Source organism: Plectropomus leopardus, chromosome 16, assembly GCF_008729295.1.
Source record: "Plectropomus leopardus isolate mb chromosome 16, YSFRI_Pleo_2.0, whole genome shotgun sequence".
NCBI lineage: Eukaryota > Metazoa > Chordata > Actinopteri > Perciformes > Serranidae > Plectropomus > Plectropomus leopardus.
Genome location: NC_056478.1, coordinates 6,439,203 through 6,583,381, shown reverse-complemented (window position 1 = coordinate 6,583,381; position 144,179 = coordinate 6,439,203). Strand labels below are relative to the sequence as shown.

Genomic DNA, 144,179 nt, shown 5'->3' with positions numbered 1-144,179 from the left:
CGCGGCTCATTTGTGAGCTGACTGATAAACCTCAGCGAGAGGCCAGTGAGTAAAACGCACCTATCCTCCCCGCACTGACTCTTTATCAGTACAACAGATTAGTTATTTTTCAGGGCTAAATGACCAGGCTGTGTGATGCTATAAAGTGAAAAAAAGCCACCCTCTCTAAAAGTCGTGCAGTTTTGTGTATCAGCGCTGCTCTTGTGGACAAAGGACGCTGGTGATCCAAGGTGATGTATCAGTGTGCATCGAAGGCTCCATGCAGCCACGGCGGCCTAGACGGATTAGCCTGAGAGGGACTACATGACGGTTGCTTAGTAACTACAAACCTACTCAAATGCTTGACGAACGACAGGGCTGTATTTTGACCATGAATAGTCAAAAGTGCTTTTTATTGCAACCTTATCTAACCTTGGACTACTCTGACAGGTGACATATATGGCACATGTTTAAAATCACCTGACAGAAGTAAAACTAGTGTTGCAATAATGTGTGTGTACCTGTGACGCGTGTGTTCAATGACTCCCCAGTGTACTAATAGCGGTTTTGCTGGATCCTTGCCACTCTTAGTGCTTTGCTGCAGGCTCTGTCCGGGCTGTTTTTCCTATTCTGGGATGTCCTTGTATGACCCACGCTCCCATGCCAAGATCCAGGCTGTGTCTAATGAAAGTAAGGTTCCAGCAGTTTGTTTCGGAAAAAAAAAAAAAAACTGAATCAAGGCTCAGGCCGCCAGTGTTTCATTAAGCCATACTTGTCAAGCTGGCGGTTGAGAATGTGAAAAGTAGCAGTAGCTGTGGGATTGTGGTGGCAGACTAGGAAGGTTTAAAAAGAAAAAGGTATTTATGCAATGAAAAGGGTTTTTATGGGATTTTTTTAAGCAAAACAGACTTTTGATACTTTGTTTTTTGTCTCTGAGGAAATGTGGCAACAGTTTACAGAAAAATCCCGACAAAAGCGACAAAAAGTAATACATTGTTATCTTTGTTTTCATCTCCTGTAGTTTATTTGTTCTATTTATTAGAGGTTGTCGGCAACAGCCAAAAGACAACCAGGGATGTGGCCTTTGTCAATTAAGCCCCGGAGCTATGGAAAACTTCACCAATAAATGTCAGAGAAGCCAGCTCACTAAATATTTTTAAAAGAGAGTTAAAAACACATCTGTTCTCTCTAGCCTTCAGCTAATGTTTTACTGACATGGCCCTTGTATTCAGTTCGAAAATAACTCAAATAAAGACAAAGTTGCTTATCAAGACAGGGCAAAGGATATTTACTTTAATTATGTCTACCTAACCTTAGTTAGAAAGCATTAGATAAGCTATTAATACTAAAAAGAAGACCAACTCAATTTTACATCTAAACATAGTATAAGTGGGTAGATTTGCAGTTTTTGCAGTGGAGCTCTGAATTTCTAAAATATTTCTTTTTAAACTTCAGACTGCTGCAGTTCTTTTAAAATGCTGTATCTTGCTTGACTGCACAAATTATAGTGTTATGATTTTAAGCACTTAATTTATGTTTTAGCAAAGAATTTGTCAAAGTGAGAAATTTACCTGGCAAAAAAAAACATCAAGCAAAAGCAAACCAACAAGGAAATGATCTGGAAAAAGTGCTCAAATTATAATAATTCTGTAACATATTTCTTATAATGTAATATTGGCAATAATAAATATAGTCCTTCACTACATTTTTTTTTCCCTAGACACAACAGCGTTTTAGGAATATTTTTCTATATCTACTAATTACTTGCAGTTTGCAAAGCATTTCTTCCCAAGTTGCTCGTTGCCTTTTTCTCATGTTTTTGAAAGAAATCACACCAACTGCAACTATGTGACTGCAACTGCAACTTAACGACTAAAAAGCAAATAAAGCTTACCTTTGAGAGGTGTACACAGCCATTTATGAGGCCAAACGCATGTCCAACTCTTTCCATTCATGAAACCTTTATATGCTCAGCTGATTTTTTATGGGTGCTAAGGATGCTTGACATATTTTTCCAGTCTTTAACACCCTCTCTTGCAAGAGTTTACTTTCTCTCACTTCTAAAAAAAAAAAGTTTACAACAGAAGCAAAATGTTACATTCTTGCTTTCTTCCCACTGTCGTGAAATTACTGGAAAAGTTCTAAAATAACAAAAACTGTTTTCAAGTCCTGGATATGTTTTGGATTTCACAAAACATTTTGAAAAAAAAGTTTTGAATATACACATTATTTTAAGAATTGTTTAAAATATGTTTATAAAATATCCAAAACATGTCTAACATTAGGTCAGATATGTTACATGTTGCATGATAATTGATTGGATCTGATGTCCTGGAGCCTTGATGTATTGCAAAGTACCTGTTTTTGCCAGTCTGCCAGCTGGTTGGCGGCAGAAATGGCATATTTGTGAGTAAAGATATCAAACGCTTGCAGTTTTCTTATCCACAAATGCTGGGGGAGCGCGTGTTTTTAGACATAAATGTCAAGGAGGCACCTTCGCTCAATACAGAGTTAGTTGGTTACTGTATGATTTTACTCATGAATAGTTGGCACACATTTCGCCGCACTTTGCCCAAGTGCCACCATAGGCAACTGCCTAGTTCGCCATATGGACGCACCTGCACTGACCAAATCGACATCAAAGAACTAGTGGCGACGAAGGCCAACTGCTGCGTCAACTCATATTGGGCCAAAATTTGCTCTTGAACTCTACACAAAGATTACAACCAACAGCTAACTAGCACATATGTTCTGTATCTGCATGAGTAAAAAATAACTTTCCATACCAGCGAGTGGTATTCGACATTAAAAAGGGAATCGAGAAGAGCCACAACTTCAGTACACAGTTGTTATGAAACACACACAAAACAAAGTTCTGTTGCCTACCTTCACGTTGCGGCTGTGCTTCAGGAGGTAGAGCAGGGCGATCACTAACTGGAGTGGTGGTTCGATTCCCAGCTGCTCTTGCAACAAACTCCATGGATGTGTGAGTGTGTGTGATTTCTCAGGCAGCACTTGTTGGTCTTCAGTGGCTTTATTCCACGTTGGCATGTTGTTGTGAAAATATCTGTGGACTGGCAGGAACAAAATTAGATTTTATCATGGCAAAAAGATTTCAAATTAACCATATCAATGCGATATCTATAGAAAATAATAATGAAATAACGGAAATTCCATTGGTCAAATTTATCTATAACTTTGTGCTTTTTGTCTCTTTTTTTGGCAAATGAACTATACCCAAAAGAAAATTAAGGGGAGGAGAAAATGTACAAAAGGGGTATTTAGACATAATGGATGGTAAAAGAAAACCAGATAGCATTGGGGGAGGAAGATTTAAAACAAAAAATATTGAATAGGTGCTGAATTACTTACAAAATAATATTATTATTGTTGTTAGAGTTGTCCCAGTGCCAGTACCAGTATCAAAAATGCCTCCAATACTGTATTATACAATGCTGTATTAGGTATTAGGCAATTATGTGGTCTTTGCACTTATCAGAAAGCACTTCATTTATTAACAAAGTTTAAAATAGTTTCAAACACGCACAATTTGGCAGTTTTCCCAGAAATCATTTCTTCTTGGCTGCTCTAAAACAGTAGCCTAACACAAAGAGCTGCACTGTGCAGCCACTGGCAACTACTGTTTTAGAGCGCCGGAGAAGAACTGGTTTCCTGTAAATAGTGTTGCGTCAGCCATTTGCAACGTCAGCAAAATTTTACACTATAAAGTCCCGCTATAAACGTATATTTTTCATTCTCTGTATGTATTTGTTCATGCTTTACAAATGTTTAACCTGAGCGATACAACACTGGTAGCAATCATTTCACAGTGATACAGGGTTAGTAGTTTACAGCTGTTTTTTAATGCCTTGGTATTGGATGGTTACTTGATATCGTCTGATACGCAAGTTCAGATGTCAGAATCGGTATCAAGGAGAAAAAACTGTTTCAGAGTACTCTAATTATCATGCGCACAAAACGTGTTTTTAAAAAATAAAGCTTTATTATTATTATTATTATTACATTCAGACGATATCAAGTAACCATCCATTTTTTTTTTATTAAAAAACAGCTGTAAACTACTAACCCTGTATCACTGTGAAATGATTGCTACCAGTGTTGTATCGCTCAGGTTAAACATTTGTAAAGCATGAACAAATACATACAGAGAATGAAAAATATACATTCCGCCTAACTCATGGTGACTAATATTATACATTGATATGACTTTCTTGGTTTATTTAGTTTATTTTTTTAATCAACATTCGCCCTAACCATGAATATCAAATATTGATTAATTTTAAGAATTTTAACCCTTTCAATGCCATGTTTTTGTCATAATGCCACTACGTTTTCAGATGTTAAAAAAAAAAAAGAAAAAGCGGTGTTTGAATGGGTTTCAGTGGTGCATTTTTTGCACTGAACAGTCTGAATCTAACAGTTTTGTTTATACAGTGTATTTTAGACTTATTGTAGGAGCTGAGGTAGAAATTCCAAGATTAAACAAAAATACAGTCTTGCCAAAATGTATACCATATGCATGAACACACCCAAAATTATCAAAAAATGAAGAAGAGAGAGAGTCCGTGTGGGTTAAATGTCAGCACCTGTATATCGAGACTCCCTGTCTTTTCCGGCATTGATTAGCTTAAGCTGATCAATGCGCTTGGCCGATATGTCAGGGCCTTTAAATATCATGATTCTAATTTGGAGGTTAAAAGTTTTAAGACTCTGGCAAAACTCATTTGTGATAAGCTGTTTAAAGTGACTGAGATAAGGGCTGAGAGGTAAAGCTGTCTGGTGTGAAGGTGATACACCTTAGGTTGCCAGCTTTATCTAGGAAGTGTAGGTGAAGGTAAGTCAGTGTCCTATTTAAACTGTAGCGTTTGTAATCATGTGCTTACAAGGTCTTTGCAGGTGCAAGTGTAAGTGTGGGTAAGTGAGGATGAGGCCTGTGATTCGAGGAACCCACGTCTTCTAGTGTGTGTATGTTGACAATTTCTGCTAGAGTTAATGAGCTTAGGAGACTTTGTATTTCTGGTGACCTATCGCAGCGTTGGGTCACACGAGGCTGATCTGAGAGGTCTTAATTATTCTGAGAAAATCAGATTCAGCTCGAGTATCCAACAGCAGCCAGGAGTTGTCCGCAAGCCAGCGCACATGCTCTTTTCTTCCTTTAGCCCGGGTGTAAACAACTGAACGACACCAGTGGTCTAATCCAGATCACAACTGCAGTTTAGCAGAGCGGTTTAGAGAAAACCAAATTCACAGGAACTCCTGATTATAGAGTGCTAAGTGTCTGGATGGTTTCTCTATTACAGGCAAACATCAAACGCTCTTTGTGCTCCACAGTGTTTCTTACTTTTCTGGGAAACGCCTTATTTTGCATTTCAATGACCTTCAGCCTCCTGGAGGAGGTTCCCAGCTGATGACCCCGAAGATGTTTTAGTCTTCATTACTCTCTGACCTTTATTATTTAAGCCATAATAGCTGATTGTGTCTTTATTGTGTATATTCCTGGAGCACAAGTTTCTTGTGCTCAGTTGAAATCCCCGTCCGTGTGACGGGGAGGAGGGCGAGGTGGCAGAGCTTTCGGCCCGATCCCGCAGGGGTGGTTTTTAGTCTGTTTAGACCTGCCACCCTGGCTCTGCTTCCTCTTTCCTTTTTTTGTTTTCGTTTCTATTACTGCTCTCTGGCTTTCATATTTAAGTCATAATTGCTGATCAGTGGATCCCCATTGAGTGCTTATCCTTTTCTGGAGCACAAGTTTCTTGTGTTTTAGTTGAATTCAAGACATCAGTAGTTTGACATCACATCAAATAAGAAACTGTTCTAAGTAATCTGAAGGATGATTTTCTCTTTCAATATTTTGCAACTCCACACGAACGCTTTACATCATCTCAGAAAACATGCTCTTACATTGTGTCCTTTAGTCTATTCAGTGGCAACAGCCCAACACAAGACTGACAGATGATCACATCTATTCTTCAACAAGTAGTTGATCAAGCTGCTTTCTTACTGCTGTCATATGCAAAGCTTCTGTAAACACACACGCAGTGCGTCATGTTGTCATGTTAAGACAGAGATGAAATGAATAGACTTTGCATGTTAGAGCAGGAATAATAGAGACAAAACTGTGTCATCACTTCGCTGGAGCTTCGGTGCCAGAGGGCGGTCCGTTCGCACATCAGCATCTGAGTCACATCCACTTCATTGGCAAATGTTCTGTTAGTTCATTTTTTTTTCAGATCTTTCATCACGACCAAATACAGTCGGCCTTTTTTTAATTGCACAATTTGAAATGCATGTCAGGTCTGCAAGAAAACATTTTCCTTTTGCAAGCTCAGGCACGTGACAACATGAAACTAATTTGGCTGTCACTGATTCATGACAGAAGGAAGAATATTTATGTTATGTCCATTATTACATTCCTCGTTTTTATGTTTGGAGGTAAATCCACTGGGCCGGTAGTCACATTCTTTTGACAAAAAATAAGCTGTAATTTGTGAAGAATTTTGGAATATAGGTATGTTTTCTTTATAGTATAATCACCTGAACATATACATGGGGAGCAGGTCCTGGTTTATGGAGATCACCATGTTGCACCCATGGATGGATTATTCCTCCCTCCTGACCTTCACCTGCAAAATATCACTCAAATTAGCATGTATTGATCAGGAAGAGTCTCAAAATGACCACAAAGAGACACAAAAAGACCACAAAGAGATGCAAAGGAACTTTAAGGAGATATAAAATAACTAGGAAAAAGAGCAAAACAACTACAAAGACACAAAAAGGACTACAAAGAGACACAAAAAAACCACAAGGAAATGCAAAACAACTGCAAAGAAACATAAAACATTCAAAAGGAGACACAAATCAACCACAAAGAAACATACAATAAACACAAGGAGACTCAAATCAACCACAAGGAGACACAAAAAGACCATAAAGAGATGCAAAGGATCTGCAAAGTGACATCAAATAACTATGAAAATGAGCAAATCAACCACAAAGAGACATAAATCAACCACAAGGAGACATGTAACAAACACAAGAAGACACAAAATGACTACAAAGAAACATACAATCAACACAAGGAGACTCAAATCAAACACAAGGAGACACAAAAAGACTACAAAGAGACATTAAATAACCACAAGGGACTAAGACTGACTACTCAGACACAGAACTACCAAAAATAACACAAAAGGACCCTAAGGAGACAACAAATACTACACCAATACACAAACTACTACAAAAAAAAATCTCAAGGAGACAAAAAATGTCCAAAAACCCCCAGAAATTACCATGTAGAGACACACTGCATCAAGATGCTTAGTGAAAACAAAGAGACACAAAACCACCACAGAGTCTGTTTGTCTTGCTCCTTTGTAGGAGAGGTGGAGGGGCCTTTTGCATATCTGTGCTCAGGGGCCAAGTTGTCTTATAAGCTCATGGTTACACCACCATGTTTCTACAGTAGCCCAGAACTGACAAACCAGAAACTGGTTCTAGACAGGGTCATTCACATTTTTATGTAAGCTACTATAGTTAGCAGCCCCTCTGCGACATAGAAGAAACACAGACACTGTTTTTACTGGTTTAAGCCCTGTTGCATTTGTTTTGGAGATGAAGACACATCTGTGGATGATTCAACTCCTGGTAAAAAAAAAAAAAAAAAAAAAACTCCTAAACATCTGGATTATCGGAGAAACAAAATGAGCACACACGAGCAAGTGCTAGCGGTCACTGACTTGCCAAACAGCATTGGAGAAACACTGATTTGTAACATGAAACTGCTTTATTTAGTGTTTTAACCGGTTTTAATCACCTGGTCTGTTTGTTTTGGGGATGAGGGGACCTCTGCGGATCATTCGGCTTGCGGTAAAAACTTCCTAAACGTTTGGATATTAAGTCATCAGAGAAAAAAGGTGAGCAAACACTGACATGCCAAACCACACTGGAGAAACACTGATTTGTAACATGAAACTGTTTTATTTAGTTATTTAACCGGTTTCAGTTACCTGGTCTGTTTGTTTTGAAAAGGAAGAGTACTCTGTGTTAAATTCGGCTCCTGGTAGAAACCTCCTGAACAATGAACAACAGAGGAATTCTAACCTGGAGAAGTTTCGGCTGGTTGAAATCCTGACTGCAACACACCACTTATCCCCCTAAATCTTACACACTGCTCTTTTAAATATTACTTATTCCTTTATGTCTTATACATTGTCAAAAAGATGATCATATAGTGATAGTTTGAAAAAGACAGACTGTTTCCACATGCCAAGACGTTACATAACTAAGATATAAATAAAAAGTAGGTTACACAATGTTTGCTGAGTCCAACTCGCTGGGTGGTGAAAACAGTGTGAAACACATGTAGCTTTCTGACACCACGTCTGTCTTTGAGTAAATGTGGCCAGTTAACAGCTTTTTCGAGGTGGATGGCGCCTGGCATGGCTTTCTACTACTTTGTTTACAAAACAAACCAACTTCACACTTGCAGATGTTTGTGTGAAAGAGGCTGAGACGTGTAGCTGTAGCACATCTGGTCTGTAAAGGCCACTTCTCACCAGGTTGTCTGCTGTTATCCAGTTATCCTGATCAGAGGCCTCCAGAGCCGCAGCTGCTAAACAGTCCCAGGTGCCCAGGTGTCGAACTCAACGTCTGCACTCTCACTGCAGGTGTAGATCTCTGACAATTACATGTGTGATTTCAGCTGATCTGTCTTATTTTCTTGACTTTTGCTCTCGTTTCTGTTACATTGACTCACCAAGAGATCACAAAACTAAAAAGAAGTCAAACTGGGCGAGTTTCCTAATCAGACAGGATTTAAACAAACCTCCAGGGTAAGACAAATTTATTTTAAGGTGAAAACAAAGATTACCAAAGTTTACACATCAACTGCCTAGTTCAAATCTGAGTTTGGTTATTTGCTGTAGTTCTTCCATGAATACAGTTTCATGGGGTTCAAATGGACATTCAGGGTGCTCTCACTTTCAGTTTCACCTTGAAATGAAGTGGTAAAAGCATGACTAAACTATTGGCCAATTTACGACCGGTCTGATCGTTTCGTGTTTTCCCGCCCTGTCTGACTTTGCTTCGATAATGTCACAATGTTCCCAGATCTCACTTTTAGTTCAGTGATATAACCACTGGAAATGAGGGCCGAAACTACAAAAAAAGAGACTGTAGTTAAAATAAATCGGAAGCTCCATTGATTATTTTCAACTGTCGACTGTTAATGTTGATTTATGTTAAATAAATCTAATTTCCAGAGTTGTCACACATTTACATGGACAAAATTTCAAAACTCTGTTTATTTTTTCCTAATATTTTATTATTTTTTTGTAAATTTGTATTATTGATTTTCAGAGTTTTTGCCACATGAAAAAGGTATAAAACATGTATGTTTGTCTTCTTTTCAATCATTCATCCCCAACCATTTCCTCCCCTACCACCCTGCCCACCCGCCCATAGGATTACAGGTTAACTTCATCAAATAATTGTATTAATTACTCAAACAAAATGTAGAAGAAGGGGGAAAGAAGAAAACAAAAGAAGACAAAAATAAAGATTAAAGAAGATTAAAGAAATATAATAATAAGAAAGAGAGAAACAAAACAGCTCTCTACCGTATTGCAATATTTTTCTTGTTATTGTCTTTTATATTTACCATATTTTTTTTCTAACAATAACAAGATCTAATGAGAAATCAACACAGATAAACAGCTAACAAAAAACAATAATAAATAACAAACAATTAAAAATGGTATAATATGTGGCTTGCTGGCTTTTGATGCTCCTTTTCCTCTTTAGCTCGGAGGACACGATGTCCATGATTTCCGAAAGCACTTTGAAATGTGGACTCGTCGGACCACAGCATTTTGTGTCGGTAGTGTTTCTGGATGACGTTGATTTATGGCTTTTACTTCGCATGGTAGAGTCTTAACTTGCATTTGTAGATGCAGAGACGAACTGTGTTTACTGACAATGGTTTTCCAAAATGTTCCAAAGCCCATGTGGAAAAATCCATGACACAGTCATGTTGGTTTTAAACCCTCTGAAACCAGCATCAGCTGCGTTCACACACCTTTCACAAGCTATTTGGCCCACTGAAAACTGGGCAACTTGGTTTGATTTCTTTTGAAAACATGGGGGGAAAAGGAAATTACCAATTTGGTAAGAAATGTCCCACAAATTGCACAATATTGTACCTAAAAGTTTTTTAAAAAGAGAAGAGGATTATTAGTAAATAATCCAAAAACAGTACAAAATGTCCAGAAAATTATATTTATAATTAGAATAACTTTTTATTCAAAATCAAGTTATAGGAAAAAAATACATTAAATATATGAAATAAATAAAAATCTATATATTTCAGCACTTTTTCAAAGTCATTTTCTTGGTTTTTTTTTTATTTCAAATTTTTTGGGGGGCTTATTTTCAGGGAATTTCTGGTAACTAATTTATTGTTAATTTTTGGTCCATGTCTCGTGAAGCTGCTTGTTGCCTTCCCCTGACATTTTTGAAAGAAATCAAAATGCTTTTTTCAGCCTGAGGGTTCAAAGGTCACAGGTATTCTATGTTGGGTTTTCATCTTTGCACCTTACGTGCAGAGATTTTTCCAGATTTTCTGATGATATTATGAATTATAGACTGAAATCCTAAATTATTTGCAACTGTGCAATAAGAGAGGTTGTTATTGAGCTGTTGGACTGTTTGCCTCCAGTTTTTCACAAGATAATGAACCTCGCGTCTTCCTTGTAAACGACTGAACCCTCTGAGGATGCATCTTTCAAACCCAAAACCCAAAGGATACTTTATTCTGTTACAAATTAGCCTGTTCATCTGTGTAATGTTTCAAACAGGTGTTTTATAAGCATCCCATAACTTTTGCAGTCTTTTTGCCCAGGCATCAAATTCACAATGAGTGTATATTTACAAAAAACAACAATAAAGCTTATCGATTTGGACATCAAATATCGTGCCTTTGTGTTGTATTCAACTGAATATGGGTCCAAAAAAATTAGCAAATCATTGCATTCTGTTTTTACTTGTGTTTTACACAACGTCTCAACTTTGGCACGTCCTAAGATTGACACTCTCATGCCTGTAATGTCAATGTTAAACTATAGTCAGCAGCCAATTAGCTTAGCTTATCATATAGACTGGAAACAAGCTGTCCAAACATCACAAAACCTGCCTAACAGCACGTCTAAAACTCACATATTAACACACTGCGCCTTATTCGTTTGATTCATTCAGAAAACCAAAGTGTAAAAAAACAGACATTTTCAGGAGGGTGATGTGCAGGACTAAATTCCTTGAGTCTCCGGTGGTTGCCAGGCAACCCGAGGAAAATGAACAGAATTGGATTTTGATAGGATGGGCCGGTGAGGTGACGTGAATGACGTCCGAATCACGGTTTGCTTGAATTTAACCTTTAATTTACCAGATATGTCCCACTGAAAACCTCTTTTTTGTCGTTTAGGGAAGAGTCTTTTGGGCAAAACTGGCAACATAAAACAGCAGATCAGCATTAGATAAAAACATTATTTAAAAACTGATAATGAGACTACTCCAAAAAAGGACAAAATGAGGCAAGTATGGATGACTCATCCACCACAGAGATTACAATTGTCTTGAATTTAGCCACAGACGTCAGGTTCTTTAATCAGTTTTAGCTCTGAAACAGCAATTAAAACTCCCCTTCAAATGAACTTGGCCTTAATTAGTGTCTCTTAGATTGGACATTTGCTCAATAAAATATAATGAAATAACATTATTTGTGCTATAAATGTTACATTTATGGAGGTATAAAGCTCATTTGTGTATAGATTTTGTCAAAGGGGTGCTTAATTGGTGATTAAAAAAAGACAAAAAGTGGTTCATAGCTGCATAAAAATGATCAATAAGTAAACTTTAATGTATTGGATATCTTTCAGTTTTGGAACTGGTGGTGGCAGGTTTATTCTGCCTCCTCCTCCTCCTCCTCCTCCTCCTCTTCCTCCTCCCGAGGTGTTCAGGGGCCCAGCAGATCAGTGAATGAGTCATCCAGCCTTCACACTCTGTATGAATCCATCGCCGACTAGTGGCAGCAGAGGCTCCTGCACTCATTACAGCCAGATCTGAGTCCACCGGCTGAATGAAGTCAAATGTTTTTCTTTTGCACGACTTTCAGAAACCACCCGTGCGTTCAGCCACAGCCAATTAAAACTAATCCAAGAGTCTCACAGTGTTATTGGGGGGAAAAAAAACATCCACTGTCGTTTTATGCCTCACATGTGGACTGGGGACACGGTGTCTCAGGCTGAGCACCTCTCTCTCCTCTCTCTCTCTCTCCCTCGGGAGGTAATCCCCACCATGTGAGTAGGCGGTGCGGGTACCGGAGGCGTGTTTTTTTCTTTTTTGCCCCCCCATTTATTCAAATGCTGCTGTACATATAAAAAGAGTGCCTGCGTGCGTCAGATAGTTTTCTCCAATGGGTAAAGGTGACTAAATACTTGTTGTCTCTCTCGCCGGCCCAGTCGCATCCTATCGGCAGGGGGAAGAGATGATGCACGACTCCGGCGGTGTCCAAATGGCGAGGGCGCTGAAGCATTCAGCCCTGTGCCTGATGCTGCTGCCCCGCTTCCTGCTGGCCGCCGTCATGCTGTGGCTCCTGGATTTCTTGTGTATTCGGAAAAAAGTATTGCTGAAAATGGGGGAGAGCCAGGACGGGCCGGACGACCCGCCGGTGTGCGTCTCTGACTCTAATAAGATGTTCACCTTGGAGTCCCTCAGGGCCGTGTGGTACGGCCAGAAACTGGACTTTCTCAAATCGGCTCACCTCGGACGCGCGGCTCCAAACACCGAGGTGATGCTGGTGCAGGAGCGGCGGCAGGTCCGGATCCTGGACTGCATGAAAGGGAAGAGACCGCTCATCCTTAACTTTGGCAGCTGCTCCTGACCGCCATTCATGACGCGCCTGACGGCGTTTCAGCGCGTCGTGAGTCAGTACGCAGACATTGCGGACTTTTTAGTTGTATATATCGAGGAGGCGCATCCTTCGGACGGCTGGGTGAGCTCGGACGCGCCGTATCAGATCCCCAAGCACCGCTGCTTGGAGGACAGACTCAGAGCCGCTCAGCTGATGCTCGCCGAGGTGCCCGGCAGCAACGTGGTGGTGGATAATATGGACAACTCGTCCAACGCCGCGTACGGAGCCTACTTTGAGAGACTTTACATCGTGATGGATGAGAGAGTGGTGTACCAGGGGGGCAGAGGTCCAGAAGGATACCGGATTTCAGAGCTCAGAAACTGGCTGGAGCAATACAGGAACGATCTGATGAATTCCCAAACAGCGGTGCTCCATGTGTAGTTATTAAAAGATGCCCATTTCTGCTTCAAGTGTCCAACTCACAGTGCAAAATATTCAGATGCTGCTATTCACACACGACACATTATGTTGTTTTTTCCTCGCGTGCAGATATTCAGGACTCTTTGACAAATAGCCTAAAGTCATGTTGAAGCATATAGGCTGTTATATTGTGCTTGTTCTTGAACTTAATTGATTGCTCATAGCGATTGTCTCTTTCTTTCGTCTCGCTCCGGTGTCTCTGTGAAGTTCGGTTTTTAAAAGGCGAAGCCAGAAAACCGGCACTGATGTTCCTGACACCGGGAGCGGGCTCCATGTTAGCAGGATGCCTTCCTCAATGATGGATTGCCCAACTGATGTAATGTTGAAACAATGTAACTGAACAAATGTTTTTAATAAAAGTCGGATCACACGTGGATGATTTGCTGTCGACTTGTGGAGCAAAACATCTTTAAGTTCCTGCTTTTGGTTATGGTATTAGGGTTTAATTTAATACACAGTAAACTAAATTACAAAACGTGTCACTTTCGTTTTAATTTATTTATTTTTTGTTATTTTTTTAATTAATACACAAGGCACTCTTAATTGAGAAAAATATGTTTTACTGTCATTTTTTAAGAAATTTGATACACAAGGCACTCAATTAGAAAACATATTTTACTGCCGGTATTTTTTATTTTATTTAATACTCAAGAAACTCATTTACAAAACATGTGTCACTGTCAGTTTATTTGTATATTTATTTGTTTTTATTTATTTTTTAAAACGTTTTGATTTATATATACATACACACACGCACACACATATATATATTTTTTTATTTATTTATTTGGATTTTTTCACTGTTAGTTTTATGTCTTTTGCTCAACATCTGATGATGTCACACGTGCTCCCATTTGTGCACCTTTCCAGGATCTGTTGCAACACTCAATGCATCTTCATGCAATTGATTATCTTTTTTGTTATGGTGAATTTTTCTTGCCTTCTCTGCCTATTCAGGTCAATGCGATCCCTCATTTGCATACAGTAGTAATCTACAGTAGAGTGTGAATACTGTATCCTCGTGACTGATTCATTAACCCACTTTCAGCCATAAAACATGCAAAATAAAAAGGAGGCCGTAGGGGAAAGAAACCCTTTCATGTGTGGGGAAAAATAGGAAACCAAATCCAAATCCGTTGTATTTATAGTGCTCAAAAGAAGAGGGCTGTTTCATGTTGTGTAATAGGGTTAAATGATCATGAATCATGAGTGATGATAGAGCGAGTGGAAAGCATGGTCAGAAAATGGATTTCACAGTGAAATAACTGAAAGTGTTCCAAGATTTTAAGATTCATTTTTCTCTGAATTGTACTTAAATATTGTTATTTTTTTGCAAATAATTTAAAGAATTGAGTCATTCCTGAACTGACTCATAAGGGGATTCAAAAGAGTCAAAAGCTGTATGTTCTCATAAATGAATTAAAAAAAAACTGGATCATGTCCGGAGGAAATCACACTGACGGAAAGCAGATCAAACATGCCTCTTTGAAAAAAAAATCCTATTTGATCAAATGTTTCTTTTATGTTAACACTACAGAGCCGTGACACTTTCTATACGAGGATCAAAACAAAGTGAGTCGAGCTGGTTAGTTTGTGTGATGCAGCATCTATAATCCATGCATCTTTTCCTCTCTCATTTTTTCTGGAGTCCTTTACATGTATGTGCACACACACATACACACAAGCATGAGTTCACACTCTGCCACATGTAATTAGGATTAGAGAGCAACGTGACTGCTGTGCCATGGGAGCGGGAAGTGGGGGTACTGAGAGGACGGCAGCCCCCCACACTTACACGTGTTTTTAACACAAGCAGTTTATAACAAGTTAAATAGTTTTAGTGTATTGGATGACATGTTTGCCGAGCGTAAATGTGGTAAATATACAGTGGCTCACCTAGAAGAGCGGGTGCCCCATGTACAAAAACGCCATGTTCCTGTTGCAGCAGCTGCAGGTTCGACTCCAACTTGCAGCAACCTCTTCTGCATGTCATCCCTTTTTCTCTTCCTCTTTCATGCTAATTTTCGGCCTGTCAAATAAACAGAAGAAAATCTTTTTAAAAAATACTGTGGCAAATAAGCAAGCCTATTCTGACTCCAAAGTCATCAAATACTGACGCTTGGTCATTAATTTCAGCGTCAGACACTAGTGCCAAAAGTCACCATTCACGGTGGTGTAATACTCCGGTGGAGCACATCTGTTTATAATGCGGCAGGACGGCACAGGTCGTGGCAGTATGATACGCTGCCAGTCAGTCAACAGCACCAGCTGCAGCTGTATAATATGCTAGTGGGCGGCATCAGGTTGTAACTTGGCCATCTGGAATCTGTCATGGCAGTATGATACGCCATTCAGCTTGAAAGCCTCTGACATAACCCTATAATCCTAACGACATAATATAAGGAGCTGAAAAGTCACTATGGGAGGTGGATGGGTCCAACAAACCCTGGACTTTCACCCGGGAGGCTGGTGTTTAAATGTTGAGCAAAACCATCATGTTTGTTCTAAACCTCACCACATGCTTGATTTGCACATGGAAACAAACGTAAATACAAGGCGTTAAACTGACATAATTTGAAAAAGACTGTATGCATCTAACAAACAGAAACTGTACATTTCCTGTGAAAACTGGCGTGTATTTTGAAAGTCACAATGCATTTAACAGGCGTAAATGGACATGCAGTATCAGAATGTCAACAAAAACCGCCAAATGATAGCTGGCGCTTAATATGAACACACGAGCGGCACTGACCAAGCAGCAATATCTGAAAAGTTGGGATGAGAATGTGTTGAATATGCATGGTTTCCCACATATTATCATGGACAACATTTCAAAACTTTTCCATGACTTTTCAAGGAACCATTATACCTTTTTTTTTTTTGGTGTTTTGGCCTGCCATTTTTCAAACATATTGGATCCAAAGTCTATTCAAATATTATTTCAGCTGGTCGGTTTACATGAAGGGAGAGCCGGAGCCGAGGGAGAAAATTAGTAGTCTATTAGTAGTTACTGTAGTCTCATTTAGCCACTTGTTAGCAACTGTATTTTTTAAACACATGAAAGCATAAAAGCGGGGGTATTTACTGACTTATTTTATGCCATAGAAAAAACAAGTGAAAGTCTCCTTGTGTTAACCACAGACCTTATTTCAGGCTTCTAACCAATAACCCATTCAAAAGACTCTTTGACTTTGAGATGAGGGAACCGGAGGTGCTAAAGTGCTAATTCATTTCCAGGTTTTAGGACTCATTTCTGGTGTTCTCTATATCTAATTTTAAAATTCATGACAACTCTGCAGGGGGTGAATTTTTACATAACTCACCCGCTTGCATTTTGTTAAGGCTTAAAGTTATGCGTATTTAAGGGCTTTGAGTGGCAGGTTGTTTGCCAATAGTGTCACTGCGTTCTCAATCCAGACTTGAGGCTTCAGATTGGGAACCCATAAACCAGTGGATGATATCAAGGTAGATTTGTCCATTATTTATACGGTCTACAGTAGCAGCCCGATGTACAGCTGTATGTGCAAGAGACAAATTAGGCACACGAGAGATTCACTCCCATCAAGAACCTGCGGAAGGAGGAAAACTGAGATTAATAGCCTATTAGTGTAAAATATTAGTGTTGTGGGTTGGTTTTCTTCCTGTCCTCCCCATTTTTTTTGAGTCACTAGTCCCCACTGATCTGATTGTAACTATTATAGACTCACTGATGACAGAGGCACTTGTGGGAACAGAAGCATTCGGATTGAGCATGCAACCGCTGCAGGTGCGCTCCGATATATTACGGCACTAGAAGAATGCATACATGCACTAAGACAGCAAGATGCATTGACAGAAAGCAATTTGGGCAACACCCACAAATGTACAGCTTCAAAAGAGTTGCCCAACAAAAGCAGAACAATCAGGGCACAATCTTGTTTTCGCAACACCACAGCACCAGAGACACTGTAGCAGAAAAAGGTGAGTCACTGTGGAGGCGAGAATTTCATGAGGCGCTTAATCTAGTGAGGCCGCTCTAACTGACGCCGACCTGACCTCCGTTCAGCTTGCGAGCAACATTGGAAGAGCGTCGTTAAATGTCGGTCTGAGGATGCCGCGTGACCTCTCTGAACCTGAAAAGTTCCAGTCCATGAAATTGGAGAACTTGTGTCAAACCTGCATCCACAAACAAGGGGGCTCTTCAGTGAAGTGGAAAAGCTGAGTCAGCTGTGTTTGTGTCTACCTGCTCTGTGACACTCATGAGGGAGTTTATCAGCACCACTCCTGAGCAGGAATCTACTTTTAGAGAATCGTCCTCTTAAAAAATAGATTTGAACCCTTAGAAACCTGGATTGGCGTCACTTCTATTGCCTTCACATGCCTTTCACAAGTATTCAAACCTCTGAACCCTGAGCAAATTGGTGCAATTTCTTTCAAAAACATAGAGAAAACGGCAATGAGCAACACTGTAAGAAATGTTTCACAAATTGCAAGAAATTAATAGATTTTGCAATTCTTTTTAAAAAGCTAGGAAAAAAAATTTAGGGAAAAAAGAAAAAGCTAGGGAAAAACTATAATAATCATTAGTTTTAATATTTTGTTGCAAAATTCTTATAATTATATACTTTTTCCCAGTCATTTCTTTAAAATCCTTTTATTTTATATATATATATATATATATATATATATATATATATATATATATATATATATAAATTAACATGAACATTTCCAATTTCTGCCCCAGTATTTTGTCAGTTGGTTCTTTGTTTGTTTTTTCTTTTAACTTCTTTTTTTATGCCTCCACACTGGTGATATCTGAGGCCAGAGGCGTTATGTTTTCAGGATATGCATACATACATTCTTCTGTATGTTCGTCATGAATGTGGTATCTCAAATACACCTTGAGGGAATTTCTTCAAATTTAGCACAAAATCCACTTGGACTCAAGGATGAGCTGACTAAATATTGGTGGTCATAGATCAAAGGTCAAGGTTCCTATGAACGCAATAACTCCAAGAACACTTGAGGCAATTTCTTTAAATTTGGCACAAATATTCAAGTGAACTCAAGGACCAACCAATTAATTTTTGGTGGTCAAAGGTCAAGGTCACTGTGACCTTGCATCTGTCTCATTGTCATAAATGCAATATCTAACTTTCTGGCCGTAACTCAACGTCATAAGTCAGGAACAGAGGGGGAGACATTTGGTCAGATACTGAATTAGTGACACTAATTTTGGGTGTTGACCTTGAAACTGTGTTGGTTGTATAGATCTGTGCTGCCAGGGGGAAGATGTGTGTGAATCATTCATGTTTTAACAGACGTGGATGTAAAGTGTAAGTGCAAGTGGACTGGTGCCATGGTGGCCGTATGGTGTTAATTCTCGTTTTTTTGTTTTTTTTTTTTTTTTTCAATAGGATTTTTTTCAGGTTATTTTCTTGTATGTTTTACTATTTCATGCTACTTTTGGGGTAATTTCTTCTTTTGTTGATCATTTTTTTCAAATGTGTGTGAAAGAAATCAAGCCAATTAGCTCCAGTTTCAAAGGTTAAAAATACTATGTGACAACTGCAATTTAATATATCACACCCAAGTTGTGATTTTTACAAGTTCTGCTTCAAGGTTTGACAGATTATGACTATAGTCTCATTGCACTGCATTATTACAACCTGGTTTGATGTTTGTTCGCAGTAGCTTTACCTGACACTGGGAGAAGTTTCACAGCTTTCTGACTGTGTAAGTCTCGCTCCTCTGTGCACGCAATTAAGAGTGTTCTTGATGCCGTTAAGCAAGTTGCCAGAGTTTCAAAAACCCCAACTTCAAGCACCTTGCAGCATCTCTGCACGAAGCCCACGTCCCTACTGTGATGTTTTAATGTATTCAGCTCTCTTCATGCCTCAGTTGAGCCTCATTATATCACTACATGCATGTGCTGTATGGCTGTGCGTGTCCTTATGCATTCATGTAGCGTGCTGCACGGGGTGAAATGAGAGCGGGAGAACTGACATGCCCCCTCCACTCCTTCATGAAAAGTCCATCACTCTATGCTGTGAGAGAAGAAAAATGTCCATCCTTGTTTAAACCTCCCTGTTCAAATCAATTACAGCCCTTCAGACACAGTGATAAGAGGGTCAGTCAATCAGTGATGTCTGCCCAAAGAGCTTTCTTAAAATTACAGTGGTGACCTGAGACTGGCTGATAACACAAAATGTCAGGAGGGAGAAAGAAGGCTATCACTGTCAAGCAGGACGAATCTCTGATTGTCTGCAGAAAACATCTGTCCTGACAGCAGAGATACTGGAAGCTGATTGTGGAGTTCTTGGTGCTGACACGGCGGCCTACTCTTTAAATAACGTCTATGCTGCTTTTAAACCTCTTGTTTTTAGGATACTTGCATCATGTAACAGCTACTTTTGATGTTCTTCCTTTATGTCAACAGGGGGCCCTTTTAACAAACATGACTAAGTAGCACCCAAAGTAACGAGCAAAGCAAAAACACTGTTAACGGCAAGCACGAAAAAAAGTGTGACTTACACATTCAGAAAGCAATCAGAGTTTCCCTGTGTCAGGTAGAGCAACCGCAAAGACAGGAAAACTAAATAATAATGCACTGCAAGCAGAATACAACCATAATCTGCCATACTTCTTCACAAAAATCATAAGAATAAAAAAAAATCATAATTTCACTATGTGATATATTAAAGGACCTGTGTGTAGGATTTAGGGGGAAATATTTGCAGAATGGAAAAAATAAAAATTTGTTGCATGTTAGTTACCTTAGAACGAGCCGTTTAACCTTTTGAGACCTGTACAAATTAGTTTCATGACTTAATAGGTAAAAGGCAATGAAGAATGACCCAAAATAAGTAAAAAAAAATCATCAAAATTTTGTAAAAAAAAAAAAAAAAGAAAAAAAAAGTAATAAGTAAGAAAAAATTACTTGAAAATTTTTTAAAAAGTAAAACAAAATTTAAAAAAACAGTAAAACAAAAGAACATTGGGAAATCACCTGAGTCAAAAGTGCTTATAAATAATAATAATTCTGTATATAATGCTAAATATATATTAATAATAATTATAAATATAGCTTTTGAGACATTTTTCTCCTACCCCCTTAAAATAATCATTGTCCAAATATTCATTTTGTGGAACAGTTCTTGGCAAGTTGCTCATTGTCTTTTTTTCCCGTGTTTTCAAAAGGGGGGGGGGGGGGGGGGGGGGTCCTGGCACCTTATGGGGCCGAATTTGGTCCATAGGCTATATATTGAGTATCACTCAAAAAAATGAAATATTGCTGTGCAATGAGAATACAGTCCGAATACACCAAACCACTCAGGCTGTTCTCATGCTGTGCTCGTACAGTTTCCGATGAAGTAATGCACCAAAATTTGTACTTATCCCATGTAATGATGAGCCAGTAATTCGTGCATAACCCAATATTTTGAGGCTGTGATTACATGACTAATGTGCTGACGGGAGCAAACAAGGACGCGTTCCCGAGCGGTCTGTAAGGAGGCAGGTTGGGGTGGTGGATGGGTCACGAAACAAAGGACTTTCCCCCAAGAGACGGATATCTGCATCTGTGAGAACTTCGAGTCATTTTACGGTTCATCTTCACCAAGATTTCTTTCTTAAACCTAACCTCAGTAACTTTACGTTAATTATTTAACTTTACGTCAAGGGCGAAACCAATTTAAGAGATACTAATTTGTGGGATATTGTAGGAACCATTGTTTGAAGATACATTAAATCTCTCAATACAAATTGTAAAAAAAGTCATAATAAGCAATTTTTGCATGATGGCAGTGATTAAAATAGAACCATCTTTTAGGCAAACTCTACCCTAAAAGCAGTTCGAGTGTTGAAAAAATATCCCAACTTCTCCTTCAAGTTTTTAGCCATCAAAGCCCTGAGAAAGATCTTAGTGAAAACGTGGCTGACACAAGTAGACACAAACAGCTGAATCATGTTTTCCACTTGTCGGTGGATAAAGTTTTGACATAAATTCTCCTATTTTTTGGACTGTCCAAGACTTTCCAGGTTTAGTTCCTGTCTCAGAAACGTGCTTGCTTCAAAGACCCCTGCTGTTTTTGCCCGTGCCAAACTATGAACATCTGGGACCTACTCAAGTTTGAGCAGCATCTCTAAAAGACGGCCATAGGCACGAGATATCCTTGAAAGTGCCTCGCAAGCCATCTGTGAGCACACGACGCACACATCCTGTGACACACATTTCCAAAAGATGTCTTATTTAGGCGTCTGCCCTTGGCTAATTCTCTAATGAGGGTCGAAGTGCTCTGCACGAAGTTACATGTGTCAGCTACCACGCACACTTCTCAGGCTACCTCCCAAAGCACAAAATCCAGCGAGCGGTTGCACAAATGATAAATAAAAAATGAACCAGGGCTAATCTTTCTTAACCGTGCTTTGACCCCATAAAAGCACTCTGCCACACACACGCACCCTGCAGAATAATGCAGAACATAATAAAATGACACGAGAATGAGATTAGTTAACTACATTATCTGTTTCTGCACTTTGTCGTAAAATCCAGAAGAGAAAAATGTTAAAATATATTTATTATAAACTGCTTGTGTTATTAAATCTGGCAGTAGGGGGTCCTGCCGCCCCCTCAGGACCCCACATCCACGCATGATAGCTCACTTTATCTCAGATTTAGATCTCATTACTATTTTTTCTCTGCAGACAAAAACATTAAAAAGATATTTGTGGCAAAATTGATTGTTTCAAGGGTTGTTTTTGTGGCTTGTTGCAAAAATTTGTATAATAACTTTAGACTGATGCACAAGAGTTAGAAAAACAGCACTTTGTTACAAACTGGGCTGAGGTTTGTAGCAAAAGGTAACCTGAACATGCAAAAGTTTAATAAGCCCAAATCGAATTATTTAATTGATAGGAAAACAAGATTGGGAGCAGAGAGATGGAAGGAGCATGTGGTGTAAATCATGTGTGTGTTGCAAAAGGTATAAACCTGAATTAAACTACAAAAGCACAGAAAATCATGAGACGCTGAAGAGGCTGATCAGAAAAAGTGAGCTCATCTTGGGAGAGCAGCCCTTTAAGGGGCCCGATAAAAAGATATCACATTGTATATTGGACAATTACTTGTGATTTTTAAATAAACACACACACACACACACACACACACACACATATATATGTTTGATGTGATACAGTATTATACTACTAATCTGCCCAGTATAACATGGCTCTGCATTGACAAATTAAAACATTAACACACAAACAGAATCAAGAAGCTCATGTTATTATCATAAATATAATTTTGTATGGTTGTGATACTCTGAAAGGAGCCCTTCTTCGTAATGAGTACTTTTCACTTTTGGTACTGTAAATGCACACCCCTGGACTTTTACTTAAGAAATATTTTGAACTGATAACCCCAGTAATGAGGCCAAAAACCCCGAAACAAGTTGGCATTTTAGTACCTTCAGTTCCCTCGTCTTGGTTTTTTTTAAAATGGGTTTTTGGGTAGAAGCCTGAAATAAGGTATGTGGTTTACACAAGCTTAAGAGACTTTTACATTTAAAAAAAGGCGGTAATGTCATCACATCGAGACACGCCAAACGCAGCATTACAGCTTGTAGCTTGCAGTTCATTTTATCTAAGCAATAGCTTTTCACTTCATTTTGGCCTCAGAGATCCTTAAAATCCTTTATTATTGAAGATCATCTTGCTGAACAAAATGTGTACGCATCATAAATATTGTTTACCACAAAGTTTTTTTCTGCAATGATCCAAAATCCAACAGAAAAATCCCATCACAGGGCGACGTTAACAACATCTTTCACTCCATCCAGGACTTTATTTTTGTAATGGAGTTTTTTCAGACTGTGGTATTTCTTTAACTCAAGTAAAAAATATGAGTACTTCTTTCACCACTCAAAAAAAAAACATCAAAACCGAAATTTCAGTTACTATCAGCTGCCATCTGACAAAGTGCGGCTCACCTCCTTCTTCAGTCGGGAGTTTGGGCTCCTTCATTAGCAGGAGTTTGGGGAGTCAGGGCCGCTGAGGACGAAGCTGCATCTGTATTTTCACCTGTCACAAGCAGAGACAGGGATGACTAATTTACTGTGAATAACCTGCAATACGTTTGGCTATATCGATTAAATGACGGTTAAAAGAGGAGCAAAATGTAAACAGATTTTCTGTCAAGATACTAGCTAACGTTAGTGGAGCAAACATAGTTTATTTCACTAAACAGGTTGATTTCCGCCGCTCACAGCGACCCACCTTTCTTTGTGGAGAATTGGGTGACATACTGCCGCCCTTTTCTTTTCTCTCTCTCCAGTTTTTCTTTGTTTTTTGGTACCCAGACTTGTATTTTGTGGATTCAGGTCCACCATCACTCCTGACTCTGTTAGCAACTATCACACGCGCCAAGCTTGGGGACAGGACTGAACCATTTCGTGAAAATGCAGGAGGGGTGAGAGACAACACGGAGGCTCACTGGACGCTAAAAAAGGAAAGGAAAGACAAACTATGGATATAGTTAGCGCAATCCAAATGAAATATATTGTTAATTTTCCAGTGACCAAAACAATTTTTGTTTTTCCTATATTTTTTAGAATCGTCCTTATCTCCCCCATACAGCGCCCCTGAGCATTTTGCGCCTTTGGTCCTTCCCACTTCCCAGGTGCCGCTGATGAGCCACCCAGACTCCTGATGTAAACAGGTGAAATGCTCTCAATCTGACCCAAATTATTTCAAGAAAATCACATTTTGAAACAGAAATACTTGGATTTATTTATTCCATTTGCACAGGTGCAGGACAGTACAGGTGCATTCAAACTCTTGTGCGTATCTCTATTTTGTAAAAAGAAAAAAAGCAATTAAAGAACATAAAAAGAAGATGCACACAGAAAAGTGTATTTATAATTATCATAATTTTATATTTAGAATAATGTTACTTTTGTCTTTTTCAATTTCTAACATTTTTGTCACTTTCCTTGTTTTTATTTTATTTTATTGATTTATTTTTTTGTTTTTGTAAACTTTTTACCAACTTCTTATGTATATATATTTATATATATATTTTATATATATATATTTGGTTCATTTCTTGTTAGGTTGCTCATTGCGTTCCTCATGTTTTTTGAAAGAAATCTAGCCAATTTGCTCAGGTCTCAAAGGGATAAAGAGTAAGATCCTTTTATTTAATCTGCTTAACAACCCCAAAATCACTATCACCAAACCCACCAGACTCTATTTAAATAAAGTCATTTAAGCTTGTATTGAGCCTGCATATATTTACATCTAACCAGGCCAATTAAGTATTTTTTATTATTATTTTTTATTTTATTTAGTATTTTAATATGACAAAATGTTTATTTAAATGGAGTCTGGTGGGTTTGGTGAAAGTCATATCTGAGCTGTTTCTGGTTAAACAAAAAGGACCCTGCTGTTTAAGAAATGGTCTGTTCCTATGGGGATCCTTTCCATAATGTTATCAGATACTTAGAATAATAAATGATCCTTTCAGTAGCAAAAACAACCACTTTAGTGGATGCAAATGGACGGTGCATACACATTGTGATGTGTTCTGAATTGCATACTGATTCTTTTTACTTTTAGGTACTACGACTGCCCTTATTATCTGCTGTTGCATGCAGTATGCACACAATTGGGACATACTTCTTTTTCATAACACTGCGCTCTGAACTTTGACTCTCTTGCACATATATCTGTTACCATGGAGATGAAAGAAAACACCATTGGAGGAGTTCAAACTGAAGAACTCTAATGTTGTTTCTTGGCAAAGGAGTTTAACTCTTAACTTATAACTGCATACATTGTGGATTCATACATTTTAAATTACTTAAATTAGCCTAGATAAGCATCTCTGTGTCACTGTTTTGCTGATATTTTTCTTTGCTGGTAATCTCTGATTATTTTGTTTACTTTGTTAAAATATAAAACAAATATTTACTATTCATCTCGTCATCAGTCACTTTAATGCACTGTTATCCGTCACTGCAGCTTCTGTCGGTTCAGTCAGCAGTCAGTCAGCTGTCAATCACTATAACTCGTAAGTGGCTGAAGCCCGAGGCGTCCTCGATTAAGGCTTGGATAGACAAAGTTCATCAAATGTATATATTGGAGAAATTGACATATTCCCCTTAGATCTTAGATTACAGCAAGATAAATTCATCAATATATGGTCAAGATGGATTGGATTTATAAAACCCCAAAAACAAGACTTTATGTGAGAAACCTGTGCATAATGTGAATATTAACACGTAAGTGTAATGTATACACTTTTGTTTGGCACCAGCAATTAATGCCTGGGGGAAGGCGCTCGATAATTTTAATTTAGAAATGTTCATGTCTTTCTTTGTTAACAGAATAATAAGTCACATGTAAATTAGATTTTTTTTCACTTTTTTTAAATTATTTTCTTTAACAAAGTTATTCTATCTATATTTGGGCCTAATTGATTAAAGTAATAAGTAATTCGATTTTGATTTAAAATGTCCTTTACATAACAGAGACAGCTGTCTTGATTAGGAATCTAATGGGAATGGGCTTGAAACATGACGTTTTCTCGCCTTCTCTTTTTATTTCCTTTTCTTTTTATTCTTCTTCTATTTGTTTATTTTACTAATTTGCTTTTTTAAAATTTCCCTATCATTGTGTGCTCATGCTTTGTTACCTGCTAACTTGTCTTTTGGCTTTCACTTTTATTTATTACCTTTAAACACTTGATTTTGTTGTGATTTATTATCATCAAAACAGGCTTGAAGTAAAGTTTCTGTCCTTTTTTTTGTAAATATTCTCATAAAAACAACATTAAAAAAATCATCTGTCAATTATCTGTCATCTGTTTGCGGCTCAGTCGATGTGACAGAGGATTGCTGGTCAGAAAAGCCAGAAAAGCATGCTGACTTGCATATTGCAAAATCTGACTGGATGTAGTAAAATATTCTGGTATTTTTGGCATACTGCATCTGACATACTATGTATTGGAACATACTAAATCTTTTTTCTGGCAGAATATACGTGTGGTAGTCGGGGTATTGGAGGGCACATTGCAGCCTGTTTCACAGCTGCTGTCTGCAGCAATTTCACTCAGTACTGGACCCGTTTCAAAAATTGTTGTTCCCATTAGTCACTTAGACACATAAAACATGTGAAAATAGGTTGAAAAATACTAAAGTTTCCATTTCAGTGTCTATAGCGAGGAGGCGTGCCTTGTGAGTGGTGATGCTCTCTGGTTGAGTTCTTCCACCTGAACGGAGAGCGAGCTCGCCGTGGATGCATCAGGACCACCTCCTGTTGTGTGCAGAGCGCGTTGATGGACGGCGAGGTCGGAGCCGACGATTCTCTCTGTAGTTTTGATGACTTGTTAAAGAGATTTCCTCTCAGCCTCAGGGGTCTTTTCTAAAACGCACCACGATGCCACAGGAATGAGAATCACTCTCAAAGAGTCCTCTGTAGGCCTGTGGCCGGCGCTGACCTCTGAGTCCAGACTCTTTTTGGCTCAGCTCACGTTTTTTCTGTCATGTGAAGGCCTAGAAACTTGTGACGCTGCACAAGGCTGCAGAGGGAGGGCTCTTGTTCTGGAGTCCAGAATTAATTTATTACTTGATTCAAAAGCAACTATCGTGTGTCTGGAGTCTGCATAAGATTAGGGTCAGGCTTCTAATGAAAAATCCCTCCAGTTTCATGTAATAGATTTGGGACACGTAATGTGGCTTGCATAAGGCACCATTAGACTAAAGCCCGATTCGCACGGGACGGGTATTACCTGGGGACCTCGAGTACTTTGTAATAATTGCAAAGGTCGACCTTAATCCTATGTAAATCTGCCATGTCTGCAATTTGTCGAGTAAAATTCCACTACAAATTACCTACAATATTTCACCAAATACACGTGATAATACTGTCTGTTCTCAGTCAGTGTTACAACATGGTCTGATGAAGCCTGTCAATCTGTTTCTGCCTGTTAAAAGTATATTTTTCAAAATAAACCTACCACCTTTTTTAGGTTTTCTACGTTAAGGTTGGGAAACAAAAGCACGTGGTTAGGTTTAGAGAAAAAAAATCATGGCTTGACTTCAAAAAAGTACAATTGATACTAACGTAATGTAACGTCACATGACTCAAGTCATATGACATACTTCCCTAGTGTGACATTTGACATGCAGCCCGTTTGCCGCTTGCTGACTTGTTTGTTGTGTGACGTTGGACAACTAGAAGACGCAACGAGCTGAAAGGGGGCATATCACCACCTACCGAGTCGGACATACTTCCATAAATAAAACAAATCTCCTGCAGCGCTTGTACACTGGGACGAGGACAGCATTACAAATAAATGGCCTAATCAAGCTATAACCGAAGCTGAAAAAAATGGGCTAAAATGTGGACTGGGGAGGTTTCAAAAATCCTAAACAGATCCATTTCAACAACCAGAGCTTATTTAGTGGAAAAGGAGTGTGTGATTTGGGGTCGTATATTTCTTTTGTTTTTTCTGCAAAGTTTTTTGTTCTCTCGGTGCCTTTTTTCTACCTGTCCTCCATTTGAGATTCATCAAAGCTTTGGCAATTACAAGTGAACATTATGGCAACATTTTAGGTGCAAATTCGGTTCTGCAAGACTACATAAGCAGACACAACATACTCCACATTTTTGATTGGCTTGAGATTAATTTCTAATCATCACACATGGCCAGTGTCAATGTGTTAAACCAAGAAAAAGGGTCATCTGAGGTCACCAAATGCGTGCTCAAGGCAGCTCAAGGCGGCTCAAGCAGCGTTATAAGCTGCCCTTGGTTCTCTGTTGGGCAAAGCTTTTGGCGTCATATCTGCGGAATAATGTCACTAAATTTGAGTACAAACTTTGCTTATCCTGTGTGTGAATGCGCTGCACGACAGACAGATGCGGGGGGTTTAATTTCTAAATTACACGAGGTCCTGTAGTAATACTAGTCCCGTGTGAATAGAGCTTAAAGGTTCAAAAACTGATGACATGCTAGAGGCAGTACTCTTAGTTTAGCATTTTATCAGATAATGCCTCTGTTTACATCAGACAACACGCTTCTCTGTGAGGAATCTTATTTCCAAGTGTTGCTTTCACAGACTTAACTAGTTTAAGTGCTTTTTCTCGAGATATAGAAATTTGAATTGTGTTTTAAAATGAAAAGCTTTTGAATTTTAAATATATATATATACACACATGTATATACACACTTTCCCGTAGGACACATACCTTTTCTGTAGTTACAAAACAAAATCATTGTATTGGAGGCAGCTTAAAGGTCTAAAGGTGGCACTTACATGACACTCGCTAAAGTAGCTACCAGTTTTTAACCCTTTAAACCCTAAGCAAAGTGGCCTAATTTCTTTAAAAAAATATGGAAAAAGGCAATGAGCACCAAAAGAATAAATTGAAATAAAATTATCAAGAAATAAGTAAAATCACAAGAAAATTATACGAAAATTACTTAAAAAAAACAAATAAAGTTTTAAATAAAACAAAACATAGAAATGACCTGGAAAAAGCACTTAAAGATCTAATAATTTTAAATATGTGACTGTGATCATAAGGAATACAGATTTTCCGTTGACATTTTTCCTTTTAAAAAATAATTTTCTAAATCTATTAATTTCTTGCAATTTGCCGGGCATTTCTAGTTGCTGGTTGCCTTTTGTCATGTTTTTGAAATAAATCAAAGCAGTTTACTCAGAATTCAAAGGTTTTTATACCTTTGAAAGGCATCTGAAAGCAGAACGAGAAAAATGATGTCGCTCCAGGTTTCAAAGGGTTCAACTCAGTGCAAAGTCTCAGTTTCTTGCAATCAAATGAAAGATAAAGACAACAGATTTTTTCTCATTGAATCAAGTAAAAAATTGCAGTATGCAAAAATGCACTTACAGCATGGATAGCATCACTTGTTATTCACACGTACATCTGTAAAAATGATGGGAACATTTTTGGTAAATTTAGCCATTTCTGCAACTTTATCTCTCAGACGTACAGGCGCCAGCCAGAAGAAGCAAGAACACCCTTTTTGTTGTTGAGCCATTTATTATATTATAAAAAATGTAATTTGATTTAGGCCAAACAGTTTCTCTGCTGTCCTGGAAAACACACAAACATTTTATAATCTCAGTGAGGCGTTTCCCGGTTAAATAAAGTCATTAACTGTTGAAAAATACAAAGAAACAGAAGAGATGTTCCAGCCACATAGCTGTTAATCTTGATCCCATTATATACTGTGACCCCACACTGGTTGTATTTATATTTTCTAAGTAGACTTTATGTCTATTCTAAGCAGCTCTTATTAAAAATTTACATGAACAATCAACCAAATGACTGTGTGTAATGAGAAAGTGGTGACTTATTACGATAAATCCAAGAAAAATTAAAATCCACCACAGTTCCCCTCAGCTCTACAAAGAATTTTAGCATCTTTCAGCTAATTGTTTTGGTTTTTCAGCCTCTAAATTTCTGGGGTTTTGGTTTCTATCTAACTGCTTTGATCACTGTTGTTTCCAGTAACAGTGAAAAGAGACAGAGGCTAAAGCCTATTGTGCGCCACCTGTCCAACCAGCAATAGCCTAAAAAATTAGCTTCTTCTATATAAATAATAATAATAAAGTGTCTTTGAGTATTGTGAAAAGCACTCTATAAATGAAATGTATTATCATTATTATTTATTCTATATAAATGTTGCGTCTCATGTATGAATGTGTAAATACCGTAAAACTTCAATTAATAGCCCGCGATATAATTTTGCTTAAATGCATTGGCCTATACAGGCCTTTATTTGGGATAAGCATCTATATGAGACCTGCTTTTTTTCCTTTAACACAAATCTGTTGCTCAGCAAAGATGGGAAACACAAATTCTTTATCCAACCATTTGAAACCTGGCTAAACTGGCTTTATTTATTTATTATTTTTCAAAGAAACGTGAAGAAGGTAATGAGCAACAAATAAGAAACGACCCAAGTACATGAAAATTACCAGAAAATTTGCCAAAAGAAAAAAAAATTGGAAAACAAACAAATACTACTATACCAGTATTACTGTCTTCTTTGGTGCTCATGGTGTCAGTAAAATAAGAATCTTACCGAGCTAACATTGTGAGTAGTATGTCCATATTGACAAAGGTTTAAAAATACAGTATATATACGTATTTGTATGTGCAATAAGCAGCTAACTAAACTCCGGCTGGTAGCCAACAACCCAGTTTTATACATCAAAAGAATTGATATTAAAATGAGATGCATGGAAACTGGGCCGGGCCTCTAACTGAGACAGGCCTTTATTTGTCAAAATGTGTCGCCACACCTGACTACTAAAAGAGACTTGGCGTTTAATTTGGAGTATCAGCTTATATTTAAAGCTTTACAGTAGGCTCCCAGTTGCTAACATGTTCACCTTACTGATAAATATCAATACCAGGCTGTAAACATGTTTATTTCTGTTGTAAAGTCGGGCATGTTAACATAGGCGTTTATGCAGAATGACTTATTCTCGGAGCCAGCCTCGTTCGAAAAACTGCAGTTCCTGGCAACTCTACGTTTTTTTTTTCAGTCCTGGGTTTTGGCCTAAATCTATTAATGCAGCTTTAAATAACCACTGACAGGAAAAAGGTTATTGTTTTTAAACTTTTTTCATAATCAGCTTTTTTTTTAAATAGCTGTAACAGTTTGGGTGGAGGCTGATCGGTGTTTATTTTTAGTGTTGCAGACTAAGTATGCACATATTTCATGTCTGGATCTATTTTGTCTTTGTTGTTCCACCCATGACTCCACCCCATACTTTTTGGATTACTAGGAAAGCACAAGAGGTCAATTTTACAGTGACAAAAACAGTGTCTCTGTCCTGTTCTGAATCACAGCCAGAAAGGGCAGACTCTGCTCGTGTCAGAAATACTCCCAAACTCTGCTGCAGTGTGCGGTTTGTAAAATAAAATCGTTATTATGCTGTTTAAAACAAGGTACAGCTTGAAAGGACATAAAATGCCTTGTTGAAATATCATCATCATCATCATCATCATCATCTAGCCAATCCCATGACTTTCCATTTAGCTGCAAGCCCTTGAAGTCATATGATGCAGAAAACGAGGTTTGTTACTATGGGACAGTGTATCCGTGTGCAGAGGCGTTCTGTAACACACTTTACAATTTTAGATGACCTCAGTGACCCTCAGAGTAACTTTACAGTTTTATCACAAGGAGCTTTTTATTTGGTGCAAGACTGAGTTTGGCTGTTTATCTGGGACAGGTTCTCCTTGTTTTAAAAGTATAATAAATGTCATACAGGTGAAGGATGATGACACCTGCACGGAGTAGGACTGCTTTTTTAATAGAGGTCTGAGTCTGGTGGAGCAGAAATATTAGTTCCTGAGGGTGAAATCTCATATAGTGCACAGAAATGCACAGACAATATAACCTGTGAAAACAACATATACTAATATTAAAAGCACTAGACAATAACACCCGGCTTCTACGAACGAAACATAAACAACAACTATATGAAACAATCACAGACGCAGTGAGGAGCTGACCTCAGATGTAAGTTCATATAAGTTTAAACTAATGTATGGAAGTTTTATGGCCAGTCTTCAGTTTATACAGTTCTTCAAAAGTCTTAAAGTTTTCATTTTAGCATATGAATTCTTAAGGTCACCGTGACCTTAACCTTAAGCCACCAAATTTTAAGGACGTCTTGAGGGGATCTCAAGTTGTGGAAACCCCCTCAAGGACTTCGTCAAGATATTACATTCACGAGAATAAGGTAGACGTAAGATCACAGTGACCTTGACCTTTGACCACCAAACTCTTATCAGTTAATGCTTTAGTCCAAGTTGACGTTTGTGTCGAATTTGTGGAGCCTCAAGACCTCCTCAGATACTGCATTCAAGAAATGAGATGGATCCAAGGGCACAGCAACCTTGACCTTTGACAACCAAATTCTAATCAGTTTAATGTTAAGACTTAGTGGACGTTTGAGTCAAATTTGAAAAAATTCCCTCAAAGTGTTCTTGAGATATCGTATTCACAAGAATGAGACAGGTGAGGTCAACATGACTTTGACCTTTGACCACCTAAATCAAATCAGTTAATTCTTTAGTCCATGTTGATGTTTATGGCAAATTTGAGGAAATCCCCTCAAGACCTCCTCAGATATTGTATTCAAAAAATGAGATGGACATGAGGTCACAGTGACCTTGACCTTTGGCCATCAATTCTAATTCATTTATCCTTGACTCAAGGGGATGTATGTGTCAAATTTGAAGAAATTCCATCACAGTGTTCTTGAGATATTCTGTTCACAAGAATGAGATAGATGAGGTCACGGTGACCTTGACCTTTGACCACCAAAATCTAAGCACTTCACGTTCTTAAGATACTGTGTTCACAAGAACAGGACGAACAGATAAACAATCCGAAAACATTATCCCTCTGGCTGAAGCTATTGCCAGCACTCAAGCATAACAGTACTCACATATGTACAATTTAGAGAATCCTTCAATGCTGTTATCACTCTGTCTCTGCATAGTGGCTGTAAAACGATCCCTTCCTAAATTAAGCTTAATTTGAGGTGTCTGCACTCTGAGATAGACAAAGAGAGCTACTGTCGTTTAAATAAAGGGTTTACATGGTTCCCAGACAGTAGTCAAGTTCCCATCCAAATTTAGTGCAAAATTTAAACAAATTTCCACAAAACTCTTCTGCAAATGTTAAAAGCTGGTTTCAATGAGAAAAACAATTACCAGTTAATATGGCCTAAAGGCCCCCAGTATACCAACTGTATTATTACTTAGCAAAACTCAAGAACCACACAGTGAAGCTGACGCAAACGCACACTGCAGAGATGGAGTCTCTGTAGCAGGTTATAAAAACCCACTCTGTCCTGCCTCTGTAGCATATCGCACTGTGCCCCATGTATTTTGGCAATAATGTCTAACTTGCATTATGAATCAGCAAATGAGTGCTTTAAAAAATGTTTTATATCCTGCTCCCTTAGTTCGGATTTGAGTGGGTACTTTAAAAAATACTCTTGTCAAATACCGCTGCTTTATCAATAGACTTACACATCAAAACATGACGCACTAGGTACCAAGCTACACATGCATATTTTTAGTACCTAAGCAAAAATGCATATCTGAGTGCACATCCACGGAGCTGAAACTATTCTTTCTTATCTTTATCAATTTCTATGAGGAATAAATAACTTTTTGTTGGAAAACAAGAATAAAGTAGATACAAACTATTTTTTCAGACATCACTGATCCATACTGCAGAGGAGCATTAATCATAGTGAGAGGAGGCTGCCTTGGAGAAACGGTCAAAGTAATTAGCCTGAGAAGAATAGGCAGGAAATGGTAGGAGGCCAATGATGCAGACAATAATTTAGGGATGGAAACTAGATGAATCATTCAGTTTTTGGAAAAAGTGTTAGTCTGGCAGCCAGTCGCTCTGCATATCACCTCAGCATGGCATCTGTATCCTGGTTGCCATGGCGACATGGTTGCTATGAGATCAATTTATCTGAGAGATCTGGCCGTTGCAGATGTCACCGGGTGCTGCTCTCCATAACAAAGCTTCGGTCAAATTACAGACAGTTAAGGCTCATTCAGCGTTCTGACGGAGACGATTTGGATAAAGGCAGAAAATCTTTGCAAAGTGAATCCGTCAGAGTTTGGTCTTCTGATCTGTCTGTCTGAAACACTGAGCCAAACGCACACTGTGAAGTATTCATTATATCAGATGAATACCATAAGATGCTCAGATCAAAGTGCAGCTCGACATACAGCGCCACCCCTCCAACCTCACTCTCTCTCCGCTCCCACCCTCCCTCGTTTCAGAGCCTCAGCGCTGTGCGCTACAGTTCGGCCCCTGCATGACGCATGTCTCTGCACCTCTGACGTGTGGATCTGCACAGGAGTGGGAATACCACCCACCCTTGCAAGTTAATACCCCGAGCAGCATATGGAAATCTGCCCATTGCTCTTTTGTATTCATCACAATGTGGATGAAATCAGTTCAAATCATCACATGTGGAGACTCAACTCCCGTCTGGGAACAGAAATCTGGTCCAGGTTAACTGTTTATGACATTATTACATTAAGACTTTGTTTGGGTTGGGTTGGCTGAAGTTATGGTCAAGGTTAACATGTGATACGATACGATACGATACGATACGATACGATACGATACGATACGATACGATACGATACGATACAACTTTGTAAGTTTACGCCGAAATTAATTGTGTTCTCAAACAGCTCAACTTAAGAAGCTCATACACAAATTAGACATAAAATTAAACAAACAGCACATACCCATAAAAGAAACACTAAATAGTCATGACCATGGACAGTAGTAGAATTATTCAGACCCTTTACTTGAGTAAAAGTACTAATATCACCCTGTGAAAACTCTATTACAAGTAAAAATCCTGCTTTGAATATGGTACTTCAGTAAATATAAGTATAATTAGTAAAATGTACGTAAAGTATGAAAAGTAAAAGTACCCAAAGCAGACAAATCATCATCAAAATAAAAAGGAAATCACAGAAAAACCCCAAATTATTCTAAATAAATATTTTTTAAAAACAAACCAAAAAAGCACCAAATTTATGTTAAAATAAAATAGGTCAAACATTCTAAATCTCAAAATGATAAAAAAAAAAAATAAAACACACCCCAAAACTCAAAATCAATATAAAGAAAACCACAAAACTCAAAATAAAAAAAAAATAAATTAAAAAGTCCCCAAAAAATCAAAGTTACAAAAAATAGAATAAATGAAATGGAGTGGAGTGAAAATATAAATTGGCAAGTAAATAAAATAGTCAAGTACAAGTACCTCAAATTCATACCTAAGTATAGTACTTGAGTAAATGTACTTATTAACTTATAACTTATTTCAACATTTATGACAACTGTACTGCTTGTTTGACTGATCCACCACCCCCCGTTTCGTACTAAATACTTCATTCTTTACACCTGTCAGTGCACTGGTCACATGAAGTACACATATGAACAGTGCATGAGAGCAGCCTGGATATATGTAGTATTTGGGAGAGATGTGAGAAAAAATACATATTGACTGACTTGTTTTGGTGGATGAATTGCCTCCTTCTGCTGACAAACAAATAAAGCATCAGTGTAAGTCAGTGCAACATCCTCACAGGTATAGAGGCACAACTTTGTGTGTGAAAACACAGAGTGGTACCTGATCAGGTCCAGGCGTGTCCCGTTAGTGTTGACGACCCCTTAACAGTGCTCACCTGTTGCCTGTGAACATGTAAGCGTGCCGGGCTGTATCATACGTGACAAAGGTGAAGGGGGAGCACCTATGGAAAGCTGCCTGTAGGTGTGATGTTAAAAATGTCTGTAAGAGCTGTAAAATCATGACTTCATAAAGCTGTTCATAGAAAAAATAAAAGAAATAGTGTTCAATTGACGGTAATATTTTGTAAAGCACTTAACCAAACAACACTGTTAATTTCAAAGTAAGAATATGTTGAAATAATGATATTTCTTTGTAGAATCTACAAAATTACTGTAGTTTTTTTTCAGAGGGCTTTTTGGACAAATTCATGTTATGTTATGTTTTACAGATACATATGTAACCTATAAACTGATTTTTACAAACATCTGACTATTATATTCTTGTGTTACTTAAACTTTAACTGTCTTATTGGCGTTCACTGAAAAAAAATAATTAAAAAATGTTTTTGGCATAAATATTAGGACATTTACAAAAAAAAGTTATTTTACCTGCCAAAACCAGAAAATAATCATGTTTTTCTAATGTGTAGATTTTCAATTATTAATTTAATTTGAGGTTTTAACACATAATATGACTGGTTAGTTACAGAATTATTCTGGCAACCACAGCTGCAGTTTTTTTTTTCCCATAAAACAAGTTAATATATTTTACAGTGACGAGAGACTGAAGCTGTGGTGACGCTGATTGTTAGAGAAGAACAAATGTTTGGTGTGTAAGAAAATAATGTAGAATGAATAAAATAAAATAAAATAAAATAAATAAAATAAAATAAAATAAAATAAATAAAATAAAATAAAATAAAATAAAATAAAATAAAATATAAAATAAAATAAAATAAAATAAAATAAAATAAAATAAAATAAAATAAAATAAAATAAAATAAAATAAAATAAAATAAAATAAAATAAAATAAAATAAAATAAAATAAAATAAAATAAAATAAAATAAAATAAAATAAAATAAAATAAAATAAAATAAAATAAAATAAAATAAAATAAAATAAAATAAAATAAAAAATAAAATAAAAATTAAATAAAATAAATGAAGGACTAAAAAACAATATCTCTTTCCAGAAATCATGGCACAGTCAGTTGACATAATCCAGAGGGTGTACTTTGGTAGACAGAAAATAGTTCACATCAAACTGTTCACAAAAAGGTGCGTTGGTTATACAAATGCAGGCAGAAAATGTACAATTTTGGGGTGAACTGTTCCTTTAAGATTTGCACGCGGCGTTTTGGCGCTTTGTTTGTTACACTCAGGGTAGTAGCTTGCTATTTTTCAGATGGAAAATGCCAATTACTGGCTTCAACACATAAAGGAATCCATTTTAAATGGTTTATTCACAATTGTTGTATTGTTTATTAATTTTTTAGAACACCAAAGGACTGTGGCGTACCGGCTTTGGAAAACAGCTGCACCATTAATTTAAAGTCTGGTCATCTTTCTCATCAGAAGAGCTCAAATGGCTGTTGTATTTAAATAGCCTATATAAAGCAGCGCACTGTGGAAGCTGAGATTACGTTTTTTTTTGCTGACATTTGGTTTCATCATCTCCTGACGAATTGATTTGGATGAGCTTGTGTGTGGAAAAGGTTAAAGGGGAACTTGCAGCGTCAGAGGGTTTCCTCTGATCAATGGAGGCACTGTTGCGTGTGGAGAACAAACTACATGCTAACCATTTATTTCTCTTAAAGTGATGATCCAGCGTCTGATCCAATTTCTCAATTTAAACCACATCAACAAAATCCTCGAAAATCTAAATTTAGACCACAACAGACAAACTGATGTAATCACCAAAGCTAGCTGCAGGCTAGTTCTTGCTCTGCTGGGTTTGATTTGCTGTCGTTAAATAAAAATACTTATTCCATACGCCTGTTTTATATTATTGTTATTGAACTGGATGTGTTGTCAGTGTACTCGGATACACACGTGCAAATTAATCCTGTACTCGAGGCTGTTTCCATTAGATATCCTTGTAAAGATTTAACCCGCATAAAGGAATACTCCAGCAACCAAATGATCATTTCTTTATCAATTACGGACCCTGTGTTACGTTGAATTTATGCAGAAAGCTTTGGAGTTGTTGTATTGTGTTGTGTTGTGTGACTTTTGTGTTTTAAAGATCAGATTCACCAAAGTAACAAAGTGTCACGAATGACGTGTCTCTCGAAGCGACGGTAGACCAGCAGCTCCACGGACGTACGCACAGTGTTCCTACAGCTGAAGACAAGTTAGAGTTAATGCTTTTTAAGACATTTTTAATGGTACGCAGGATGAAATTTACAATAACCAACATTTAAGAAAAGAAAAACATACACCAACATTTTTCAGTAGTAACATAAGACGTGAATGTTTCTGGTTCGGTGCAAATTCTGGCATTTTTTGTCGAGTTTTCTTGGAAATTTAAAGAAATGTCAATAAAAAAAAAGAAAATTCTACCTCAGGGTACAAGGTAGAAGTAGTAGTATTTTGTTTAGTTTATTTAGTTTTTGCATAATTAGTATTTTGTCTTATTAAGAAATGAGTCATATGTGGCACCTGAGGCATGATTCCTTTGTTCCTTTCTTTGCTTGCATGACTAAATAGATCAAAAGAACCACAATAACTCTGAATGGACGTTGGACTTGTTTGCGTGTGTACATGCCACGCCCATGATGCATCAGTGGTCCTTTGATTGCTTAAGTTTAATTAAGATTTTTATGAAATGGTCATTACAGCGCATATGAAGTCTATCCTGTGTTTCAAAATGCTTCTTTTGTGCTTCAAGCTTAGATAAGACTCTCTGCGTGATGTAAGCATGTGAAGTAAGGTCGGCGGCAGACTCTGAACAAACCATAGTAACAGAAAGTCACACTTCTTCTGCCTTCTTTATATTAACAACACAGTTACCTCAGTAACTCATGCAGAGTCTTTAGTTGCAGGATGATCCACACAGTAAGCAAATATGTCAGCAATGTCACCTGTGTCGCAACCGCCTGCTTATACATTAACAGTATGTGTGTTATTGAATGCTCACTTGTTTGCCCAACATGGATTGCCCTCTCTGTGTGACCAATGTACATCTGACACGATCAATAAAAATGATTTTTTTATCCTCGGATGCACCCTTGCAAAACAGAAACACACGTGTCAGTTCAGTGTTCGCTTCGAGTGTCCTCGACCCGGGAGCAGCTCCCCCGCGTGTTCAAAGACCGTTGACCATATACTCATGCAGCTACTTTCCGTCTCCTTAGATAACCCGAGGCAGCGTGTTTTCATGTGTTTTTCCCCACAACACGTGCTGCCGCGGGGGAGCAAACGACCATGACTGTGAATTATCTTAAGAGGGGAGAAAGTTAGTCCGAGCAGCAACTAGGACGCCGTCCCCTGACACTGAGGGTGGACATCCAGCAGATTATCTTTACTTACCCACCTACAGCTACATCAATTATTTATTCTTTTATGCTGCACTGAATCCCCACTTGGCTACCAGAGATCAGGCTAACATTTCAATTAGATCCAGCAGAAAAAGGCTTCCCATCAATGGAGCCTGTGTTAAAAGGTCCCGTTTGGCGGCCTGACTTTCACAGACAGAATTATTTAAGTCGCAGAACACACTCAGAATAAACACGTGTCCTTTCCACTACAGTTTGCGTGCTTGTTTCTCTTCATGACGTGTTTTATATTCACATGAATCTGTAAAAAAAAAAGGAGAACTGAGAGCTTGATTTTCCCCAAAACGTATACACGCAGTATACGACGTATGGGAGCTGGTGCTGATAAAAGGGCCTAGAAATGAGTTTGAAATGTGGGTCTGTTTGCTGAACACACATGTGCCCATAGCTTAAGTTTAACTTAAAGGGGTCAGATGAGGTAGAGTCCCGATGTACAGATCACTTTAACACATGCACTATAGTTCTTGGAAAATGTGAGAGCGTACGTCATGTTACCTTTCAGTAATCCCATTACACTCCTTAACCCCTGCAATCTAGCCCCTAACCCTCTGTTTTGCATGTTCACGTCTAGCGGTAGGGTGTCCCGTTTCTTGTTGGGGTGGTGGTTTAAGGGCCTAGTGTTAGGGCTGCATGGCCCTCCAAAAAGAGGTTTTGCAAAGGCACACTTAAATCATCAGCAAGATGCCTGCACATGGATGGATTAGAAAATGGGCCATCTGGGCACAGGCCCAAAATGTCACTCAAATTAACAAGCACAAACCAGGAAGTCACAAAATGACCACAAAGAGATGCAAAGGAACTGCAAAGAGACACAAAATAACTACAAAAAAAAGCGGTAAAGTAACCACAAGAGGACACAAAAACGAAGAAGGGGTGACCTCCAGCTCACCTGGTACAGTGTGCGCCCCTTACAGGCCGAGGGCTTGGCAGCAGCCCAGGTTTGAATCTGACCCGTGGCCCTTTGTTGCATGTCATCTTTCTCCTGCTACACTATCAATAAAGCAATAAGAGGCCAAAAGTAATCTTAAAAATTACTACAAAGAGACGCAAAACAACTGTAAGGTGATTTAAAATGAACTAAAATGGGAAAAAAAGGACACAAATTGACTTAAAAGAGACCCAAATGACTCCAAAAAACACAAAATAACCAAAGACGGGAAACAAAATGACTACAAAGGTCACAAAATTATGTCAAAAAGACACTAATTACAAAAAAGACTAATTCTTACCAGTTTGTCTTGATTAGACATAAAATGATAACAAAACAATGTATAGGACTCGTATAAAGTGGACACGTCTGTAAAGATGAGACTCGTGGATATCCACAGAATCCATTTTCATTTAGATATCTGGAGGTCAGAGGTCAAGGGACCCCTAAGAAACAGCTATGCCTTTTTTCCATCACCAAAATGTAACCTAAGTTTGAGCATTATTTAGCCTCACTACTGACACCGGTATCATCAGCCCAGTGCAGCCTTTTAAACACAGGTATGTTGGCCGGCAATTTCACGAAAAATCGTAGTGTCATTAATTCCCGATTATAACACGTTCATACTAATATCTGGTGAAATTAGCGAAAAGAAATCTCAGTCCAAATGTCACACAGACCAACAAAACAGACATTAACGATCTTCAAATGCAAAAACTGGCACATCCGTGCAGAGTGGCGCAGTACAAACACCGTGGTATCTGGATTGATGATAAAATTAACTTTAAGCACCATATCGACTTCCTCACTGATACACTGAGAATTATAATTGGCTTTTTAATGAAGAGTTGAGTTTTTTTTATCTGTTTTTAAATTTGGGGGGATGTCATTTATGGAGAAGTTGCCGCCTCTGTTAGAGTCCCTGGATGCTGTGTATCATTCAGCCTTTAGGTTCAAACCGGTGATCCTTACAGCTTCCACCACATCTTTATCAAACATGTTGCTCCAAATTCCCCAAATCAGAACTAAACTAGGAAAAATGTCATTTTATATACACAGAATAATCTGTATAGAAACTTAAACTCGGACACTCTTCCACCGTTACGGCTGTTTAAGAGCCTTATTTCAGATCTAGTTTTAATTGACTCTAAATGTTTTAATAATAATTCTACACTATAATGTTTGTTATCCTGTATTTTCATTTTTTTTAGCTATTTACATTGCTACCATTGTTTGTTGCTTTGTATGATTTTATTTGTATTTTAATGAGAGTCTCCCTCAATTGATTTCCCCGAGTCTTAAATAAAGATTGGAATAAATGAATACGCAACACGTTATAAATGACTCTTTTCAAAGAGGCAAGGTGGCATTTGAAACTGATGGATGGAGGTAAAATATATAAAAAGATATTGGGCCTGAAAGTGTAAAATAAATGCACATGCCGAGAAAAGACATTGAGCCTTGCTGTTAAAATAAAACCTCTCATCTGAACATCCCTCTCTGCTAAAGGTTGCCTCCATCACTGTCTGCACATCCGTCCATCGCTCAGCCGAGTGGAAAAAGAGCAAAACAGTGTGAAAGACCTCCGCCTGTGTGTCTCTCTCCGTCTTCCTTTCCCCTTATTTCTAAACACAAGCCGGTGCTCTGCCCCCCGTGTTTTCTGCCCTTTGTGTCCCTTAAGTGTGTTCTGACCTTGTGTGCTGAGAGCAGCGAGGCTCCAGACGGTCAGGTGAGGCTGCTGCGTCTACGCTCTTCAGTTCATCTGCCCTACATATACACAGACAGCTACCTGTGTCCCTTGTACAGACTACGGCTTATGTGTCTGCATGGCTTCAGACAATGGGGTTGTCCCCAGGTGGCCCAGATACTGGGAGATAATAAAGGTTGTGTGTGTGTGTGTGTATGTTCCAGACAGTCACAGATGAGGAGCGGCTCTGTGTGTGCTCGGACTGACAGGCAGCGGGATTAATGTTGAAGAGGTTACCACAGTTTTATCTACCCAATGCACACACACACACACACACACACACACACACACACACACACACAAACACACGTTTCTGGAGACAGATCAACAGTATCAACATTACTCTTATATATCTTTAATCAAGCGGCATCTCGGGCCGGGTTATGACTCTCATTCTTTGAAGGCAGAGCTCTTTGCTCCGTCAGATCTGAGCCGTCGACATCGTAATCACACGGACGCCGGCAAGCTTCTGGAAACGTCGTTTTAACTAATTGATCTTTCCTGCTTAATTAGCCAGAGAATGACCAGAAAGGCAGAAATGTGGCTGAAAAGGCTTAACACACGGATCAGAAGGCCATGGACGGTTTGCTGTCACGTCCTCAAAAATATACCTTTTTAAATGTCTTTTTTCTTCATTAAAAAGGGGAAATCTGAGCACAAAATGTTCAAAAAATGCACATTTAGTACTTGGTTCCCTCGTCTCGAAGTCAGCGGATATTTTTTTTTTTTTTTTAATGGATTTGTGGTTAAAAGCCTAAAACAAGTTCTGTGGTTAAAACAAGCTCAAGGGTCTTTCACGGTTTGTTCAGCCATAAAATACATCATTAAATAACCCACTCGTAAATTTTGAAGAGTTTATGTGTCTTTAAAAAAGCGTCATCACGCCGAACCGTGCCAAGATCAGCTTTACAGACTCGCAGTGGTGGCGATTTAACCAGTGCAGTTCGTTTATAGCCTTAGATTTTTAGTTCTGCGACAACATTCAGGCTTCAAAAACCCTGAAAGTGGTGTTGATTTGTAGAAATTATCTTGAACAGAACATGTGACGTCGTCTGTTTTAATTAATCTATCCGAGTGTGTCTTTTATTTTATTCTGTCTGTCGTTTAATTCTATTATTGGTACTTTTTAATATTCTTTGAATTGTATTTACTCTTAGTGATACGGGTTGTTACTGTTTTTTTGGTTTTGTAATTGTTTCTCTCTTGTTCAATTCTACTTTAAATTTTGTCTGACCTTAGTTTTTATTTGGTTATTGTTTGGCTCCTGATTGCTTAAATTCTTCTTGTAAAAACGTCTTTTTGCTCAAAGTGATGTATGTAAGAATGGAGATACTGTATGTAGACGAATGCTGAGTCGTTTCAGGTTGATGGTTCGATCCAACTTCCAACCCAAACAATCAAATATATTTTTCCAGACATACATATATCAACTCAGTCTTATCAAAATGGTTTCTGATTGATTCTGTCGGCTGACTAATAAATGAACGGACTCGTCCTTTAAGCTCTAAACTAAAATCAAGACGACGTGAAATCCCACAGGATGAAGTTCAGCTGCTCTGATGTGTAACAGCTGTTTCATCTCTCAGCGTCACCTGGATTCTCTGGAGTTTAACACCTTAGATTCGCATCATTATCGTGTTTAAACTCTGCTGTCAATACAAAAAAAACAGAGAGACAAGCGAACTAAACTCTGTTGTCTGTCGCAACTCAAACCGCCTTCTGACTTTTACGTTTCTCGCCTTTAATTCCTTTAAGCCTCCATGTTTTCAGCCTCATGCCGTCTGAAGAAAAACTAAATCTGAACGCTGGTTTGAAACTAAATGACAGAAATATGCACATGTGGAACGGCATGTGAGCACTTTATAACGTTGTTTTTACTTTGTCTTGACTGTTTGTCCATGTCTGCAGTCATTCACCACAGGTCTATCAGGTTAAAATGACAGTCGTCTATCTCACGGCGCTGTATCCGTAAGAACAAAATGTAAACCAACAAATCGAGCCCTCGCTATAGCGGCATTTATGTGTGTCGAAAAAAGTCTGAAGAGGAGAATGTGGACGTGATTTTGCAATGAGAGCTCAACGTAAACATTAGCATCTATTAGCATTTAGCAGAGTCGTGTTGTTTCATGCTGCATTTCGATTGGTTGTTTGGCAGACGTGGGTCGTAACAGCGGTCACACACTGCGATACTTATCCCAAATTTCTGACTCTTTTAGAATTTTATCCCACGACATGACAGCTCACCCAAAGTGTAACTTTTCAGTCTAGATCGCCCTCTGGTGTCTGAGTGCAGTATAGGTCATAAAGCCCGCCCCTCCATGTTAGTTAATGGACAAACTAAAACTCAGTACACACCAAATAAATTTTTCCCCAAAGATGTTTTTTGTCACTGAAGGAAGTTCTCATCACTCTGATGTTTGTTCAAGCGTTTGTTTTTATGATAAGTTTAGTTTTAGTGAGTTATTTAAGTATACAAAAGGGGGCTTTTCCGCCATGATTGCCAGCTGCTCGTGATTGGTCGGAAAGGTGTTTTGGCGGGAACTCCCTCACCGCGGATATCACTACTGCACATACTCCGGCTCTCGATGACTTCGCCAGCGCAAGAAGGCAGCGCCCGTATCTCGGATGTTTTAGCCTCACTTAAGCACAGCGAGGGAAGGTTGGGTCGTCCATCTTTATATTCGGTCTGTGCTTTGATCGCACGACCGCAACAACGGCCGTCCTTGAACCTCTCTCACTCTCTCTCTCTCTGCGACGCAGGACCACCGTGGAGCCATGACAAAAGATACCGTGTCTTTCACGATGGTCATCTTCCGTCTGAGACAGCCCAAAATCACACAGTGTATACCGGGCTTTAAGAGGACAAATATATATGTTTGATTTTAGGATGAACTGTGTCTTTTAACCATTCTTGGCTGTCCTTTTTTCTTTTGTAATTCAAATTTGTATTTATTTATTCGGTCAAACACATGGCAGCGGTACGACTAAACTCGAAATCATTACAGTGCAGCAGACATTAAAAACAAAAAAAGCCTGCCCATGACCTTTTCAAGCTTTCAACTTGATTCTTGGCTGTACTTTTAATGTTTTTCACAAATTTATAGCTTAATTTTCTATCATTCTTAAATATTTTGTAGTTTCATACAACTTTATATCCTATTACCCCCCTGAGAAAAAAAACTTCTAGGCTTTGGGATTTGAAAATTTCATCCTAAGGTGTGATTCCACCAACTTTGTCTAGTTTAGTCGGCTGTAAGGAAGTTAGCCTTTTTAAAGCCGGATGACCCTGAAGGGAAGCCGGCTCGATCCTCGCTCGCTGTCTCTCTCTCGTGTGTGTGAGGCAGGATGCCGAGGCCGCTGCTGGGCCTGATCCCAAGTCCTCGGCTTTGATGCCGAGGACTTTGAAGCCCGAGTGTCGAGCATCAAAGAAACGGGGAACTGGGCTGCACCCCAACGCAACGTCCTCGAGGGGGAGGACGGCTGAAGTGTGACTCGTGACTTTGCTTTAAGAGGACTTCAGGTGCTTCAGAGCTTCAGCACGAGAGGAGAGATGAAGAGGAAGGATACCAGACCACGGAGCTGAGTCGGATCTCAGACCCCTGGGGTGGTGTGATGAGTCACTCTCTGGCTCCCGATCCACACACACACACACACACACACACACACACAGAATCAGGTCCACACAGATGTACCCACACTGCTCTTCAGAGTAAAGTAATGCAGCGCTGAAAGCTTTTCCTAAAATCTGATTGGCTGCAGTCACAATGGGGGTCGACGCTCCAAACTTTTGAGCTCTGTTTCCATGGCGATAGGTTCTGACATCTCATGTCGTGACAAGATGTTTTGGTTGCAAGGACCAGAGAGGGGGGGCGGAGGAAGGGAGGCGGGTGGTTGCACTGCAAGATCTGACAGTCAACACAGGCTGTCAGAACATCCTGATCACAATAAATAATAAATAAATAAATAAAATAGCTACACAAGTCGAGGTCGACGGCACTCTGACTGCAGGCGAAAACAATGAACCCAGGTGACCTCATCTGCGAGCTTTTTAACTGCGCACAAAAAAACAAAAACAGCTGACGTAGTTTGATTTGCAATGACGTATGCAGCCCAGGGGAGTATTTCCTCTTAGATAATCGGGGTACAATGTGTTGACAATGAGGCAATTTGGGCTTTTTTGTGGGGGATAATCGGCACCCTCATTAGGCCACTCATTTAGACACAAAAGCTATTATGTTAAGATATTTTGCTCGTCTACAGCTAATACGAAAATAAATGTTTGGCTCTGGAAAGTAGCATCTGTGGAACGCAGCGAGGGGGAATTAATCAGATAAAGTACGCAGTCATGACATCAATAATTAAAATTCAGTAATTGCCATGTCATTTTATGTTTATTTATTTTTTCTTTATTTAAAAATAATGACTATGTCTTTCTTTTTTTAAATGTATTTTGATATTTTTTAAAAATCACTGCTTGCCATTTATTATTTATTTTTTAATTCATTAGTTTTTAAAAGTCACTGATTTAAAAGTCTTTTTTGTATTAATTTATTTTTTATAATTAAAAATCATTGATTGCAATGTTTTTCTTCACCTAATTAATCTTAATTTCTTTATTTAAAAATCAATGACTCCCATGTCTTTTTTTGTCTTTTTATCTATTTTATATTCATTTTTATTTAAAAGGTCTTTTCATTTTGACAATATTTTATTTTGCAATTAAAAATCAATGATTGCCATGTCTTTTTTCATCTTTTTTTATTATTTAAAAGGTCAGTGGTTGCTCTTTCTTTTTACTACTTTTTATTCTTTTATATAAATCATTCATTGCAATGGGGTTATTTTTTTTAAATTCACATTTTAATCAATAATTGCTGTGTGATTTTTTTCATCTTCTTATAATTTATTTAAAAATCACAGTTGCTTCAGATTTTTATGTATTTTTTTCATCTAATTTTCAATTATTACATTTCCTCTTTATGCTGACATTTTATTGTTTTTATACCTCTCAGGTTTATATTTGTATTTATCTATACTGACATTTTGTGTCTTGCATTTTCCATTTTTTGCCCTCTTGTAACTTTATCTAACCTTACCTTAATTTTGTCCCTCTTATTTTCTGTCGGACTGTTTGGCTCTCTGTTGTGTTATTGCCCTGCTGAGTATTTCTGTTTTTGCTTCGCTCGTCAGAGTACTTTGTAAACTGTCATTTTAAAGGTGCTATACAAATAAAGTTATTATTACTGTTATTATTATGCCTTGTTCATCGTGCCATCATCACCGCCAGGACGACATCAAAACATTTATTTGTGTTTTCGAGGAGAACTACATGTGAGTCTGTTTGTTTTTTGAGTCCCTGCAGGTTCATCTGGGTTCAGCACAGGTCACAGCAGGGGTGCTAGACACAAGAGGGTGAGCCGGTGCCAAACCTCACTGTTGTCTTCACATGAATAGGGGGAACTTAAGTGACCTCCGACAAGCCAATCTAGAAAGCATTAGGGCAACTGTGAATGGAGGCGCCTAGCAACATCTCCGAAAGAAAAACAAGCAGCGTCCTTCAAAATATACTCCATGAAAGTATGAATGCTCATGAATTAAATTACAATATCAATGCCAGCTTATTCAGTAAATGCATGAATTAACTGGTTCAGGTCCTATTTTAAAACTGCGGCATGATGAAATAACTGGTTTCAAACTGCAGCAGACACAAAAGACAACACGCTATATAAACAAAAGCTAAATAATTTGGTGAAAATGCAACATGTGCAACTAATTCATGGAAACTGCACTAAATAACAGAGCAGCGAATAAACTTAAAAAAAAAAAAAAAAAAAAAAAAAAGATTGAGACATTTATTTATGTTTTCTAGTATTTCTTAACTACCAAGTAAGCTTCCTGAAGTCTTCGTTTGGAGGTTTCCACTGCAAGGTAGGAAAATATAAAAGTCTATGTTGGTTGTACAGACATATAAAAAGCTGGATTTAGTGGTTTGGTAAAAATTAATATAATAGTGTGGTGCAGGGAAACAGTAGGCTGATGGTGCAAATCAAAACCGCAGTCATCAGAAAATTTATGATGAGGATAATCAGCCTCTTCAGGCTTTAAAGGTTGTTGAATGTTTGGTGAAAGTTTTGTCCAGCAGGTGGCACCAGAGGACCAGTTTCAGTTTAATATGTCAAATTCAACAGAGATTACACTCACTTTTTTATGTCTTGGATTTTGGTTCCTTGTTTTTTTTTTTTCATTTTAAGGTAATAAACTAAGGACTAACTCCAAAGGACAAAACTGTGAACGAACAGGCTGCTTTTTTCGTATTTTCTGAATCTGTACTCTCATTCTGTTACATTGTGTGGTGACGGATGCATGTTACATGACTCTCTTATTTAATGTAAAGAAAGAAAGAAAACACTCATATTTTTTTTAGAGTTCAATGCATGCTAAATGGAAAGGGAGGTCACGTTAAATACTTTCAAATTTAGCCTGTTGAAGCTGTTTTATTTTCAAATAAAATTAAAAATAATGTGTATATATTCCCTAAATGTTCTGGTTGCATTGTAGTTTAAAGATTACTGAGAAATAAACATGTATGATCATTATAACCTTGCTAAACTAACTAAGTTTAAGGTGACCTGAGACTTTTTGCACAGTGATGTAAGAACCCCGCAAAAAAAAAAAGACCCTTTGAAACCTACACAAATTGGTTGATTTTTCTCAAAAAACATGGAAAGACAGCAATAAGCGATGAAAGAAGAAAACACCAAAAATTTGCAAGAAATTACCAGAAAATCTGTAAAAACAACCCCAAAACATTTTTTTTTTAAAAACCAACACAAAAACAAACAAAAAAAACAAACAAAAAAAAAGATAAAACAAGAAAAACACACAAAAAAGTCCAAAAAAGTCCTGGAAATAGTGCTTAAGAAAATATAACTCTGTATCATCATTTAGAATTATGCAAATATGTTTATTAATTGTTTTTCCTTTGATTTTTTCCCCTACCTTTACTAAAATAATTTTCTAATTCTCGAAATCGTATCAACTTGACGGGTAGAGGTAAACTTTGCTACAGGTTTCAAAGGGTTAATTCAACTTTAACAACAAATATAATAAGTGGACGTATTTGTGACTTGGTTGCAGAGAAAGGAGACATTTTTATACACCAGAAACAAATCAACTCATCTCAGGCTTTTTCAGAGAGTGCAGTGTGAGTGCCAAGTTTTACCTCTGACGCAAACCTCACAACGACGACGCCAGAAGCTGCAACATGTCGCCTCTCAGGAAAGAAACCCGTAGTTGACTGATTACAAATTTTTCTGCAAGGGGGAAAAAAAGGACAGCTTGAATGCAACCAATAACGACTCTCAGAGGGTTTTTTTAGGATGAAAATATAAAACTCACATGTTCTCTTTATTTGCTGTATATAGATAGATGTACACCACTGGAGATTTGGATAAAAGCACACACAAAAAGCTCATGTATGTAGAGTCTCAACACATGTCTGAAAGATGAAAAACAAAAACAAAAAAAAAAATAACGGAAAAAAAGATGTGGGATTACAAAGAGATAAAAAACTATCCAAATTCTATACTGTTGCTAAATGTAAATAGTCACATGTGTTGTGCCACATACCAACTGTCTGCAGTTGCTAATAACCTCTGTATTCTGTACACGAGGGGTATTTTGTACAAAATATGAAAACTACCATTTAATAATAGTTATGACATAAAATAAAAGTACATTATATGTACAATACCAGATGAAGCGGTTTAGTATGAGACGTATACTAAAGGACACTTCATTCCTTTTAAAGAAAAGCTTATGTAATATGAAGAGAGCTCCAAAGAAGCCAATATTAAAGCCATTTCAAGAAGAACAACAGTCACCAGAGGGACGCTCCGGCATGGAAACCAACAAACCGAGGACGCAGATTACTGAGGGATGGAGTCACTTTCTTCACATCCACGGGGATAAAGGGATAGTTTTTCAATTTTTTAAAGTGGGGTTGTTTGGGGTACTTTTCCAACAGCTGTTGATTACATGTAGCAGACGTCAGTTAGTACGGCCAAAGTTTGGAAAAGCAGGCTGGAGTCCGACGTGAAAGTTAAAGTATGTACTGCTGCGGACGAAGTCAGCAACAAAACACATTTTATTCACCTAAAAAGAAAAGAAAGCAGTATCAGTTTAAATATAGTTTAAGTTTAAGCCAATAACCAGAGCTGAAGAGAAAGCATGAGCTGACTTCAGTTACTTCAGGTTAGGTACAATCTTGCCGAAATGCTTACGGTATCCTTAAACTTTTTTGGTCCAGTGAAAATGTTTAATGATCTGGATACCGAAAATAAAAGAAAAGAAAAGTAACACTCTCTAGAGTGATTGATTTGTTTAAGACATTTTAATACCAATTAAAGCCTTATTTTGAAATTATTATGTGGAGAGTATTTTCTTTGTTTTATCTTCCCGTCAGACTTCAGTTCCTCATCTTTGTTCTCGTCAAAGCCAACAGAGCGTTTTTCTCGCACGCTTCCACAGTGAACAGAGTCAAGAGTCACAGGAGTCCACGTTAAAAGCAAAACTATTACAAAACATCTTTTACAATTCAAGCTGTATAATCCAAGTCTCATTTATCTAGTCGCATGCTCAGTTCTCCCCAAACAGACGGGAACTGAACAGAAAGTAAAACTCATCTAGGCTCTCTTCCAGGGCTGGAAATTAGCACCAGCTACTGGTCAAATGCTGGTAAAACATGCAAGAAGCTGCAAGGTTTGCTTCACTAACCAGCCAAAAAAAAAAAACAATGGTAAATCACCAGCCACAGAAAAGGTTAATTTCCAATCTCTTTTAATCCAGACTCCATTGAGAAAAACACTAATTTGAGCTCGCTGAACACAGGAGCTGCTGGTCTTCACCTGCCTCGATCAGTGAGTTAGTTTGTGTTATTGTGTGACTTTGGTGAATCTGAACAAACCCTTTTAAACGCCAAAGTCACACAATATCACAAACAAAATAACTGATGGAGGCAGCGGTAGACCAGCAGCTCCTGTGTTCAGCACCGTTAAATCACAGTTTTTGTAAATGGAGTCTGGCTTTGAAGAGAGCGATGTCACGCCTTCATTTTCCAGTTGGAAATCACTATCTGACATCAAGGTAAAGAAGTGAAAATAGTCTAAATACAGCGTACACTCAAACTGATATTGTTTTGTTTTAATTGGGACTATTTTTGGGTAACTAAAATACATTTTGTCGCAGCACCTGTCCACAGCAGTAGATTGTTTAGCTTCCACGTCAGCGCTCCGGCCTGCTTCTCTACATCTACTGTATGTGATGCACTGACCGATAATACTTCATGCAGCCCCACTTCAAAAACTCTGAAGTCTCCCTTTAATACCCCGGGCGGAGGGGCTGAGGTTTTTGTTTGGTGAATGTTGTTCTTCAAGACAAACGTGGAGAGAAACGGAACGACGTGACTGCAGTATTATTTACAATTTGCACATTCAGTTGAAACACTGACAGGAGGTTCTGCAGGCAAAGGAAGAATAAAACCACAACAAAAAAGAACTTGCAAGCATCCAGAAGCAGATCGAACAGATGTCCAAATAACGAGCCCGACGGGGGGGTGTGGGGAGGGGGGGTAGTTACAGCCAGTGTGCAGGTCTGGGCAGAGGGGGTCAAACAATGGTACAAATCAGAAGCGGCGGGGGGCTCAGAAATGGAAAAGTCACGATGGGAGGTGATTTCCTCTCCTGTGGAGGCGAGCTGACCCCACACACCAAAACAGACAGCATCACGGATTTCAATTCTTTACTTTGTTTTTCAGTTGTGTTTCTATTTTTCTTTCAAGTTTTATCAGGAAGTGCTTCATCGCTGAAGTGGCTCGGGGCGACCACTCTGCTTCTCCTCTCTCGCTTTTAACTACAAAAAAACTGACTTTGTAGCTTCGACAAGGCATGTGTGCTGGAGGTTTGCCAAGTGCGGACTGTTTTCTCGGAAGATAACGTTACAAATTCTTTTTTAAATGATGTGGCATTTCAAGCTCGTGCTACTACTCGATTCTCAAATATCCCCTTAGACTATAAAAGGCACTGTGAAAAGAAAGGCTTATGTTTGACCTCTTCAAACCAAACATACCTCATCTGTCGGAGCAGTCTAATCTCTAAGTGTTTTATAAATAAAAGGGTCTCGCTTGAGAAGAGTAGAAAAAGCGTTTCGCTATCAGCACAGTTTCTGCCCCGTCTGACTTCTCTCGACACACAGCAGCATTGTGTTAAATCCCAGACGAGCAACTGCGTCTCTCTGACCTCTCGTAAGCCTCACATGAATGACAGCGACTTGTACTGAATGCTAATGACCATGTTGAACACACTCCGACCAGGGCTGGGACGACCAAAAATAAATCCCACAATCCCCTCTCATGTAACTGGCCTGGACTCATCCCAGTGACCAATCAAATAGATCCAAACATGTAACACTAAACTGACCACAGCTTGAGCCGCTGACACACACCGCAAACCTGTGTTAACCCTTTTGCCTGATCATTTTCAAAAGGGACAGTTCATCCTAAAATCAAAAATACATATTCTTCCTCTCACCTGTAGTGCTTTTTATCTGTATAGATTGTTTTAGTTTGAGTTGCAGATTGTTGGAGATGTCTGCCGTATAGATGTCACCTCAGCTTGTGGTGCTCAAAGCGCCAAAAAATATTCAGCAGCAATGTGTCTTTCCAGAAATCATGACCTGGTTATTCAAGATAATCCACAGACCTTGTTGTGAGCAGTTTCATGGAGGAACTATTTTCTCTCTGCTGAACTACATCCGGAAACTGCATCCCTGCGCAGAAGGAAGCGTGCATCTATTCATAAATGAGCTTCTGACAGCGTGAGGTGTAAACATTCACGGCATGCTCCTCAGCTGAGCTGTAATGCAAGCTAGCAGAACTGTGAAAATAAGTCGACTAATTGATTCATCAACTGACAGAAAAATAGTGTCCGACTATATCTGATAACCAATTTCCAGTGACATTTTCTTTTTTTTCTATCATTGAACTAAATATCTTTTTTACTATTTTTTGACATTTTTTCACTCAAGGATTAATCTGCAGATTAATCAATAATAATAATAATTTGTTAAGCTATGAGTGGAGGAAAAGTCTTTATTTAAAAGTGCTTAAGCCTATAATGCATGACTAGCAAAAAGGAAAAAAGGAAAAAAGAAGAGGGGAAAAAAAGGTTTCCTCTATGACATTTAGCCAAAAAATGTATAGTTTTCCGAAATGATCTCATGGTTAACTGATGTTTGGGAGAAGTCTGCATGCCCAAGTTTTAAGAAAACAATCAAACAATAGTTTGGTTTAAAATGAAAAGATTTCCTTTAGAAACAGCAAAATAAACTTGACTACGCTTAACAGGGTACAATTATTTTTTAACTATATATAAAATGTTTTATGGTGGCAGCTTCTTCTGTATCAGACTGTATTAAAGGGGAACAAGATATTGTCTCATATCAATCGCAGACCCCTGAATCATATCGAAACTGTATCGTGGCAGACTTTGTGATCGGCAAATGTGGTCTTGTTATCCAAAGAAGCCATTTAATAATATATCGTGATGAAACTAGTTAGTAACATCCCCAATAAATATCACTGCAGGTAAGAGGGAAAACTTATTTTTGATTTTGGGATGAACTGTCCCTTTAAGAAAGCAACTAAATTAACGAGATATTGGCACCAAACAAGGCTTCTACACAAAATCCGTCCAATGAAATCTGTAGACCTCAGTCAGACCAGCACTGTTTGATGAACAGAGTGTGTGTTGTAACGCTTTTAATCCAGACACACTGGTCGACCAAAATGACCCCGTCCTGATTAACAGAGCGATCGATGAATCTTCACAGCTGATGGAACAAACAGCCAAACAGAAGAGTCATGCAGAGAGGAAGCGTGTTTTGCTCTGAGAAGAGCTCAGAGTAAAAATAAAATGTCTAGTTTAAATGTTATGAGAAAAATAGCTAATATTAAATATATAGAAACAACCGATTTATTATTTTTTTTTATGAAATCAAACTGAACGAGTCCTCAGTGGAGGTTACGGTTGGGGGGTGGGGGGCGGGGGGGGGGGTGGGGGGCTCATATTATTTGTACAAGCACCTGACATCTATAAAGAAGAGGCAAGAAGAGAGAGACAGCTCACACACAGAACAGAACACCTGAGAGAAAAGACCAGAAGGGGGCAGCACAGCACCCCGAAAACACAACAGAGGACAGGAGAAGAAAAAAACGAGGGAGGAAAAAGAGAAAACTACAGTATTTTGGGGGGAAGTTCGGGGCCGTAATGCGTGTCACGGTCATCCAGTGACGTTTCTGCTGGACAACAACCAGGTGGATAAAAGAGGAAAGTGAGAGTCAGTAGGGACCGAGCACCGCGTGTCTCGAAAAACCGAACGGTGCGGCTTTAGACATTTTCTGTGTCAGGTGGAGCTGTTCAGTTCTGTGTTGTGCTGGGCTGAGAGATACCAGAGCTCTGTTGTTGTGCTGGCCCCGGAGGGCCTGTGGTTCCTCTGTGGATGCTGCTGCTGCTGTTGCTGGTTTCATGGTGGATCTGGGTGGTCTCCTAGTGGCCGTCGTGCGTTGTCAACATTTCCTCGGCTCTCCGGTGCAGCTCCAAGGCTGTGACAGTGCAGATGTCCTTGGGGAGCTCTGATTTCCTCCTCATCAGTGGACGCTCTCGACGCTGATCTTTTTGGATCTGGACACAGAGGGATCAGTGAGGTTCGGTGCTACAGCTTCACGAGTCACCTGCACGGCCGCTCAGGTCCTCTGGCTCCAAACTGCAGGACTAAACTAACTTAGTGAGGCAGCTTTTGGGTGTTACGCTGCGAGCAGTTGGATCAGGATCTGAGAGCAGCTGAAAATGTCTAAATCTTAACATGTGAACTAAAAATCTTCCACCCCTAATTGGCTTTTGATTAAAAATGGTTTACACCGATCGGCCAAAACATTAAAACCACAGAAGTAAATAACATCTATCATCTTGTTATATTGCAATGTTCTGCTGGGAAACCTTGGGTCCTGGAGGTCATGTGGATGCCACCTGACAGGGTCCAGCACACACCGATGCTGGTCCCCCTCATGGCAACAGCACTCCTTATGGTAGTGCCCCCCCTGCAGGACAAAGCACCATCCCACACCGCAAAAACTGCTCAGGAACGTGACAAAGAGCCCAACATGTCAAGCTGGCCTCAAAATTTCCCAGATCCCAACCTGACTGAGTATCTGTAGGACGTCCTGATGCCGCAGTGGTACCCCTGATCCACAGTGGGGACTCTTTGGACTGGACTTGGCTCTGACCTGTCAAAGCTTCAGCACAGGACCTCGGGGGGTGTCCTATGGTGTCTGGAACCGGGGCGATCATTTTCAGCCTGTGGGCTATGAGGTGGGTTACTGGCACGTCCCATGGAAGCTCCATCAGACTGGGATTTGGGTAATTTAGAGGACAGATCTACACCTTAAGCTCTTTGTCACGTCCAGTGCCATCGGGGGGCACTTGTCACTGTCGGGGCGAAAGGTTTCCAAGCAGAATGTTGAATTTTACTGCGATGATATTTACTGCAGCGGTTTGAATGTTTTGGCTGATTGGAGTATATGGTTTTATTTACTTATTTTATTGTATTTTCATCTTCATCGTTTTATCTGATTTGACATTTGTGTGACACTTTGTCACGATCACTTTATTAATTCATAAGTCATGGCCAAAAATGTATTTTGCGAGGTCACAATGACTCGAGCACCAAAATTATGATCAGTTTGTTCTTGAGTCCAAGAGGATGTTTGTGCTTAATTTGAGAAAATCCCCTCCACGCATAAATAATTCAATAAATAGCTGCAATATGAGTCATGAGTTTAGTGGAAATGGTAATTTTTACATTTCATTTTCACTATAAAAAAATATAAAAAACTGATGGTTTCGCGGTGTCTCAGGCATTAGATTTTACGACAAAACACTGCAATCCAGTCCTACCTGTGTGGCTTCCTCCTCCACAGCTTTCTTCAGCATGTTGACATCGTCTAGCAGCGGCCCGTCTGTCTCCATGTCCATCGGACTGCCTGAGTCTATCGAGTCAATGTATATCAGAAACTGTACAGAGAGAGAAGAGAGGAGCACGAACAGTTAAAACGTACCACAACGATGATGATAATAACTTTATTTATAGCACCTTTAAAAACAAAGTGCTCTGACAAACAAAGCCAGAGGTTTCTCGCAGAGGCAACATAACCATAAGAGCCAAACAATAATGCAGAATTAAGGCCAGAAAAAAGACAGAACTGAAACAAAAATATCAATAAAAACCCAATACCAAAACGAGTGAATACAATTCAAAGATTATAAGCAGTAAACACGGAAATAATTTGTAGAATTAAACATGATCGAGACAGAATGAAAGAATAAATTTAAAGATAAACTAAAATAGATTAATTCAAATAGACTTTTTTGATGTGTGCTGCTGACTCATTTTGGACACTCTGTGACCTTTTCTGTAGTGTCGCCATGAACATATATAAATAAATACACCTACTGCTTTAACTTAGCTTGTTTCAGCTCTGTCGGTGCAAACTCAAAAGTGTATTTGACGAGTGCAACTGACTCAATCACTCACTCAAACGTAAAATTGTGGTACAAGACTACAGTTAATGAGGTTATTCTGAAAGGTGTCTACAGTGTCGGTATATCACTGAGCTAAAATCTCTTTGCTCACCTGTGGGTTTGACTTTGCAAGATTTTCTATCTTCAGCCACGCTTCTTCTCTCTCTTTCCATTTGGCTTTCTCTCTGAGACACAAAACAGACAAAATCATTGAAAAGACACAAAAGGACATAATTACTCAAAATTACGCTGACGTCCCATTAGTCAGCCCTTCCATTTCTTATGTTTTTTTTAAATTATTCTTTCTGTGATGTGTAAAAAAACCCAGAGGGCCACCCACAGTTTCACTGAAAAACAGACTGTTATTTCTTGCTTGTGACTTACTTGCTTTTCTCTGCCCTGAACTGTTGGGTGCAGTCGTCAAACAGCTTCTGGTTCATCTCCATGAAGAGTTTCAGAGCGTTGTAGATCAACCCGTGGATCGTCCTGCACACACAGATTACCACATGACTTTTTAAACACTTATTATCATCACAACCCATCACTGGTCAGAGGTAAGCCCCTTTCACACATGCAACCTGCCCCTAAAATAAAAAAACATTTCCTGCGTGGGGTCGAGTGTGAACAGGAGCAAGGACTGATATTCAGGGCAAATATGGGAAAACTCCTGATTTCTCACCTCAAGAAGTGGCAACATTTCAGGGAAAATGCTGGCGCAGCTGTGTTGTGAATGAAAGCAGTAAAAGTGCAGGGACGAGCAGGGGTGAAATATGAGACAATGAGCCCCTGGACACAGACATGTTACAGGCACCAGCACCTCTCCTGCACAGGAGCAAGACACAGACGTGCAATGTTTTTGCCTCTTTTTTTTAATGACTCCTTTTGCTTTTTTTGGCGGTCATTCTGAGTCACCTTATAGTCATTTTATGTCTCTCTGAGGCAATTTCGTCTGTCTTTCTAATGATTTTGTATCTTTGTAGTCATGTCGTACCTCTTTGGAGTTTTTTTGTGTCTCTTAATGGTTATTTTGTGTCTGTTTCGCATCTCTTTGAGGTCATTTTGTTTCTTTCTAGTGATTTTGTATCTTTGTAGTAATGTCATATCTCTTTGTAGTTATTTTGTGTCTCTTTGTGGTCATTTTGTGGCCATTTTGTCTCTTTGTAGTCATTTTGTGTTTCTTTTTGGTTGTTTTTTTCCCCTTTTGTCGTAATTTTAGACCACTTTGAAAATCCTTTGCACCTCTTTGTCGTCCTTTTGAGTTTTTTCCTGGTCTGTGCGGGTTAATTTGAGTGACATTTTGCAGGTGAAGGACAGGAGGGCTCTCTGGGCCTGTGCCCAGTAAGCCCTTTCAGTAATTCATCCGTGGGGACGAGCACGTAAAGGTTACATCCATCTGACTAAAGATACTTTCACATGGAACAAGTAAACCAAGACTCCCCTGATGACACATTTGAATCTGTGACTTTTTACGGTTTAGCGTGTATGCTAAGGCCTTTGCTGTATGAATGTGCTGCATGTGTGAATAGTGAAAATCACTAGCAGCGCCTGAGCGGTTATCCCAGTAATTTTCCGGGAGGTAATTGTAAAAGAGGCTGTGGACACAATGGGAAGCCCGTGCAGTGACTCACTTGTTCCAGTGGGTCTTGGAGTTGCGGTAGAGCGATGGGAACATGATGGGCAGGATCTTGGCGGCGTTGTCGCTGATCAGGCTCATGATGTACTCATTGTTCCAGTAGTACAGAGCTCGTTCTGCCACCTAAGAACACAGGAGTTTATGACAGAGTTACATATGTACAAAAAAAAAAGAAAAAGAAAAAAGAGCGCATGTGTAAAACAAAAACACTAAAATACATCATGCGTTGTGGGATGAATGTCCGACCTGAAAGTGCGGGCTGGACACACACTTGGCCAGCTGTCTGAAGAGAGGCTCCATGACTTTGACAAACTCCGAAGGCTCGATGACGTCCAGGATCTCCTCCAGCTCGTTGAGGAACATCACCTCTTTCGGACTGTGAGTCTTTGGCCAATACTTTAACAAAGCCATTACCGTCTGCGCACAAGAACAACAGCGTCATTAAAGAAGAGGAATGAGTGGACGGCTGAGGTGTAATAACCTGCTGATGAAGCACTACAGGAACTGGTATTTAAAAAGAAATTAACAGGAACCATCATGACTTGGATCATGAAAAAAGAAGATGACTACATGTCTTTGGCTGGAGAGGTTGACATGTATTGTTTAAAGTAAACATAAAGAGTTTGTATTTGTGACTCATTTATGTCTTTATGGCCAACAAAACATGTATCACTGACTGAAAAGGAAATGTCATGGATCGCATTGATCCAGCCTTTTATTTTACTTGATTTTATTTTATTACTTTGATGTTTGTTATATTACTTTACTATTCTATTTTTTAATTTTCAATTTTATTTTATTTTTTTATTTATTCATAAAAAAAAATCTGATTTATTATTTAAGTATTTCATTTAATGTATTTGAAGAACATTCCTAAGAACATTCATGTTGACATTTACAACTATAACACTTATTTTGTTGCAACTGTATGTTCTTAAAACTATTCAGAAAATATTCTCAGTATTTTTGTTATATCTCCAAAAATATTGTTGTTGCAAAAATACCATACCATACCATATTGCCCACCCCTGTTTCCTTTGTCTTGTACTAAAAACATAGATTAAGTACGGAAATGGCCGTCATCTTTATTCTTTTATTTTCATCAAAAATAATTCAAATGCACTTCTTCTGCTCTTTACTATAATTTTAACATAATACAGCCACGCATACTATTACCTGAGAAATCACAATACAACTAAGCGTAGTAAGAAAACACATTAAAAAAACAACAGACTGTGAATAAAGTCATTAGGTTCATACAGGTATTAAGTAATCTTGAGCAGGATATTGCACGATAATTCAATCAACAGCATCACAACTACTAAATCACATCTTACCGGTTCTGTGAGGGTGCTATCCTTCTCTAAGAACTGAACCACACAGTAGGCCAGCTGACGGAGAAAGACACATAATGTTAACACTTTTTAACAAAGCTGCAGCTCTACAAACACTGACTCTGTGAGGGTTCGTTTGTGGAAGAGAAAAGTGTAATGCATTTATTTTTTTAGGACTGACAGTGTGGTTACCTGTGGGTGATAAACACTAAGAGACTTGACTTTGTGTAAAGGCAGCAGAACTTTCAGCAGGAATATCTTGTGCTCTTCTTTCAATGGTAACGCAAATCCATTGATTATGCTGGAAGGAAAAATGTGATTATTAGAAAATCACTTACATCTAGTAACAAACTTATCTGAAGAGACACTACAGAGAGATAAGACAAAGGTTGTAGCTGTAAGTATCAATACCTGTGCCTATTTAAAGGAACAATTCAACCCCAAATGAACATTTCTACATATGACTCTCCTTGTGTTAATTTGGTGAAGAAAACTTTTTCTCACATGACTTCAGTGAACAAAGAATCCAAAAACTGACAAAATGATGATGAATTGTAGCCACAGGGGTCCGTTTTTAACAAAAAAAAAAGCATATCAAGACACAACTCGTGCAGTATAATTCAAGTCTCATTAATCCAGTCTTATGCTTAGAAATGAACAGAAAGTCAAACTTCTCTCTGCAACGCCAGACTCCTTCAACAAAAACAAAATATTTTATCTTGCAGAAACACAGAAGTTGCTGATCTACCGCGGCCTCGATTATTTTGTTAGCTTGCGTTATTGTGTGACTTTGGCGTTTCAAAGGGTTGATTCGTATATACCAAAGTCACACAATAACACGAAAAAACTGCAGATAGAGGCAGCAATAGTGCAGAAGCTCCCATATTCGGCGAGGTAAAATTAGTGTATTTGTCAATAGAGTCTGGCTTTGAAGAGAGCGCAGATATTTTTCACGTGTAGTTCAGTTCCCTATCAGAAAGACTGCCTGGAAAATACCGAGCATACGACCGGATAAATGAGGCTTGGATTACACTGTTGCAGTTATGTGAATTTGTAAACTGCTGTTTTAATATAGTTTTGTTGTTGTTAAACATGGGCCTCTATGACGTCAATTCAACAAGAATTTTCTCCAGTTTTAGGTTTGTTGTTTACCTCAGAGGCATGCACGTAACACGGTGAGTGACTCATATACAAATGGTCATTAGGGAGAGGAGTATTCTTTTAATTATTTTACTAATGACTGGAAATGACATTAAAGATGAGAAATATTTTGTGTGCACCTCCCAAAAATATCTTACCTGCCTAATATTTCCAGTAACTCTGCTATTCCATTATGATGTTCAGTCTCATAAATGAACCTGGAAAAAAAAAAGGAACAGTGACACACCATGGTTACGCATTTAACAAAAATACCCTCCATTAGTCACAAAAACAAACGTAATTAATACGTCTAACTCGATGACTCACTCACCTATAAAATATGTTATTAATCTGTTTCCTAATGTACGCTCGCAGGCCCAGGAACTTGCCATAGATGCGATGAAGAGTGGTCTTTAAAAAATCTCTTTCCCTGGGGTCTTCACTGTCAAACAGGTCTAAGAGCTGCGCACAAAACAAAGGTCGCTGACACACAGAGCAAGATCATACATACAATACATGCAACACTATTCTCTCAGGTCATAATCATGCACACACCGATCATTACATGCTCACCTGCATTACAAACCTCTGGTCAATATACTTTTTGGCTATGTTTGGTTGAAAATCAGGAGACTCTAAGAACCGTAGGAAGAATTCATAGACGAGCTGCAGGGAGAAGAGTCGAGGTTAAGAGTTGTGAAAGTAACAGCTGTATGGATTTATTCACATCGTAAGCAGTGTGTGTGTGTGTGTGTGTGTGTGTGTGTGTGTGTGTGTGTGTGTACCTGTAGATGTGGCCATGCAGCCTCTAGCGTGGGCTCATCTTCCTCTGGGTCAAACTCGGCACCCGTGGGGTTGGACGATGGCGGCAACGTCCTGAACATATTCACAGAAAACTGGAGGGGAAAAAGACAGAAAAGTAGTTCAGCTCAACAATACGATGAATAAACATCACGTTTTTTTTAATTTACACGCCCCAGATTTTTAAAAAAATTGTCAGCCTGCAAAAACACACCAATGCAACTGACAAGGTGCCAACATTGTTGCTGATAACAGGATTCAGAGAGTGTTGCTTTGAAGATAATGTCACAGCAGTTTCCCTCCTACACCTAGAGGATTCTGTCCACAGAGAAAAACACAAAAAGAAAAGGACCTGGTACCAAAAGTGAGTCGAGCCGAACCATGCAGTAAAAATTAAACACTCTTACCCACAATGCATTGACCTACAAGCACTTAGTCAGGGTGAAAAAGGAGGCACTGTTGCCAAACCCCAGTAAACATTAGCTCTGGTTAAGTTTGTCTTCTCTAACTGGGACTGTGATGACCGATGATTGAACGTTTGTTTCTAAAAGTCTAACAGACCAAAATAAATAACCTGATGGAGAATTCAGAAATCCATCAGCGAGAGTATTTGACAAGCAAATAAGGTTAACAATCAGTTACTCATCCATCAATTGATGGAGGAGAACTAACGTGGAAAACAAGTCTCTATGCAACAACTATTCCAAAATAAACGCAGCACGCAACTCAGAATTGCACCAGTCAAACTGGATTTGGCTGTTTAATGCAAATATTCGGCGATTCCTTTTATTTTCCATACAAAGTTTTAAAGTCTGATCAGGGCTCAGCGGGACATTCAGTGTGACAGCGGCAACCGCGTCATATAGTAAACAAGCTAATGGTGCAAAAGACGGATTGCAAAAGTGCAACATTTTTTGCCGACACTGCATATCAACAAAAGACAGAGACTGTATCGTATTAACTTGCTGTTTTCTTTAAATTCACCACTTCTTCACCTTACAATGCTCTCTCTCTCTGCAGAGTATCGTGAAAGACAAGAGCACTCACTCTGCAGCAATATCAAGAGACCAAAACGTCCCCAGAGGTACGCTGCACAGAAAAAGACAACTGCTCGACTTGAAAAAATTCGAGTCGACTGAGGGTCTCCGACTGATGATTGGAGCCTCTGACTTTCAGGGGGTAAACCTAGAAAAACGATGGCCATTTTCATGCACAGATCACAGTCAAAATACATGTTAAATCTGCCTCTGCATTCACTTGCTAAAACAAGATATAAACATCTATCTTTCTGTTTTTAAATCTGTGTGGGTATGTACATATATCTTTATGTGTGTATGCTTCATATGCCTGTTTGTGTGTATCAATAAGTGCACTACTGAGTGTTCCATATTGTGATAACACATAATTTATTGTAAACTATTATTTTTATTTATACTTTTTTTTAAACTATTATCGCTATTTTGAGCATAATTTTATTTTTTTAATACAATTTTTTTGTTAGTTTAACTTTTTTTTTGTCTGAGGAAAGTGGGGTGTGTGTGCGCTTGAACATTTGTGTGTATATTTACTTAAAAACATTTTAATAAAGTTTCTTTGTTTATTTTATAAATAAGAATCTGCAAACTGGTTTATCTTCAGGTTTAATTTTGCTTTTACGAAATAACACAGACATCCATTAAAACATGAACTCAACCCAAAAAAAAATGATTTCCAGTCCTCCACTTATTGCCCAAAATTGTCCTAAGAGGCAAGTAAATAGAAGATCTGTTTGGAATGAAGTTTATATTATGCTAATCCATCCTCATAATCTGCCTTAAAATGTTATAAGAGAAAATGGGTTTTCTTTATGAAAAAGCATAAATTAAATCTGATACTGATGGTTGCATATTCCTTCCTGTGTTTGTCTGAGATAACGGCCTGTTTGTCTGACGATACAGTTTCCCCGAATGGGAAGCATCCATCTGTTTTCCTTCGGAGTCTATTCTCACTTTCCAGACAGTGCATTTAAGACGGTCCCTCCAGAGCGCAGTCGACCAGAGGTCAGAACACACTCGCTCACCATCATGTTTATATTCTCAGCAGAAACCATTTCTTGCTTCCCCCCAGAGAGCTGGACTAATGGAACAACCACTGTCGTGTCATCCAAAGGTCTGCCAAAATATTGTTTTACAGCTCCAACACCGAGCCTTCAAACATGTCCTGAATGAACAAGAGCTTTTTGGGGAGGAAATAATATACAGCCTTAACATAAGAATACACTCTCTTATGGCTAAAAAAGGAGTTTGTCGTGTCAATCTCTGTACTTTGATGATGAAAGCCGTAGGTGGACTTCAAAGAGTCCTCGTCTTTAAGGGGGCAGGGGAAAAGAGCTGTCAGGAATAAGAGTATATTTTCATGCAGATTTGAAAGCGCTGTTGCATTTTCTGCTGCGCTGATCAAATGAAGCCACGACGAGGAGGACGGGGGTAAATTTGCACCTTGATCATCTGCAGCTCACCATGTGGCATTGAGGCAGCGCTTTGATTAAAATCAAAGGCTTTTAAATTTGGCTTGGGAAAGAAAACCTGGCATCACGAACACATCCAGGCCACGACCTCAGAGGAGCACATTTAAATATATATTTTTTTAAATATACAGTTGGAGATCACAGTGACCGAAGTGAGTGAACAGGTTCAGACCTGCAGAGGACGGAGCTACCAATGACTTAGATTTACTGACCTCATAACTGGTTAACTTTCGTGGCCATCTTTAGACAAACACCGCGAAGTGACCACTTGAGGGGAACAAAAATAAATGGACATAAATGGGTTTTTGTGACAGAGACCTTTGGGTTTACACTGAGGTCAGTGATGCTCATGTGAGTTTCCAATTCTGCTAAATGGGTCTGGAACAAGTAAGTATTGCTGGCAGGACACTAGAAACCACAGCACGTTGTCTTCCCATGGAGCAGAAATAAAATCCACATGGATAACAAAGGTTCTTAACAAATAGCACATCCTTATTCAGCGGTTAAAGTGGACCTACGATGCTCATTTTCAGGTTCATACTTGTATTTTGGGTTTCAATGAGAACATGTTCACGCGCTGAAATAGTTAAAAAACATTATCTTCCTCAAACTGTCCATGCGAGAACACTTGTATGCACAAAGTCTCTTTAAGCTCCCCTCCCGAAAAAGTTCAGTCTGTTGTGGTTGTCGGCATTTACTCTTGGCGTCTCTGCACCGCCATTGCAGGCAGGGTAATGACTATAATAGATTACAGCGGCACTTTCTACCAGGGTTGGGTAGCAAACTTGACTAAATTATGTTGGTGCCCAAGAGTATTGATCCATTTTTAATCGGCTGGAGCAAAATTCTGATACCTGAGAGCACATGTGGCTGAGAACACTGGGTTTAGAGAGAGGTCGCAAATTTAAAGCACTTTCTTTAATCGATTATTGGTAAAATTAAAACACTGCTAATTTCAAACAATACCAAATGTGTTTTTTCCTCAATCAAACCTGACAACAACATACTGCATATACTTGAACACCACTGCATAGCCTATAGATTGAGCAATTCATATGTTCAATTAAATTCTTAATGACCCATTAGGCGACTGACCATTAACTGTTAACATCCCGAGATTAGACAAGAGGCAAAAGTAAAATCAACACAACCGGACATGAACCAGCAGGAATATGACCCGAAATCTGTGAGAAATTAACAACATCAGCAACCAAGTTTACATGTTACCCTGACGATAGCATTGGCTTTGTGTAGCAGTGTGCCTGGAGCAAATGACCATATAAAGAAATCAGCTTGTCTTGAGTATTCAGAATAGTGTAAAGCCAAAGGTTTTTGCTCACAGAGATTACTTTTACATATGTTTACATCAGAATTTGAAACTTTGATGACGTTTAATATGAACTGTAAGATGATGTATATGAAAGAAAATAAGAAAAGGCAAAATAGGTGACCTTTAATGGAACATGAAGGCTGTAGCTAGATTCAGCTGAAGTAGATAGCTGTTTAAGGTCACATGTATTTAGTGACACACAGCAGAGCCTGTTCACAAAAATGCATCATAAAACTTTACAGTGAAAGAAAGTCCTCACATTATTCATCATAGCAGATTAAATCTGGGGACGACCTCATTTGTGGGAAACCATGACGATGTGATTAATCCTCCTAATGAATAACAGGAACAAGATGAAAGAAGGCAACCTGTTAATTTACCCTCCTAATAGACTCTTAAAACACGCCTGTAAGCCCTGCTGTGATTATTCACAAAAATCAGAGTTTTTGAAGATATTACCAGGGTGTTCGGGTACCAGACCATTACATTTAATGTTTTTTAAAGCCTTTAGGATGATTTTAAATTACATTTAAGAACAATTTTTGGACAATCATTGATTTCTTATTCAAGAATCGCAGGTAAATATGAAGGTAAGTAATTTATATGTAGTCCTGTGCAAAGGTAGGTTTTATGTAGTAATATGGTCATAGAGTGCGTTAATTTACATTTTGGCAACATAAAAGATTTAAATAAGAGCAATTTTTAAGCATCTGTTTAAACGGCAGCAGTTACACATACATTGAAACTGACAATACCTGCAGCAGCAAAACAACATCCATCCTGTACCAGCAGCACAGAAGAGGCCACGTCGTGAAGGAAATGAAAAAACCGCATTCTTTGTTTCGCCTGCAGCACAAGCAACTGCTCTGCATTACACAGTATACAGGAACTTTTAGTCCTCAGCTGAATAATGTACAGCACAGTACAGTGTGCTCACTGCTCAAACTGTTGGACAGTTTAAAGACAACATTTTTTAAGGAACCTTTGATAGCTCAAAAAATAAGACGATCAATGACTGTTAACTTGAAGTAAAAAATCCACGTCTGTTCATATACTGACCACGTGAACGACCTCTGGGTAGATGGGCTCTGTGATGACGTTCCTGTTGTGGGTGATGTACTCCACCATCTCGCTTAGTGCTGCCCGTTTCACCTCCTTCCATTTCAGGTCACTCAGTGGGTCTGAGACAAAATCGAAGAGGACGCAGCACTGTCGCAACTTCTGGATGAACAGCTTCTCCTGCTCTGCAGGGGGAACATCTGCAAGACAGAGAAGAAAGAAAAGTGGGAATTTACGAGTCTGCCATCGTGTATGAGGATTTCTCCTTAAACAGAGAGGAAGCTGCACATCAGGGGTGTGCCATATCATACAAATTTTAATATGATAAGAAAAATGAATGTCGTGATAATGGCAATACTCCAACTTGTTGACATAATGACATTACATGTGCCGTTACGCAAGTTGACAACAAGCATGGCTGAGTGCGAAATTGCAACCGCTTACTGTTGTTGTATAAAAACACAAGAAATTAGACATAATTTTTGCTTAGTTTTTAATGTTTGACAGGAAACTGTTATGTTTATGATGACATATAAGACAATGACACTTATCAGTTACTACAGCTTGTTTGCAACAGGCAGATTTGTGTTAATTTGCATTAATTTACTCATGTAGTGGCTTGGCATGTTTGCTTGCTAGTTTGCTAATCCCTAAATGCTGTCACATGCCACATCGGTTACAGAAAATGAGGAATACAGTTGGCTGTTGGCGTCCAATGCTCTGTCAAAGAGTCAGTGCCTGCTGATAATGAAGTTTAAAAATGTATTCAGGTACAGCAGCATTTTGCTACTGTGGAGTTCATGTGCTGACATGTAGAGACTCAATAGAAAGACTTCATAAATCAATAATTCAGTCTTTTAAAGACAGTGTCACTGCTGCATCATGCATACATTTGCCTCCAGGAATACTGAGCCACACCTGTCTGTGTATAATCATTAACTTGCCATTTAAAAATCATAACACGTTTTTTGTAGCTGCTGCACACTCACTGACAATGAGCCAATCTTTATTCTGAGCCAGCGTGCGCGCATTATCACCATAGAGCAGCTGCTGCAAATAAATCAATGATTAGCACAAATCATCCACAGCACGCTTACTCGACATTATATGTAATCATTTAATCAAACCACTAAATAAGAGAACAATAACTAAAGAAATATTGTGCAAAACTGGTAGATTTTGTGCTCATGTTAAAATACATCAAGACTTTCAGCAACTCCTAAAAATACTCTGGAGCTGTGCCAGCAGCGAGGAGCACAGGAGCTAAACGCAGAATCACTGAGGATTTCTCTTCTGCACTTTGGAGCCGTTACAAGTCTGCAGCTCCCCAGAGGACCTGAAGGGCTTTCCCAAATCGTACAGCTAAAATGTTTCAGACACACTAGAAATAAGGCCATGTAGTACTTTGAAAACAACCAAAAAAAACTTTAAAACTATACTAAAATTAAAAAGAGAACCATTGGAGGACTACTCACTGTCTATTGTCAGTGCTGGAGCAGCACAGCTCTGGAACAAGTGTTACTGACTTGCAGCTTTTTGGGAAGACAAGACAAAATAACAACTATTCTCAGTCTATGTAAGCAGCAGTTATATATTCTCTGCCATGAAGTGCATACTGCTGTGTGACATACTGCTTTTACTGAGGGAATTACTACTTTACTTTCAAAGCGACAAAATGTGGATCACAGCCTGTAAGAAATGACAACAGAAAGACAGCCTCCCCTGCAAGCCATTTAGCCTCAGCTGGTCAGACACCCAAGCTACAAAAACTACCCTGAAACCAAAAATAAGTGCCTGTTCATTTCCATCCAACAAGGGGATTAGCGACTTCAAACAAAAAGCCACCTTATGAAACCTACCCACAGGGCAGCATCAATTTGTTCGTCACTGCCTGTTATTTATGAGTCAGTCTCGTCTCCACATTATCAATCTGCACGTGTACGGTACGTCGCCATGGTGACCACAGGCAGAGATAGGACTTTGGACCTCAGGGTGACCACCGCTCATCAAAGATGCATGCAGGCTGTCGCTGCTGCTGCTGGTGTTACACTGGAATCATATGCTGCTGATTTGTTGAGCTGTGGCCAAAAAACACGTCAGTCAAACTGACCTCGTAAAACATGAATAGGACCACGTGGGAGTCAACAGGATACCCAGCAATCAGTCAAGTAGAGATGTCACGATCCAATCTCAAAAATCGGATGGGGGCATCCGTAGAGTCCTTTTCCCACTGCAGAAAAAAAATGCTATCACCCATCAACGTGGCTTTTTAATGTACTGGGAAAGGGTAAAATCAGCAGTCACACCCAGGTCTAATGATTCTGCAGTAGTCACAGCTATTTATTGCCTGCAGCTCCGATCAGCATTGATAGAAACACAACACCCGGGTGAACACTAATTTTAGCCCCCTAACTAGCGAGAGGCAATGATGTATTGCCACTAAATTACATCTGTCTCCATCCAAGCAGCTCTCAAACATTGATCCACATTAGTCTGCACTGAGTTTGTACGAGAGACTGAATAAGTGAAAGATGTATAGAGAGAAGTAGGGCCCAAATGATTAATTGGCCAATGGTAAATACAATAAAAGTAAAAAGTATTGTAAAACAGTAAAATGTATTGCCTTCAATTAATATCTTTGTCACAAGTGTCTGAAGGATTTGGTGATCTTTTTTTTTTTAATTAATTTATTTTGATCATTTCGGTTTGTTGCTTATCAGAATTTTTTAATTCCCTAATATTGGTATCAACCCCAAAAAATTAATCAGTTGGGCCCTTTTATTTTCACAGGCCTCCATGCTGATCTCCCTTTTATTTACTGACCTGTGTGCCAGCCTGGCGATGACTTCGATCATGACACACAAAGAAAAACAAAAGAAAGAAAAAAAAAAAAAAGTGACACACACACACACACACACACACGTCTGCTGCAGAACTGTGTACACACCTCTGGTTTACTAGCAATGGGAAAGGAGTTCATAGCCTACTTTTCACAGGTTCATCCATGTTTAAAGATCTGCGTACACGCACCAATTGAAAATTAGGCATAAAATAAAATTGGATATGAAAGACAATCTCCCCTCAATAGATGCTAATCCTCTTCATTGGGGGAAAGGGTCAGCAAAATTTCTGTAGCTACTATCACATTAAAGAGTCAGTTCAAGGTCTGCCCAGTTAGCACGAGCGTCTATTTTCTGACATCAATCCATCAATTATTCCCAACAAACTCGCACAAACATGCTGTGAGGTCATGTTAACTAAAAGCATGTACCACATAACCTGGGACTGAAATTAACACCAGCAGGTAGAATTTTCATTTGGCGAGTAAATCTTGGAAGTTTAGCCGTTACATTGGCGGGTTAATGTTTGTACCAAGATTGTCATTTATTAAACAATGCTGAAAGTCACACACATACACATATACACTTGTGCCAGTGCTGACTGTCAGCCAGCACTGTTTACCGTACGGGACATCAGCTGATCATTTGTTGCTGGTCTGTTGCTATCCAGTGTTACGCAAATACTTAAGAAGGTTCTGAAATAATTACACGCAGGCCCAGTAGATTGAACCGAGACAGTAACTCTTTGTTGCCTCCCAAATTGTGTCAGCAGTGCATCAGCTCCACTTCTTCCGTTTTCACTTTTCACAATAAAAGCCGTAGACATAAAAATGGCATCACTGCTTACCAAAGGAAACTTATTCACATGCTGAAACTATGGTGTTGAGCTGTTCAATGTATTTAAAATAATTTTGCTTCTTTAAGTTTGCATTCAACATAAAACATTATTATCTCAATAAATGTACTAAAACAAAAAAAGAGATTAAAAAATAAGACACACACATCCCGCAGTCGGTGCTGCTGCTTAAGATGGCGACTCATTAGAAAACTTTTAAGTCTGACAAAGAGCGTTTTGGCTTGAAATGTCACTTGTTTTGCATAATAAAATCCTTTACGGGGAGGCCCCTGGCGTGCGGATCTCTATCTTTTCACATTTTGAAACAAAAAAAGGCAATTTATTATTTCAGCCAGTAAAAAAATATGCTCTGCTATTTTTTTAATCTACCAGCCACCTGGGCTGCTGAGTCAAAAAGTTAATTTTGGCCATCCCCATAACCCTAAGTGTCTACAACTAACACCAGAATACAGACATCAATGACACAACAAATCATCTCGTTATCATATTGACCTACAAAGCAATTACTCATTTTGTACTTTCTCATAACAAGAAACAGATACATAGTTGACATACATATACATTATCTCTACATAAAAATCACACACACTCATCATCATGCTTATGTACAGTATGCACACTCCTCCGAACAGAAAAATGACGGTTACATTTTGTATCCTTCGTCTGTAGAAGGAAGCGGCCAATACTGTAGCACTGGCACAAACATCAGAGTTGATAATTAATATTTAAATTTAATTACTTGGCACTGGTGAAATAAGTCCATTTTCAGACATTCAGTACTGTAGGCTGTGCAGACTCCCACACAGGCTAAAGCTGGGACTGACAGTAACAACAGGCGGACTTTCCCTACACCTCCACACCTCTGAGTCACGGTGGCACAGCTAATAGTCAACACGCAGCACGAACACAGCTACCTGTGTGCGACCCGTAAGCACCATGTTCTTTTATCTTCCAATGTAGCCTATTTATTGATTTTGTTAGATTTTAACCCAAACAGAGCACTCACAAAAACACATTTACAATGTTTGCTGACGTGGCGGACGGGGCATTATACAACTTGTGTCTTTGAATGTGTGTATCATACTTTAGGGCTTACTTGTGCAACACGGTACCTTGGGACAAGAAGTCCTGCCAACTGATTACAAAACATTTTTAAGTCTATATTCAGACACGGTAAAGAATAGTGACAAGTCTGTAAGTAGCTCTGCAGTAACATCATCCTTGCTCCTTCTATCCAAACTACTGGCCACAAACAGGATCTAATTGGCCGCATCAAAGGTCAAACAGCTGGCAATTTGCTTCACCCCTGAGCTTTGGCTACCACATCCGTGAAGAACCCTGATGGGGATCTGCTTTATGTCCCGACGCTGTGTTTATGTAAGGCACAGCTGAGTATATTCTTTTGTTCTGGCTTCCTTTCCAACAAGTTGTAATTTTAAACTGTGAAGCCGCTGCCACTGAGCAGCGTAACTTTTCTGGGGAAAACTTGCAGCCACTTTCTGTGTTCATTATTGGACTATTTTCATGCTCCCTCTTTAGCAGATACAAAACCTATAAAAACCCTTAATTGGCACTTTGGCACACAGGAAAATACAAGTGCAAAAAAATCTTTATATTTCTCCAAAAACAAAGACAAAACAGAATTTGCATGTTTGCAATCATGCAGCTATTATGATGTTTGAAATTCAGATAGAGGGCAGGAATTCGTACACCGACATACTGCATGAATTTGATACAGAGGGAAATTACTACATTAAAGAGCTGGATAAGCCTAAAGGCAGCAGCTATCATCAGAAAACTGAATCTCTTGTTTCATACCATCCATACAGAACTGAGAAAAAAAATTCCCATAACTTCAGCATTGCCAGGTGTGGACACAATAGTCTTTACATATTAGCTTGTCCTCAAGGCTTCCTAACATTACACTGCGAGACGCTGAAAGTGTGAAAAGTCTTGTGTGCAGTTGGGTCCACGACTGAGAGGACTGACATCTTGCTTTTGGCCAGGTAAGTAACTGTGCTTTTGTTTAACCGTCTTACATATTCCAACTCTGTTCATGGATGCACAGCTGTCAGGCTAATGTTACTAACAATTTTCTACCTCAATCGTTCCCCAAGGTCTGGTGAAATGCTGTTAAAAATCTGGTACGAGGCTAAAAACTCAGGTTCAGCAGGCAAGTACTTTTGTTTTGTTTTGGGTTTTTTTTTGCTAGTCTGTGAGGTGTGCAGTGCACTTCTGGTGACATTTTTGGACCCCAGATTTTGCTGCAGAGTAAGCGCTCTGGACTTTCACAGTTCCCTTTGGAAGAGAGAGTTGCGGACACAATGCAGCAGCCCAGAGGAGACGAGAAACTGTAAGGCTTCGTGACAACGTTATCCTCTTTTTTGCTTTTAAGTGACGATTGTAAATCTCACAGCAAATAGAAACGAGACAGTCTTAATGCTGCTGTCACACTTACGTCCCACTAAGCTCTTATTCTAACTTACTTTTGCCATTTGTTTGTGAGTTTTTCTGCCCTTTACATCCTATCTTTTTCATGTTTCTGAATTTGACTGATTTGAACAGCCGTAAACAGCACAAATCAAAGGGCATTTTGGTTGTCCTTGCTTGTAGTTGCCTGCCCTCCATTTGGACTGCACACCAATGTATGCCGTTATTTGCAAAGAAGCCATGCAAACGACCCTTTAACTCTGACACCCCAAAACCATCACCTTAGTGGCCAAGTATTTTTAAGTAGTCTTTAAGTGTATTATGCTAGACAAAGATTATCTGTTCTTAATCAAAGTCTAATAAGTGATTTTAGGTTTAATTCAGTCGTACTTGAAAGGTCGGTCTGTGCCTGTTACTAACGAGCTGGAACACGGGCACACTGACGAGCATCTCATCTCATCAACCCCTGAGTGCCCAAAGGTCTACCAGCTCCTGTTACACAACAGCACTAGGGTTTCTGAACAGGCCTAAAATATTAAGAGACGTGCTGTGCAACTGCAGACTTCACACACGCGCCTCTCTGCATGGATGGGCAACTAACCTTTACTCATCTGAAGGCTCCAGTGTGCACACAGGAAACCAGTCATGGACACAAATTGCTGCCAAGTACATCTCAGATCCCACAATGTCTACCAGTGAATATTTAATGAAATGATTAATAAAAAAGGCAACAGTGGTAAATACTTTCATTCTGTGTAACTGCAGACATAGGCTACCTAATGCACTTCATGTGGCTATAATTATTGTCATGCTATTTTGAGGCTATTTAACACCCACACAAGTAATAAAAAAACACCTCACTGATAGTAGCACATGCAGAGTCCGAAATTATCACTCGCCAAGCGCCAAATTCGAGTAGATTTTCTGTTTGGCGAGTAAATCTCAGAAGGCTGTCAGAAACACTGGCAGTTAAATGTTTGAACCAAAACAGTTAAGTAATAAAAAAAAAAAAAAGTCCCTACAGCGTTTTGGTGTCATTTACTGTCGTGCTAATGTGTCAGAGATGAGTTTGACACTCACAGCAACAAGGACTTCATGCTGCATTCAGGTGAACCTCCTGAACTCAGAAAACTATAACCCAGTAATCTATACTTGAATGGAGGAATGCACAATAATATTAGCACGACATTGGTATCAGCAGATATTAGCTTAAAAAAAAAAATATAGGTTATCGCCGCCCAACAGGCTAATTTCTGCTGATATTAGCCTCCATCTACTGATGTCATCGCGATAACATTATACATAATATGATGTTAATTCCTCTTTAGAAGAGACTTGATGATCACTAAAATTAAGTGGGGAAAAAGGGGGATTTATCAATATCGGAATTGGCCAAATGAATTATTACATCAGCATTTTGGATACCGGCAGTAAATCCAGCATTGGCCAAGAAGGCCAATCCTACACAAATGGCCAAGAAGGTTGTTAAAAACGGGAGAACATTTTAATTTTTAGAGGCTAAAATCATTACAAAATCCCATTCATCTCTACATATACAGATTTCAAAAATTTAATTTGAAAAATCAATTCAAGTTGTTATGCAAAGTATAAATATTCATGTGTAACAGATCACCAACTACCTCTAAAGTCATTTTCAAGTTGTTTTACTAAACAATTTCTAAATATTTAAATGCTAAAGTCATACCCAATATGTATACATTTTGGCCGGTAAAAATATGCAATAAACTAAACTACAACTAGCCACCAGTCTGTTGCTCACTACCGTTATTGTGGCTGATAGAAAACATGCATGGCTGGTGAGTCAAAAAAATAATTTTGGACACTGAGCACACACATGCATTAATAAGCTGCATGTTAAATGTACACTGCCACATCTGTTTCTGGAAAAATACTGATTGCAGCCTTCAATTTGTTTTACCAAAACACTTATGCAGAGGAAGTCTTAGCAGTGATCTGGAGCCAGTTTCTGTTTTCCAGCCTCAACACTTGCTGCAGGTCCCACACTGTAACTCAGACACCTACTGGAGATCCAGCAACAACAAGCAGACAATTCCAACTCACACGTGAGTTAGCCGACACCAGACACTCATAAACAACACAATGCAGACACTCACACCAACAACAAGCTTTGACCTCACTTCCTATGACATCAGCAGTCTTGATGGGGGATGGGAGACACAAAACTCGCTCTCCTTCTCTCACTCTCTCGCCCTCCCTCTCTGTCTGAAGCTAAGCTATGCACTGTCTTGGCAAAACCATTCCTCGTTGACACACAAACACAATCCCCCGCTTCCTCCTCCAGAAACACTCATGCCGCCAACACTAAGAGGATGAATGCACTCCGTCTCCTGCAGGAACTTTCAGAAAAGTCATCTGACACAAATATTTGCTTCTACAAAACCCAAATTAGCAGCTGCTAAATGACAACACTCTTGCTCATCTCCCCTTTACACACAGAGCAGCACAGGAGGCAAATCTCCTCTTCTCACCTCTAAAATGCATGAGGGCCACAGGCTGGAAAGGCCCATTGGAGCTCGCTGCATCCAGAACCATCCCACTGGTAGTTCTAGTGCATGCCAACATCAGTGAGCGGAGGCAGGAGGCAGGGGAGAAGAGGGCAGCCCGGGCTAAGGCGAGGAGCCAGCCTCCATTTTAGCACGAACACTCGGAGCAGAAAATGAAGCTCCCCTGCTGCTGGAGGGAACCAGCTAGTTAGTGATGTCATCCCCCACTGCAGCTGCCCGGTTGGCTGGCTGCAATCACATGGGCTGGCTGTCAGAATAAATAAACATGAGGGAAGGGATTGGCTGGTGGGCTGAGGGGGGAGGGGGTGGGACTGTGGCTGTGATTGGAGCGAGAGCAGCTACATCTGTCAAGAGTTTTAAAGCACAAACTACGGACCGGGCATCAGTTCAGCCCACTTTGTTTTTGAAAAGCAAGAAAAAGGCCAGAAAATACACATTTCTACTCAACATGTAGGCTTTTCCAAAGAGTCAGGGGAGGTTAACCCTTTGAAACCTGGTGGCGCAACATCGATTTTCTTGTGCTACTTTCAGATGCCTTTTAAACCTTTGAACCATCATCAAATTGGTGCAATTTCTCATTTAAAAAAAGGCAACGAGCAACTTGGTGAGAGATGTTTAATAAAACTGACAGAAATAAGTAGATTTAGAAAATTATTTTTTAAAAGCCAGGGAAAAAAGAAAAAAAACTTGTATGTTCAATCATAATAACATATTGTCATTTTTTATACAACCAAAGAAATGTATTTAAAAAAATCTTGTGATTAAGAAATCGCAATTTTGGATAAAGAAGGTTTGCGCCCGACAGCAGCAATATTTAATATTATGTAACAAAATTATCATTGTAATTTATAAACACCTTTTCCAAGTCTTTTTTTGCCTCATTTGATTGTTTTTTTTACTTTATTTTTCTTCTTCTTCTTTATTTATTTACTAATTTAAAAATTTTCAGTAAATTTTCTGGTACTTTTTACCAATTAGCTGCTCATTTTTAGGTCATTCCTTCTTGCCATGTTCTTGAAAGAAATACAACTAATTTGCTGAGGTTTCAAAGGTTCAAGTGACACAACTCCTCTCTCATTCACAGCCTAACAAACAACAACCAACCCCAATACCACAACAAATTACAAGTCCAACGCAAAAAGTTCAATAGACGGAAAATAACACACATGAAACCACAAGCATGCATGCCACAGGGCAAGTTTTGACATGATTTGTTTCTGTATCAAACAGCCACGAGATATAACATCAACTGCAGGCTGAGGTTTGTGCAAAACAAAGAGTCTGTCTGGCAGATAAAAGCCCTTTTTATGTGTCTTTCTGTGTATGTGTGAGTTGTTGCATGACAGATGGCTCTTCAGGAGCACAGCCTGAGCCCAGGTGTATGTGACAGAGAGACAGGAAGGCAGGAAGTCTCAATGTGAGCACAGGATGTGCATGTGCACAGAGCAGCACTCTGTCTGTTGCCACAGCTCTGTGGATAAAACCCTGCACGGTAAAGCTGTGCAGGAAAAGGGCAAATCTAGCATGATTGTTGAAAGCACTAAAATCATTCTCAAGTGTATTTAAATGATCCCTTTAAATTTCATTTCTCTACATATCAAATATTGCTCTCAGAAATCATGTACCCACTGCACCCTATAGCGAGAAGGATTGAGTCATCATCACATACATTATGACGAGTCCCCCTGTGCAATGTGTGTGCCATCAGGCTGCGAGGATTGTGGGCATACAGCACATGCACACACACGCATATTACCCATGATTTCAACTAATGCCTTCTGCATCCCCCGCTAATTACTGTGCAAAATGACGTAAATGCAATGCGGGGGTGTTCTTTGCATCTTTGAGTAGGAAAACATATAGTCCTGAATTTATCATTTGCATATGTTTGCTGCACTATCACACATTGCAAAACGGAGTACTCCCTTAAAAATAGCATGAAGAAACCAGTGATTTACTGCGCAATGTGACTTTATTTTCGAGGAATGCCAATTTAAAACCAGACCAACAAAGATAACTGACACACATTTTCTGTGCAAAACGTTAAGCTTGTGTTAGGGCTGCAATATTAATCAAACCTTAGTCATGATCACAGGTTCCTGCATTTAAACCAAATGATCAACTATGACACTGATATTTAAAATGCGTTTTCCGCTCATACAAAACTTCACTCCTCTTTTATCCGGGTTCCCACATGTTTTCATGGGCAATATTTCAAAACCCTTTTCCAGGACTTTTTTTCCCACTTGCCCAGCGTTTTTCAAACATAAAAGATTCGAGCTCTATTCAAACACAATTTCAGCATCCCCAATGAAGTGTTCATGGATTGTCGAAAATTTGAAAATCCAATATAATTTCTGTTTTTACAATTTCTGGGTGTGATAAATGGTGTAATTTGGGCAATTTTAAAGAAAAAATGCCTTCCAAGCCTTCCAAGAAAAAAAACATAAAATAAAAAAATCGCCAAATATTTCAAATTGTCTATAACAATTGGAAAAAAAATCTTAAAGATGAAAAAAAAAAATGGAAAAAAATTCTGAAAAAACAATAGGCTGTCAAGTGCTCACGCTAGCTGGTGAGCTTAAAAATATAACCAAATAAAACTCCCAGATTTCTGGTTGAACTCATGTTTACTTGTCTTCATGGCTAAAAACCATTAGCAGCCACCGTTGTTTGTCAGCAATGTAGAAGAGCTTAAATGTCTTAAACTGGGCTACATTGTGAAAAAAATGGCATGATTACATCCCCGGCATAATGATCTAGTCACAAAATACAATTAAGCAGTGCAACTGAACTCCAACATCAAGTCTGGCTGGTCCTAATCTATACAATAGTGTGGTATCTCAGCAGCGGGGTCTAGTCTGAGTGTATAAAGGACTCTTTCTGTTACATAGTCATGTGGCAACCTCCCATCAGAGGACCCGTTGTTCTGACCAAGACAACGCTAAACACACCCACTTGTTACAAATACTCTCCAAACGCTCCTCTGGCACATACATTCATCAGGCTTTTTGCTGTGTGTGCTATTTCTGGTACTGTCAAGTCAGTGAACTTGCGAGGCATCAAGAGTCTGATCCTGGATGGACGGAGAGTGCGCTCACTTGAGTTTCCAAATTCATCATTGATAGCAGCAGGTCGGCCTAAAATACTCACTTAATTTACAGATCTGCTGATCTTCAGTGTCACAGTTCTCTGTAATAAACGCTCAAGGCTCAAGTCTATTTGGAGGAACTGACCCATCAACACAGCTGAGGCTCTTTTAACTGTAGCTTAACTTAATTTTTCCCTTAAATTAGTATTTCACAGATATGAAGAAGGCCCTCACATAAAAGCAGGCCGTCTCTGCAGTAGAAAAACTGAAATACTTTTGAAATTGATGCAACATGACCAGAGAGAAAAGGACGCTTTAGCTCAAGAGGTAGAATATACGTGACGTAATGTGGAATAAATCTACCTACCCACCTTCCTATTTTGAGATTCATGAAATTCTACATCCCATGTTTTTTTTATGGTTTTTGAAAGATTAATTTATTTTAATACAAATTAAGGCCTTGTTTTCAGATAAATAAAACAGTTTTGAAGGATCTGCGGGAACCCTGTTGTACTAATGACTCTATAACATGCTCTACTTTTTTCTGTAGGTCAAGCACACCGTGTGTTTGCACTACAGACATTATCAAATTAAATATTACTTCAACCTTTCTTTATTTACTCAAGGCTGTTTCTTAAAATAACATGTACAAGAGCAGAGTCATGCAAAAAAAAATTCAATGTTTTTACAGCTCCAACAGCCTGATCACAGCTAGTGAGCTATGTTTTTCTATGTGATGTGTTTGACGAGGGAAGTATCTCTCATGAGGAGGTGTGGGAGTCTCTTCCTCTACCACCTGCATGAAGGGTAGAGGAAACCCTTCCCTGAAACCAGCCTTGCCCTTTGACATCCTGCTTTAAGTATCTGCCCACAACTTAAAAAAAAAAAGCCTGCATTCAGTGTCAATTTTAATGTTTCAACCCAGTCAGACATGCTAAGACTTTGAGTTTCTACATTTTAAACCGGCTGATAAAAACAAATACTTTACAAAGACGGGATTAACATTAAGCATTCTTGTCTAGTAGGTTTGACTCTGTTTAGCATGTGTAAAACTAAAACATGTAGGACACACATGAGCAAACACTATAGTACACTCACTAAAGCAAATAATAACACAGACACTATTTCAACAGTAAATGATGTAACGTCTATAGAAACTGATGTTACAGCGTCTCGTTCAGTGTTCTTTCAAACGAAAAACACTGCAGAAACCAAATTTTATCTATTTCTTTTTTTAGTGACAAACAAGTATGGGAAATGACAGCTAATGACAGTTGTAAATTTCGGTAGAATACAGGAAATGTGTTATTATCTTATCACTTATCAAGCCATTACAGGCCAGAGACTCTTCTTACGGCACACTGAAGAACTCTGCACCTTTCAAATTACAGCGCAGATTTACAAACTAGATGGACAATATTATGTATCCACTACACAGATTGTAGCATTGTAGTATATTTTTTTTAATATAAAGAAAAGAGACTATTTCTGGCAGTGGAAAGACGGTATAATTGCGAGTCACCATGAGTCCAGGGTTGGGTATTGTTTGTTTTTTTTCTGATACAGGTGCTAAAATGATACTTTTAAAATGATACCTGTGCCTAAACGGTGCTTGAATGGATATTTAAAAAGAAAAAGAGCAGTTAATGAAACAATTCATGACATTCAATATTTTTTTTGCAAAGGAAAATTCAAACTTGAAGTGTACCTAACAGTTAAAAGCATTATACAATATATAAATATAAATACAAAAGATTATTAACGAAAATATCTTATGAATAAGGTCAAACCGAACTACAATAATTTACAAAATTACTGTTATGGGACCACGAACAGCAAAATAAATTTTGATTTGGGATCTGTAATTGCCTCACTAACTCAGGAGAGACTTGTTTCAAGAATTTACAACTCAACAACAGAATTTATTTTATTTTTTTAGCATTTTTACACTTCTGACAAATTGATTCAAGGCATTTTATACCAATTCAGGTCTTATCTTTAGATTAATTAATTAATTCAATGCCTTTTAAAACGTTTTAAGGATCTGCAGGAACTGACAATTACATAAAAGATTGATTGTCTAATTAATTGCAGCCACAAGCTTGTCAAAAACTATAGATTTTAAAAAAAATGATCCCCATTCTGGATTCCCTTCACTGGTTACCAGTACAACCTAAAGCTGCTCTTATGGTTCTTCTTTTAACTCATAAGGCTTTATACCTTACATATCTGAGCTATATATGCTACAGTGTTTCAAACACATGTATTTGATCGTGACTGCCCACTGCGATCAAAACATCACAAATTGATTTTATATTTTTGGAGCTGGACTATTGATTAAAAGCACAACTGGACTATATGTTCTGTGATGGATTAGACCACATTCTCTGAGCGCACAGACGCACGGAGAAAGTGAAACTTGTAGCAGCTGTTCCTTTCATCCATCAACCTGATCAGCTCTGACCAAATCGACAGATCAATTATCCACCCCGCAACTCAAACTGGTCATGAGGAGGAAAAAAAACAACTCAAGAAGACCCAAAGAAACGTTCTCATCTGGACAGCAGAGACAGAATGATAAAAAAAGGTACAAACACACTCACTCACACAAAAGATAAAAAAAATACATAAACGTAAGTTTGCTGATTCTGCACTTTTAATTTGATTGATAAACTGATAGACTAAAAATAAATGCCTATTATATAACTTACATTACTTGGCATGTTCAACTATTAAACAGAAGACATGCTTTCATCTGCAAAAACACTGAATTAAATAATTAGAATCAGTTTTGCATTGTTCTCCATGGCTAAAATATTGGGGTAAGTTTATATTACATACTGACATTTGTAATGTTTGTTCCAGTTAACCAACTTTATGATACCTCAAATATTTGACTCTAACCAGCAGATGGCGACAAAACCTACCAGACAGATAGTTGATGCAGAAAAGAGCCTGCTTTTTAGGAGAACACACACAGAGGCAACAACTGTTGTTGTTCTGCGCGTTTTGGCAACTATATTTACAGTCTTAAGGAGACCACAGTGAAATAAACAGGACCCTATAGAGCGTTTATCTCCTGCTCACAAGCTGCAGGCAGAAAGATCTTTTGCCCAAAACACACACAATTTCTTTATTTTCTTCTTTGGTCGAGTCTTATAAAACAAGCTCATCATATCAGATCTCTAACAGGAAGCCTTTTAACTGCTGTGCTACTTAATGCAACCGCAAAATGAACTCTGGAGTCACAGCGAGCACTCTTAGGTTTGAGGTAAGTTTATGGGAAAGGCCTGCTGGTCAGGGTTTTCAGTCTCGGCCTCGTGGCTCTGCAGGACAGACTCTCAGACATGTGTTTCCATCGGGAGGTAGTGAACATGCCTGGAATGAAAACAGGCCAAGCGAGGAGCCTGTTTGGACAGGACTGAGTGATAACATCTACCGGGCCACTGTGGGATAATATTTTGCTGAATGCTATCAAAGCTCTCATTGGGGTGTGGGAAGTGAGCAGCCCTTATCAGAAATTAAGTTATGCCTAATGCTTTCTTGACACAGCACAAGAATAATGGCTGAGATAAAGAAACAAGTATGTTTTAATGGTATAATAAACACCTTTATGTCCATTATTCTATTCTTGCACAAAAGCCTGAATGGTGAACAAATGGCACAAAACTGCACAAAAGTGCTGTGGCCTTTTGTTGCAGATAGCAACTCCACTTTGTCTTATCAGCCAGATCTTCAAGAGAGAAATAACATTTGTAAATCCTCTCTGAAGAGGAATGCAACCTTTGCTCCAGTGTGTTGCAGAGAGGTGCTCGATGCAAGAGGGCCAGTCTGACTTTCCGACTGAAGAGCGACGAAGAAAAACAAAAACAAAGGCACTCATTTATGAAGTACATACAATCATATTTAGGCTTTTTTTAGTGGCTCATAACATTTCTGACACCAAGTCCATCTTGAAGAAAGGTCAGTTCAAAGTTTCCTGAGACAGACTCTCAGATTCACCCTCTGAAACACTGTGATTAAATTTAATTCAATTCAGGTCACAACAGCCCCGTAGACTTGTCACTGCCATATTAGGAATAAACTATTTAAATTTTAAAAAATGTCTCTCTAAAATCTTTAAGAGGAGACGCATCATTCTGCCCTCCACTTCTCTCAAGTGTCTTGAGAAAAGATCTGTGGTGTGTATATATGTACAGTATGTATGGATTTATCAATAGAAATATGTATAGATAGATGTATAGATGTATAGATGTATCGATAGATAGATGTGTATTGATGTATAGATAGATATTGCTTAGATGTATAAAAAGATAGATACATAGGTGCATAGACGTATAGATAGATAGATAGATAGATACACAGATACAGAGACAGATGTATAGATACATCGTGTATATGTGTATAGATAGATAGTGTATAGATACTGTAGATAGCTGTATAGATAGATGTGTATAGATGTATAGATGTATAGATAGATAGTGTATATGTGTATAGATAGATGTGTATAGACATATAGATGTATAGATAGTTTGCTCTCAAAAAGGAAATTCTGTATCACAGGGGTGGTTTAATTATATTGTGGATTTATCAAAAAATTTATAAATATCAATCAAGGACAATTAAACTGAGATATTTACTGTTATTGTTTTATAGCCCAGCTCTAGTGGATAGATTAATGTACATTTACATGTGTAAATAAAGTAAAAAGTCCTGTTAATAAGGTTACAAACTGGAAATGTTTTGGCCAAAAAATGCCATTTCATTTTCCCCGTCTACACATCAACAATGAAAACAGAATTTCCGAAAAACGTCGCCCTGAAGAGTAATATAAAAGTCTGTTTTCAGTGAACTGAAGCACAGTTTGAATGTTGACACAAGGCCAAAATCCATAGTGTTAACACTGTTTTCAAATATACTGTGCACGTGTGGACAAGGCCTTAAATTCTGGCTTTCAAGTAATCATTTCTAAGTCATGTATAGAAACAATGTTAAACTGCACTCAACATGCAGTGCCCAAGTTTTCCGAGACAGACTCGTTCACCCTCTGAAACGCTGTGATTAAATTCAATAAAACTCAGGTCACAACAGCCCCGTAGAGTTGCCACTGCCATATTAACAATAAACAAACTAAATATTAAAAAATGTCTCTCTAAAATGTATCACTCTGCCCTCCAATTCTCTTATATCACCAGGGAACACCTCCAATATCCTAACTTTTCAGAACTTTGTTTTGCATATGAAGATGTATAGTCAGGGGATATGTCAGTTGCTACAAAAAGATTTATCTTTTTATGAATGAGTGCACTGCTTCGGATTTTTTTTTTCTCCATATGTTCTGAGCTCTGATAATTCCCACAGAGTAATCCCACACAAGTCATCTGCAAAATCTGTGTCTTTAAAATATTTATTTGCACATGTACTTGTTGACCTATAATGCATTTATAGCTGTTTGTTTTCAGTACACCGCCTGGTTATATAATTACTGTGCAGGGAGAAGGCAGCAGACAACATTGCTGTGTGTATCCATGCATGCATACACAGACACATGCACAGATAGTCCGCCCAGAGGCCTATTGGCGGTGCCCACTGCTTGATTTTCCATCTGGTGCTAAACTGGCACCGAGTTCGGACATTAAACTAAATGTCAATATGCATCTGCAAAAATTCGCAAATTTCTCATCTCCAAGGGGAGGAAGAGAAGGAATAGTATCACGCCTGGCAGACGCTGCTGGTCACTGGCAACATCGTGAAACACAAGGACCGTGGAATTAAAGCTTTATCTGTGGATTACCACTAAATATAGACGCTTGGGCTAAATCCAGCGCAAAGTCCGTGCCATGTATGTCCTCTGTTTGTTTCCACGTATTGCATAATGTCAACTCGGTATTACAATGAGGGTGATGCAGCAGGGGATGTTCATAGATGTTTCAGCATGGTCGGAAAATAACTGAGTGTGTGCTTGTAAGTATGCATGTCTGCGAGGCATGCATTTATCTGTGACATGACTACAGGTATTTCTTAACTCTCCCTGCCTAGAGCAAAAATCTGCTCTATGTATGGCATGTGGGTGAGTCACTGAAAACATTTTAAAAATTATTATTTTTGCCGTCAAAAAGGCACAAAACTCCAGAACATAGTGCAAAAACCTCCAGCCTGGACAGGCTTTCTGCAGGCAAGGTAGATTTAAGACTTTTTTAAGACTCTTCATTAATGCCACTCGCAGCAAGAACAATTTTCTATTAACCAAAATTGAAGAATAATTTTAATTTGCCATAAAAGTGTCTCATTGTTTTATCAACAGAAGTGGGAAATATCTGGTGTTTCTGGATGTTTTTTGGGCAATTTCTCAATCTGCATGTGAGATTCCACTGCTTGGATTCTCATCATGATGAGTTTCAGAAAAAGAATTTATTAAAAAAAAAAAATAGATGTTAACCAATTATGTTGAGATTTTAGGATGCAACATCAGTAAAAAATGACTAATGTCTAAGCATTTTTTAGACTTTTAAATCACTTTAATACCAATTAAGGCCTTATTTTTAGATAAATTAATTCAATGCAATGCAATACTTTTTAAGAATCCATGGTACCCTGCGGGAAAGAGCTACTCCTCTAAATGTGCATGTACATATGTTTGTGCAACAACTCCAAGACCTCAGACACTGGGTATTTGGTAAGCTTTTTGTGGTTTGATGACAGGATGTTGTGATTGTACCAGTAAATACCTTTGAAAGCAGGCAGTTTCTGCAGCTCCCTGTTGTTGCTCAAGCTGAAACGAGAGGAGCTCTGCCTCTTGTCCTTTTTGACAGGTGTCTGGGAACCTGGCTGCTTCCCCTTCAGCAGCTGAGTGGTGGGAGGAACACTATTGCTGGCCTTCCTGTTAGAGCTCTGCTGAAACAAGAGAAAAACCCACATTAGTGACACTGAAGTAGCGCAAGAACATGAGGGGTGGAAGAGAGTACAAGTACCTCTTCAGGAATCTGATAAAACTGTGTGACTGCCACACACCACACAGGACATTTTAATTATATATAGTATGTCACCACTTACATGACAACACGGTGCTTTGCATTATGTAACTAAGGTAATAACTCACACATATCCCAATGTACAAACAGGATACATAACACAGGGTTCATGCATACTTTTTACCAATATGTTTCCATAGCTTTTCAATGACTTTGAGGCAAATGTTAAAGACCATACATTATCTGAAACGACCAACAATATTCCTTATTGGTTCTTTTTCATTACTTTAAAATAGCTTTAAGAAATAAAAGAAGTGTATATATATATACACACACACACACATATATTTAAAAATCTGAAGGGGCAAAAAAGGCGAAGCATGTCAAATATTTTTTTAAGCATGCAACTTTAGATTGCTGTATTTTCTTTTTATTTGATCAAAGTTTTTAAAGTAAACTTCTGCCCTTTTTGGCAATTTTTGAATAAAACTTTTTTTAAAATTATTTTTGGCAATTCTAGAAGAAAATATTTTTGGCTTTTTTTGGAGGGGGGGTTAAAGAAACTATTTTTGTCTTTTTTGGAAATTAAAAAAAACTTTTAGTAAGTTAAAGAAAACATCTGGCTTCTTTTTTGGCCATTGTAGCAATTTTTATTTTTGGCAATTTTCAAAGCAAACATTTTGGCATTGTATTTTGTAATTTAAATTTGGTGAATTTTAATGAAAACATTTTTGCAAAATTTTTGGCAATTTTTGGAGACATTTTTGAATTTTTTTTCTTTAAAAAAAAAATAGCCTTTTTTGATTTTTGAAGAAAATATTCTGGATTTTTTTTCTTTAAAACTTCTACTTCCGATATTTCCAAAACTTTCAGGGTATATTTAGTTTTCCAGAACTTTTTTAGGCCTGTATATTGCTATTTGCAATTCTGTGACTTTTCCAGGTTTTCATGACCATACGAACCCTGATAACAGTACATTTGCCTTGGGTGGCTTCAAGTTCAGATGAAAAAAACAAACTGTTATGGCTTTTTTATGCACTCAACAACACACCCAGCTGTGTCTCGGAGGAGTTAAAAAACACCAGGGTTAGTGGGTTAGGATATAATCCTGGTGTGGGATCAACTGAAAGTTTCTCACAGCTGGTCCCACCTGCCCGCTGGGATCCATTCATCGGCACGCACCTGATGGCACACAGCTTACTTCAGCAGATGCAGCTGTGGAGCCGTGTCAGTCTGAGTCACAGGGGAATTATTAAATTTAGTTAAGACCCAGATAAAGTTGGTCACAGTCTGCAGTGCTGTAAGACGGGGGCTTAAGAGCTGGGCCACTCGCAAGCTGTCTAGTAAAAAAAAAAAAAAGAAAAAAAAAAAGCTGAGCTGGCCACTAGGAATGAGATTACATATTTATGTAATACAAAGATAGGAATTAACTCCTGTAAGTTCATTGAGCCAAAGTCGTTTCTGTCATCCAGGATTTTCTAGTGTACTGTTTGTTACCAAAACAGGAAATGAGGCCTTCCCATACATTATAAACATTTGGTCTCGAGCACTTCTGGTTACTAAGCATGTGAGACAGAAGGGAGGGGCAGCAGGGTAACCACAACAGCTTGCAACCCGGCTATGTCAATGTGACATATGGTTGGGGCAGTGGTAGATCTGCAGCTGCATGGCTGCTGACACACAACAGCGATCCTACTATTGCTTGCTATTAGTCAGCAAAAAACGACTAGGAGGCTGAAACCACCATTTATCAATTAATCAATCAAATTTTATTTTTATAGCACCTTTTAAACAAAGCAAATGCAATTCCAAGTGCTTTACGGTTTGATTAAAGAAACAAAAACAGTAAAAAAAACATGAAATTGTGATATATAGACACTAAGCTTGACTAAAAGATAGGCTTTTAGTTTAAAAGTATCCAGCTCCACTCAGATCCTCTGGCAGGCTGTTCCAGCATTTTGACTAAAAGCAGAATCACCAAAGGGGCCTTCGTGGTTCATAAACTAAAAGCATCTCTGATGCAAGGCTACGCAAAATGCTTCAGAGATGCAATATACAATACAATATACAGCTTTGTCTCAAACTGGTTTCCAAACAGCAGATAAATTATTTAATCAAGCCTTATAGTTTGTATTTTATCACAACAAACTGTACTGTATATTACAGCAGCCTCTAAAATACGAACAGGTGGTCAACAGCCCTCACAATATGAATATTAAATGTCTGTTAAAGAGGAGGACCACATTTGGCTGCACCGACAGATGTCAGCTGTCAAAGCAGCCCTGAAAAGAGTGCATCAAAGTTTTAATCTTCCGGAGAAAAGAAAAGCATCCAGTTCTCTGAAAAATAGTGAAATCTTTCCATAATGGTTCAGTGATGTTTATATAAGGTGACTGAAAAAGTCATGGAATACGTTTGAATTAAATCTGTTACATATTGAATTTGTTAAGGGCTGCACTTTATTTTAGAAAAATCATGAGAATAGTGTTTGAAACCAAACTGTGCACCTGGTCATATTGCATGCCCTTCTGCTATTTTACAGTGCAACGCATGACCACTGCTGTGCAACACTGTGACATAATGATTGACGACAGATGCCTCTGCTATTACTGGAATCCAGACCAACATAATGTTGAACAGTTTGTAACTCAGGCTGAATTCAGCTTTTCCTGATATAACCCAATCCAAAAAAGTCAATGGCTAATCCGACCGTGGTACCATTTTTCCAGTGTTTTATCTTATGCAGACTGGTACTTTTAAGAGCGGGTCATTAGCTTTTTATACACGTTTATGACAAAGGCGTGAATCATATCTGAGGCACGAATATTTTTGTTAACTAGAAACTATTCTCCTTACTGCATTACAAATTTTCTTCTGATTTCTTTTGTAGACAATGGAGATCCAATTATAACAACTGTTTTTAGTCTCTTTAGAACTATACTGATTTCCTCATGTTATACTGTGTGTCATGTAAACGTAATGCCAGTACTGGGTATCAGAGACATAAATGTAAGACTTTTTTACAACATTTTCAAGATTATTTTTAACTAAAATTTTTACTGATTTTTAGACAAATAATCTTGTTCAAACATTTGGGATTAGTATAAAGGTAAGTGGAGTATGTGAAAAGGTAGGTCTCATGTAGGAACATGGTTATAAGAATGAGTAGGTTTATGAACACTGTGCCAGCAGGTACATCAGTTTTGTTACATCATTAATGTGGACTTTCACGCAGACAAGCCTGACTCATTTTGACATAAACAAATTAAAAGATGGATAAATTTAATTAAATAAAATTTTAGAGGCAATTATGGCCTCAAATTTAAATTAAAGACTATTTAATAACATTTATTTATAAAAATTAAGTCAGATACATAAAAGATAAAGATAAAAATTTTTAAGGCCCTGCAGACACACTGCAATAGGATCCCACTTGGTGACACATATTGCAAGCTGAACTTGCTGACCTGCCCATCCAGCTAGTTTTATAATTGTGATTATCTTAGTATTGAGCCAGTAAAGTCATTCACTCTGTCCCTTGGATTATGGGTGACTCAGACAATAGTATTTTATGGCGTGCACATTTCATTATTCATACACACATTGTAAGGAAAGGTTGATTACTTTTCTAAATCACAAAGTTGTGGCTGAGATTTCAAAAACCCAAGTTGCATGCTACACAACAACACCATGTCTGGTGCCACTTTAATATGTTGAATGAGGCCCAAATCAAGCAAGTTTTTCTCCTTCCACCCCATACCAGGGTTGCAGCGGATAGTATAAGATTTTTTACAGTATGATAACAAAGCAATAATCCAGGGTTTCAGAAGGCATGTCTTCTTTGAAAATTGCCATTTTGCCAAATTTACCATTTAACATAGCCAAAAACTGTAAAAACAGTAATTATCGTTGGATTTTCAAATTTCCAACGGTCCTTGAACACATCATGTGCGACAAACGCTTTCGTCCAAAAACAAATTAAGAAGAATTCAGAGCTTTAAATAAGGTTATTTAATCAAAATAACTTACCAGGATGCACAACGGGAGTGAAAAACCTTACTTTAAACTGAAAAGGGATGTTATTTTAAAATCTAAAAAACTAATTTATGGTGGAGGGAGGGTCATGCATTTTCCCCAAATCACTCAGGGAGACTCAAGGAATATTTTTGTAACTTCAGGGAGGGTCAAAATAAAAAAAATAATATTAATAAACAAGAAAAATAACAAAGTCACAGCCCACCCACTCCTGTCCTCTCATACATAAAGAACAGTCCCTTATAAACTGTGATTCACGTCGGCTAAATAACACTGTATCTAGGAAAAATCTGGCAGATGTGCAAAATAATGTGATGCAATATTATAATTGCAAACTAAACTATACATTGTATACAGCCTGTTGTCTGTTTGTTATGTCGTATGATATGGACCTTTTTCTGTGTCCCTAATAAAGTCGTTAGTATTATCATTATTATTATTATTATTACTATTTTCTATCATACTTAGAGTAGCTAACTGAATTGAGGGCAGGATCTTCTCTATCTGCATCATTATACACAGACCTTCCACAAAAATCACTGCAGAGCACAGCTATAATGCAGTCCATTATCAGACAGAAATGTCAGTGTCATTTGAACATATGTAAGACAAAGTCCTACTGTCTTCCATGAAGTTTCTAGTCCCCTGTGTTAACTAACCTCATGCTCTGAATTCTCTTGTCCTCCACTCTTGCCCACTTTTCCAGACTTAGGGGACTCCTGCAGAGGAAAAAAAAAGTTTAATCACTTAAGTCAACTTGACATTAGCAGGTAAGTAGGTTGACATCAGTAAGCAGCCTCAGTGAGTGCCGCCATGCAGAAATCCTCGCTATAAATAACCTGCCTGCCCAGTCTACACTACTGTTTGAATACACTGGAGAGTCTGCTGTTAGCTAGCTAACGGTACTTTAATAGCATTCACACGACCCCGGCTTTCAGCTTTAAAAACACACTCAAAGTCCCCAAATAGCACCCCAAAACACACACACATCACCATAAACATGTATTCAAATTCTCACTTCTGGATAACGGCGCTTTATTATTAATTACTTAGCACAAGTGCTAACATGTTGGCAGAATAACGGCTAGCTGGTGATGATTTGCTAACGACGGGACACTGCGCTGATGGCTGCATTAAACGTCTTTTTATGATGCCGGTTTAGCACTAAAAAACACCGAAATGTTACTCCTGAAAACTTTATATCCAGCTTTCTTAAAGCTCCTGGCGATTCTTAAAACTCACCTTGTCTTTTTTCGTTTTATTCGGCATTGTAAACCGTAGCCGCCCTTGCTCCCCTCTCGGATACTCCACCACCAGAAACCTTGACAACTCTCAGGGCACCAAACTGAGAGGCGGGTCAAGCTGTAACTCGGCCTCTGATTGGCTGCTGACGGTCAGATGACTGGAGTGACAGGCAGAGCGCTGCAGGGCGGGGAGGCCCCCTGTCGGTGAGAGGCGAGTATTACAACCAGACACCACAGCCTGTTATTACAGCGCATGAGATTAAAAATGAAGCATGCTCACCATGCTCATTCAAACTTTGATTTAAGACTTCATTTTTACATAGAAACCGAGCTTAATTATCTTATTCACATTTTGCTTACTTATTTTTGAAATTGTATTTTGAACTTGCACCCTCATTGACCGCAGTGCTATTTTATTATTTGGGCTTTAACGCTCTTAATGTTCTTAATTTTGTTTATGTCATAAAGGGGCAGGGGCTACATGGGTTTCCGATATCTTCTTTTATTCTGTAAACCTTTTTTTAATCTGGGAAGCACTTTGTGCTACATAAATAAAGATTATTATTTTTATTATTCTTATTATTATTATTATTATCATCATTTTTTCATTTTCCCAGGCCATTTGGGTTTTGTTTTTGTTATTTTTTTTTTTTAAATTTATGATATTGTTTAGGCAATGTTCTTTCAACTTTTTACTAATTTCCTGCTCATTTTTGGGTCACTTCTTGTGAAGTTGCTCATTGCCAGTTTCTCAGGTCTCAAAGGGTTTATGTCTTTGTTACATAATGCTTGGCATCATTCAAAACAACGACATCAACAACAACAACAACAACAACAACAACAACAACAACAACAACAACAATAGAGAGTGCTTCCTTATTAATTTTGGGAAAAAAAGAACAGATTTTTCCATTAAAACCTTTCTGGGAACTCCATTAATTCGGAAAAACGGTAATTTTTTCTGCAGTGATTACCTTCCAAACAGATCCCAAGCCATAGTTCTGATAAATCAATTTTTTACTCACTTACTCTGAGCTATTTGAGTTATATTATGTAAATAAATATACAAATTATTTCTCCCTTTTTAAAGAGAATGTTCACATACAAAATCATTACTTTTTTTTCTTTTAGCAAAAAGCTTCAGCTCTCTGGTCTGGGCTTCCTATATGCTGATATATTGCTGGTTGTCTTAACTCTTCTAAAAAGAAATTAGACATTAGACAAGTTTGAGTCAATTTCCTTTAAATTCCTCATCAAAACAGCCATTTCTATTATTTTCTTTTACCATCTCAAAGCCACATTTTGATCAATTAGATCCCTGGATTAGATAATCAGAAGTTACACTTTTTCTAGTAATTTATTATATATTGTTTACAAATAAAGCAAAACAATAACGTTTCTAGTTAAAAATTTGTCATGTCCTTTTTGCTACTGGACGTATTTTGCAGGCAACAATTGTTGATACCAAACAGAACTATTTACAGTACAAAACAGTTGCAAGAAATGTTCAAGTTATGCACGCATTTTTTGTCAGTCCACCTTGACCTACAGCTAATTGCTGTTTTCCTGTGGCTGATACACCCTGTGCCACTCAGTTTTCTAGAACATTTGAGAAGCCTGATGGAGGCTTCTTGGAAAGCAGCAGCTGTGTGTTATGTTACTGCCATCTACTGGAACTCACTTGTACACTACAATGACTACTTTCTCCCCAGACTTGTATTCTTAACCCTTTGAAACCTGGATCAACATCAGTTTTCTTGTGCTGTTTCAGACGGCTTTCACAAGCATTTAAACCGTAAGACTAAATGCAAATTGGTCTTTTTTTTGTCAAAATCAATTTGGCATAAAATGTCCAGCAAACTGCATATAAATTAGTGAAAGGTGACAAAAAATTACCTGAAAATTAGATTTAAAAAAAAATCGAGAAAATTAGAAAATGATCACATAAATAAGGAAAACACCAAGAATACTATATTTATAATTACACATTCAAAATAAGTTTACAGAAAAATATTTTTCTGCTTTTTGTGTGCTAATTTTCTTGTAATTCTTTTACTAATTTGTTCATTTTTGGGCAACTTTCTTGTCAAGTTGCATATTCCCTTCTTTCCATGTTTTTGAAAGTCAGTTATCCAGTTATTCCCAAAAAGCGGGTGCCCACAGGTGTAAATAATCAAATAAATGATGTGACCTGCACCAGTGTGCATGCTGGCACTAAGACAGTGGGACACTGGGGGACAGAGCAGAGCCATCAGTAGTGGTATTAGTAACACCTGTGCTCCTCCTGCTGTGACGAGCCGAAATGTCTCCTGTCCTGTTAGACTGACAGAGTGGGTGACTGTGAGGCGACGTCCTTGAAAGAATCAATCCCTCCTCCGTTTTTTTTCAGTTCAAAATTTTGGAAAGATCAATATCACCATGGCTACAGTCTGCAAAGGTTGTCAGTATTGTGTTGTGTGTTTATCAGCCACCACTGATGTCCTTAAATCCTCCTTTGCAATCCAGAATCAGAAATACTTTATTGATTTAAGGGGGAAAACTGTGGTTTGTTACAGCCTGCATAGATAATAACTATAAGTAGAAATAAGTACCAGCAAGTATATCAAAATATAAAATTGAAATACAGTAATAGTAAACAATTAAAATAAATTAAAATTATAAATGTAAGGAATAAAGTATAACTGTAAAGAAATGCAGCAACAATTAGCACTAGTATGTGAATATTTAAATTATAATATGGATACTGTGCTGAGTTTAAGTGTGTAAAATATAAAACTGCCCTATGCAACAATGCAACATATAAAACTAGTATGTAAATTCAAAATAAAAATATGTGCAATGCCACAATGAACAACAGACTACTGCATTTTTAATTCTCATAAATGTCAATTTTCTCAGCTTTCAAAGGGTTTAAGTAAAAGATGTAAAATTACTCGTAAAAACCTTATTTGAGAAGCTGGAAGCATTTTTCCCATAAATCTCTAAAATGAGCAAAATAGTTCTATCAGATGATTATTTCAGCTGTACTTGTAAGCCTATATATTTCTGGGTAATTTATTTTATAAACTTAAAGTAACAGAAGCTGTCAGACAAATGTAGGAGTAAAATGCAGTGAAGTAGAAGCTGAAAGTAGCATAAAAAGTGGTATACGTACCTTAAATTTGTACTTAAAGAGTAATTAAGTAAATGTACTGTACTGACCACACATCAGCTGCATCATATTTGAGATACAGTTATACACACGCTGCTAATTTCACTAAACTGTGCTTTCATGGATTTGACTGAATTGATTATCAATAGCTTTAACTTCTACCACCATTATCAATGGTCTTCATGCCCCCTTTCATGTTGAAAACCCACAAAAAGGATGAACAAAACACGACTCGTCAACATGGTAAACCTTTATTTTTGGGTCCCACCCCTTTCAGATACAGTATCAACTCTGCTTTATTTACAGTCAAAGTAAGAACACACAGAGAACATCGGAATGTCAATAAATACAAAAAACAATGATACAACCCAAGTTACAAAAAGTGACAACTTAAAAAATAATCTTCTAAAAGGAATGAATCTGAACTGCATGTGGTTGATGCAAAGGAGAAATACAGTGGTCCTAAAAGAGGGTTGAGGGGAGGACTATTCATGGCTCATTTTTTTTACAACATTAAACTTTATTTAACACTATTTATGAACACTAGCAGGCCATAGAAAGTAGCCTAGTCCACCTCCTCCATCCTGGATGTGTCGTCGTCGTCGCCTTCGAGAGGAGGCATGTCCTCAGAGGGAGCAGGGGTGACTTCATCTGGTGTCAGATCGTCTTCATCGATACCTAAAAACAGGAAGGAAGCATGTTAGGATGCAGGTTTAACACTTTAACACTTTTTTCAAAAACATGGGACAAGGGTGACGAGCAACTTAACAAGAAATGACCCAAAAAGAAAGTAGCGAAAAGTAGATTATAAAAAGAAAATGACCTGAAAATAAGAAAAAAAGAAGAAGAAAATGTCCTCAAAAAATAACACAAAAAACACAGAGAAAAATTAAACACATTTTTTTCTTTTTTTTCTGTTACCTAATTTTAAATAAATAAATAAGAGAATTACAATGTAGTTTTCTGGATATTTTCCCTGAGCTAATTTTCCCATAATTTCCTTGTAACATTTTACTAATTTTTGAAGTAAAAGAAAATTACCTGGAAACAATAACAACAAAAAAGAAAAGAAAAAGAGAAACAAATAAACAAAACACACAGGAAAGTAAAAAACAAAAAAAAAAAAAAAAGGAATGACCTGTGAACAAGTGCTTTTATTACAATAATAATTAAAATAATTCTAAATATTTTATGATAATTATATAAGTTTTCAGGGCATTTTTTTTACTAACCCTTTTAAAAATAATTTTCTAAATCTGCAAAACTCTTCCAATTTGCGGGACATTTCTTATAAAGTTGCTCAGTTTTTATTTCCTGTGTTTTTGAAAGAAATCAAATCGTTTTTCTGAAGTTTCAAAAGTTTAAACCAGTGTTTAAAAGGGTTACAAAAATTTAACTGACAGACCTGTTGCCCTTTAAAAGTGTATCAATGCAATAATAAACAGCTTACAAATGTGAGAAAAACACAAAAAATGTCATAAAAGCTTTAAATTGTGTTTTTAAACAGAAACTCACCAAGACCCAGCTTGATCATTCTGTAGATGCGGTTGGAGTGAGTCTGCGGGTCGTCCAGGGTGAATCCCGAAGACAGCAGAGCCGTCTCAAAGAGCAGGATGACCAGATCCTTCACAGACTTGTCGTTCTTGTCGGCCTCGGCCTTCTGTCTCAGGGTCTCCACGATGGGGTGGTCTGGGTTTATCTCGAGGTGTTTTTTAGCAGCCATGTAGCCCATGGTGGAGTTATCTCTCAGAGCCTGGGCCTTCATGATCCTCTCCATGTTGGCTGTCCAGCCGTACGTGCTGGTGACGATGCAGCACGGGGAAGAGACCAGGCGGTTGGAGACTGTGACCTGTGGAGTGCAACGATAATAAACCCATTAACACCCGGATCAACATCAGTTTTGTTGCGCTGCTTTCAAATGCCTTTCACAAAGTATTTAAACCTGAGAAAATTGTTTTGATTTCAATGAGTATCTTGTAGAAATGTCCTGCATATTGCAAAAAAATATTATAAATATTATCTTAAAAAATTGTTGTTATGAAATAAATTAGGTATTAGGTAGATATTATTTTTAAAAATAGGGAAAAAATCCAGAAAATTATAATTATTTATCTTTAAGTCTTTATTTTGACCTCTTTCTTAGGAACTGTAACTGCATCGTATTTAACATGTAAACGCTGACAGCCCTAATTACAACACATCATGGTTTGCTTTAATTTTTTAATCTCACCTTCTCCACCTTCTTCTCCAAGATGTCCTTCATAATCTTGCACAAGTTCTCAAACTGAGACTTCTTCTCCTCCTGCTTCTTCTTCTCTTCTTCGTCCTCAGGCAGCTCCAGGCCCTCTTTGGTCACCGAAACCAGGTTTTTGCCCTCAAACTCCTTCAGCTGCTGGACGCAGTACTCGTCGATGGGCTCGATCATGTAGATGACCTCCAGGCCGGCTTTGCGGAGGCGCTCCACAAAGGCAGAGTTAGCCACCTGGTCCTTGGTCTCGCCTGAAATGCAAGACAATGATGTCATATGTATAACGGCTCCAGTTCTTAATCTACGCTCTCGTCAAAGCCACCCGTGTCCGTTGACAAAAACAGCAATTTCGACTCTCAATGCACGAGCTGCTGTTCTAAAAATTGCTTTCTGATTCTCTGAAATACTCCAAATGGAGTCGTACCGCCTGTTATCTACTGCCTGTAATACACTGACTATGGGTAAGTACTGCATACAACCCCACTTAAAAAGACCCAAACTAACCCTCTGATTAACTCAGTTTATCTCATTTTGAAATGCTTTATCATTTACAGTAAAAGCTCATGGGCAAAGAAGAGCATCCTCACCAGTGATGTAGTAGATGTGTTTCTGGTTGTCCTTCATGCGTGTCACATAGTCCTTCAGGGAAACCATCTCATCTCCAGAGGCTGAGGTGTAATATCGCAGCAGCTCAGACAGTTTCTTTCTGTTCTGAGAATCCTCGTGGATGCCGAGCTGAAAGACGAATAAAACTAAATGTCAGCAATTGTCAACTCTCATTCCATTTCTGTCTTCGGGTAAAAATTGCATAACCTTTCATAAATTATCTCAAAGTTTAAAATGTAAAAACAAAAATTTGTGCAAAACTTTTTTCGAAATGTTGATAAAACACAATTATGAGATGACTGAGTCTCCACTGAGTGATGTAATGCAACTTCTCTCACGATAAAAATTGAGTAACCATGGCGATGGATGTTCAAAACATTAGCAGGTTTATTTCTATTGCAGCCACCGCAGTAGCTGTCATTATTTCCAATCCAAGGTGACATAGACGTATTATACGAGCAATAATATAGTCTATGATATCACAGAGGAATTGTGGATTCAACTACCAGATGATCTGCTCAACTTTTGAAAAGTTATGCGATGCAGTAACACCTCCTGTAGCACCTGCTGCATCATGCCCCAAGGGAGCCAGTTCGTACCTACAAGCCATAGCATCATGTGACCTATACAAGTGAAAAAAAATTCAATTTGCTCAATTTGAAGGTTAATGGAAACCCGCCTAGTAATAGTGGTCTCCAAGGTGTACCCTATGATAACCACAGTGCCTCCATGTAATAAGGAGATGGCACTGAGGAGCACCAAAAGCAGCTTTTCTTTGGGACAATATGGCCAAAGGATCAGACAGATGGCTGCTGCCTAAAGGCTCAGACGAACAAACTGGGATCATTAACTGCCATTTCAAAGGTTCTTTTCAGCAAACGTGAAACTCCATCCTGCTAAAATCCACATTGCAGCTTGCAGGATTTGCAATGACACTGACAATCTCTCAAATTTAGGGCGCAAGTGTTTAACACAAGGTAGCTGCCAAAAGTTTTAATGTGAGGAGATTAGGAACATTCACAGCTTGCACGGTGCAAGGCGAGGACACCAACCTTGATGTTCTTGGAGAACTGCTCGTAGTACTTTTTGTAGTTGTCCTTGTCCTCGGCGAGCTCGGTGAAGAGCTCCAGGCACTTCTTGACCAGGTTCTTGCGGATGACTTTCAGGATCTTGCTCTGCTGCAGCATCTCTCTGGAGATGTTCAGGGGCAGATCCTCAGAGTCCACCACGCCCTTGATGAAATCTGATGGGACAGATAAAGACATTGTAATCAGAAATATATTCAACTTTCTAAGATTAATTAAAAAAGGCAACATGTTTCAACCACTGCCGGTCTCCGTCAGGGCTTTAAAAACATGTTTTCACATTTTTGGATTGCCTGAATTTCCTTCCTGTGTTTCTAAAATGATATAAGTGCAACAACTGTCTGTTTACATCCATGTATGGGACTTTATTTTCAGAATTGTATGCTCGATATGTAATTTCCTTTACTATATTTATGTATCATTTAGGTTGTAAACCTAGATTTTCTCAGACTAGATTTCAAAACCTTTCAATGACTTTTCAAGGACCTGTAATTAAATTTTAATTACCATTTACATATAACACGAACAGAAAAGGAAGGTAAAATTAATAAATGTATGTTACATGGAAGGTTATCCACAGAAGATACTATACCAGTGTCAATACACACCTTTTCCAGAACTTTCAAGGATTTCACTAACTTCATGACTTTTCCAGCCTTTCCATGACTGTGGAAACCTTAATTTGTAGGTAATTTGTTCTTTTTTTGCTGTTTTTTAAAGAAATTGCTCCCAAATTTGCAAAAGCTATTAATTCCACATATGGGTGAATACTCACTGAGGTACTCGGGGATGAGCTCATCGCAGTTGTCCATGATGAAGACCCTGCGCACGTACAGCTTGATGTTGTTCTTCTTCTTCTTGTTCTCGAAAAGGTCGAAAGGAGCGCGGCGTGGCACAAAGAGGAGAGCGCGGAACTCCAGCTGACCCTCCACTGAAAAGTGCTGTGAGATATAGAGGTTTTTAGGTCAGTTATTGGGTCCCTTTTTTAAATTTAATATCATTATTGATATTAAAATGTTGATAGATATCATCAAGAGATCTACCTTGACGGCCAGGTGGTCTTCCCAGTCATTGGTTAGACTCTTGTAAAACTCTCCGTACTCCTCATTCGTGATGTCCTCCGGGTTGCGGGTCCACAGAGGTTTGGTCTTGTTCAGCTCCTCCTGGTCGATGTACTTCTCCTTGATCTTCTTCTTCTTCTTCTTTTTGTCTGAACACTTGTCGTGGTCGTGGTCGTGCTCCTCGTCCGACCCGACATCCTCAATCTCGGGCTTGTCCTCGTCCTTCTCCTCTTCTTCGTCCTTGTCTTTCTCCTTCTCCTCCTCCTCAGCTTCGTCGTCACTCACCTCCTTATCACGCTCCTTCTCCACCTGAACAAAAACAGAGCTTAGTCACTGGAAGTGGTGGAATGTAACTAAGTACATTTACTAAAGTTCTGTACTTAAGTGTGAATTTGAGGTACTTGTACTTTAGTATTTTTTACTAAAGAGTATTTTTTCCATGCTAATTTATACTTGTAGTCCAATACATTTCAGAGGGAAATATTGTACTTTTTACTTATAAAAACCATAACAGTTTCTAAAATATGTTTGTTATAACTTTAATTACCAAACAGTTTATACAAGTACAGCTGCAAAAATGTATTGATTAATCAGTCAAGTCACAGAAAATTAATTGCCAACTATTTTGATAAACATTTAAACAATTTTCATTTTAACAGATGAACTTTTAGGTGATTTTTCTTCTGTTTCTTAGGTAATTTTTTTTGGTGTTTTTATTTTATTTATGTGTTTTCATAGTAGCTACAGTAGGTAATTTTTTTTCTGAATTGAGTACTTTTACCTCTTATACTACAAGTACATTTTCCTCATTATTCTTACTTGAACTTATGCACCATTTTCAAATTAAGTACTTATACTTGTAACATAGTATTTTCCCAGGCTGGTATCAGTACTTTTAAGTAAGTAAAGTATGTACTTTTCCCACCACTGGTCACTGGTGCGTGATTTTTGGATTGCTTTTTGGAAAAAGGGTGTAAATTAATTCAATACAAACTACTTAAATGAGCACTTACAAAGAGTGTGATGGGATAGCCGATGAACTGCGAGTGTTTTTTCACAATCTCTTTGACTCTTCGCTCCTCGATGTATTCCAACTGGTCTTCTTTCAAGTGCAGGATCACCTTGGTGCCACGTCCAATGGGCTCAGCTATATCGGGAAAAAAAACGCAAGTTACAGACGCCTCCCATGACCAACAAAACTGAACTGTGGCAAACTGTAAATGCATTTATTTAACTTACAGTTGTCCACTTTTACTGTGAAAGAGCCTCCAGCAGAGGACTCCCATGCGTACTGCTCATCATCATTGTGCTTGGTTATGACCGTCACCTTCTCAGCCACCAGGTAGGCCGAGTAGAAACCCACGCCGAACTGACCGATCATGGAAATGTCGGCTCCAGCCTGCAGGGCCTCCATGAAAGCCTTAGTGCCAGACTTGGCGATTGTGCCCAGATTGTTGATCAGGTCGGCCTTGGTCATGCCGATACCCGTGTCAGTCAGGGTCAGGGTGCGTTCCTCTTTGTTGGGAATGATTTCAATTTTGAGCTCCTTGCCGTTGTCCAGCTTGGAGGGGTCAGTGAGACTCTCATAGCGGATTTTGTCCAGGGCCTACAGAGAGGGAAAATAGCCATTAAAGAAAAGTTTGAATTTATACAATTCAGGGGGTCTACAGTTACCAGACAGTTAAATTTAATGCCTTTCGAGGTAATTTTTACAAGATTTAAGACAGATTTTTGAAAATATAACTTTTTCAAGCATTGCAGTATAAAGTAGTATATACTCCTGTGCAGAGCTTTATGTAGGAATATGGTTATTAGAATGAGTTAGATTAATCAACATTTTACCAACAGGTAAGTAAGTATAAGTATTAAGTTTTAGGTTTAGTAGTGCATTTAAAGATAAAGCAACAGGAGAAGATGGATTAATTAAAAGATTAAAAGATAGATTCATTAAATTACTTGTTTTTCACAATAAATAGCTCTAAAAAAAGAAAAAAAAGACTGTTCAAAGACTTGTAAGGCCTAATATTTTTTAAATTGAATTTAAGACATTTTAAGATTTTTTAAGGACCTGCAGACACTGTGACAATTGCCTGAAAAAAATGATTCAATCCCGACCTGAGCTTCCATCAGCACATAAGTATTCACTTGGCAAAATGAGAAAGTCACTTTAACATAGGTTACATGTAACAAAAAACAGCATATTTAGTCTTATATGACCAATTTTAAACAAACTCTTCCTGAGACTATCCTGAAAAGGCCAAATTCAGGCATTTGACCTATTTAAACTAATTAAGTTGCATAATTAAAGTGTCATCATATCGGCAGACGTGTAAATGCCAATATTTAATTAAGAGCCGTAATCTGCCGATATCAATGACGTATCCACATCCCTACTTCAAGCAAGCTCAATAAACATCCTTGACACAACTTAAGAGTAAGTAAACAGCTTTAGACAAATACTGCAACAAACTTACATCTGAAGAGTTTGAGATAAGCTCCCTAAGGAAGATCTCTTTGTTGGAGTAGAAAGTGTTGATGATCAGGGACATCAGCTGAGCGATTTCAGCCTGAAATGCAAAAGTCTCAGCCTCCTCCTCCATTGGTTGGTCGTGTGATTCAGGCATCTGAACAGAGGAGACAATTATAACTATTTTTAGGACATGCATATACCATGGATTACACATGGACACACACACACACACAAAATAAACTGTATGTGTTGGGGTTGTTTGCCTCCCTGAAGCACAGTGCACTAAAGCCTACACAATTATTTTAATTGGATTAGTAAACTGAAGGCATTGCCGCAAGGTGCAATGCTGGACACCTTTGCATGACTCATGTCTGACCCAGTGGTTTCACTTGTTCTGTTTTTTTTTTGTGCAGGCATGTTATGGACCTGTGTGCCTGATACAGCCGTATGCAGATTTATCAGCTATATGTTAGTACGCCAGTTGACGATTGTCATAATAAATACAATACAAATACAAGATAATGACCTATAAAATACTGAAAACAAGAAATTTACTTTTTTCTCCTGTAACAAAATTCTTAATATAAAATTCTTAGAGATATAAATACAGTTTTGTGGACATTTTTCCCTCTTTTGAATAAATTTCTAACAATCCTCCCCTCTTTTTTTTTATAAACTATTTTGGGGGATTTTTCTTGTCTCCTTAAATTTTGTGCAATGTGTGAGACATCTCTAGGCAAGTTGCTCATTACCTTCCCCACATGTCTTATGAAGAAATCACACCAATTCTCTCAGGTTTGAAAAAGGTCAAATAGCTTATGAAAGGCGACTTCAACCAGCACACGAAAACAGATTTCAAAGGTTTAAGGGTAATTATAACTGATAATAATAAAAACTATTTTTTGTAATAACGTAAATACACAATGATATTTCCTAAGACTGTTATTAAACCATTAAAATCTCATACCGTTGCAACCCTAGTGCACAATCATGTTCATTGGTCTGTGGATCAGCTGCAGCACAGTGAGTCACTACGCTGTCACACCTACAACAAGCACTGCCTATCACCCTCGGGTAAAGTGCCATCACTGACACAAACTATCAGTGTCGTGAAGCTGAATCAATTCGTCTGATACAACCTCAGTATTTAATACAGTGCTGTTTTGTTAATAAGTATAATATAGTACACAACCTGTCGAAACAATCACCAAAAAACAAGTTCAGTTAATCCTTTGAAACATGGATTGACATCAGTTTTCTTCTATGTTCAGACAGCTCTTACAAGCTATTTGACTGTATGAAACCTGAAAAATTGGGTTTGATTTCTTCCAAAAATATGGGGTGGGGGGGCAATGACCCACTTGGCAAGAACTGTTCCAAAAGTTGCAACAATTTAGTAAAAAGTAATAAGAAAATTACCTAAAACTTAGTTTTTACAAAAGAGAGTAGGGTTGTTAGAAGATTATCCAAAAAATAAGGGAAAACTCCAGAAAAATATAATCATAATAATTTTATATTTAAAATTATGTTATAGCAATAAATAAATAAATTAAATTAAATACTTATTTTTTAAAGAAAAAAACATTTTCAGCTCTTTTAGGTCATTTTATTTGTTTTCTCATTTTTGCTGATATTTAGGTCATTTTTAAAAAAATCATTTTTACTCTTCCCCCATTTTTTTTTTTTTTTTTAAAGAAATCAATCAGGGTTCAAAGGGTTAACATTAAGTAACAGTGATGTATGCAGCAGTAATGATAGGTGATGTGTAAGCTTGTATCACTTGTGCTGGCAGGTGGTGTGACAGACTGTCCAGCCCAGATCAGTGCTCCACCTGCCTATAATCCATCTTTGAGACAAAATCCATCTACCTCTACTGTTACACAAGTTACATAATGCACATTTTATTTTCTGAAAATTTACCAAAAAAAAACAACCAAAAAACATATAGATTGTCTCAAGCTATTTTTCCTGACTTTTCCTCCAGACTTGAACAGAAAGCTGAAACAATGATTTCAAGCTGTTATAGATGGATCATGACAGTGAAATATAAGCCCTGTAATCCTATTCTACTGAAATTGATATGATTGATTATTGGTTGATCAAAGAGGAGCGCGTGGCTGGGATAACATCAGTAAAAAAGGACTCCACCTGCCGGTTTCCTGGACGAAATGCAAGTTTCTAGAAGGTACCAAGAGCCGACGAGAACTCTCTGGCAGTTTCTATAGAAATCGAAAGCTCCTCCTCTTCATCATCTTGGGGAGTTTCTGTGAATGATCGCCCTTGTGCTCTAATGAGCTTGCACTGAAATCACTACGAAAGAGCGAAATTTGTGCAAAAATTTGATGTAGGTTTGTTAAACTGTGCGCCTGCAAGTGCAGCAGACATGCACCATGTGGCTGCTATCATCCAGCTTTGAGCGATGCACAGGTAACGTGTGCAGGATAGTTGCCAAAATATTGTTGGGAAAAGTTTTGACGTGTGCAAATAACCTTGACATGCACGTGAGATTACTCTCTGGAACCTCAACGTAAAAATGTTTATTTTATTTTATTTTTCAAATACAGGCCTTTGGTTATAGTGTCATCATAAGCTGATTAGAACACGATGAACTAGATTTACTTACAGTCATCACAATTAGCCTCCAGACATAGCAGGATATTTCAACAATATTGATAATATATTGATGAAACAGGTTAACCCAGTTGTTGGCTAACATACAGCTAAGATGATTTTAGCTAGCATTAACCATGAATTTCAAAGTGTGTGTTACATTTTATCGGTTGTAATTTTATCTATATATAAAATAGTTAATTTAATTACCTTGGTCCTCTATGTATTGAAAACTCCGGTGTAAAATAAGCGGACGTCCTCTGAAGATGAACCCGGTAAGTCAGATACTCAGCGATGACAGTAACTGTACAGCTTTTCTATCCTTTCCGAGCATTCGAGAAATCCCGACCTGAGCTTCCAGAACCATCTGGAATCTTCCCTCGACGCTGGTCGCTATTTGTCACAGCGGGCTGTCAATCATGAGTGTGACCAAACTCCCTGTCCAATCATGGCTGGAGGGGGCGGGACTAAAGGAGAGGAGGCGGGTGAAGAGTGGGTGCGCGTGCTAAAGAACTGGAATGAACCATGTCTGCGTTCACTGAAAATTCCAGAACAGAACAACCAGAACGGAAGCTGATAATGACAGTAACTTCAGCTGTATTACAAATATCGCATTTGATCCAATAGAGAATTCAGAAAAAGAAGAAATTTAACATGTAAGTGTAAGTGTTCCGCACTTTACATATATATGTATATATGTATAGTCTCTTAATGTTTAGTTTTTTAAGCGTATTCCTTTTATATTCTATTAATATTGTTTTCTCTTTATTCTCTTTGTTCATACTGTATGGTGCTGCTACACCCCAATTTCTCAGTTTTGAGATCAATAAAGTTTATCTATCTATCTATCTATCTATCTATCTATCTATCTATCTATCTATGTAATGCAAAGGGCCCCACTGACTCCTACATATGAGCAAGACATATTGTGGAGGCTTTGTTGTTATTAATGTGGCTAGTTTATGTGTCTTTTGGGTAATTTTATGTCTTAATGAGGTAATTTTGAGTCACTTTTGGATAATTTTGTGTCATTTTCTGTCACTTTGTTGTCATTAGGAATCTTGTGTTGTGTTTGTCTCACTGTGGTTATTGGGGTAATTTTTTTAGTCATATTGTGCCGCTTATGTTATGTCTCCTTATAGTTGTCTTGTGTTTTGTTTTAGCAGACATTTGTGTTCCTTCAAAATAATTTTGTTGTCATGTTGTCTTTGAAGTAATTTTGAGTCCTTTTAAGTCATTTTGTGTCTTTGTGTAGTTATTTTGTGTCTCCTTCAGTGGTCATTTTGAGTTTTTTCCTGTACAGTACATTTTGAGTGACATTTTTCAAGTGAAGGTCGGGGGGGGGGGCTGAGATTTTGGGACCCCCAGCCTGTACCCATTGGCCAGTTCAGTAATCCATCAATGTATGCCATAGACCCAGTAAGCAAGAATGCTGGTCTTATTTCTAAATATTTTTTTATTACAAATTTGAATGCATTTCATAAAAAATGTAATAGTTACAAAAAGAGACATAAGTCAAACTCCCAGTGACTGTATATCACTCTTAATGGTTGTCAGTAGTTTTGTTTAAGCAGCTTTTGCAATGTAGACTAAGCCACACTGTGGCCTACATTAAGTCCATTAATTAACTTGTGTTGACCAGTTAATGCTGTTTATGAAATGAGAGTTGTATTAAAGTGAAATGTCTATTCGAAAAAGCAACATAATTACAAAAATAAACATTAAGAAAGCTGGACATTGTTTTTTAGTCAACTTCCTCCATTCTTGATGTGTCATCATCTCCTTCCAAGACTGGCATGTCTTCATCGGCAGGCTGAATGAGGTCCTCAACTGCAGAATCATCATCATCAATGCCTGTGAATGAGAATGCATTGATTAGCATCCACAGTCATGCATTAAAAAAGAGACTAATTTCTTTAATGTCAGTTGTCATGAGGAGAAACATACCAAGACCAAGCTTGATCATTCTGTAGATGCGGTTTGCGTGTGTCTGTGGGTCCTCCAGTGTGAATCCTGAAGACAGCAGGGCAGTCTCGAACAGGAGGATAACCAGATCCTTCACAGCCTTATCATTCTTGTCAGCCTCTGCCTTCACCCTCAAGGTCTCAATGATTGGATGCTGGGGATTAATCTCAAGGTGCTTCTTAGCTGTCATGTAGCCCATGGTGGAGTTATCTCTCAGGGCCTGAGACTTCATGATCCTCTCCATGTTGGCTGTCCAGCCATAGGTGCTGGTGACGATGCAGCAGGGGGAAGAGACCAGGCGGTTGGAGACTGTAACCTATCAAAAATGAAATGTGTCATTTTCATGATCAAACAAAATTGCCTATAATATACTGCAAAAAGGGCTGATTGATATTGCCTTTAAAAAATACAAGAATATTTTAGGCGAAATTGCGATAGACTATATATATATCAATATTTTGAAATCTCTAAATTACTGTAGACCACTAATACTGTAACATAAATTTCTGTATAAAAATGTTACAATGGTGTTAATTAAAAACTGTTATAGTAAAATAAAGTACCGTCATGACAAAGTTAAAAGTACTTTTAGAAGGTATTTAAATAAAGACTGTTACAAAAAAAAGTAAGAAGAAGAAGTCCAGTCACCAGTTAGATGTTATCAGCTAGCTAAAATTGACGTGAATGTTTATATTAGATGTCTGCAACATAGTCTTTTTATATATCCCACAGGGAACAAGCGGCAGTACATCGAGTATTCCATATATTGCCCACCCCAACTGCATCATTAAAATAGATTAGATAATCATTCTGCTATATATTTTACCTTTTCAATCTTCTTGTCAAGGATGTCCTTCATGATCTTGCAAAGGCTTTCGAATTTATTTTTGAGCTCCTCCTGCTTCTTCAAGTCTTCCTCATCCTCAGGCAGCTCCAGGCCTTCCTTGGTAACTGACACCAGGTTCTTGCCATCATACTCCTTCAGCTGCTGGACACAGTACTCATCAATGGGCTCGATCATGTAAATGACCTCAAGACCGGCTTTGCGAAGGCGCTCCACGAAGGCAGAGTTAGCCACCTGGTCCTTGGTCTCGCCTGGAAAAGTTAATACAAATTCACTGAATAAAATAACTTCTGAGAAACTTTTGCAGGAAAATTATAAAAAGAAGCAAGTTGAATTGCTAACCTGTGATGTAGTAGATGTGTTTCTGGTTGTCCTTCATGCGTGAGACATAATCTTTCAGGGACACCACCTCATCTCCAGAGACGGAGGTGTAGTAGCGCAGCAGTTCGGACAGTTTCTTCCTGTTCTGAGAGTCCTCGTGGATGCCAAGCTAAAAGAGGAAACGTTAACCATATAAAATTTTCTAGCTGAAGGGTTAGAGTTAAAGACATAGCCGACATTCAGATGGATGCCTACCTTGATGTTCTTGGAGAACTGCTCGTAGTACTTTTTGTAGTTGTCCTTGTCCTCGGCGAGCTCGGTGAAGAGCTCCAGGCACTTCTTGACCAGGTTCTTGCGGATGACTTTCAGGATCTTGCTCTGCTGCAGCATCTCTCTGGAGATGTTCAGGGGCAGATCCTCAGAGTCCACCACACCCTTGATGAAATCTGAATAAAGACAATCAACACTGCTTAGCTTTCCAGATTTTTGAGAGCAGGAATGCATAGTTTTAAGACCATTAATACCTTAAATTGATTGGACGAACGAATTGTGTGTGAACGAATTGTGTTACTCACTGAGATACTCGGGGATGAGCTCATCGCAGTTGTCCATGATGAAGACCCTGCGCACGTACAGCTTGATGTTGTTCTTCTTCTTCTTGTTCTCAAAGAGGTCGAATGCAGCCCTCCTGGGTACGAAGAGCAAGGCACGGAACTCCAGCTGACCCTCCACTGAGAAATGCTACAAGAGACAAGAACGAAGTATGAATTCATTAGCTTAAAAAACACGACATTAAGCGATGACAAAAGAGGTAGTAAGGTGACACTTTGAGGCATCATCAGTACCTTGACTGCGAGGTGGTCCTCCCAATCGTTGGTGAGACTCTTGTAGAACTCTCCGTACTCTTCATTGGTGATGTCATCAGGGTTACGGGTCCAGATTGGCTTGGTCTTGTTCAGCTCCTGGGCATCGATGTACTTTTCCTTGACCTTCTTCTTCCTCTTGTTCTTGCCGTCCTTTGTGTCTTCATCCTCATCGGAGCCCACATCCTCAATCTTGGGTTTGTCCTTGTCCTCAGCGGCATCTTTCTCAACTTCTTCTTCCTTCTCTCCCGCCTCAAGGTCCACCTCCTTCTCCCTGGTCTTCTCCACCTTAAATTCATTGAAAGGGTGGTGGTTTAGGACTAAAGTGTGTCGATATTATTGGTTATCCTTATGTTTAACGATTATGAAAAAAGGAAGTTAGAACTTACATAAAGTGTAATAGGGTAGCCAATGAACTGTGAGTGCTTCTTGACAACTTCCTTGATGCGTTTCTCCTCACAGTACTCAGTCTGATCTTCTTTGAGGTGAAGGATCACTTTGGTGCCTCTGCCAATGGGCTCTCCTAAAAGCAGCAATAAAATCAATGATGAGAGATGAACTTGATAATGGGTCAAATTATTTCATCCTGCGTTAATGACAGCCTTGAAATTTACCATGGTCTGGTTTGACTGTGAATGAGCCACCAGCTGCAGACTCCCAAATGTACTGCTCATCATCATTGTGCTTGGTAATGACTGTCACCTTCTCAGCCACCAGGTAGGCAGAGTAGAAACCCACGCCGAACTGACCGATCATGGAAATGTCGGCTCCAGCCTGCAGGGCCTCCATGAAAGCCTTAGTGCCAGACTTGGCGATTGTGCCCAGATTGTTGATCAGGTCGGCCTTGGTCATGCCGATACCTGTGTCAATCAGGGTCAGGGTGCGAGCGTGCAGGTCGGGCCTGACTTCGATCTTCATCTCCTTGCAGGACTCAAGTCTGCTGGGGTCGGTCAAGCTTTCATATCGGATTTTGTCCAAGGCCTGTCCAGAAGGGATAATTTTGTTAATTTGTTTGTATACATTTTGCCTTCGCACAGGAGATTTAGAGTCCCACAGGCTCTATTGAACAGATTGAAAAACTCCTTTGTTCCTCGGTCTGTCAACCTATCAAATGAAAGTATGGCTTCTAAGTAGTCTCAGGGTGCCTGGGTCAAACAATGACTGTAACAAGGAATTATAATTATGTTTCACTGCATCCACTTTTCATTATGTCTGATGTGAGAGTAGGGTTTGTTTGTTTTGGTTAAATGTTGTTTTGTATTTTTCTAATTTTGTGTATTTATGAAATACACATAAATGTGAGGGCTGACATTTGAAAAACAAAGGAACTTCTGTGATAAAGTGCTGATTTTACTTACATCTGAAGAGTTGGAGATGAGCTCTCTAAGGAAGATCTCTTTGTTGGAGTAGAAAGTGTTGATGATCAGGGACATAAGCTGAGCAATCTCAGCCTGGAAGGCAAAAGTCTCCACGTCCTCCTCCATAACGTTTCCAGAAGCAGGCATCTAAAAGAAAGCATGTGTTATATTATGTGATTGAAGATTGTGCTTTTTATGCTTAAACATTCTGTTTTTCTCTAAAATAAAATGTTAGTTTTATTGTAGACATCTGCTGTTACACTTGAAATCTGTCTTCCCCCCACCCCTCCCCGTTAAAGGCAGCCTCGTGGCATGAGGCGAGTATTGCAGATGGTGGACGAACACATGTTCATCCTGTCAATCAAAGACTTGCAATTTGCCACATGGGTGGAGTTCTGATGCTTGTCCCAACCCCCTAAGATTTTACCATGTCTCATTCAACACCTTTACACCAAAGGAATTAAAAGCAGCTACGATGGAAGAAAACTATCTTTTCATCATAGAACAGTAATGATCTTTTATCCTTGTTTCATTTAAAACAAAAGAATTCTGTGTTGCAGTAACATTTTTTCACTTCCTTTTTTAAATTCAGGATCATAGGCCATACAGAAGTTGGTATATATGTGATTCCACTACATTCAAATATGATTACTGTAGTTTTTTTTATATTTTACTGTCCTAAGTTGTTAAATTGCTGTATCTGTTCTTTATGCCAGCCGGTTTTCTGGCTCATCCGCCATTGCTCTCACACTCAGGGTCACCCTGCTTGCCATGTGCATGTTACAGCCTCACTAGGATACCGATGGCCAGTGTACGTTTGCTCATAATTGTGCAATTGTTTTATTTCCATGTATATTATTTGAGCTAAGTATTCTCGCTGTTCTGCCTGTGCTCCTACATTTAAGCAATCAATGTAATATAATATTTATTGTACCTTTTTATTTTCCCTATCTAAATTGCGATGCAGAAAGCATTGCTTGATTTAAGGTGTTGCAGTCTTACCTTGAATAAAATCTTTTCCTACAGTCGCTTCTTGATAGTCGTCAAATGTATCACTGAGCTTGTCTTCTCTTCTCAAAGAGTTCCAAGTGCGTGTCTTGCTGCTTGTCCTTTAGGCAGTAAGTCTCTCTCTGTGTGTTCAAGTGACTCTATGCAGACCCCACGTCATGCCGGTGTCTTTTTATACTACAGGGGTGGTTTCTCGAAGCTCCCATTCAGAAGCTTCCAGAAGATACTACATTAAGAGGGGGTGTTGAGAAAAGGCTGGGAAAGGGGGGTGGCAGCGACAGAGACACCAGAGCCCTAAGTTTATGTGCCCTTATAGGGGTGCAGAGTCACAAGGAGTGCCTGTCACTCACACCGAGAGCTTTCCTGATAGCCCGACTGGCTCTCAGGCCCCATACCCCCCATCGTAAGCGTCACAGCTGTGCTCTGCCTGTGCTATCAGCTGCTGTTGAGGTGCCTCATTGGACACATACCATAAGGCTTCCTATGGAAGGCAGGCATGTTTCTTTTTTTGGCGTGCCAGATTGGGGTGAAACCCAGAGATTTCACAGAGAAGCAAAGACACACAGTAAATGAATTTTTGAGTGTATATGAGTTTATGTCATGTTTTTAAAAAATAGATAATATGAACAAACTTTATTGTAACTGTTGGACTAAAATTCTTGGCAAAAGGGGCCACCAACTAGAAATTTCCAGAACTTTCAGCCGCATCTAGTTGCCTCCATCACATGGATTTTGCACACAGAATCAGCTAACATGAAGATGTTTTAATAGTTCATTGGCCACAGTTGGAAAAGTTAAATTAGCAGGCCCTGGTCTGATGACCCAATGTTAGGGGGATTTTGACTTCTATAGTTTAGCAATGTAAGTCCTGATCTGAGGCTTTTACATGTGTGCCTTGAGCTGATCAAAATAATTTTAAAATGTATTGTAAAATGGCCTGAGAGCCACTAAATTAATTACTTTCAATGTCATTTCTATGTAATTCTAGTCTATGTTTAAGTATTCTGTCTCAGTTGAAGGAAACAAAGCGAGAACAGTTTTGTGATATGGTTGTTAGAATATAATTGTCAAAATAGGGCAATATATTGATATTATATCTGTATTGTTATACGAGACTACATTGTCTTAGATTTTTGATAATATTGTTAGTTTTGTCTTTTTCTTGCTTTAAAGGCTGCTTTACAATAAAGTGATGTAATTTCCTGAACTCACCAGACTGTTCCATTATTTTCCTTCACCCACTTAATCATTATATCCACATTATTTATGACTTATCTCAAAAATATCTTGTGAAAACACCAATAGTGAACTCTACAAAGTCATCGCAATATCGATATTGGGGATATTTTCTAAATAATATCAATGATATTTATTTTTTTCCATATTAAGTCAAAACTAGCTTCTTTGACACATGTGACATGTAGCTTGGCGAACCAAGAGTGTTACATATGAAATTGTAACTACACATATTTATGATTAGCAAATTTGAAAAAACATGATATTTTGACAAGAGCTAAAAGAGCCACAAGAGAGGAGAATAAGGTGCAAACTCAGTATACAGTATATACTGTAGTCTGTCTGCTATCAGTTATCATAAACCCTGGATCTTCAATAGAGGGTTGTGACCCCTTGGGGGTCCTCAGAGTAATTGAATTATTGTTTGATAATTTAAAACATGTCCTAAATACACATTAATATGCTTCCAACATATTAGTACAAATAAATTCATAAAAAAAGAAAAAAAGTAGATTACAGCACAGTATTAAAACACAATGTATATACATATGAATCTGATAATAATTATTTTAATAGCTTAGTATTGTACGTACCATAAAAGAATATGTTTATAATCTGCATTTTAAGCAGCCCTACATGATATTTTAGGTCCAGTTTTATAAGCAACTCAATTTTGGGGTGGCAGTAGATCATTTGGCTTGGGAACTGGAGGGTCACCATTCAAGCCCCTCTACAGACCAAATACAGAGTGCGGATTGGCAGCTGGAGAGGGCCAGTTCGCCTCCAGGGCACTGCTGAGGTGCCTTTGAGCAAGGCAATGAACCCCCAACTGCTCATCCATGGGCAGCCCCCTCACTCTGACATCTCTCCATTTAATGCATGTGTTTAGGTCCTGTTTGTGCATGTGTGTGTGTTATCAGGCCTGTGTGTATCTATATGTATGATCAACCCTCAGGGAAAAATTAAGTATCTTATACAAAATAACTGTATGTCGTGGGAGTTCCCTGCTCTCACTTTCCTTCAGCTAAGGGTTTTTTGGCCTGAAACACATTGAAGACTCCTGCCATCAGGGTACTCAAATGTTGGACAACACAATATACAGTAAATAATATACCTTGTATATGTTAAAATACTAGAAGTCTGTAGTCCAGTCTGGGTGTCAGTGACTGTAGCTGACCAGAGGATGGCAGTGCATCACATTTGCTACAGATCTGTTATGCAATAAATGTTTCCACACTACTAGAAGCTGACTGTCAGTGTAACTGAGAAACTGTTGCAATCACTGTAAGGTGATATTTTCTGAAGGAGGGAACCAGATTCTCCATAGGTTAAATAGTTTGCTGCACTAAGTCCACACGTGTGTGAACTGAGCATTACACACGATGTTCCTGGAATTCAGAGCTATATGGTGGCAGTCTGTATGCTAGGATGTCCATGATCGGATATCCTTATTTTAACATTTTGATAACAGCAAAGTGAAGAAATTCACACCACAAAAATCCAAATAATTTACATGGTGAAATTATATAAAATCTATATACACAAATCTATATATACAAATACACAGATACTCTGCCCATGGTTGATAGCTCCACAGGATACAATATATTTGGCATGAAATAGATATTTTAAAACACATATAAACATTCATATATAATAATAATAGTGGATTTAAGCAAGAAAAAACATTAAATAGGCACAATTTATCTGTAAGGCAGGAATACTCAGTGTGTTTTGCTTGGGGGGCACTTTTGTAAGATGACAGTAGGCCAGTAGCCACATAATATACGTTAAAATATATAAATATGTTTCTAGGATTTTAGGATATTTCTCAGAATTAACATTTCTAGGATGTTTGCAGGATTTTATGATATTTCTCAGATTTTATGACATTCATAGGAACTTTTGTAGGATTTTAGGACGCTTCTGGGATATTAGAATATTTCTATGGTTTTAAGACGTTTATTGGATTTTAGGACGTTTCTAAGATTATAGGACATTTCTTGGATGTTAGGGCATTACTGGGATTTTAGGACATTTTTAGAATTGTATAACACTATGACAGATTTTAAGACATAATATTTTAAAACATTTCTCCGAATGTCAGGGTGTTTTGAAGCCTATTTTTACATTTATACACGGTTTATTTTCCTGGTTTTGTCTCACATGACTGTGTACTCTGTACGCATGGCTGCAGGACTTCTACGTTCCGACGCATGCGCCGTCGCTAACATCCGGGGCTCGGACAAGGATGAACGCCAATTTCCAAGATGGCGGCGGAGGGAGGAGGGAAGGAGATGAACGAAATTAAAACTCAATTCACCACCCGAGAAGGCGTCTACAAACTCCTCACTCACTCCGAATACAGCCGCCCGAACAGGGTGCCTTTCAACTCGCAGGGCTCCAACCCCGTCAAGGTCTCCTTCGTCAATGTGAACGACCAGTCCGGCAACGGCGACAGGATCTGTTTCAATGTGGGCCGGGAACTCTACTTTTATATCTACAAAGGCGTGAGAAAGGTAAACAATACTGACTGCAGACACCGACACCGAGCTGTCCGGTAGCTGCCCGGTGATCTGCCGTCCGTTACCGAGCTGTACCCGGACTGTCAGCCCCGTTAGCTGCTGTCATTGAAGTGCGCAGATTGTGAGGACCAGGCCATGTAGCAGACCTGGCTAAGTTAGGAGCTAATTAGCATTCTTCGCTAACGTCGCCACAGTTTGTTGTTTGTTTGTTTTTTGCCTCGGTGAGACTTGGGTCGGAAATGTTTGAGCTGTCAGTCTGTGTTAGTTTGTGACATGAGCTAAATGACACGAGCTTGTCATGTCTCGTGTTGTGTTTGTTTATGCTCCTTATGTACATGCTAAAGCTACATAACAGTGGAAAGTTGTGCTTAGTTACCAGCAGGATCAACTTTGTCTTATACATCTAACTTTATTGTTGTGTCAGTAAGGAGTGTTTTTTTTAACATATACATATATATATATTTATTTATTCGTGATGTAATGGTGAGTGCACTTCACTGTCAGGAGTCTGGATGTGATGTAATATGATCCACTGTTTGGATGAACACAGTGATGATGTCATTGCAGCAAGCCACGTTTGGGCTTGTTTAGCAGGCATGGTGACTGTGACAGGGAGTGATTGTGCTGTTTATGTCCCCGAAACAGCTACAGAATACGGTCACTAGAAAGTCTGCAGGTATTTCTCCAGTTGAGGTGCTCTCAGTAAAATAGGAGAGAAAGTTGTGTTTGGGTACAGGGTAAGCAGGGTATTTGATTTTTGATTATGCAAATATATGCATCAGTGTATCAGTTTGTAGTAGCCCCATCTGTTTTATTCTATTATTTTTTTAATGCAAGTAATCACCTGAATATGACATCATGTTTGATTCATTTTTAGGACAATTTCATATAATACAACAGTCAGTTAAGCAACAGAATGAAAACATGATATACTCTTCTTTCAATTTTCTAACTTTACAATTGTCTTGTTTCAAACACTACCAGTATTGCACCTGAATATGTACAAAGTTATGCTGCCTTACATCAGCCACCGACAAATTTCCAAAGTGTTACAGCAATCTTGTCTTAATTTTGTCTAACACCAATCTTAATGTGCCAACATAATCAGTCATGTTTAATATCATTATAAGTTTTAGTCCTGACTCATGCAAATACTAAGTTTAATGATGTGAACACTGTCAACAGTAGATAGCTGCGCTCTCTCCAGCACCAAACGCCAAACTGGGAAGATTAAGGGGACACCAGCGAGGTGCAAGAATGTGAAAAGGTCTCTGTTCTCTCGTACTGTGGAAGAAACTGGTGGAGTTGTAGAGTGAACAAACCATTTTAGTCAATAGTCAATGTTATGTCATATTTCCTTGTTGGTATAATATCTTTCACCTAAAATCTGTACTTGTGATAAATGAATAGATGTACTCAGTTCTGCATTTCTGCTCCTTTGAGTTTTCCTCAAAAACATGCATTTCCTGCTGATTTAGAAAAAGCTGTACGTTTAAAACACGTGTTTCATCTTAAAGTACACCCCTAAAAATCCCTGTGGGAAATATCGCAGTCTTTCGCATTGTAGTCATCCCTCAATTTGACAGTGCATTGATGATTGAAAAACGATATGTTGTGCAGCCATATTTTCAATTAACTGTCATGGATATTTGCATCGTGCTGTGCTATTTAAAACCCCGATCACATCCTTTGAATGCACGACGCATTTGTTTATCCATATGTCAAAAACGACACAGCAGAAGAAGTGTTGTTTACCTTGGTGATGTTCTGGCAGTTTGCCCCAAATTGTAATGAGCGCCTGTTCCCTGCAGCTCTTGATTTAACCAGCTCACTGTGACTGCATCTTCTTGTACTCCACCTTCCTTAAAATATTTCAAATTGGTCTGTTGACAAAAAAACTAAAGAAGCGTGTCTGTCTATCTGTAGATTTGAAGATCAAGTTTGCTCGGTCTCTAACATCTAAGGCTTCATTGCAGATCTGCGAGCACAGAGAATACAGAGACTATTATCTGTTAAATTAAAGTGTCATGCTGCCTCATTGTTGATGGGGATTATTGGACAAGCTGTCCACATTAGTATGTGAGCCCCACTCACTTATCTCTATACATTCAGCCCGTCATATTAACTTTAATGATGTTTTTTTGCCTTTAATTCAACTATTTGTAAAATGGTAGCCAGCAGGGGAAGCTTTGCATTATGTTGATGTAGCACTTGACATGTTTAAGTCTACCAAAGAATCAGAGCAGCCTCACTTTGACAACACGGACAGCCTTTTTAATGAAATCCCAGAAGCTTTCTATCTGCCTGCTTTTAATGAAAGTAAACAGACCACAAGAGACTTGCAGCTATAAAGCATAAAGCCATTGCAAACATCACGTTTTCACTGGTCCAACACCAGATACATTTCCTGCCAGGTTCCCAGCTCTGCTCACTAGGTCTGTTATCTTTTAACTTTTAGGCCTACTGCAGGTTTAGCTGATAGTCTTCCATTGACCTACAGTAATGAATTGTTAAGTGATGTATAGTGTCAGTTTTGGGTGTTTATTTTACACAATAAGGAGTCAAAAAAGCATGCAGGATGAAACGTTTGTCATATGGTACGCACTGGAAAACAGATTACTTCATTTTAATTTTATTAAATCTTCAAAGTGTCAGGTTTGGTTTTAACCGAGTTGTGTTGTCAGCTGCCTGTTGGACGACAAACTAAACTGTATATAGTCTGCCTGGGCTGTTCTTCCTCTCTATTTTTGGATAATGACTTTCCATGTGTCACAATTCATTACTATCATGCACCAGGAACATTGGGTTGGCACTTTGTAGACAGACACAAACAAAGAGTAGATAGCAGCCAGCAGTGCTTGAGATATTTGTCCACAGCTAGTATTTAGAGACTTTAGTTATATATTTAAAAAAATGGCTTTTTCTGAAGACTAAACATTTAATTGGTTCAATTCTGATCTGGGATAAGTTGTCCCCTGATGGTGAATGAAATAATCAAATGCAATCTTATACTTGATGTGTTTTTTTCACTGCAACTTAAAGTGACATTTCCGCCCAAAAATCCTCTTAACCTGTGGTGCTTTTTATCAATCTAGATTTGTTTTTCTGTGAGTTGCGGAGTGTTGGACATATCAGCTGTAGAGATGTCTGTCTTCTTTTAGATATAAGGGGACTAGATGGAACTCAGCTTGTGGTGTTCAAAGTGCCAAAAAAGACATTTGAAAAACTCAACAGCCATATTTCTTTCTAGAGATCATACTCTGGTTGCTGAAAATAATCCACAGACCTTTTTGTGAGCAGTTTCATGCAGGAACTAATTTCTTTCTAGCGAATCACACCCAAAAATCGGATCACCGTGCAGAAGGAAGCGTGCATCTACTGTTTCAGTTCAGCCGAAGGGGACGTCATCAGTGTTAAGATCTCGCGCTGTCACGATCAGAAGCTTTTTCCCATGAGGTGATGCACGCCTCTGTGCTGTGTGGTGATACAGTTGTCGGGTGTAGTTCAGAAGAAAGAAAATAGCTCCTACCTGGGTCATGATTTCTGGAAACAGACACTGCTGTTGACTTTTTCAAATGTATTTTTTGGCACTTTGAGCACCACAAGCCCAGTGACATCTAGTTGTATTATATTGGAGAGAAGGCAGACATCTCTACGACCAGTTTCTTCAACACTCTCACACCAAAACAATGAGAGGAAGAGGGAAAATATGTATTTTTGATTTGGGGATGACCTGTCCCAAATAGATTTTCAGTCTTCTATACCAAAAATCTTTGGAAAAAAGCTGTAAGATAAACAGAAGTGATGTGTTGTGGAGTGAATTATTAAAGGTCACCTTAGAGGAAATTTCTATGACTGAAATTTAGTTTATATAAACAAAGTAAATAGAGGCCAAGTCAAGTGTCTGTCACAATCAGAGCTGTTTCTGAGCAGGGTCAAAACAGCTGATTTGTGTGTATTTCTCTTTGTTCTAGGCTGCCGATCTTAGTAAGCCCATAGACAAGCGGATATACAAAGGAACGCAGCCCACGTGTCATGACTTCAACCCCATCACAGCCACAGCGGAGAGCGTCTCCCTGCTGGTGGGCTTCTCAGCCGGCCAGGTGCAGCTCATCGACCCAATCAAGAAGGAAACCAGCAAACTCTTCAATGAAGAGGTCAGTTCAACTTAAAGACAGTGGAGACAACATTTAGAGCCTGTGTATAACTGGTATTAAGCCTTTATTTAAAATGGATACAACTGTATTTAATTGTGAGTCTGCACACGGTGATCTACACCACCCTGAGTTCCAACGGTCATGGAAAACCTGGAAATTTGATGTGTGTTATAAATGAAATAACATTAAGGTAACATAACAGCGAATTTATTTTCTGTAGCTGACGACGGAATATAGCTTCGATATGCATCAGTGTGTGACAAAGTTTGGATTTGTTACTGTTTTATTTGTTCATCACAAAAGATTCTTGATTTTCTCGCTGCATTTAATCTCTCCCTTCACGAGGCACGTCAAATCGTTTTTAAAGCACTTTTGGCTCAGGGGAGGGGCATACAACTTTAAATGCCTGTATTTTGTATAGATTTTACTGATGATTTCTAAAGAAGTCTTAAATATTTTTGCTTTTTTTTAAAAAAAAAATTTGGGGACGTGATTTTCTTTTGTATTTGATTTTTTGATTTTTTCGTCTTGTAAGAAAACATGTTTGAAAAGCATGCTTTCTTTAAAACCTGAAAATTTCAAATTTCTGAAAGTCGTTGAACACATCCTTGAGGATGCTAAAAATTATGTTCTAATAGTTAAAAGCTTACATGTGTGAAAAATACTGTGCAAGTGCAAACTTCCATGAAATGGGGGCGTTTTGGGTGATTGTTTAATCTTTTATTCAAAGCTGTCCACTTCTGATCGGATCACGCGAGATGCGTGTTAATACCAGGTATAAACAGGCTGTTAGTATCAGTTTTCCACTGTTGTAGTATTGCTACAGGCTGACCACTCTTTGTTTTCTCTGTTTCTTTGTCCTCCCTTCAGAGACTTATAGATAAGTCACGGGTAACGTGTGTACGATGGGTTCCCGGTTCAGAGAGCTTGTTCCTGGTGGCTCACTCCAGCGGCAGCATGTATTTGTACAACGTGGAAAACACCTGCGGCACCACGGCGCCTCACTACCAGCTCCTCAAGCAGGGTGAAAACTATGCTGTGCATACCTGCAAGAGCAAGTCGGCTCGCAACCCGTTACTGCGCTGGACAGTGGGTGAAGGGGCGCTCAATGAGTTCGCCTTCTCCCCAGACGGCAAGTTCCTGGCTTGTGCGAGCCAGGACGGCTTCCTTCGGGTGTTTGGCTTTGACGCCGCAGAGCTCCACGGGACAATGAAGAGCTACTTCGGTGGCTTACTGTGCGTGTGCTGGAGCCCGGATGGACGATATATCGTGGCGGGAGGGGAGGACGACTTGGTGACGGTGTGGTCGTTTTCGGACTGCAGGGTGATCGCACGGGGACATGGTCACAAGTCGTGGGTGAGTGTGGTGGCTTTTGATCACTGTACCACCAGCGTGGAGGACGGGGACCCCCCTGCTGAGTTCAGTGGTAGCGACGAGGAGTTTCACGAGCAGATTCACTTTGGCGCGGGCAGAGACAGAGCGAACAGCGCTCACTCTCGGCTCTCTAAGAGAAACTCTACAGACAGTCGGCCTGTTAGTGTGACCTACAGATTTGGCTCAGTGGGCCAGGACACCCAGCTGTGTCTGTGGGACCTAACGGAGGACATTCTCTTCCCTCATCTCCCTTTGTCCCGCACTAGGACTCACACTAATGTTATGAGTGCCACAAGCCCTCCAGCTACTGGACAAACTACGACTACTTCGACTACTACGACTACTACTACTGCTACTGCTACTACTACTACTACTGTATCCACCACTAATCCCACCAACGGTAAAGACAATGGGAGCAATAGTAGCACCAGTGGCAACCCAGCTAACTCCCTCCCCAGCACGCTGCCGCGGTCCAACAGCTTGCCACACTCCTCCAACCCGACAGGGGGCAACACGCCCAACAGCCACACGGGCAACAGCAGCAGCACCAAGGGCAACAGCATCATCGACAGCGCTTTCATCGCCACTGGCGTCAGCAAGTTCGCAACGCTGTCGCTGCACGACTCGCGCAAGGAGCGCCACGAGAAGGACCACAAGCGAAACCACAGCATGGGCCACATCAGCAGCAAGAGCAGCGACAAGCTCAACCAGCTCAGCTCGTCGCGGACGGCGAAAGCGGAGGCGGCTAAGACTCTAGGCACGACGCTGTGCCCGCGCATGGAAGACGTGCCGCTGCTCGAGCCGCTGGTGTGCAAGAAGATCGCGCACGAGAGACTCACTGTGTTAATCTTCCTTGAGGACTGTCTGGTAACAGCCTGTCAGGAGGGTTTCGTTTGCACATGGGCTAGGCCGGGGAAAGTGGTGAGTGACAGGCCTCACGAGGATACTGTCATGTGACACCTCTTAACTTTTGCATTTTCTCGCTGAATTCAGACGCAGTTAACGCCGCTGTGTGCAGGTTTTTTCAAGATTTACACTCAGCATTTTCATGGTTAATAGCACATCTTTTCCCAACAGTAAACCTCATGGCCTCACTAAAGAGTGCCCCAGGGATGACGTTTTTCTGTAGGCCAACCCGGAAGCTAACATCGCCCTGGTTCTCTCGTCAAAAGGCCGGTGGGATTTTTCCATTAGATTTTGCAGAAAATCAGCTCTGCGGTAAAAATACATTTATTATACTTAGCAAGCGATGTCCTGATCCAATCTCAAACATCGGATTAAGGTCGATCAAGGCATTTTTTTGATGAATCAGGATCAGGAATATTTAGTTATACTAAAAAACATAAAAAACGTATTTCTAAAAACACCACAAACAAAGCTCACAGCAACATATTGCATAACTTTGACAGCATTGCACAGCCTGTTGATTAATCAATTAAATTTCACACATTAAATTAAATTCTTATTGACTGATTAATTGATTGTCGATCAATTGTTATCATCCCTACTAAAAAAAAAACAAACCATTGCCTTTGAGATGAGGGAACCGGAGGTGCTGAAATGCTGACAGATTCCTGGGTTTTAGGACTCATTCCTGGGCTTCTCTGTTCTGCCTCTTTTGATGCATTCACTGTTGTTTGTTATCAATGTGTGTTATCTGTCTCTCCACAGGGACTGCTATCATCTCAAAACAACCCAGCCAACTCCCCCAGTGGAACAGTAGTATAGCCCCAGTGCTGGTGCTGCTAATGACAGCTCCATGCAACAGAGACGGGGGGGATGACCAAGGCCAAGGCCCCTGCAGCAGCTTCTTCACACACTGTCACACACCACATGACCTCCAGTGTCACCTTCATTCTCGTCACTACAACTACCCCAGATGCTCTCTTTGTGTGTAGTCACCGACGTTTGGCCAAGCCAGGGTTAGAAACTTGACGCCCCTTTTGTGCGGGGGTTAAATAACAAAGGGTGCTATTGGAAGTAAGATGGCAAGCTTTAAATCGTCCAGGAGGTTTATGAGAGGCATCGACTGGTTCACATTTCCATCTTGTCTAGTCTGAATATAACAAACTCGAGTACCCAATCCTTTGTGCCTGTAGATCTGTAAAGACTAGATGCCTCAACGTTTTCGTCTGGGTTGTAATTCAGATGTTTTTCCCCCATATTTTGTTTTTTCACACATAAAGGGAATAAGAAGAGGGATTGTTTCAGAGCAGCAACGCAAAGTCTCTTTTCATTTTTCACTTCCTGGGCGATTCTCCTGCTCAAGAGAGCTTTTTACTTCCTGTACAAATATTTTAAAGGAATAGTTCAGATTTTTCAAACTGGGGTTGTATGAGGTTGTTTTCCATAGTCGGTGTGTTAACATGCACAGTGCAACATGGAAGATGAAGCTGCGTTTCCATCAAAAGATTTTGGTGTAGTACCTTTGGAAACAAAAGTAACACAAACGAACAGATACCTACACACTAGATCTGTTTAGCGTTTCCTGCCTGTGGGCGAGGTTGTTGTCACCAGCGGCTTCGCCCAGCAGCAGTGGGTGTATTTCCTTGTTCTCCGGTGATTCAAGTGAAGTTTGCACCCTGTTTGTCTTCCACAGAACAGGACTGCAGGCTGGAGTTAGAGTCAACTGGATATCTAAAAATAGCAGATCCAAGCACTGACTCAGTGTCAGGTAAGAGCAGGGGTTTAGTGTTGCCGGTACGCATAAGAACGAATTTCTTTTATACGCTTAAAGGTCCACTCATTACTAAAAGTGAATGTCATCTAAGAGAGATAATAAAAATAAATGCAATAATAACAATAATAATAATATATTATTATTATTTTATTGGTCCTTAAAAAGTCATGGAATAGTTTTGAAATATTGTATAAAAAAAAATAAAACCGATTTCTGATGTGAAGCTGAAGCTGTTACATCGCTCTCTTCAAAGCCAGACTCCATTGAGAAAAACGATAATTTAACATCTGTGAACACAGGAGCTTCTGGTCTGCTGCTGCCTCGATCAGTTATTTTGTTTGTGTTATTGTGTGACTTAAGTGTTTAAAAGGGTCAGTTCAGATTCACCAAAATCACACAATAACACAAACTAACTTACTAAATGAAGCAGCAGTACACCAGCAGCTCTTGTATTCAGTAAGATAAAATTACTGTTTTGCTAAATGGAGTCTGGTGTCTTTGAAACTGAAGGAGATTATGGCTTTCCTTGTAGAATATATCAATACAGTGTACAAGATTTTTTTTTTTTTTTAAAGCTGGGACTTCTTTTAAGTAGCTAAAATATGTTTTCTTGCCAGCCCCCATCCACAGCAGTACATTACTTCGCTTCTGCGTCAGACTCCATCCTGCTTCTCCAAACTGAGAGCGTACCGACTGACATAAACTGCTTGTAATACACTGACTGTGGATAATTACCTTGTACAATTCCACTTCAAGAAAACTGAACTATCCCTTTAATTAGTGGTATCACACTTTAAAGTGTATTTGCACAGATTTTGTTTTTTTTTCCCATTTTGAATTCATGGTGGTGGACACACAAGCAAAAGACAGCTTTGGAAGCACTTGGGGAAACGGCTCATTATTGCCCTCTGTCTCAACGCTGGATGCTGCAATCATAGTTTTTTATATGGAAAAAAAATTGTTTGCACTTAATAGTTTGTTAGAGGAGAATGGCTTTACATTTTTGGAGTGTGTAAGGACTCCTTGACAAGGTTGAAATATAAATAGAATTAAAAGAAAAAAAAACCTTTGTATCTATTGAACATTTATTTTAATATTGTTTCAGATGACATGGGCTCTGTATTATATGTAAATATTGTACTTCAATGATTTATGGGTGAAATGATCATTATTACCTTAGATCCTCATTTCAGAAAATAGTGATATTTCTAATACAGAAGATCTATACCTAATATTAAAAATGATTCTTGAATATGCAGGTGTTTTTTTTCTGTTGTACATAAAGAGAATTCAGGTGTATTTTTATTAATGAAACATTTGGTATAGGAGACGTCTATAAAATCCTCTTATCTAACAGGTAGTGCTGAATGCTAGCTCGCCTGTTGCTGCAGATTTACTTTTTAGGCAGGTAGGCGCAGACGCAGCGGCCTCGTTCAGCCATCACTCCGAGCTCAGGTAAACCACAGGAAGACTAACGCTGGCATAGTTCCCCTCACTAGTCCCCATCCATCAACATGTGTGTGAATTCACTTTAACTAACAAATAAGACTGACTACATGTTCTGCAGATGGGGCTGTCCTGTTTCTGTGAGTAATAATTTACTGAACTGATGCTGAACTTGTGAACAAACACTTTTGACACTGTGTTGAATACCGACTGACTTGACGTCAGCACTTGATGATGGTGTAAGTGCTTGAGGTGAGCGTGTTTTTACCCACATAGGAAGACTGAGGATATTAACAGTGGGAGCCTTTTTCCTCCATGTGACACCTATTAAAAACAGCTTTGACATATTACATGTTCCATTTGTGTCGTTTTATTAAGTGTGCATACTCACCGCATGAATCGATGTCTTCATGTAGCTCCGTCTTCATTATATGCTTCCCTCCACAGGAGGTCAGAGGTCAGCACGCAACATGCATTTATTAGTATTCTGCTGACAGACAACAAAACACTGATTCAAATCCCTCTACTGGCATTTATGTAGCTCAGCCAGTGTGTGCCAGCATTTAAACCTTTCACCTGTGATTGTATAACATCAAGCTGAAATGAAAGAAAGGTCATAGGTCAGTGATGGTGTTTAAAGCGCCAGATTTTGGTGTCGGTTTTAGTGCAGTGAATGGGGGGGCGGCAAATCTCACTTTCACCCATCGTGTCCTTGCACTCTCAACGTCGAAGGGAAAATCCTTCCATCAGATTAACCCTTTGAAACCTGATCAATTTGTGTTGATTTCTTTAAAAAATTTGAAAACGGCAATCAAAAACTAAATTTTGACCAAAATTAACAAGAAATTACGTCAAAGTTACAAGATGATTGACCTGTAAAAAAAAAAAAAAAGTTAAATTAATTTTGGCTTAAAATTTAACATGAAATTAGTATGGGTTACAAGAAAAATACCTGAAAATAAGCAAAAACAAACACAAGAACAATACAAAAAAAAATGAAGTTAATTTTAGCTCCAAAAATAACATAAAATTGGTAAAAGTTACAAGAATATTACCCAAAAATAAGCAAAAACAAATGTGAAATTAATTTTGGCTCCAAAGTTAACAAGAAATTACCCAAAAATAAGCAAAAAATACAGAACAAACAAACAATATGAAACAAAAATAAAGTTTAAAAAAAAGAAGAAATTAATAAAGGTTACAAGAAAATGAACAAACACAAAAATAACCCTGAGAAAGTGCTGAAGATACATATATATTGTCATGTAACATAAATTCAAATAAGTGATTTTAAGAATCATAAAGTTGGTTTTGTGGATAATTCTCTGATGACACACTCACCCCTCAAATCATTCAGGTCATTTCGGTGTCATTGAGGGACATTCTTTGCAAAGTTGCCCATTAGCACTTCATCCATATTTTTGAAGGAATAAAATCTATTTTTTCCAGGTTTCAGAGTCACTGGTGAATCTGAAATAATCCTTTAACACATCAAAGTCATGCAAAAAAACAACTTAATTTTCTTTACAAATGCAAGTATTCTTTTAACTGCATAGAAATAGGCATCTACTAATACACTCAGAGTTTATTATAATGTGTCGGTCTTAAATCAGTTCTTTCATTTAATTTAGTCAAATTATTAAAGGGCCGTGCAACAGGTGTTTTCAGTTACGGCTAATCAGACCTCTGGAGCCATGCTGGACTTTACACATGGCATTTAACATTTAGACGTCAGTCAAGCACATTTAGTACAAGCTTACACAGTCCTGAGAAGGAGTGTAATCAGGTATAATAAGTGAAAACACCTGTGTGGGTGAACAAAGGGTTTGGTAAAAATGGTTAAGGTGCTAAACCTGCAAGAAACAGCAAGGACACCGAACTGTCTTTATTTTCTTGGAAGACAATTGGACATGTCACAAAACAAGAAGCACAGGTGGAAAAAGGACAGTAAACGATGGCCGAATCTCATTTACTGTGGATTTTAATTATGGAGACTGGTATGAAAGGTTCACGTATAGATATCAACCCACTACAAATGGATCTTAACGTACTCCATCTGCAATCAAGGCAAGCAATGGAAATGACGAGAACAGCCACTTTTTTTGGATATCAAAAGATGACTTTGGTATTTTTCTACCTGGATCCTATTTCTTCCACATTTTTGTCTAAAATCCCTTTTACACTGCCTGTTCATGGTGGGAATTTTCCACCTCACCGTTCTTTATAAAAGGTATGATTGTGGAATGAAGGGACAAAGTTGTTTTGCCTTAAAGCCAGCGGTGGAGGTAATAACAGCGCAGCATCTACGTTTGTGTTAAAGGGACAGATGGCAGGATGGGACAAGTGTGACAATGTGACAACATGCTACCCATCACAGGAAATTTTAAAAAGCAGTTAGCAGCGTACTCAAAGAAGAAGAACAGCTTCCGAAAATGTCAGCAGTTTGGGAAAACAACGAGATCCAGGAGCTCCTCACCCTCGAGATCAACCGACATATCACAGAGAAGGTAAATGATTGTTAATGACATGTTGAAGCCATTATTGTTGTTTATAAAGTGCTGCCAACATTTTTGTTATATGTCACACTGTTGTGTTAAACGTCACACCTCTTTTTGCTTCTGCGATGCCGGCATGCTGTCTAAAATCACACACTGGAGCACAATGATGCCACCGTTGTTTGATTCTGTGTAAAAATGCAAAGGTGACAAAAAGAAGGGACTTTGTAGCAGCTTTATAGTGCACTCTCTTTGTAAAGAGGGATAAGTGACAAATAGGAAAAACTTTATTTCTTTTAAACTAGTCAAGTTATGTATAAGAAAGCTGCGGCTGGCAGCTGTGAAACAGGCTGCAAAATAACATTAATGGGCAATTATGAACTGCTGATATACATATATTAAAAATGGTTGTTTTTGCCACTGACAGGCTCAGATTATTACTCTTAGTCGGACATTATAAAGAGAATCCCTACGGAGATAGACCGTTGTGTAAAAGTTTTGTTTTTTTTTTAAAAAAAAGGCCCAAAAAAACCCCAAAACACAACAACAACAACAACAACAACAACAATCATTAAATGATAGAAAATCATTTGTTAAAAAGTTAGGGGGGAAAATTCCAGATAACTATACTTATAATTATCAAAATTATTTCACACAGTATCATTTTTAATTTTTAAGTATACTAGTTAAGTAGTTTTTCAGGTCATGTCCCAGTTTTTTTTCTTTCACGTTTCCTTGTTTGTTTGTTGCTAATTTTCAGGCACTTTTCTTTTATTTTTTACTAATATATTGCTATTTTCTGAGTCATTTCTTCTTAAGATGCTCATTATACAAGAACCTTTTTTTGCCCGGGTTTTAAGGGGTTCAACTGATACTCTTCCACATATATAACTTCATAACACTTGCAGCCTTATTACCAGTTTGTGGCATGTTTGGGTTCCAGTCAACCAGTAGGGGGCAGTGTTACTCAGACAAATGAGCACTTGAAAACAGCCCGACTTGATAAAGCAGGGGAAAACAATGTCTATATGTGTATATCCTGACGTCTCTCTTTACAAATGTATTCCCACTACTCCACCATACGACCTCATATATATTTTATACTCCAAGTGGGGAATAAAACCGCTCCTCCATAATTTATGAGTCACTTTTAGAAGAAACGTGAGCACTTGCAGCCATTAAACCAGCGGCCTGTGGCATCACGGTGAGGAAAGAGGTGATCAGCAGGCAGGAGCAGCCTGATCATCCTGTCAGGGCGTCACTCAACACATGACGGGCTCTGACGGACCGTCTGATCCCCCCTGAGCCGCACACATCAGTGCCGAGCAGGCATCAATCAGGATTTGTGCTTAGTGAGATGTTCTTCGTAAAAACATCCAACACAGGATGAACCATCTCATCACACTAACTGTAGTGTTTGCACTTTTATGTTGTTGATCCAGCAGTTAACCACATTTATTCATTATATAGAAATCAAGCCACTGTTTAACTCTTTAAAACCTGGTAAAAAAACATCGCTTTTCATGTGCTACTTTCAGCCGCCTCTCACAAATATTTAAACCTTTGAACTCTGAGTAAATTGGTGATGAGCAAATTTATTTTTCCAAAATATGGGAATAAAAAGGCAATGAGCAACTTTTTTTTTTTTAAAGCTAGCGGAAAAAGGAAAGAAACTAGAATTATTGTATTTTTAAGCACTTTCCCAAGTTTTTTTTTAACTAATTTCTTGTAATTTTCTTGTACTTTCTTTCTAATTTCTTGCAAATTTTGGGGGAATTTTTCTTTCCTTGTTTCATTCCATCTTTCCATGTTTTTTTTTTTATTGTTGTTTTTAATAAAAAATAGAAATCAAGTCAATTTGCTCAGGTTTCAAAGGGTTATTTGTATTGAGCATATGACCAGTATGCACTCTTAGAAATAAAGATGTTAACTAGAACCATATAGGGTTCTTCAGCTTGCTCCCATAGGAGAACCCTGTTTGATTCCTCGTAGAACATTTTATTAAGGTTCAGGATGAACCCTTTTGTAACCTTTACTTCTAAGAGTGTACAGTAGGAGCTTTGAAATCATTTATCTTGCATCCTCAGGGAAATCGGTCCCTCTTGATAGGAATCCAATGCACTGAGAGAGTGTCGTATTGCTCCTGTTGGGTCCTGCTTTAATAATCTTCTCACAATTCCCTCGTCTGCATGCCTCCATATATTGACCCAGAGTTTTGTTTACCTTGCAATGTGTGCAATGGCTATGAATGATTAATATCCTCTCGGAGCTGCGAGCCTAAAGAATGAGCCGCAGTCGATGTGTTGCAAAAACGAATGCGTACAATTAAGACACTTTTTTGGTTACGTCAGTGATAGATTTCCTTTGAACAAACAGGTCTAGCAGTCAGTTTATGGAAATGAACAAATTAACCTAGTTTTTGCACAAATTCCACTGGGACATTTATTTAGCCCAGTTGTTGAGACCTGCAGTGAGTTCAGAAATGAAGGAATGTCAGAAAGTACGGATAATTAATAAATTAAATGGAACCTGAGCGTCTTCTTTAAAATGGCTGTATTGGCATTTGGCACTTGGGGAGTTTGGACTCCAGTGTACAGTAATTAGATAACCACTTATGTATTCTGGGAAAGAGATGGGACAAAAAATAGGTACAGGGCAACACTCAGGAGGTGTTAAAGAGACAGTTCCCTCCAAAAATCCAAATTACATATTTTTCCTCTTACCTGTAGCGCTGTTTATCAGTTTTAGATGGCTTTGGTTTGAGTTGCAGTGTTGGAGATATCGACCGTAGAGATGTCTGTCTTCTCTTCAGTGTTGTGGAACTGGATGACACTCAGCGTGCCTCGCTCAAAGCGCCCAAAAAATATATATGTACATTTGAAAAACTCAACAGCAAATCTCTTTCCAGAAATCATGACCAGATTACTCAAGATCCACAGACCGAACCAGCCCCGCAATCCGAATCAAGAAGGAAGTGTGCATCTCTTTCTAGCTCACCTAGCACCACTGAGGTAGCTAATGTTACAGCTCAGGCAGGGAGAGAGCCATTAATGTTGAAACCTCATACAAGCCTCTTGTCAGTGAGTAGATGCACGCTTCCTCCTGCTTTATGATACAGTTGACCGGTGTCGTTTAGTAGAAAGAAAATAGTTCCTTCATGAACCTGCTCACTACTGCCAGCTCACCAAGTACCACTGAGCTCCATGAGTAGATGCACACTTCCTTCTTGATTCAGTTGGTGGTTGTTGCTCAGTAAAAAGAAAACAGTTCCTACATGAAATTGCTTACTAGCTCACCGAGTACCATTGAGCTCCATGAGTAGATGCACACTTCCTTCTGTGCTGTTAAACAGTTAGGCTATGGTTTTGTAGACAGAAAATGGCTCTTAGATCTTTATTAACTGTGTCATGATTTCTGGAAAGAGACACTGCTGATGAGTTTTCAAAACAAAATTTAAGAATACGACAAATCCATGTTTGTCTAACAGGAGGTTTTACAATTGGTGAATTATGAATTATCTTTCACCACGTCAGTAATTCAGTTTATGTCAGTCTAAGACACACTCCTACTAAGCATCCAGCAGTGGTTTTGTCTTAAATATCAAGATGGAACTACTACAAGTAGATCATAAACCCACGAATATAAAAAGGACCCAAGTGCAATTGGTTGAGAAATATAAAAGTTATAATTCTTCTTAACCAGAAAAAATGCAGCTGCCCTGTTTAGTTAAAATCACGTCCAGGTTAAACTGCTAAATAAGGGTCATAATGAAGTTGTAGACTACTCTTTAATTGGTCTTTAATTATGTAATTAAAACAACCCTGGAACCACTTATGTTTTGATCAATTAAAAGTTAATGATTTTTACCGTGTGTTTCGACTGCAAAAACTCTTTCTGCTTTTACAATAATTAATTCGGAGGAAAGATTAGCCCTGTGGCTATAGCTCAAGGCACATCACAGGACATTATTACATTTAAATTATGACAGACAGTAGCTTATGTCGTCATACAGCTCTTTTTATGGCCTTGCTGTTAGATAAAAAAATAGTTCAGATTTGATGATTTGGGGATTTTATTCTTGAATTTTGTTTGTTTTCTCTACTTCATTGGTCAATGTTTCCTCCTATGTTGTTAGATTGTCTTGTTTCAGTGTAAAAATTGTGCTACATAACCAAGTTTTTCTGATTAATGGGCAGCACAGATAACTGGGCCATCAAAAGCTTTCATGTACAACTTTTAAAGTGTTTTTTTTCCTTTTCATTCTTGCCCTCATATATTAAACTAAGTAGAGCGCTTTCAACATCACAGTTTCAAAGGCTCCAGCATCAGTTAACCATTAGTCACCAAGAATCAAGAGCACAGTGCCACTTCCTCCTTTTCTCAAATCTATTCTGAGCCGTTTCCCTTGAGGTGCGGACCCAATTATTGGGCCTCCACCATGGGAGCAGCTGCACAGTTTGTCACATGACCTCGGCACAGCAGTCTCAAGTCACACATATTCACACTGCATTAGGAATTAAAAGTTCACACGTTGGGAATAAAATGAGCATGAGGTCTGTTTGTCACAGAGGGAAGCTCTGTTAGGCTTCATCCGTGTTGTTTGTCTTACTGCGCCGAGGATACACGCTGTACATTTGTCATATTTAATTCATGCAATGTTTAGGAATTCTATGCTGAGTCTCCGAGAGGCCTAGCAGAGTCTGCCAGAGGATGTATTTAATATGAACCATACGGAGAGTCCAGTCAGCGATAACTCTGCAGTTATTTCAGATTTTGAACAGCGTGCAAAAGCGATTGTTAAACATTGCCAGAGGGGGGGAGGGGGAATCAATGCAGCTCCAGAGAAGCCACCAAGCTCGGGCCACAGCGGAAACCATCAATATAAAGCTGTGGTCTAAGTACTTAAAATGTAAATGCATCTTCAACTGCAACAACACCAAGTTGTATCAGTGTCTTGGGATCTCTCCAGGTGCAACGTGTGCATTCTTCTGTGAAATCAAAATCTCTGCACAGAGATACAAGCTGACTGATTTGGTGGATTTGCTCCCAAGTGTTAAGCCGGACAGTGATGCATTGCAACAAAGCAAATGCACTGCACTGACCAAACACTCCCTGTGTCAAACTTATGCAAGTATCATCTGCGTGTTTATAAAGATGTGCACCTTAAGTGACATCTTTTCTGCAGCCACAGGAGTAATGACACGCTCAGCGTGCTCTAGAAACCTGTTGAAGATCAGCTAAGTGGGGGATTATTTAAATGGAACAAGGTGTCTCAAAGGATCTCCTTTGATCTCAGCAAATTTAGGTGATATAAATATCTCCAAATTAATTATGCATGCACAGTGGGATTGCTAAATCCACAGATTTACCAAATTTATGACAGCCCTGATGAGCGCTTGCATGCTCTTCCCAATTTACCACGATTTAGATTTAGTTTTTGGGGTGACTTAAAGGTCCAGTGTGTAGGATTTAGGGGTGATGTATTGGCAGATATTGATTATAATATTGTGTTTTCTTTAGTGTATAATCATCTGAAAATAACTATCACTGTGTTTTTGTTACTGTAGAATGAGCTCTATATCTACATTGGGAGCGGGTCGTCGTCAGTGGAGTCCGCCATGTTTCTACAGTAGCCCAGAACGGACAAACCAAACAATGGCTGCAGGTAAGGCCGTTCACATTTTCACATCACCTCCACAATGAGCCCAATAGTGTCGGAAAAACTGTGAAACTGCTTTATTCAGTGTATTTACTGGTTTAAACCACTGGGTCCGTCTGTTTTGCAGAGGAAGAGACCTCTAAAGGTAATGCGGCTCACAGTAGCCCCTTTTACTCCGTCTCTTCGAGGCGGCAATTTCACACCATGTTTTGTTATCTATTCTGTATGAAAGGTACAATCGCTGCAGAAACACCCCAGAAACAGTGTCTGTATAAGGGGGAAAGTCGGTAGGTCGTGACATTTCGATTGTGGGAGATTTTGAAAGTAGCAGGCAGCAGTAGAGTTGCATAGGTATAACAGCTGGTATGAAAACTGTTGGTTATCACATCATGTGCATTTACTTATCTATGGTATTGAAAAAAATGCAACTGGACGGGGAATCTCACCTTTATTTTAGCTACTTTGAAAAAGGGAGACTTTTTTAGAATAACTTCAAGTCTATTATATATATATATTATACAAAACACTTAAACAAAACAGTTACTAGTTTTACAATACTAGTTTTCAAAAACTAGTATCATAACACTAATAATAATATTTCTTAATATTTATCATTATTATTATACAAAACACTTAAACAAAACAGTTACTAGTTTTACAATACTAGTTTTCAAAAACTAGTATCATAACTGATAATAATTCTGTTATACCGTCAAACCATCATATTTTATGAGGCATTATTGTACTGGAAAAATCTCTCACTTTGTTTAGCAGCTAATTTAAACAATAACAGTGCCGGAGAATGTCTGCAAATTGGGAAAATAATGAAGATGAGATCAGCCGCCATTTAACAAAGATGGAGTGCTGTCGATGCCTTTGTTATCTGTCACAGTAGAGGTTGACGCAGTTATGTTAAAAGTCACACCTGTCATGCCACTTTTGGTTCTGCAGTGCCGGCAGGCTATCTAAAATCACACACTGGAGAAGCATTGATTTGCTTGGTTTTGTGTAAAAATGGGAAGATGGCATAAAAAAAGGGACTTTTTTGGAGCAATCGGCCCTTTTTACACTGATTTTTAATGTGGAACTGCTTTATTCAGTGTTTTTACGGGTTTAAATCACCTGCTATGTTTGTTTTGGAGACAAAGATACCTCTGCGAATAAATTGTCTGAAGGTAAAAACCTGATAAATATACACTATAGAAATTCTAACCGGGACAAGTTTAAACCTGTTTGCAATTCGTTATCCGCCACTAAATGCCACTAAATGCTACACACCGCTCCTTTAACAGTGACCAATCTCAAAGTCTTAGAGAAAACACAACAATATATTGTTTAGTATATTATTGTTAATTACAACTTACAAAACAAAGCAGACTTGCCAGGATTCACTTAAATAATTCGATGTAAGAACATACGTGTGTTAAAGAAGCCAAAAATCCAACATTCGTCTTTATTTGGAACAGTCCGATAAAACAGGCAATATGAAGAATAGTCCATAAAGATTTACTTTTAAAAGGCTTTTTTTCTTTATAGAGGATGCAAAAGAGACAATAATATATAATAGTAGCAATTAAGGTCACTGTAATCGAACATAACTCTTGCAGAGTTCATGGTCCCTGATATCTCCCCAGCCCCCGTTTTTCACATGAGGGGCCACGCCTCCGGCCCCGTTGGCAGGCAGTCTCTTTGTTATCAGGAGGTTTTTTGGGAACAGCTGGTTCCCGCTGCTCTGTAGGATGTTTTCTATCTTGGTTTTCTGGCTAATCGGCATGCAAGAAGCCTTCTTGTGGTGCATGCCGCAGTCTCCGGCGTGGAAAACCCGCGGCGCCTCGCTCACCATGACCTTCCAGTAGGAGGGCAGACAGGACACGGTCAGGTGCTGCAAGGACCAGTCCCAGTTGTAGTCGTCGTAAGTGCAGAACGTGTCGGTGCACTGGATGAGCTTCTGGTACGTCTCTCTGCTCAGAGCCATGCCCATGTTGTGCTCGGTGGACTTCCACGCCTTCACCTCCACCTTGTTGGCTTTGCTGGAGTAGCCGATGTGGCTGTAGCTCCCCAGCGAGAGGATGTCGCAGTCAGTGCACTGCTCCCGTTTGAGAGCGGACATCAGCTTTAACAGGTGGATAAAGTCCGGGGACATGTAGTGGTCCTCCTCGATCAGCAGGACCACCCCCTTATGGTCCTTCAGGACTCGGACTCTGTCCCATACAAAGTGCAGCTTCCACCACCAGTGGTGCTTGGTCTGGGAGAACTTTGCCTCACGGTAGTGTCCGAACGAGTCAGGGTACTCCGCGTTGATGCAACCCAGCTTTAAGGCGTCTTTTTTGGGAATGTCTCTGGGGCAATCCCTGGGGTCGTGCCCGGGGAACTCCTGTGGGTACAGCTGGATGCTGAAGGGGAAGAAAATCTGAAGTACCTGACAAAAGTCAACAGAGGCGACGACTTTATTTATCTCGGGGGACCAGTAATCGTGGCTGAATATCAGCAGTATGCTCTCCACGCCTCTCGCTTTCCGCAAACTGTCCACTAACAGCTTAAGGTAGTCCGGTCGGTTGTGGACCTGAACCACAACAACCAGATCGTCCTTCTGTCGCGCCGCCTTAAACTTCTCCTCATTTCTTATCGTCTGATCAAAGTTGAGCTGGAAGACAATGCCTCTGTACACTAAAGTGGTGTTATCCGCCTCAGGCTTGGGTATCTTCTCTTTTTCTTTAGCTTTCTCCTGGTGTGTGTCATTTGCTTGTATAACCGGGGGTGGAGCAGGTGCCCTGCTGACGGCAGGTGTGGCTTGCACCTGGATATGATTGTTGATGCTACTACTGCTGCTGCTGCTGCTGCTGCTGCTGCCTCTCCTCACCGCCTCCACCTCCTTAGGGAACGAGCCGCCGCCGTCGTTCTTCTTCTGCCTTCCGCTGCTCCAGAAAGCTAGGCCACAGATGACAACCACCACAGTCAGTATCACCACCTTCCTCTTGTAGATTCTGAATCTCATGATAGGGGGTCAGCCTCGTGCGAAGGGAGAGAAGTCGATTGCGGTGAAACAAAAAAGCACAGGTTTGCGATTGTGATGGGTGTGCTTTTGCGAAAGGGAGCAAGGCTGATTAAAAAGAAGCTGATATGAGGCTAATTGTTGGCAAAATGAACCGTTGTTGTAAACATGGGTCCCGCTGGGATGTCATTGATGGCGGATGGATGCTCCATAAGGCATGACGGTTGCTGGGGGGCAGCAGGGTAGCAGTGTGCATGAACCACCTAAATGAAAAATAAATAAATCAATAAAGTCAGTGGCTCTGAGGCAGTTAGGGCTGAGCAATCGCTGAAATCACTACCACGTCTTAATAACGATCATTTCTGATACTGATATCAGTTTATCACAATATAGCACATGTATGCAAAAAAGCATATCTCACTTAAATAATACAAATGACAGAAATGAATTAGATCCCAATGTTTCAGAAGGTAAAACTAACAAATAATTGAGTAAACCTATTACAAGATCGCCAACATTTTTAATGATTTAATTATTAATTTTCCGAATATGGACTTTGCTTACTCGTGGAGCTGAAACAATCAGTTGATTATTTGATTAGTTGATGCTAGGGCTGCAAATAATGATTATTTTTATTGGTGACTGATGTGTTGACTATTTTCTTGATTAACCGATTAGTTGTTTGGTACGATGGCGCATTAGGGTCACTGCAGATCCAAAAGAGGGCAATATAATATACAAAAGCTCAGAATTTCTGAGATTTATGTGTCAAATTTTTGAGAAAAAGTCAGATCTTCTATAAAGTTGCAATTTTATGAGAAAAAGTCACAAATTTTTGGGGAAATTTTTCGGCCATTCTCTGGGTTTACAAAGTCTCAAAGTTATGAGGAAGAAAAAGACTGAAATTTTTTGGGTTTTTTTGGGGGGATTTAAAGAACCACATCACTTCACTTTGGAATACTTTGCAATTGGATAAAGCAGTAAGAAAATACTCCTGATTTTAGGTCAGAATTAACAGATTCTCATCAGCATTCAGAGTTTGAGGAGACGCTGCCAAACCATCCACTATTTTTGACTTTTTTCTTACAAATTTGCAACTTTATAACTTTATAAAGTCAGAATATCTGACTTTGTTCTTGCAATTTGCGACATTAATCTTGGAAATTCGGAGGGCTTTTTTTTTTCTCAGGACACTGCCCTGCGTTTTGCTTTTTTAATCTACAGTGGCCCTTAAACGCCATCATAGTTTAGTTCATAAAATGTCAGAAAATGGTGAAACATGTTGAGCAGTGTTTAACCAAACACGATGTCCTCAAATGTCTTGTTTTGTCTACGACTCAAAGATATTTAGTTTGCTGTCATAAAAGAGATTCAGAAAATATTCAGATTGAAGAAGCTGGAATCGGAAAATTTTGGTCTTTTTCTTTTTAAAATGCTCAAACCGATAAATAGATTATCAGATTATTTGACGATAAATTTAATAGTTTACAACTAATCAATTAATCTTTGCAGCTCTAGTTAATCAACAAAGGATGCACAACTAATTATATCTTACTGAAATAATAATATAACCATCATAAATTTTTTGGTGCTACAGAGATGGCGTAGCATTCAAATCATATTTTGCACATGAGGAGACATGCTTCTTAAGTATACAGAAAAAAAAAAAATCACATCATTGACATTTTTAGTGAAATGAAATGCAAAATCTAACATCGCCACAAAAATTGCAGCTCATATCAGAATATGTAATAATATTCCCCATATGTTTTTTTTTTTTTGTTTTTTGCATACCATGTATACACTCGACCATTAAAATAATCGACTGGACTAAATGTTTGAGCTCCACGACTCAGCAAACTCCATTTGCTAATGAAAAAAGAAATTCAATAACCAATTTAGTTAGATTTCAATTTGGACGGCAGCAATCTGAGACACGATAACACGATGAGATCATATCATTACGAGCTCTAACGCGCAGTTTTAATGGACACACGCTTAACAGCAATAGCAGTTATTTCATTTCACATCACAGGACAGAAAAAAAAAACCATCACCAAAACCACACACACGGCTTCAGATTCACAGCTGATTATAAACCCTCACGCACCATTTGACTCTGTATTCTTTAGTCAACGTGTGCAGGATTTTGTACTCATACAGCTTTATTTATAAAGCCATTCTTGGACTGCTGCCCACTTATTTATCCACTTAAAAGTCACATAAACAGTGCTGTCACAGCCCCACCTCTAAATTAATACAAATTAGGTCACGCAGCCCCATTTGCATAGATTTCCCTGCAGGGACCTCCATGTGAAAAGATTTTGGTCGTTAGATACATTTAGGGAGAAAATCAATGATCAGAAGTGTCACTATTTGAGGACCCTGATTAAAAATGACCCCCGCACATCTCTGTTTCACATGAATATGTAAACTCTGTATTTAATTACCGACATTGTCCCCAAATAAGGCACAAGCTGTCTTTTGTGACTCCACTCTACATAACACAGCATCTCTTTTTTTCTGAACCAACTGAAGCTATTCTTCCACTCGCTGTCACGCTATCTTTCTCATCGTCTTTGGAGATTTAGCCCTTCTGACGGACTGAGGCTGAGAGTGAGACGAGCCTCCTGCGGCCGAAACGCTGTCTGAACTTTTTCTTCTCCAAATTACGGACACGGCAAATTCACATGGGATCAAGATCGCAGATAACCACCGCAATTATTATAAATCACTGGAGGTCCCCAGGTGATACTCGTCCCATGCAGCTAGGGCTTTACTCTCATTTAGTGAATTAAATAGTGGAAATAAGCTTTTACTCATTTTTCTAGGGACCCCCCTGGAACTCCCTCAGGGACCCCTGAGGGTCCCTGTACCCCTGGCTGTGAACCAGTTTCATAACCGATAATCCCATCACTTTCAACCCCCCCAGTCTGCACAGAATTTGGTAAATTAAAAAAGAAAACGGCTCCTCCTACTCTCCCTTCAACCTGAAACATGCTCCAGCAGGAACTGAAGCTGCTCGGCAAAATTCCCCTCAGGGACGTTAAACTACTTTAAGGAATCTGGAGACAGGATCTGTGGAGGTTTTCAATAAGTGTACATAGTTTTTAAACTATTTTTTACGTCTAATTTTTTATTTGTGTCCTTTTTTGACCTGTTTGTGTCTGCGTCTCAGCTGGATTACCTATTTAAATTAAAGTTAAATAACTGTTTAAAAAAACGCTCTGACTGCTGCTTAATCCGCCTCTTTGGTTAAACCATCAATGTTGATTATTGCTCCATGCTTTTGTATTTTCCTCTACATAAATCTTCACCCTCGACTGCGTTATTAATATTGATCATCTCTCTGTCTTCAGATCTGCTGAACAAACCTCCATCTCTTCTTTGTTATTAAATTAGTGGTCTTCCAGGCTTCCTCCTGACCTCCTTTATCCGCCGTCTCCCTGCCTGGCGACTGCTCGGCTGAATGGTCGCTGTGCGGCATCGTCACTGTCGACATGTATTAGGGACTGTTCGTTATTTATGAGAGAGAAGGAGGTGGTGCCAAAAGATAAAAGATCATTTTTTACACACTGGGGAAACACGTTTGTTTTGTTTTTATTTCAGCTCAGAGGAAGGGCATACAACTTTAAATAGCTGTATTTTTATAGTATTTAATACTATTTTTAATGTTTTCTTTAAAATCACCAAAAATATCCATTTATCAAATGTCTGACAGCCATTGAACACATCATGTGGGACAAATGCTTCTGTCATAAAAAAATTACCAAATCTGAGCTTAAAATAGTGATATGTTATGATCAAAAATAAACTGTTTGCATGTTGATGAAAGGTTTAAAGTTAAAAGACTTGGTTTTTTTTTTCAGTCTTGTCATGCATGCTGGTTGGTTAATGCAAATACTTTATATTTGGCCAAATTTTAAATGAGATGTACAGTAAAGTGATTTTGTTGAAACGTCAATATTCTGAGCTTAGATTTGGTTATGTCTGGTTTTTTTGTACAGAAGCGTTTGTCCCTTACCCTTACCCTCAAGTCTTCACTCAGAAAAAAACAAAGGGAAAACTTTTAACATAGCTAGAACAGTACAAAATCACACCTACAAAATTAAACGTATCCTTTAACATCAGTGACTGAATAGAAGATATTTTATTTCTTGGCAAACAGTCAGCTTTTAATTTCATTATCTTAAGTATTTGACATGCCTCCCCCTTTTTTGCATCACCACCTCTCATAAATAATGAACAGTCCCAAATAGTTTCCATTCAGCTGAAGCTGCCAAATCAAGTGAGACGTTTCCTCTGCAGCTGATAGTGTTACCATTTAAAACCCCTTTCTTTCTTTTACAACAACCAGAACCATTTCAATCAATACAAGTCTGCGTCTGTGGTGTTTATGTTTTATAATTTATGTTTTTACAGTTTAATTTTGGCATTTTTTAAAAAGAAAACATGCCCTCAAAACCATGTTTTCTTTAAAAATTGGAAGTTAATTAATACAAAATAAAGCCATTTTGAGTTGTATGCCCATCCTCTAAGCAATAACAAAGAAAAAAGTCCCTCCCCAGTGCTTAAAAAATGCTGTGCCTCCCCCATTTTTTCACCATCTCCTCTCCTCTCATAAATAACGAACAGTCCCTAATGGTTTCCATACAGTTAAAGCTGCCAAATCAAGTGAAACATTCGCTCTGCAGCTGAAAGTGCTGTCGTTTAAACCCTCATTATAAAATAAGCAAGACAATTTTAATCATCACAAGCCTGCGTCTGTGTTGTTTAGGTTTTATAATTTCTGTTTTTGCAATTTAATTTTGGCATTTTTTAAAAAGAAAACATGCCCTCAAAACCATGTTTTCATTAAAAAATGTCAGTTAATTAATACAAAATAAAGCCATTTTGAGTTATATTCCCATCCTCTAAGCAATAACAAAGACAAAAGTCCCTCCCCAGTGCTTAAAACAATGACATGCCTCCCCCGTTTTTACACCATCATAAATCTCACCTCATAAATAACGAACAGTCCCTAATGGTTTCATACAGCTGAAGCTGCCAAATCAAGTGAAACGTTTGCTCTGCAGCTGAAAGTGCTGCCGTTTAAACGCCCTCATTTCAGTCAACACCAGTCTGCATCTGTGGTGCTTTCCCTCTCTTATAAATGCACACTGTTTTTCTGAAATCATCCTCACCGCGAGTTTTTCTGTCCTAAATTGGCCGTTGTCTCACACACACACAAACACACACACACACACACACACACACACACACACACACTGAGCCAACAACAGCTTTTAATCGATCTTTAACATAAATAAACGTTTCCGTTATTTCACCGATTGGTGATTAAAGCTCTCGTATCAACTCAAAACAACAGTTGTCGTCGCAGCTTCGCTCTTTTATGACGGCGAGCATCCCGGAAAATTAAAAAAAATGCTAACAGTAAGTTAGCTTCAGCTAGCAACTTGCAGGCAGCCCGTCCAGACCACAGACCGTCAACAACAGCGTCCATGACGGACCGCAGCCGCCGATCACCCCGCTTACCTGAAACCGGAGCGGTCGTTTCACCGAGAAACATCAGTACGGCGGCGTCCCGTTTTCCTCCATACCTCCATGCAGGCTGCAGGAACACGTAACTATCAGCTAGCTGCAAAAACCCCAAATACGGAACCACTGCTGCCGCTGTCCCACAATGCACTGGTCCAGCGGGGGGCACCCGAGACTCCCTAAATATCACATAACCTGCAGCTGACTGTGTGTGTGTGTGTGTGTGTGTGTGTGTGTGTGTCTCAAAGAGGTTCACTATACCTTTAAATACTTTACAAGTTCATATCAGGGCTTTATACATACACAGGCTATATTTGTCACGTGATACATATATACACACACACTCACACACATATATAGTTATTCTTATGTATATCTATAATCTTCGTCGTAGCATTAAACATATACGATATTTATTTTTACCCCATCCTTCTTATGGCCTGCTCTTTGATTGATTGATCTTTATTTCGAACATGTAAACATGTAAACGAGTAAGTAAACAAACAAAACAAGGAAAGCAAAATAGCATTTACAAATAAGAACAAGTATAATGCCACAAAATTAGAAAATAGTAAATAATAATAAATAATATAAATATCAATAAAGTACCACAAACAAATACACAACAAATAATAATAATAATAATAATAATAATAATAATAATAATAAACAATAACGCATTGACGTTTTGAGTTCACATGTCCGAAAAGGAGTGACTGCTCTTACCATCTTGTCACGTTTTAATTTATCGACTTGCAAATCTATCTCTTACTCATCAGTTTGTATCATCCTGTCTTTATTTAAGCCCCACTGATGTGATGTCGTCTCGATTTCCTCTTTTTCTTAATGATTTTTTTGTCTTTTATTGCATTTGTTTTTATATTTTCTTAAAACTTGCTTTATTCTTGTTGATCTTTGTGTGTGTGTTTTGTTCTGGCCTTTTTGACTGTCCTACACCTTTCTCTGTTTGGTTTGATTGTTGATGTCTATTTTTTTTTTTTATCCCTGAGTTCCTGCCTTTGCTTTGTCTGTCAAAGGACTTTGTAAACAACTGTTTTTAAAGGTGCTTTATAAATAAAATAAGATGAATTAATTAATTAAATACAGTTTATTATTATTATTTATTATTATTATTATTATATTATTATTATTATTATTATATATGCACATATATTTTAAACTTATATACTAGTTTTATACATTATATTGTAGCATAAGGCACAGTTTTATGTTTTACACACTCATTATCCATATTACGATTTTTAAAAAATGACAACCTTTGTGTGTGTTACAGTAAAGAGCAATAAGGTCAGAGAACATACCAACACACTGTTTATCAGCTCACATGTGTTGATTTTAAAGATTTAGTTGATTAAAAAAACATTATTAGTCACATTTAAAACCAGAAGCATAACCTATTTTTACCCGGGTGAAGTATGTGTGAAATTTAAATTATTGTTGTTATTATTATTATTATTATTATTATTATTATTAGTGTGTGTGTGTGTGTGGGGGGGGGGGGGGGGGTATTATTAATATTAATATTTATTATTATTATTATTATTATTATTACATACCCTTTTCTGGATAATTTTCTAATAATCCTCCCCGCCATTTAATTTTTTTTTTTTTTTTGGGGGGGGGGGGGGGGGGTATTTTTTATTATTATTATTATTAATAATTTTTTATTTTATTATTATTATTATTATTATATACCCTTTTCTGGATACTTTTCTAATAATCCTCCCCGTCATGTATTTATTTATTTATTTATTTTTTGGGGGGGGGGTATTTTATTATTATTATTATTATTATTATTATTATTATTATTATTATTATTATTATTATTATTGTCACCTTATACTAATTTATTCAGTATATATATATATATATATATATATATATATATATATATATATATATTTTGAAGACAGTTTGTGGGACATTTATTGCCAAGTCAGTCATTGCCTTTTCCCCGTCATGTTTACGAAACAAATCAAACCAACTGGCTCAGTTTCAAACGGTCAAATACTTTGCAAAAGTCGTCTAAACGTAGCACAAGACAACTGCGCCAGGTTTCAAAGGGTTAATGCCTCCTCCTCCTCCGTGTTCTGGCCTCCACATGCTGCTCCTCTCTCCTCCACCAGGAGGCGCCGCACAGCAGCTCCGCAGCCGGAAACGCTCCATCAAGAAAGCCTCTTCTGCGCACGCGCGGCCTCCTTTCTTCCTTTCCGACGCTCGAGCGAAAGAGACAAGATGGGCCACCAGCAGCTCTACTGGAGTCACCCCAGAAAATTCGGACAGGGATCCCGATCCTGGTCAGTCCTGCCCTCAACGCGTCTGTTATCGATAAATGTGCTAAAACGCATCACTTTAGAGCCGTTTGTGACACCCGATATTTAAGAATTTATCAGTAAACTATCACCGCATGGAAGCTGCTCCCGAGCCAATATGGCGGCGGAGGATGCACCGTGCTAACTGCTAACTAGCATTGTGTTTAGTTAGCCGCTCACCGTCTCTGAAGCGAAAGTACTTTCAATAAAGCACCAGAAAGCTAAAAAACACATTTAAATACAAGTTCTCGAGTTGCTATGTGTACGTTTAATTAGTTGTAAAATTGCTATATTAACTTTATCGGAGCTAATTTTGCTAACGGTTAGCCGAGATGCTCAAACAGCTACATACCGAACTTCCGCACTGTAGTTTGTATTATGGACTTAAACTAAACTTATGTTACGTTTTCTTGTAAAGATGAAAGTAATAAAATTGATTTCTTTCTCCTCACAGCCGGGTATGCTCGAACAAACACGGTCTGATCCGTAAATACGGACTCAACATGTGCCGCCAGTGCTTCAGGCAGTACGCTAAAGACATCGGCTTCGTGAAGGTAAATTACACCGTCCGCTCATGTCGAAATGGAAACTTTGTAACTTGAGTAATTTAGCTTTATTTCTGTCAAAAACACGGCGATCAGGCAGCGAGCAGCTGAAGAACAAATGACACAGATATAAGAAAAAAATCACCTGAAAGTTAACATCAGCATCACATAAATAAATGGACAAAAAATCAAAACAAAATTGGGAATGTTTAAAAATAAGAAAAACAAGCATCAGATCTGATTTGAATTGTTAAAAGTATTATAAAAACAAAACACAGTTCTCTGAAAAAAATTTGCCCAATTTTTTTAAAAACAGAATTTTCTGAGTTTGATAATTTCTTGCAGTTTTCAGGATGGTTCATGCAAAGCTGCTCATTACCTTTCCCCCATATCTATAAAAGAAAAACGTTTTCATAGGCTCAATTGCTTGTATAAGTGTCTGAATACTTCATCAGAAAACTGATACTGATTCAGGTGTTCAGGAGTCACTTGACTGTTAGGTAATACATTTTTTAAATGTCATAATAAAATGTTAGCTTTGGTTTGAGCAAAGGTTTGTTGTTAACATCTTTGCACATTGATTAATTCTACAACACAATTTTCACTTGTTTAAACTTAAAGTCAGGAACTTAAATGTTTCCATGTAGAAAGTTTCATGAGTAGTAATGTAGAGTATCATTGCAGGAATTCTGCTCCTTTGTTCAGTGATGCACTCATTGTTTAGCTGAAAACTGTTTATGTGGTGGTTAAAGAATAAAACTGCTATTATCATGTCGCCTTACTAATGCCTTTATCGCTTTATTTTCACGCAGCAGCTGGACTAAATGTCACGTCCTCAGACGGGTTCAGTGATCCATAAAGGACTGGCCAAGATGGGATGATTCAGCACTGCTAATAAAATGTGTTTTTTTGTCCAAGCTAAATCTCTTGTGTTCATTCATGCATTGTTTTCTACACATTATAAAATCAAAGGTTGTTATCAATGTTCGGAAAAGAAATAAACAAAAGATTTGAATGCCAAAAAGTAAACAGAAGTCAACATAAGATACTTAGATTTATTGTCTGTGGTCACTCTCAGATTACCCTCATAACATCTCTTGGCTGTCTATTCAAATAATTTTTGGGTTACATGCTGTGGTGTTTGCAGGTCTTAAAATGTCAGTTTATATTTACATAAATTTTAATTTGTGAGCTCTGAATTGTCACAAATACTCAATATAATTTCACTTATCCATCTTTTTTTTTCTTTTGGTAAAAACGCCAGATTCGTCTGTGTGTAAATTCACATTTCTGACAATACACACTATATACTTGCACTTAAGTGTTGGCAAAAATGTAGATGACCTTGATAATATTCCTAAGAAAGCCTTTTGGTAAAAAAAAGTTC

At 38.6% G+C, this 144,179-nt stretch overlaps 6 protein-coding genes across 8 annotated transcripts; 2 read left to right on the top strand and 4 right to left on the bottom strand.

Moving 5' to 3' along the window:
- Window positions 1–12,276: 12,276 nt before the first annotated feature.
- On the top strand, window positions 12,277–13,859 carry LOC121955459 (thyroxine 5-deiodinase-like). Its single transcript, XM_042503425.1, has one exon. The coding sequence runs from the start codon at window positions 12,539–12,541 to the stop codon at window positions 13,343–13,345; it is 807 nt and encodes a 268-aa protein (XP_042359359.1). The 5' UTR covers window positions 12,277–12,538; the 3' UTR covers window positions 13,346–13,859.
- Window positions 13,860–51,604: 37,745 nt separating this feature from the next.
- ppp2r5cb (protein phosphatase 2, regulatory subunit B', gamma b) lies at window positions 51,605–90,313 on the bottom strand. Of its 3 annotated transcripts, none has more exons than XM_042503150.1 (16): window positions 90,221–90,313; window positions 89,638–89,697; window positions 84,701–84,866; window positions 66,210–66,409; window positions 61,299–61,409; window positions 61,087–61,179; window positions 60,845–60,975; window positions 60,672–60,731; window positions 59,566–59,674; window positions 59,377–59,430; window positions 58,286–58,456; window positions 58,035–58,162; window positions 56,791–56,892; window positions 56,519–56,591; window positions 55,783–55,899; window positions 51,605–54,510 (listed from the first exon to the last, which is right to left on the bottom strand). In XM_042503150.1, exons 1-16 carry the CDS (start codon window positions 90,245–90,247, stop codon window positions 54,376–54,378), a joined length of 1,737 nt encoding a protein of 578 aa, XP_042359084.1. In that variant the 5' UTR covers window positions 90,248–90,313; the 3' UTR covers window positions 51,605–54,375. The 3 variants fall into 3 exon arrangements, with proteins under 3 accessions (XP_042359084.1, XP_042359085.1, XP_042359087.1); XM_042503151.1 differs by having other exon boundaries at window positions 84,701–84,863; XM_042503153.1 differs by lacking the exons at window positions 84,701–84,866; window positions 89,638–89,697; window positions 90,221–90,313 and adding an exon at window positions 74,846–75,038.
- A 3,295-nt stretch (window positions 90,314–93,608) lies between these two features.
- On the bottom strand, window positions 93,609–103,826 carry hsp90aa1.2 (heat shock protein 90, alpha (cytosolic), class A member 1, tandem duplicate 2). The gene is made up of 11 exons (XM_042502969.1): window positions 103,664–103,826; window positions 100,848–100,997; window positions 99,613–99,979; window positions 99,387–99,520; window positions 98,356–98,682; window positions 98,088–98,253; window positions 97,280–97,470; window positions 96,209–96,356; window positions 95,604–95,872; window positions 94,889–95,222; window positions 93,609–94,051 (listed from the first exon to the last, which is right to left on the bottom strand). The coding sequence occupies exons 2-11, from the start codon at window positions 100,995–100,997 to the stop codon at window positions 93,939–93,941; spliced, it is 2,199 nt and encodes a 732-aa protein (XP_042358903.1). The 5' UTR covers window positions 103,664–103,826; the 3' UTR covers window positions 93,609–93,938.
- A 1,065-nt stretch (window positions 103,827–104,891) lies between these two features.
- hsp90aa1.1 (heat shock protein 90, alpha (cytosolic), class A member 1, tandem duplicate 1) lies at window positions 104,892–110,041 on the bottom strand. Its single transcript, XM_042502970.1, has 11 exons — window positions 109,807–110,041; window positions 108,805–108,951; window positions 108,061–108,427; window positions 107,836–107,969; window positions 107,429–107,734; window positions 107,159–107,324; window positions 106,839–107,029; window positions 106,605–106,752; window positions 106,245–106,513; window positions 105,401–105,734; window positions 104,892–105,307 (listed from the first exon to the last, which is right to left on the bottom strand). Exons 2-11 carry the CDS (start codon window positions 108,949–108,951, stop codon window positions 105,198–105,200), a joined length of 2,172 nt encoding a protein of 723 aa, XP_042358904.1. The 5' UTR covers window positions 109,807–110,041; the 3' UTR covers window positions 104,892–105,197.
- Window positions 110,042–113,310: 3,269 nt separating this feature from the next.
- wdr20b (WD repeat domain 20b) lies at window positions 113,311–123,650 on the top strand. Its single transcript, XM_042503424.1, has 4 exons — window positions 113,311–113,567; window positions 117,548–117,730; window positions 118,601–120,025; window positions 120,776–123,650. Exons 1-4 carry the CDS (start codon window positions 113,319–113,321, stop codon window positions 120,830–120,832), a joined length of 1,914 nt encoding a protein of 637 aa, XP_042359358.1. The 5' UTR covers window positions 113,311–113,318; the 3' UTR covers window positions 120,833–123,650.
- Window positions 123,651–132,693: 9,043 nt separating this feature from the next.
- On the bottom strand, window positions 132,694–140,068 carry mgat2 (alpha-1,6-mannosyl-glycoprotein 2-beta-N-acetylglucosaminyltransferase). Its single transcript, XM_042503377.1, has 2 exons — window positions 139,912–140,068; window positions 132,694–134,639 (listed from the first exon to the last, which is right to left on the bottom strand). The coding sequence occupies exon 2, from the start codon at window positions 134,377–134,379 to the stop codon at window positions 132,964–132,966; it is 1,416 nt and encodes a 471-aa protein (XP_042359311.1). The 5' UTR covers window positions 134,380–134,639; window positions 139,912–140,068; the 3' UTR covers window positions 132,694–132,963.
- Between the last annotated feature and the right edge of the window lie 4,111 nt (window positions 140,069–144,179).

Bases quoted from the DNA above. Each gene is read 5' to 3' on its own strand.
- hsp90aa1.1 (XM_042502970.1), bottom strand. From the start codon at position 108,951: ATGCCTGCTTCTGGAAACGTTATGGAGGAGGACGTGGAGACTTTTGCC. The intron at 106,753-106,838 runs GTAGGCATCCAT...TTCCTCTTTTAG, and splicing joins AGTTCTCCAAGAACATCAAG to CTTGGCATCCACGAGGACTC. The intron at 106,514-106,604 runs GTTAGCAATTCA...TAACTTTTCCAG, and splicing joins ACACATCTACTACATCACAG to GCGAGACCAAGGACCAGGTG.
- wdr20b (XM_042503424.1), top strand. From the start codon at position 113,319: ATGGCGGCGGAGGGAGGAGGGAAGGAGATGAACGAAATTAAAACTCAA. The intron at 113,568-117,547 runs GTAAACAATACT...TCTTTGTTCTAG, and splicing joins TCTACAAAGGCGTGAGAAAG to GCTGCCGATCTTAGTAAGCC. The intron at 117,731-118,600 runs GTCAGTTCAACT...TCCTCCCTTCAG, and splicing joins GCAAACTCTTCAATGAAGAG to AGACTTATAGATAAGTCACG.
- mgat2 (XM_042503377.1), bottom strand. From the start codon at position 134,379: ATGAGATTCAGAATCTACAAGAGGAAGGTGGTGATACTGACTGTGGTG.
- hsp90aa1.2 (XM_042502969.1), bottom strand. From the start codon at position 100,997: ATGCCTGAATCACACGACCAACCAATGGAGGAGGAGGCTGAGACTTTT. The intron at 99,980-100,847 runs GTAAGTTTGTTG...CCCTCTCTGTAG, and splicing joins TTATCTCAAACTCTTCAGAT to GCCCTGGACAAAATCCGCTA. The intron at 98,254-98,355 runs GTAGATCTCTTG...TATATCTCACAG, and splicing joins AAGACCACCTGGCCGTCAAG to CACTTTTCAGTGGAGGGTCA.
- ppp2r5cb (XM_042503150.1), bottom strand. From the start codon at position 90,247: ATGCCGAATAAAACGAAAAAAGACAAG. The intron at 59,431-59,565 runs GTAACCACACTG...TTTCTCCGTCAG, and splicing joins TTAGTGTTTATCACCCACAG to CTGGCCTACTGTGTGGTTCA. The intron at 54,511-55,782 runs GTAGGACTGGAT...CTCTGTGTCCAG, and splicing joins TGGAGGAGGAAGCCACACAG to ATCCAAAAAGATCAGCGTCG.